The 143,433-nt window shown below is 44.8% G+C and overlaps 7 protein-coding genes across 7 annotated transcripts; 4 read left to right on the top strand and 3 right to left on the bottom strand.

The window, feature by feature from the left end:
- Positions 1–29,459: 29,459 nt before the first annotated feature.
- On the bottom strand, positions 29,460–32,136 carry LOC149286892 (ubiA prenyltransferase domain-containing protein 1-like). Its single transcript, XM_089493804.1, has 2 exons — positions 31,581–32,136; positions 29,460–29,947 (listed from the first exon to the last, which is right to left on the bottom strand). Exons 1-2 carry the CDS (start codon positions 32,134–32,136, stop codon positions 29,460–29,462), a joined length of 1,044 nt encoding a protein of 347 aa, XP_089349930.1.
- A 4,507-nt stretch (positions 32,137–36,643) lies between these two features.
- LOC149286890 (serine/threonine-protein kinase mTOR-like) lies at positions 36,644–87,348 on the top strand. Its single transcript, XM_089493692.1, has 57 exons — positions 36,644–36,763; positions 37,605–37,713; positions 38,383–38,615; positions 38,780–38,980; positions 39,262–39,396; positions 39,719–39,994; positions 40,194–40,302; positions 40,390–40,576; positions 40,695–40,823; positions 41,005–41,249; positions 41,554–41,766; positions 41,902–42,107; positions 42,187–42,309; positions 42,434–42,517; positions 42,602–42,694; positions 42,856–42,990; positions 43,297–43,426; positions 43,506–43,756; positions 44,840–44,926; positions 45,669–45,836; positions 46,222–46,334; positions 46,667–46,829; positions 47,777–47,869; positions 48,331–48,477; positions 48,558–48,700; positions 48,790–48,952; positions 49,834–49,979; positions 57,932–58,007; positions 61,439–61,578; positions 67,993–68,093; positions 68,608–68,723; positions 68,821–68,898; positions 68,984–69,091; positions 69,975–70,100; positions 70,407–70,538; positions 71,096–71,205; positions 71,810–71,927; positions 72,347–72,541; positions 72,713–72,813; positions 73,447–73,543; positions 73,680–73,778; positions 75,694–75,816; positions 75,905–76,087; positions 76,303–76,437; positions 77,650–77,824; positions 77,945–78,080; positions 78,266–78,413; positions 78,502–78,624; positions 79,720–79,802; positions 79,912–79,984; positions 82,174–82,248; positions 82,375–82,510; positions 83,989–84,054; positions 85,940–86,020; positions 86,378–86,458; positions 86,701–86,806; positions 87,273–87,348. The coding sequence occupies exons 1-57, from the start codon at positions 36,644–36,646 to the stop codon at positions 87,346–87,348; spliced, it is 7,599 nt and encodes a 2,532-aa protein (XP_089349818.1).
- On the bottom strand, positions 52,049–54,140 carry LOC149286891 (angiopoietin-related protein 7-like). Its single transcript, XM_089493806.1, has 5 exons — positions 53,768–54,140; positions 53,057–53,157; positions 52,773–52,967; positions 52,429–52,627; positions 52,049–52,218 (listed from the first exon to the last, which is right to left on the bottom strand). Exons 1-5 carry the CDS (start codon positions 54,138–54,140, stop codon positions 52,049–52,051), a joined length of 1,038 nt encoding a protein of 345 aa, XP_089349932.1.
- Positions 87,349–90,832: 3,484 nt separating the features above from the next.
- LOC149286889 (exosome complex component 10-like) lies at positions 90,833–100,221 on the top strand. Its single transcript, XM_089493691.1, has 25 exons — positions 90,833–90,958; positions 91,628–91,764; positions 92,042–92,165; positions 92,494–92,598; positions 92,744–92,909; positions 93,096–93,201; positions 93,787–93,862; positions 93,944–94,054; positions 94,152–94,295; positions 94,538–94,728; positions 94,811–94,967; positions 95,393–95,541; positions 95,652–95,702; positions 95,922–96,033; positions 96,435–96,482; positions 96,564–96,636; positions 97,204–97,310; positions 97,528–97,614; positions 97,702–97,776; positions 97,862–97,955; positions 98,090–98,163; positions 98,788–98,956; positions 99,131–99,192; positions 99,867–99,943; positions 100,191–100,221. The coding sequence occupies exons 1-25, from the start codon at positions 90,833–90,835 to the stop codon at positions 100,219–100,221; spliced, it is 2,652 nt and encodes an 883-aa protein (XP_089349817.1).
- Positions 100,222–101,356: 1,135 nt separating this feature from the next.
- On the top strand, positions 101,357–105,241 carry LOC149286888 (spermidine synthase). The gene is made up of 8 exons (XM_089493803.1): positions 101,357–101,490; positions 102,876–102,996; positions 103,202–103,294; positions 103,660–103,813; positions 104,266–104,349; positions 104,445–104,590; positions 104,823–104,945; positions 105,224–105,241. The coding sequence occupies exons 1-8, from the start codon at positions 101,357–101,359 to the stop codon at positions 105,239–105,241; spliced, it is 873 nt and encodes a 290-aa protein (XP_089349929.1).
- A 2,211-nt stretch (positions 105,242–107,452) lies between these two features.
- On the top strand, positions 107,453–128,820 carry LOC149286887 (mannan-binding lectin serine protease 2-like). The gene is made up of 12 exons (XM_089493690.1): positions 107,453–107,695; positions 109,170–109,336; positions 116,490–116,709; positions 117,410–117,587; positions 118,115–118,237; positions 119,064–119,257; positions 121,255–121,402; positions 123,388–123,506; positions 126,781–126,859; positions 127,229–127,363; positions 127,559–127,636; positions 128,045–128,820. The coding sequence occupies exons 1-12, from the start codon at positions 107,453–107,455 to the stop codon at positions 128,818–128,820; spliced, it is 2,460 nt and encodes an 819-aa protein (XP_089349816.1).
- A 1,814-nt stretch (positions 128,821–130,634) lies between these two features.
- Positions 130,635–132,493, bottom strand: LOC149286886 (TAR DNA-binding protein 43). Its single transcript, XM_089493779.1, has 5 exons — positions 132,253–132,493; positions 131,916–132,079; positions 131,664–131,804; positions 131,371–131,538; positions 130,635–131,186 (listed from the first exon to the last, which is right to left on the bottom strand). Exons 1-5 carry the CDS (start codon positions 132,491–132,493, stop codon positions 130,635–130,637), a joined length of 1,266 nt encoding a protein of 421 aa, XP_089349905.1.
- Positions 132,494–143,433: the final 10,940 nt, after the last annotated feature.

Here is a 143,433-nt window from a genome sequence, read left to right as displayed (position 1 = left end):
GTAATTCAATTCTTTCCTTTTTTTTGTCCGTTTCGGAGTCTTGTAACTTCCTTCGGAACATATTTTTAGGGTAAAACGGGAAACATTCAGGCGCACACGTTAACTCTGGAACGCTCATGAAAAATCTTTGGCTTTTTCGATGGACAGAGAGACAATAGGGCTCAAGCTATCAGAGATTTGGAAAGGGTGATTGTCAGGAGTACCCTGAAATCATACTAATATAGGGGCGCGCTGAGGCGGGGGACACCTGAGACGCCCAGCGGGGTCACAAAACGCTTGCCACGTGAGTCCCTGGTTGTAGGGCGGCAGACACAATGAAGAATGGGCTCCATGCAAGGTAAAAGGGAAGGTCAAGGAGAGAGAACTGGGTGAGCTGCATGGATAAAAGGAGATGAAGAGAAAGTTGTGTATTTGCATGTTGTCTATGCGTGTGTGTGTGTACAGTGTAAGGATGTGTGTTAGTGTACTGTGTTAACATGGGTGTGTGTGTGTGTTTCCCTGGTAGTAGGGCGGCAGACACAATGAAGAATGGGCTCCAAGCAAGGTAAGAGGGAAGGAAAAGGAGGGAGAACTGTGTGAGCTGCATGGATAAAAGGAGATGGAGAGACAGTCCATGTTGTCTATGTGTGTGTGTGTACGATGTAAGGATGTGTGTTAGTGTACGGTGTTAACATGGGTGTGTGTGTTAGTATTTTGTGCCAGTATGTGTGGCTGGTGTTAGGGTGAGTGTGTGTCAGCGGATGGTGTTAAAGCATCAGGAATGAGCCTAAGGCTAGTTGTGTGACCATACGAGGGCGAAGAGGGAGATAGTATGTGGGGTGTATTGTTTGGGGGGTGCCCAAAACACCACTAACCCTAAGCTGACCCCTGGGGTTTATTCAGACCTATATGTAAATGCTCGGAAAGCACATCCATTGATTTTAATGGCAGCTCTTCCAGTTGGGATCTAACGATAGAGGTTCATCACCTGCCTTGTCAGCGCTTTATGGGCGATATAGGTAACCCTATTTTTACGTATAGGTTCCCTCTGCCTATAAAAAAAATCATACATCCTTTTTTTTTACATAAATTTATCAAGAAAAACAATGTTTATTTGTACGCTAAAAGTTTCTTTTTAGAACCAAAGGTGTTAAATACTTTCCCAGACGACTAATGTCTATTCAGACACAATGTAACAGCGAAATGTAGAGAAATCCATCATTCACAATGACTAATGCCCCGTTCTGATTTAAACCCTTTCGGCGTACATTCTGTAATTGAAATATTCAAAATACATCTCCTTTGCATGAGAGGCTGTGGAAATTACCTCCCTTAACAATCTAACCCCTTCAGTACCAATAAAAGTAACCGGTGAAACATCTAAATTATGTAGATTTACAATGTCCTTAGCAAATGTCTGCATGCGCGGTGTCAGCCTGATTTAAGCGTTCGCACTTTTCCATGCTTGGGATATATGTCTCGTATATTGAACCTGACAAGCCCTGCAGGTGAATGGATGTTTTATAAAAGGCAGAGTCGTGATATAAATGCGTGTTAAGGGTTAAAGCCGTATGGCGTCCGGCCCGGCTGTATACCGCGGGGGAGTCGTTATTGTCCTCGTCCGGTACGTGCTCGGGGTCTTCGTGCGATAAACCCGTGAAGCTGTGCCTCTGGCCGTCCGTCAGGAGTAATAATCCATCTGGCTGTACGTGAATAATACCCATTTCACTAAAATAAGAGCATTGCACTATATGCACTATGGGGGCTATTAGAGCCCCCGTGGTCCGCTCCAGAGGCTCTGGGGCAATCTGTGTCCAGTTTCACCCACTCGCATTTAACGACGCTCTCCAATCCGTTACCTGGAAATTTACCCAACATATGTGTTTTTTGTATGTTATACGGTAACATCACCACTGTGTCACCTATCATAAATATGACATCATGTGATGTTACAATTCTGTTCACTCATGATGTCACTGCTACAGATCTCTCCAAATTAGCAAGGAAAGAACATTGGCAGGAGGGAGTCCCTCTTTGGGCCCCAAATCCCTGATGCCCCTCTTTCCTCCCTTGTGCCCCTCTTTCTTCTCCTCCTCTTTTCCCATTTCTCCTTCCACTGGTGCCCCCTTTTCATCCCCTGATGTCCATCTTTCCTTCCCTGTTCCCTCTTTCCTCCTCTGTGTCCACCTTTCCTCTTCAGATGCCCCTCTTTCCACCCCTGATGCCCCTCTTTTCTAGGAGCTCAGCTGGGTATGAGGGTATCACAGGGTTCTACAGCCCTAAAAGCCCCGACGTATTTCATTTACATATAAATAATCAGTTATTTATTGCAGCAAAAGATAATCCGCGTTCCTTAGAATCTGAAATTCAACTTTGAAGAAATCAATTATTATATAATTGTGAATTTGCCCAATTCTGAGCAATAGGTCCATAAAATTATCCTTCGTGAGACTTAATGCAACGGATTTCAGTTCTATTCTTTTCATGTCGTTGAAACAGAATGGTTGGCAAATGAATCAATTAAATATTAAAAGCTATAATTTTACGTCTTTTACGTACAGGTCTTTAAAGCGCGATGTGAAGGGTAAGACGAGGATCTGGCAAAGAAGAAATAATAAAAAATAAATAATGGGCTTCAAAGTGTGGGGAGAATTATTAGCATAGATTGGGCCACAAATTTCTAATTTCTGGTTCGTTACTGACCTTCAGCACCGGATTTGTTACAAGATCTAGAAACACTTCTTGTGGGTTTATCCGGTACATTGAATCTGTTTCATCCGGTTTTTATTATTGCCTTAACAATTATAAGTTAACGCCTGTTTCGCCTCACATTGCGTAGAATCGGTACAGACCGATACCGTGGAAATTGTGGAATTTAGTGTAATTTTTGGTGTCCTTGAGACCCTTCTTGTCCCTCTTTCCTCCCCCTTATACCTGTCTTTCCTCGCCTAATGCCCCTCTCTCCTCCACCAATGCCCCTCTTTCCTCCCCCTTATACCTGTCTTTCCTCGCCTAATGCCCCTCTCTCCTCCACCAATGCCCCTCTTTCCTCCCCTGATGCCCCTTTTTTCTAGGAGGTCAGAATGTTTGCTGGGTATGAGGGGATCGCAGGGTTCTACAGCCTTAAAAGCCCCGATAATGTGTATAGAAACATCAGGGAACGGCTTTATAAATGAAACGGGGTAAATAAACCCCATTATTCTTCTTCTAAATGCCCTGCTCAGTTACACAGATACCCCGCAATAGGGCACAAAGGCACATAAAGTACTCCATCCCCCAACCACTCCCCTAACTACTAACTACTACCCCCCAGAAGTTACCCCCTTTTGGTCAACAAAGCCCGTGCAGCAATTTTCTGCTTAAAAACAGCTTGTGCTGAACTGAATGGGTTAAATCTGTCAAATAATTGCAATTTCTTAGAACGAACAGTAGAACATTTCTTAAAAAGTTAAAACAACATCAGGACGGGTTTTCTAAGCTCTGTTGAATAACGTAAAATGTTCCAAAGTGACCGCTCGTCCACGGCGATATTTAACTAATGCCGGCGTTTCAATCCCCCTGTTTACGCTGCAGCCGGTCCCGAGTCAGCCCTAACTTTTCGAGGGTTAAATTGCCTGATGGTGGATGGTTTCTCATTTCACGGCAGACGTACGCCGGGGCGGCTTCTCGCTTGGAGAATCGTAATTAGAAGCCAGAGATCTCCTCGCTGGACAAATACTACGATTTATAATAATAGATTAATAATCACAGCGATGTTATCGGCCGGGACAGACATTTCACCGAGGGGATTCTTCCATTTGTAGCTCCTGAATCTAAGACGAGACCAACGACTGATTAAGGTTTGAGTCTTTACAGCAGGAGAAACGGGCGACTAGACGGGGGCCGAATGGGGGCCGATCTGCCGGCAGGCCCTAGATGTCTATGTTTTTAAAGCAAGAGAACTGAGTTTTGGTGATCCGGCCATCTCCATCTAGAGCAACCAACAATTCAAAATAAAGCTTGTGTCCCAGATGCCCCCTATATAGTGTTAGGGTTAGGGGGTTAGGGTTAGGGTATATAACTACCCAAATCTGGAAGCGAGTATGCTGGAAAAAAGAGAGCAAACAGTGCAGTTCCTGGTCAGAACGCCCGGTGACATCACCCTTCTGCTTACATGTCGTTGGAGAAGGAGCTCATGATATCATACTTATTCCCGACAAGTTGACTTTTTTTTTCACATTTTGCTTCAGTTTGGATCCGCTCTACACTCTGTAATCAAAGGTTTCATACCCTAAGTAACAACACCCCTGAGAAGGGATGGGGCAAAGGCATCTCCAGCCCAGGGTATTGGGGAATTTATCCCCTTAATGACAAAGCCTGTACATGTGCGGGCTCAAAATGCATTGTTTTCAATGGGTTTAGGGACCGCCCATTGTCCTTAAGGGGTTAAACAAACCCGTACAACCATACTGGCCAGTATCCCCGTCTGTGAATACCCCTTATTCCGGGGGGAAAAGGAGAAATACAGAAAATTTGGATAAGGCTGCTTTTATGCTGCTCACATTTGGGAGTTAAAACTTATCTTTAAAATTGGCTCACTTGAAAATTCTTGAATTTTTTGTTGTTAATTTACATTCTAATTTTTGGCAGTTTTACAGGAGCAAAACTCTCGCTTGATGAATTACCCCTTTTAGATATGTAAAAAAATTCTAGAATTACTAACCAATAAAATTACTGAAACCCCATATTGCCGAAGACCTCTTTTTTTTTTTTTTTTTTTTTTTTTTTTAATTCAAATAAGTTTAACTATATTTATTTACCGATTTTTGTTTTTAAAGAGACGGGCTGTTTTATGTCTCAGTAAGGTGGATTTTTGACCTCCGGTGCATATAGGTTTTTTTTAGAAAAAAAATTCCCCGGGGGAAGGGGTGCGAGTTGTTAACACATCACGCTTCTAGAAATTCTCAAATCGGAAAGAAACGGTTGGCGGAGAGCCAAAGGACGGCAGAGAGACAATCCGACAGCCAAAAACTGCTGAAAATGTCCTCCGTTCAAATGAAATCCATTAATCATCATAATTAGAGGTCTACGTCGGAAGCAGGACTCGAATATTATTGTAATGGATTCCATCAAATGAATGAGTGAAAAAAAAAAAATTACAGCCCGTACATTATCTTTTTTTTATTTTAGCCAAAAATGCACAAAAAAAAGTAAAATGTGGTGAAAGCCATCAGCGGAGCGGGCTCGAGATCTCCCGACGTATCTAGGACAGGTTGTTTTGTATTATTGTGTACAGCAGACGCACGCAGGAATGTTTATTTTAGATAATTTGATTGATTCAGGAGAAATCGTATTCAGGTTAAACAAAGTTACTAAATAGCATTATGTGCAGTACGATAATTAATTATATAAAAACATTATTATTATTATTATTATTTATCGTTTATTTATATAGCGCCAGCAATTTCCGCAGCGCGTCACAAAACTAGTACTGACGGTCGGAGACTAACTGGTAACGAGGGTCCGGTTCACAAGAGCTTCCAATCTATGAGAGTAAATGTTTTGTTAATAGATTATCGGCTATACAAGGGGGCATTTGGGGCACCCAGCTATGCCCTCTTCTTAGCCAGGAGCAGGCTAGCCACTTGGGACTGTCCAAGACACGGCTGTTTCAAGCTGGAACTGATCACGCGTGGAGGCATGAAGGCCACATAGGCCACATAACGAAAGGGGGCAACTCAACTTTATCTGCCCCCCCCCTGGGCCTTGGACCTTCCCCCCTGCTATTACCTGATTCTGAAACTAGTTATGGCTTATCATACATATTATGGAAGTTAGAACATGACATTGTGGCTGAGCTATTTTATATGACGGAAAATACATGGTGAGTGATAATAATTGAAGCTTGGCCAAGGGTACTGAAGGATATGTGAGATATTTGATGTTTTCGCGTGTGCGTGGCTGAGTCTGGTGTATGTGTCTGAGATGCCGTTGGTTGAGAATACCGTATGCGTGGGGCTGGGAGTGATCGAGTGGTCTTCAGGGTGTCAGTGTGAGTGAACGTCTTATTAAGAAGTTGTGAGGAATGATGACGGTGATGACAGAATGATGGTGGCAGCGGTGGGATTTTAATAATTACGGCAAGGCTGAATATAAAATAAAGGTATGAGGATAGGACCCCACAAACATGTTCTTCACAATAATGACACCATGAGGCTTGAGTTCAATTATTTCCAGGGCTGGTTTTTATTCCCAGACTGGTCCTGGGAGGATAATATGAATGGCGACCTTCCTTATATATATCTCAAGCTAAGGAAAAAAAAAGCTGGTACACATACCCAAAAATCACTTTTTCCTGAGAAAAAACCAAAATAAGAATCTGGGTACAATGTAACAGCCCCATCTCCTACAGTGACATGCGACAATCTTATTATATCATTAAATATACACAACTAATCGCACAATAAACAAACATAATCGCACTGTATTTACATTTTATACTCTGATATATGTTTACTCCACTAGGAATGGGGCTTTTTTATTTATTGCGTTAATGTCTAGTATGTACACATCAGGGATAAAATATCTCTGGCACCGCGTCGGGGTTATTAATGGTCCTGTAATGGAAGAAAAAGCGCGTTCCCTTCTTGATTTCTCCGGGAATGAGCTATAGTGAAGCTTCTGATTGAGGAATCATGGAGGAATTGTGGATTTTTGTTGCCAGGCTTCTTGTAATACTCCTCAGCCGCATTGTATGCTTCACACTTCAGAAGCAATAGGAGGGATGAAAGCATCACTGGTCAGACTCCCATGAACCCAAGGCATCACTGATAACGTGGCAGCAATCCGGTGAATTTCCACCAATGGAAATAATGTCTTTGGATTTCCCAACCTCACGTCCACATTTATTTCCTCCAATCATAACCATGATTTCATTTTAACTCCATTAATGTCCTCTTTCATTTCAGACCACCACACAGCACCATCGCCCCTGTCGCTTCCTTAGTGCTGGGGAGGGGGGAATCGCTCCCTCTTGCATTTTTGGTGATTTGGCAGTCTAGACTTTTGTGTTTGTTTCTATGGAATGGACTCACAAAAGTGAGCTTTTCATCAGCTGCCAACTTAATGTGAACGGCTATGAAAGGCATGAGAACGCACAGAAAGTCAGCGTGGACCAAGTTGGACGTTGAGCTGGTGGTAGAGCCAAAAAAGAACCCAAACTCAAGAAAAACAACTCAACCTCTTAGGAGGACTCGAAGACCAACTTCCATGAACAGTTGACTAGCAGACTTCAGGACCATCTCCATTATAACCAACTCACGAGTACCCAACTCACGAGTACCCGACTCACGAGTACCCAACTCACGAGTATCCAACTCAACAGTAGCTGAACAAGTTATTGTTTGGGTTGGGTTGGCTCCGTCTATTTGGGCTTTCTCTGTAACTCGACCGAAAACTTAATGTTCACGGAAAAGACCCGCCCAAGTCACTTAGTGCACCTAATCACCAGACTTCATCTCGGAAAAGTGGTTGAGCTGGGTAAAGGTTCTCGTTTAACACAATGGCAACCGAGTCTCCGTTACTTGTCACAGAACAAAACAAAGCCGAATTAAACAAAAAAAGAAACACCTTCCTACTGCTAAAATCCTAACTAGTCTTTGTGTATTTAAATGTATGTTAATACAGCGAGCGGATTAAACATGCGCGGGATCAGCATACGGCTCCTGAATCTAAGACGGGACCAACGACTGATTATGGTTTGAGCCTTCACAGGAGGAGAAACGGGCGGCAAGAGGGGCCGAATGGGGCCAGTCTTTAATGGGTTAATGTTATATGTGTATTACCGTGTTCCAAACCTATTCTGATACTGTTATTATTTATTTGCTTGTTTCACACTGCAGCAGGCATTGTTACTTTGTTTCCACGTCGGAGTAACGGAGTATATCCCCCCCCCCCCGTCTGTGGAATGGTCAGCCGCCGATTGTCCGAATCTAAAAGACCCGGCGCCTAAAGGAGAATCCAGCCCCGGCTACGACTGTAAATATTTAAACTACTAAATGCCTTCTTTTTTGCACAGACGAGCATCACCAAGGAGCTGTATGTATTATTTAAAGGCACCAAGATGTGGATTTCCGGTGCGTCTCTGTATTCTTAACCCTTTCAGGCTCCATTACGTTGCACGCTGGAGGCGATCATTCTCTCTGCTCACAATTTGAAATTGTTTGGGGGGAATTTGTCAGCCCAGAGAACATTTTCTTCCTGACAAGTCTCCCTGTTAAATGAATTCTTTTTTTTTTTTTGTCTAGTGCATTCAGAGCACATCGTGTACCTATTGTCACAGGCGATAAAGAGCTAAATTGGAGCCAGATCTTCTCGGGGACGGAGAAGATCACTTTTAAGGCTGTCACCGAAGGAATATGTTATTTCCTTAATTATTCATATACACAAAATATCTGATTATTAATGGATTCCGGGAGCCCTCCGTTGATCATCGTCATGGAATCGCACATAGGATAACCACACTCCACAAGTGAGTTACAATGCGAGACTCTCCCGAGTGGATATGCACTTATTAAGTTGCTATGGATACTTTGCGGAGCGGATGTCATACTTCTTTTTACAAATTTCAATAATTTGCCCAAAACGACCATATTTACCTTGGAATCGTGTCTTTCTGTACCCGGCAGCAAGCAGTACCTGTTGCCACCCTCTCCTTTCATGGTATCCATCAGCATTGTGTTCATGGTTTTGTTCCGAACAAAGACATTTCAAGGTCTCTTGTTAGCGAAATGCCATTACCTTCCCGCCGAGGCTCAAATTGCCAAAGATAGAGTTTATTGGAGCAATAATGTTTTTACTATCAGCGTTTATTTATAATAATATATTTTATTAATAATAGTCTGCCGATTGATTGCAAAGAGGCTATTACTGGGGCTTAAAAAAACAAAATGCAGCCGTCCCATAAAAACACAATATCGGAACAGATTAGACCCCCCCCCCATGAATAATAGATTGTAAGATCACAAGAACAGGGAACTTTCTCTCCTCTTTCTCTACTAATATTATGGTTAATTCTGTATATTGGCAGTATTAAATATTTTCACTTTCCCCAACACACACACACCTTCTAACACAAAATACTAACACACACTCATTCTAACACCATGTATTAACATACTCATACACTAACACACACGCTCTCACTCTAACACCATACACTCACAAAAACACTGCCTAACATCGTACAATAACACTCTATCACCATACTAATACACTCTCAAACATCATACACAAACACTCACACTGACTTACAACATACAATTACACATGCCATTTCTAACACACACAAACTTACTCCAACACCATACACTCAAACATACACTTTTCTAACACCATACGTTCCACAACACCATACACAAGCACACACTCTCTCACTCTAACACCAGACACTCACACATTCACTTCCTAACACCATACAATAACACCCATACATATACACTAACACACAAACTCACTCTAACACCATACACTAACAGACACTCACTCTAACACCATACACTAACACACACTCACTCTAACACCATACACTAACAGACACTCACTCTAACACCATACACTAACACACACTCACTCTAACACCATACACTAACAGACACTCACTCTAACACCATACACTAACACACACTCACTCTAACACCATACACTAACACACACTCACTCTAACACCATACACTAACAGACACTCACTCTAACACCATACACTAACACACACTCACTCTAACACCATACACTAACACACACTCACTCTAACACCATACACTAACAGACACTCACTCTAACACCATACACTAACACACACTCACTCTAACACCATACACTAACACACACTCACTCTAACACCATACACTAACAGACACTCACTCTAACACCATACACTAACACACACTCACTCTAACACCATACACTAACAGGCACTCACTCTAACACCACATACGCTTAGTAATTGCTTTAATACGCATGTTTTACTTGCCCCATAACAAAAAACTGATACACTTAGCTCGGTCAAACATCACCACCCCGCCGCTGTCCCGTATTCCGGCAAATGCCAGCTAATTAATGCAGCCAATCACCGCGAAATCAGCGGGATCCCCAAATGCGCACGCACAGGGGGGTCACGCTTCACGCCTTGGGAACCTCGTGCGGCCGAGCATCAATGGAGCTCGATGAAGGTGGGTAACCACAAGCATTACGAACATTATTATTATTTCACTTCCTTTTTCGATTCTTGTTTGAGAAATAAAAACTATTTATTGAGTTTACCATTTCCCGCATTTCTGACATTAATATAATTGTGTTGAACAAACTGAGCGGTTTGCCTTTTTTTTTGAAGCAATCTCCCGTGATTCTCTCAGTACTCGAGGACCCGTCACGCGCATCACTCCCTCAAGGTCGCTGTGACAATTAGAATGCAAATATTGGGACGGAAAATAGAAAAAGGCGAGGATTTGAAACAATGTCGCAAGGACAATTATGACGTCAGTAAAACAGCCGAACGTGTCAGGGGTGCTCGAATCTTTTCAAGGGGCGGCTTGGTGTCTAACGGAGAACTTTCAGAAACGAAGGGTTTTATTTTAGACAAGCTCATTAAGGACCGGATCGCGCATGTCCATATGTCTTGTGATCGCTTGTGTCGTGTCTATAGTGGTAGGATATTAATCAACAATAGAAGGAGCCGTTATAACTCAGAGAAGTGAACTTTATTTATTCCCAAATCCCTGTTTTTTTCCACTATATGAGCAGCGTTTTATAAAGCTCTGTTTATTTTTCCCAAAGGCTGCTTCTTTTGGTCTGTCAGAAAGCATTGTGCATGCGCATACTTTCAGTGGCATTAGGAGTTTAGTTGAGCCGGCTGATACACCATTAGCCCAGCGGGGGTAAAGGCTTCGACACGGGGGGTGAGTCTGGGTTTAGTGTAGGTGCAATATTTATTTTGTGACCCCCTCTAACACTGAACTACTAACGCACCAACTCACTCTAACACCGTACACTAACACTCACATACTCACCCTAACATACACACACACATACACCTTCACCAGATGCTGACTCACACACATGCTAACAATATTCACTCACACACAACTCTGACACCAAACACTCACACATACACGCTAACACCATACACTAACACTCACATACTCACCCTAACATAATTCCCTTAGACATACACACACGCTAACACCATACATTAACACACACGCTCTAACACCATGTGCTATCATACACACACTCTCCAACAAACATACACGCTCACTCTAACACCATACACTTATCCGTACACACACTCCCTCTACTTCTCTGCCCTCTCTGTCCCATCACGCACCCAGCAGACGAACCTCCCCATCCACTTCTCTTACTTTGCTTGAACCCCTGCCTGGATGCAGCAACAATTTAATATCACCGATATGGCTTCGTTTTGATACACACCTTTAAAGAGTTAAACAGTCTCTTTTTTTGAAACATTGAGTCAATAATTAACACTTTTTTTAATTGTCAAGGATTTTGTAAGACGGCTGTTTCCCCCCCTCACTCACCTCCTACAAGTCACAGGACACCTCTACCGCAGACCGGCCGCTGGCACAAAATTACCCCCCCCCCCCCAAAAAAAGAGGTCGTTCGGAGCTATCTGCGACTCTATAAATTTCAGAAACGTCCTCACGACTAATTACAAACAATGGAATAAATGCAAATCAGCATCTAAATCGCTGGAAAAGCCAGTTGGAATCAGCGTGCGAAGTCTGAATTATATCCAATCGCCACGCTCCGGGGGGCAGCGTCACCTGATCTCGTTTTTAACCCCTTAAGGACAACGGGCGATCTCTAAACCCATTGAAAACAATGCATTTTGAGCCCGTACATGTACGGGCTTTGTCATTAAGGGGTTAAAATGCGGAAATGTGATAAATGGAATCCACGGAGCATGCGACAAGAAGGAAGGGCACGGTACAGGTGTTTGCACGCGCCAAAGGTTTACGGATGATCCAAAGTGCTTGGCATCATCTATAATAATAATCCTTACCTGCACCCCCTCGAGAGTATTCCGGGGGGGGGGGGCGTTACTCTGCTCGCTGTGCGAAACGTACAGAAGATACAATGTAACGCTATGTACCTCCAGTAAACAGGTAAATCACTTTCACCTGCAAAATGAAATGCCAATAACCCTTTCAAGACCAAAGGGGGAGAGTGAAGAATTTGCCGGCAGATCAGACATCATTCGATCCATCTAGTCTGCCTCCCAGCAGAGGTGGTAGAGGGTAATACAGTGAGGGCATTAAACATGCATGGGATAGCCATACGGCTCCTGAATCTAAGACGAGACCAACGAGTGATTGAGGTTTGAGTCTTTACTGCAGGAGAAACGGGCAGACTAGACGGGGGCCGAATGGGGCCGATCTGCCGGCAGATTCCTATATAAAACATTGCCTGCTGCAGGGGTTCAACCTGAGAATATTGCGTTGAATAAAACTCTTTTATGGCCGCTGGAAAATTTACTTTATCAAATCCATATTTTTTAGTAAAACGTTGCGAATGTAGAATACGAGGAGCTAAATTAGAAAAGATTGCAGCAATTATGTGCTCCGTACGTGACGGCGCGAGTACTAAAGATCACCCGCGACAGACAATGTGCCCGGGAATTCAACTAAAATAACTGGAATAAAATAACTAAAATAGACAGAATTTTAAATGGCAAAAAAAAAACATGAAAATTGCAATAAGTTTACAGTTTGCAAAAAAAAATGACCTCCAAAAACAATCAAAGATAAGTTAAAGGTTCTGTGCCACTCACTCACTGGTTAATATAGTATTTTAATAACCACCTATTACATCAGAATTAAAAATGTCATAATTATTACTTTTTAATGCCTATAACCTTCCTAAAAATACTAATAATTACATAAAATGTTGTTGTTTTTATATTTTTTGTGGGAACACTTAATTCTGGGCTGTGATCATGTGACATGTAGCTGTTCCGTTGCCTACGCTTTTATGAAAGGCGGCTGATAGCACCAAAGTTTGGGTATAGAACGCCATAGTGGAGGAGGGTCCCTGAAGACTGGGGGGGGGGGTATGGGTTTAACCATTTGGGCTCCAACATTCTCTTGAAGACGTCAGATCTTGCCCTACCTTAATTTTAAAAGGATGGGAAGGAACAGGCTACGGGGAGAGAGGCCCCCGAAGAAGACAACTGAGGATCTGGTGTCCTTTTGTGGTCCTACAATGGCAGAGGAACCACGGCCAACGTTGGCCAAATGACCCTTCTCCATCGTCAAAATCACCGTTCCACTTCTTCTACAAACACATAAAACTTGGAATCTGTATTAATAATAATAATAAATAAGACAGAGGCTCCCACATGATACCCAATTAATAAATCAGAAATGTTTCACTCTGCATTCCGAACGTTCCACTTTCCACGCGGCGGGCGACCCGCTCCGTTATCAGGGAGCGTCTCTTTGAATGGAGCGCGACCTGCCACTTACAGCCTTCGTTTAAGTCATTCGGGGCGAGGCGCTCGCTGAAATTAGCTCTGAATAATATTTATGGTAGACGTCCGCCATGAATTTTAATCCGCTCCATTAGTTGACTCGTGAACGTTCCGAGGGACAGAGCGGCGAGGGGTTCGGAATATTAAACGAGGAAAGGTTACGGAGGACGTTTCCTCCGACGCTCTGTTATCCCAACTAATTGGATTCCTAATCACCTGGAGGTTATGATCTTTGCGCAGGTGTCTAGAATAAAAATCATTGTCCAATTAGGGAAACATTATCTTCCCCACCTCCGCGGCTTGGAATCCAGACCAGCCTCCCAGATATCCGAGTCAAGAACGTGCCGGCGTGCGGGCTGTTAAGGAAAAAGCGTAAACTTACATATTCTGGGTGATGAATTTATAGAATGTGGGAAAAAATGTAAAATACATAAATAACATTTTAGGACCTATTTTTTTCCACCTAATTTTTTCTTTTAAAGGGACGCTCCAGAATCCCAGGGACCCCTGAACGATGTATGCATAAAAAGTACTTAATTTCACACAAAAAAAAAATTCTTAAGGGAGAAGCTGCAGCTCCCCTCCCCTGCGCGGTCTGAAGTTTCACCCCACCGATTGGCTGCATGAAGCAGCCTATCTGTGGCAGGAAAACGCTCCCATTGAACGCAACGGGACCACTCTCTGCACACGTGCATGGGGGTCTATCCAGCCAAGCCTCGCTGGAGCTGACAGGGGGGGCAACGTCATATAGCTGGATGATGGGGAAGAGGGGCAAATGTGTAGGAGGACACTCTGCAGAATCCCACCATCCATGTGCAAGGGGGGGGCACCCTTTACATTTAAAGGGACCGCTCAGCTATCATATGCATTATGTGGATATGAGTGCGGCTTTAAGAGTAGGCATCACGTTCCCTTTAAACCCCCCATTAGTAAGTATAAGCATATTAACCCCGCGCGGCCAGCGGCCCCAGTCATATTACAGAATACATTTCCAGACGGCTGCGTTTTGAGGCTGTGTTTAAAGTCAGTCTCTCCGCAGCGCCCGTAACTATCTCCTGCAGAAGGAAAGCTAAGTGCTTGGACAACAGAAATAATTCCATCCGTCGCCCACAGGAAAGCGCCGAGTGGCAAAGACACTCGAAATCTATGAATTGCTCGGTGTTCCAGCAATGATTTCGTTCCGTCTCCTGATCCACCGCCGTCCCCGTCGTCTTCATTTCCGCGCCGTTCATATTTCCTTAAAGTAAATACGCCGGCCTCATTATTTTCTGGACTAAAAAGATTGGATTTTAAGGAATCCTGCGGTGGGAATCGAACGAGACGCGCAAATGAATTATTTTTATTACACGAATGTTATTTTTTTGGAATAAAATGATTTCTACTGAATTCCCCCACTCTACTGATATTATTTGGCGTTAATTAAAAAAAAAAAAACTTTGTTAATAAAAACTAGGTGTCCCATAACGGGAAGCTGATCATCCTATTGGACATTCAGCGTCCCTGTGGCGCCTCTGCTCAATGGGCCAATGAAATGGGAGATCACTCATCTCCCCACCAGCCCGCTAATGCTATGGAGGGTCGTCTCTCCTCCATAGTTTCTTTCTGCCCGGCGTTCTGCAGGCGGAGTGCCAGGATATGACCATATATGGGAATTGTCGCTTTTCTGGTACTCCGGGCCCACAACAGAATCCTCCAGGTTGTGGTAAGACACCCCACTCTCCATCTATTTCCCCCCTTAAATTGGTGGGACCACCGCCAACACCAGTGAGACCGCCCGTGACTTGTCATTATTTAAAGATACATCTAATTGAGTCACCTGCATTCAAGCAGGGATATCAACCATAACATACTGGGGGCAAAAGCACCAATATGATCACAGCGGGGGGTGGGGGTGGATAGGAAGGAGGCAGCTCCAGACCGTGTGACCCCTGAGAATCTGCCCCGTCACATTAATACACAATGCCATTCCATCCATAAAGTGAAACACGCTTTATCAGAAAGTTAGACAGGTGCATGCTGGGTAATTGTAATTTACACTGTAGAGTTCGGAATATCTGATCCGATATTGACCCCTAAACAGGGATAACGGCAGATATATCGTTTCCGATGTTCTTTCAGGGGACGCACGCACTAAAAAGGTGGTGATTTCCATAATAAATGCTTATCAGGGTTCTTTTAATGTCACTTTTACTAAAGGAGGATAAAATTGTCACGCTGCCTTCTTCTGACATTTCTGGTCTTTAATTTCTACTCACATCGCGCGACTTAAGCCAGTAACCCCCGACGAACGAGAGACGCCGGCCCACGAAAAATGGGTTTTTGAAATGTCTCGTGCCATCAGCTTCTCTCCGCTGCCCGATGAGACGTCCGCGCTGCGCAGACACCGTGGAAATAATAGACTTCCATACTGCTCAGCCGGAAAGGAGCCGCGCGGGTAACTCCGCCGAGTCTGCTCGTGATGATGTGAGTGATCCGAGAGGGGGTCTTAAGAGCATCGTACGGCATTCTAAGAACAAATAAGTACCAAACGATAAAGGGGCTTTAAACACGCATGGTATCTAAGACGCGGCCAACAACTGATTAAGTTTTCAGGCGACTAGATGGGGGCCGGATGGGGGCCGATCTGCCAGCAAGTGAGGATTTCAAAGCAGAACTGCTTCCCCTACTGATTTTTTATCCAGGCTCTTTAGAGACGAGGATTCATGTCCAGGCCGTACTCTCTCATATTGTTTCGTTGGATTGTACGGTATAATGAATTCAGGATACATTTACCAATTACGCAAGAAGGGTCCTTAAAGCTGTTTTTTTGCGGCCATCATCAATTACACGAAAACTATAAAGTTAGGCCCTACTCTTTTCTCCTAATGTCCACTCAACTAGGAAAATGCCTGCGTCTAATGGCTATTAATATGATAAGCATGTCTAATGTTACGGTACAGAACATTCTCAACACACAAGTGCGTTCTTTTATTTCTAGTGATTTCAAGATAATGTTGGGATGGATATATAGTAACCCCTGATGTTCTGTTTTCTTCCTTTTGTCTCTCGTTACACCGTCAGCGAGCCGTTCATTAACAGAAACGTACGAAGAACAAGAGGTCGTCAAGAAAGGGATTCTTTACAGTGAGGGCAGTAAAGGTACAGAATCCACCACCGACAGAGGGGGTTCTATCAGATACACCGGATGCCTTCAACAACATACAGGGATATAAATGACGGAATAAACATTAATATTTTAGAGCTTCTCGATCCAAGGAGAAATCTGATCGCCTTTTGGAGTCAAGAAGGATCTTTTCCCCCCCTAAGTGGCAACATTTGAAAACAAGCTTAATTGGGGTTCTTCTTTGCCTTTTTTGGGATCAAAAGCGGGAAGGATCAGTAGAAAGGGGAATGTGATGGACTTAGGTCTTTTTTTTAACATAAGTCACAATGTTGCTGTTGGTGAAAACCCAGTTTATTTGCTATTTTTACCTTATTTTGTCTGTCAGGCAAATTTTCAACCCCATCAGTCATCGTCATGCAAACTGTTGGAGGGTTTAGCCTCGGAACAGATCTCTTTCCGTCAGCTCGAAGTTTCAGCGACCTGATGTACGTTACATTATCCATACATCTCAAGTGTCCTAATTTTCACAGGACAGTCATGTTTTTTGGGCACTCTCCTGCTTTTGCAGGCAGCGGGGATCATAAGCCAGTCGGGGAGCTCCTCCGATCTCTCCAGCTTGGTCCAGGAAGCTGTAGTGCCGCAGGGTGGCTCCTTGGGTAAGGCAGGTAGCTGGCCATGTCTATGGCCCAGCCCATTCCTAGTACTGGCCCCGCCCTGTTCACTGATCCTGCCCCTCCCTGCCTCTAGCCACACCCCAACACAGGTGTCCCCAATTGGACATCGGAAATGTTTCAGGTACGCGTATCCCTATTGGCTCCTTAAGTTCTAACGGTTTTAGAACTTTCGAAATGTACAAAATTCTGTTAACGTCACTTTAAATTACTTTGTAAGCCGGGTTTATGTTTATTTCAGCATTCAGGGTGATCGCGGTGCCCGAATACACTATAAGTGATGGCGGGGGCTATGTTATTAAATGACTGCTGCAATTGGCGCGTTAGCTTTTTCCAATGAGACATTTTAATGTTAAACAGATAAAAGATTCTTCACATAGAACATTTTCATCGTATAGTTCCTGCCGCCGGGGATGTAGCTGTCCTCTCCGGGTCCTTTCACCGTGATTTATACCGGCGTTAATGAACTTGGAGGTCCAATGGACTTCCCGGCAAGACATCTTTCATCTTCGTTGCTAGGGCTCTTAGTGCATTTCAACATCAGTTATTGTCACACAACCCATAAGCCCCGGTTCTTAACAGGGCTCCGACTCCGTCACGGCAGATGAACCGGCCTCAAAGCAAGACATCAATCTTTATTCGAAAGCCGTAAAAAAAAATCCCAAGCTCCGTGTCGGCCGGTTAAGAGCAATCTGGGATCATTTGGGATAAAGACGCACCTTTCTCGACTTTGTTCTTCGAGCGAGGATGATTAAGCCAAACCTCTGGCAGACCCGGGGGATTGAGATACGATGCCCGAGGCAGCTCTGCTGCTCCTTCCTCTGGTTTTGTCGAGAGAGAGGTTGAGTTCATGCCAAGTTCTCTGAGTCTCCATTCCGCAGAAATGCACGATCGGCGCTTTGCAAAGTTATCCGTGGGGTTCAGAGATGGCGCTAGAAGCAGATGAAGCCGCTGGTTTTACGGGGAATGTGAGACCCAGATTAATGGTAACGTTGTATCATAGCGTGAGAGCAATGATGTAGAGTTGGGTCACTTCTTCAGAGATGCCACCAACAGACCAACTACCTCCCGCTCACCTTTCCCAGCCTCTCTCCTGCTGTCGGTCTATACTCTACACTCAGGTCCAGTAATAATGATGTATTTAATTAGCGTTTCCAATGAGATAAACTGATGTAGCCGGCCCATCCCAAAAAGTGGCACTTTTACTGCTTGTGTAACTCCAACTCCTTTTAGATTGTAAGCTCCTTTGAGCAGGGCTCTCCTGACCTTTATTGTATTTTTCATGGGTGAAGCTTTTTCTCTGCTTCTACCATAATGTATATTTAAAATTAATAATAGTCAGAAGTATGGCCAAAACACAAAATATTGACGTGGATAGAACAAAGGGAGAGGGTTTTTTTTTTAAGTTTTCAAGGTCCTTTTCAAAAAGGTTACTTGAAAACTAAAAACATCAACTTATCGTTTTTGAGACCAATACAATAATGGACATTTTTCACAGGCGACAGATCCACTTTAAGACGATTCTTTTCTTTTTCATTTTTTTTAAATATGTTTCAGGTTTCTCTTTATGTGTAATTATGAACTTGTTATCATTTTCTTATTTTTTTTGTTATGTTTTCTATAACATTGTTTCTAAAAGCAAGAAAGTTACATTTATTTTTTTCTATTATAAAGTACAATAAAGATTGCAAAAAAACAACAGAAAATACAATTTTAATTAATGCGCTGTCAGATATAAAATAACACATTATGTACCAATAATAATTATAAACAAAACTTTTAGAAAATCTGTTTTGTTACAATGGATCTGCTGACAGCTGATTCCAAAGAGTTTAACAGAATCTTTTGTATAAAAAAAAAAAAAAAAAAAAAAAGGTTATGTTTTCTATATAAATTTATTGTATTTAATGAGCACTTTTTGTTTTTTATATATATATATTTATTTATTTTTCTTTTGATGTATGCTGTTATATGTTTAAAGGTGGGGAGAGTTACAGATCTTAAAGGGGAAGTAAAAAAATACCTTTCTTGAGCATAACCCTGGCACTGTATACAGTAATAACCCCCCAGCGCTGGGGGTTATATTACTGTATACAGCGCTGGGGGGTTATATTACTGTATACAGTGCTGGGGGGTTATATTACTGTATACAGCACTGGGGATATATTACTGTATACAGCGCTGGGGGTGTTATATTACTGTATACAGTGCTGGGGGTTATATTACTGTATACAGTGCCAGGGTTATGCTCAAGAAAAGTATTTTTTACTTCCCCTTTAAGATCTGTAACTCTCGCCACCTTTAAATATATAACAGCATACATCAAAAGAAAATGCTGTCAGTCGTGATATTTTGGGAGACTTTCCCGTCTCAAACACCACACTGAGCTGATGCTTTTTGGCGATGCTAATAAAGTCCGTTCCTCCATAGACTTTCATTAGTCAGAGTGTCCGACTGGTTGATTAAGACTGAGGCATTCTATTGTTCCCCACAGGCAGTATGATAAGGAGTCGGGGTGTTTAGTAGATTGGGTCTCAGATAACAGAGCGAGAACTCATACAAATGTTTAATACAAAATGTTATATTGTGGGGTAAAAATAAAAACAGCAATTTTCTAAGCCTCTTTTTAATCTGATTCTACTAATAAAAATATTTGGTGGACCTTCTTCTTTAAGTTTTCTTGCTTTTTTTTAATTCCCTCTCCGCCTGTATTTCAGTGCGGTGAGCAAAGCGTAGCAGAAAGTGACAGAAGACGAGAAGAGGAAAGGGCTGAGAGCTCCAGCCGTCGGGACCTGGGGACTGGCGACCGGCACAGAATATCGTCAGATGGAGTGGAACACGGAACACAAACATGACAGCCGGTTTACCCAAAGTAACTCCCAATCTACCATTCTTTCCTAAAATGCATAAACATGCAACCGACTCCAGTTATGACCCAGATAAGCAATCTATTCTCTGTCGGCCATCAGGCACTCAACTCCTTGCGTTCTCTGACTTTATCCATTCTATATGTCGAATTCATTCATTTACTATTTTCTGACATAGGTTGTTCCTTATGTAATAACGTTATTTTATTATTATTATTTTTATTATTATTATTACGTTAATCACCACCATATTCAGGGACCAGGGGTGTAACTAGAAGCCACCCCAAACAACTTGTCTGTGCCTTCTTACCCCCCTTCCAACATACACTCTGACACATAAGTAAACACACAAATTACACACACGTACCTATTCATTCTGACACACACTACATCTCCCCCACTTACTCATACATTCACTCACACCTACACATTCATGCTCACGCACACAATTAAACATACATGCTCACATACATACATACACACAATCATACATACACACATCCTACCTCCCTCCCGCCCCGCTTACCTCTTACCGCTCCAGCAGCTTTCTCTCCAGCTGCCTCGGTTTCACCGCGGGGTCACGTGACCTGACCCCAGTACGCTCCTGTCTCCCCATGCGGGTTGAAAATAGTTTAGAAAGGGCCCTTTCCGACCTGGACCGCACCTCGGTACGAGGAGACAGGAACAAGGGGTCGCACCGGGCCCCCTAGAGGCCCCCGTAGTTACGCCAGTGTCGGGGACTCTGATTGTACACTTGATAATTAGCTCCTCTTGGGCTACTCGCCCCGGGATATGACATCATACATCAGCTCTTTAACAGGACAAGCAGCATGAAGGAGAAGTACTAGAGGAACCCTATCTTCAAAGGGGCAACTTGAGGTTGGGCAGGTGGGGTAACTATGGTGAGGCCAGCATCTTCTATACATCACCGATGGAAAGCTCCGTTCCAGGAAATGCTAATTTGTTCCGAGACGGAATGTTGAAAGTGGAATTATTGAAACATCTTAGACCTGCTGGGACATTAAATGTTTATGCAACATGCATTTTGATTTGTTTCGGGGCTGATGAATAATGTAAAGTTAGTTTTCGCTGACAGCTGTGCTTAAAGTTTGAAGCGAAAAATGGATGAAAACCTTCCATCATTTTTATTGCTATTTCTTCGTGTGACATTTGTTAAAATAAAGCAGATCGTTATGGGTTTTGTTTCTAAAGGGGAAAAAAAAACGTGATGCATACGTGCAAAAGTGGGGCCGCCCAAAAATTAGGACTGTCTGGTGAAAACTGGGACACTTGGGAGGTATGGGCTAAACAGCTTATATAATAAAACATTTTTTTTTGTCATGGAAGAAGCAATTTACTCAGATTCACAGATTCTTCCAATAAACACGCAGATGCTTTTATGGCAGACCTGCCTATCAGAACAAAGGGGCCGCGGGATCCCGGAGAGATGAAACCGATGGGCGGAAGGTTAACGAAGACACGACTGACGAGCGAGACAGACGGCACTTTTGATGTACAGACACCTCCCAGATGGAGCAAAATAACTAAGAAATGTTCCTCCCCGGCATCAGGATTCCCAACACGTGAAAAGATTCAGTAAAACAGCCTATTAGCTAAACCCGACGGAGGACTTAGGCGTTTATCCACTAACTAGTGAGTTTGTAGACAGGTTGTGGTTCATCCAAACTCTCCAACTTCACTACGCACTGGAAGTGCTGGCCCTGTACAATGTATAAGTAAAACCCATTGCTTTTCAGCCCTAGACTAGACTGGTGCATTCGGATTCGTATGAATTGCAATTTACCAAATTTTGGTAAATTTAGTGATTCTTAGGAAACCCGAAAACTAGGAGAGACCCCCCCCCTCCCCAAATTGGACGAAAATTCACTCACACTCTCAGAAGCGGATGGTAGGTAGGTAGGGAAACATTTGGAGAGCGTGAGAGAGAGTGAACAAGAGTGTGAGAGTGTGTCAGAGTCAGGGCCGGCCCTACAATGGGGCCAACTGGGGCAATTGCCCCAGGCAGCACTTCAGAAGGGGCGGCACTTTGCCGCCCCAAGCGTTTTTTTTTTGTTTTTTTTGAAGCGGAGGAGAGAGAGAGGGGCACCGAGTGGTTTTCGCTTACCCGCTCGGCGCCCCTCTCTCTCTCCTCTGCGGCGAGTTTACCTGTTCGGTCTCGGTGCCGGCTTGTAATGCAGAGCGCCGGAAGTGACGCGAATTTCCGGCGCTCAGCATTACAAGCCGGCACCGTGGCAGCACAGGGAGACTCGCCGCAGGACTGTTTAAGGGTAAGTACCGGGGGGGGGGGTAGATAATGCCGCCCCCCCCCCGGCGTCGGCGGGGGGCGGCATTTTAAACTTCGCCCCAGGCGGCGTTAAGTCTTCGGCCGGCCCTGGTCAGAGTGAGAATGTGTCAGAGTGAGAATGTGTCAGAGTGAGCGTGTGTCAGAGTGAGCGTGTGTCAGTGAGAGTGTGTCAGAGTGAGCGTGTGTCAGAGTGAGAGTGTGTCAGAGTGAGCGTGTGTCAGAGTGAGCGTGTGTCAGAGTGAGAGTGTGTCAGAGTGAGCGTGTGTCAGAGTGAGCGTGTCAGAGTGAGAGTGTGTCAGAGTGAGCGTGTGTCAGAGTGAGCGTGTGTCAGAGTGAGAGTGTGTCAGAGTGAGTGTGTCAGAGTGAGCGTGTGTCAGAGTGAGAGTGTGTCAGAGTGAGTGTGTCAGAGTGAGTGTGTCAGAGTGAGCGTGTGTCAGAGTGAGAGTGTGTCAGAGTGAATGACTGGGCAACACATTTGGTTCCCAAATTAAAAATGCCCCAGAATTTTCAGCCCGAACCGAACGGGCAGGGAATGTAATTCATTGCCCAAAAATGGATGGGCCAAAAACAATCCCAAAAAATTATTCCGAATAGTTTTTGGCCCATTTACACCCCATCTAACCCTGCCTCCCCGACCCAGCCCTGACCCAGCTCCACCCCATCCCAACTCCCATACTGGCGGCCTCGGAGCCAGCATACTGGGCAGCGTCGGCAGGCGTGTTAATTCAATGGATATTAATAAGTAACGAATTAAATGCTTTACCTTATCTGAACTCTCACGCAAATTTAAAGAATTAACCCTTCGATGACCTTTCGGCCAATGGTATTTATGCTGCGTCCGCCCGTCACGGATCCCCAGCGGGTCTGTAGCCGCTTGGCCTGAAGACGTTTATAGTGAGAATCCGTAAACGTTACAGAACTTCTTAAAAAGTATCGACCTTCGGTCTCCGTGGCCGGTTTTAGAAGTTCTAATTTACGCGCGTTGAGACGATGTATCGTTTCCCCCCGGACACTGACAGAGCCGGGCGCAGTTTCTCTGCTGTGATTCATATTTACTTCTCACTCAGTTGATTGGGGACTGAAGCGAGTAACAAGAAGACCAAGGAGAGGTTTATTTAAAACCCTCTTCCATCTATGACACGGTATATATTCTTTTAGGAGAACCTAGACAAATATATAAGGTTGCACGCCTCTGAGGTCATCCATGCCTCAACATCTAAAACTGGAGGTTTAGATGGAACGTAAGGAAGTTTCACTTTACTGAGATAAGTGGAACAGCCTCCCAGCAGAGGTGGTAGAGGGTAATACAGTGAGGGTATTAAACATGATTAAGGTTTGAGTCTTTACAGCAGGAGAAACGGGCGACTAGAAAGGGGCCGGAGGAACCCCAGGAGACCATGGACCTGAAAGTACTACAGCATTAACAGCCAATTAAAAAGGGAATGTGGTTGCCATGGCCACCGTCAGAAGCCCGTGTACCACCACCACCTGATTACTAAGGGAGAAGCTAAGACACATTGCCTTATTAACTCTACATTATAAAGGTCAAAGATGGCTGCCAGGGGTGTGGGGGACCCTGTCCAAAATGGCCCTTAATGAGTTCTGATCTCTCCTTTATCCCGACAAAGGCTGCCAGAACCAATGGGTCGCAGGAACCAAAACAAAAGAAGAGGAATGACCTAATGGGGAGGAATAACCACTCAGATCTTTAGAGCAGGAAGACAGAGAGCTTTTAAAACATACATGTTACTTATATTAATATGGGGGGGGGCGCTACCAGGGTTTATTATTGTATAAAACTCGAAAAATACACGATTTGGAGAAAGTGACAGATCTGGTTTTTGTGCTAAAAAGTTTTGAGGCGGAAAAAAAAAATCCAATTAGCCGGACGCTCTCAATAAAAATACGGAGAATTCGGTCAGCGTTGAGACCCACATATCCCACGGATCTGCAGAAACGTTACTTTTTAAGATTTATCAGATTGAATAATAAAATTAACGAGCATGGTTCCGTGCGGCGATTACGGCCGGCTCTATAGGAGGCGATCTCTGTACGGATTTGATAAAAGGTGCGATCATTTAAATGCAGATTTTATCGCTCTGGAAATTCTATGAAATTTCCGTTTCTACTTTTTTTTTTTTTTTTCTTGAAAATAATGTAAAGCGGCGTGTTGGAGATGGCTCGGAGAGATGCGTGATTAGCGCGGAGAATGAGAGGTCTCGAGCCGAGGCCACTTTGCTTTAACGCCGGAGAACGTTCCGCTAAGTGAGAGAATGAGTCGGTTGTATTGAAAATCGTTAATTATGTTACTTACGGGTCTCTTCGCCGTGGAGGTCGGTTCCATTAAACTCATCTGAAAGCGGCGAGAAGAATAAAAGAGAGGGATGTGAATGGAGGTTTCTGACGGTCAAGGCTTTATAATTTTGGTCTGAGCTGCTAAAATGTTCCACAAAGAAACTCTGTTTCCATTTATAAAGGCAGCAGCATGGTTGGGCAGTAGGGGGCACTGCATTCTGAGAATTCTGGGGGTCCCTGATGCAGCCCCTCACCCATAAGGGGGCATACATATAATTAAATCAAACAGGCTTACTTGATGTCGAAACTGCAGCCCTGCAGCTGCCATCCTCCTCCATGGTCTGGCGATTCTTGTCACTGATTGGCTGTTTGAAGCAGCCAGTCAGTGGCAGAAAAGTGCTTTCATTGAAATCAATAGGAATGCTTTTACTTGCGCAGGGGTCTGAACAGACCCCCATCTGCAGCATTCCCTGAGCCAGTGCTGGAGCCAAGTACAGGTGAGTATATAACGTGTTCGGCCAATCACATCTTGCGCAATATAGCTACGGGGTGTTGGAAGGGACCAATGCATATGGGGGGATTCTGGGGGGCAGCAGGAAAGTTTAAAGGGAACACACACCTGTCATATGCATTATAGTGCATATGATGGTTGGAGCGTCCCTTTAATGCAACAAAATGATCTTTAATCTCCCCACAACACACGGTTTAGTGAATAATCCCCCAAATCCGCATTACTCCAACATAGGATTCAAGTACTGCTGTTTGCTGTTGAGTTACATTCTCAGTTAGATTGAAAGTTAAAACTCTGGGGATAAAACACTCTCGTCTCGTCCGGATCCCAATTATTTCTTGGAATATGATTTTAGGTAGAACGTACACGTTGCATGCGCGGGGACGCCAAGAGGAGAAGACGACTTCATTAATAATTTCATGACAGCAGCACATGTACTAAACCTACTAATTATATTCTCCGGTATTCCCAAAAGAGGGAAAATCATAAAACGCACGAGAAAAAAATAAAAAAATACCCCCACTAGACCATTTAGATGAAAAATGCAAATTCTTATCCTGAAATTTTTATCCCAAATTGGCAATTTATGTTTTTAATTTTAATTTTTGTTTAACACCACCACCCAAAATCACATTTTTGATGGAATAATGGGAAAATGTATAATAGTTGTATTTCTTCAATGTAACATGAAAATACATTGTCTTTCTAGATACAGCGTAGCATAAAGTAGGCTAGTTTAACCCCTTCAGAACCAGGGCTATTTTACACTACAGGATCAGAGCAATTTATGCTATGACTTTAACTGTAAATGTCCACTTTTGTGTACCCATAAATTATATTTTACTATATCAGAACTATGAATAAAACTTTTAAAAAGCGGGGGGTGGGGATTAAATATAAAAAATGCATATAAATTGTACACAGCTAGTGCAAATTGGGGAAAAAATACAGAAAATATCTTAACTTTCTCTGATTTAGAAAACCACCCTATATGGCTAGGATTTTCAGTTATTTAAAGTTTTATTTTTTCCTGTTTAATCCGTACCTAATCCTAAACCTATCTAAAAAAAATTCCCCACTAGCCACCCACCACATTAAAACCAATCTAAAGAAAAAATTAACCCCTAAGGACCCAGTAAAAATGTCAAAAGGGGTCATTTTTAAAAAAACATTAACTTGAGACTTGGCACACAGGGAAACGGAGAGTTCTCTGTCTCTCTCCAATTTACGGTCCGAGTGAGAGGCAGAGAACAGAGACAAAGCATGGGTCATGGAGCGGTCCTCGACAATGGTGTCCCCGCAAACACAGCGACGTGGGAGTGATTTTACAGGTTCATCACCAGTCCTGTAGGGCCATTTTTTGGTGACCATACCTGGTACGTCATCAGTCGCAAAGGGGTCACATTATAGTAGCGAGGGTTACAGCAGGAACCTCCATGTACGTTATATTTATGTATTTAGCGTCAGCAGATTCCGCAGCGCAGTTACAATACGGGAAATTATTAGAATGGAGAATTGGAACAGCAATGAGAGCTTTTCTTTGTAGTTTAGGTCAATAAATGCGCAGTTTTTAAATGTATCTCTAAACGGTCGCTATTTATCCACACCTGGAATTTCTGTCATATTAAACCCCTTAAGCTTCTGCAAAAAAATGGCCGTGCCTCTTTCTTAATGCATTCTGTATAACGAATGTATCTCTCTGCGGATGCTGCAGTTACTGATGTTCAACAATATGGCTAATACCCAGAGGTGTTTTAGCTAATAAAAAAAATGGTATCATGAAACACTGATCATGCAAAACAGTAACGATAGGAGAAACTTTACTGTAGAGCTAATTAATCCTAATTGATTTCATGCAAAAACTTAAAATTATTCAGCCAACAGCAGCCACTGCAATTTTTTGAAATGACAGCACTGCCACCTGCTGGAATTACAGGAAACTGCAACTCTATGCCCTCTGATCTTATAACGATGTGCCCTTCCAAAGAGGCATTACAGGGGGGTGAAATATTGTTCCCTTTAAGCATAAACCCCAGTGCTATACACACTAATAAACCCCCCAGCACTGTATACAGTAATATAACCCCCCCAGCGCTGTATACAGTAATATAACCCCCCCCCAGCGCTGTATACAGTATTGTCAGTTGGTGACAAAAACCTGGTTTTATCTCATTTTGCCCCAATAAACTCCCTTTATCTGCAGACCTGGAGCCGCCGTTGCTGTCAGTCATGTGATATTTTGGGTGACTTTCCCGGCTCAAACACCACACTGATCTGATGCTTTATGGCAATGATAATGAAGTCCGTTCCTCCATAGACTGTCATTAGTCAGAGAGTCCAGCTGGGTGATTAAGACAGCCATTCCATGGTTTCCCACAGGCAGCATGACAAGAAGTTGGGGTGTTTGCCTAGCAGAGTGGGATCAGATAACAGAGCGAAAACTCATACAAACGGCTCATCGGCAGCTGCCTGAAAACATTACCCAAGAAAACAGTAGTGTTAAAAATGTATTTTTAATCTGATACTAGTGAAAAAAATGGTAGAAGACCCACTTTTACTAGAGTAAAATAAAAAAATAAAAACAGTTCAATGATAAGGTCACCTTCGGAAATGCATATTATAAAATATATTTATTATGTAAATCAATACTACAAAGCTTAATCCTTAAATAATAAAAGTTTTAAAGTACATTTTAATGTTAATAGCAACAAAAAAGGCGAAATGCGTTGGCGCACGATGTATACATTAAATAAATATAACAGGGCGGAAAAAACATCAGACTAATTATGTCAACGTATAAAAGGACGAATGCCCACATACAATCCTTGAATCAAAATGTCTTCAAAGGGCCCCCCCTCCCAATTTCTTGTTACGTGCATTGATTTTTTAATAAAACATTCTGGAAAGAACCTAAAACTTACTAAATACATTGTATTTTTTAAGCAGCCTGTTCCTACATCTTTCCTGCTTTCTCTTTCGTTTTTTTGGTTTATGGACCGACGGGTCTTCAGCGACTCTGTATCCAACGCAACACTTTAAGGTACAATGAGTATTTACTCAAGTTTTACGCGACTGTACTTGAATAAATACACAACTGCTACGTGTTACAGCCAGGGACCAGAGATAGCCGATGGCTTCCCTTTTGTTTACAATGTATGTAATCAGTTGACCATTCCCTTAACAGAGTCTAAATGATCTTTCGTGTATCGGAGGGAATAGGAAGGAGTGCTAATGATAACCTAGACTTAAATCACATCACACAACGGCTTAAGGCAAGTTAAAGCTTGAACCAACACGTACCGAGCAGACATTCTTACCCGGTATGGACCCCAGAGGGCAGCTGAGAAGATACAACCAAAAGGTCCTCCAAGGTCTTATGTCAGGCACGTGATCGTATTAACACTTGTGCTGGTTCTCTGTTGGTTGCTGCCCAAAGCAACAAGCAGCATGTAATAAACGGGGGGGGGGGGTCAATGGGGTGTCTGAATATGTATAACGCCCCATTAATTACTGCAAAATGTAACACGTGCGTCTACTATACACAATGCATGAAAAACTTTGAGGGCATTTGGGTACAGAGGAGATATTTGTACGCGTGCTGACAGGTATCTCTTTTTACTGAAAAGAACGTCTTGTCGCAGAACTTGTTGGCGTAGCTGCTGCTAGCATCTCACGCGCAGAGTAACCCATCGAAGCGTTCTACTTACATTTGAATTCACAGTGAAAACATTAAAAAAAAAACACTTTCTAATGGTGGTCTCTGGAAATCATTATGAGCCGCTCCATGCCTGCCTCGTGTCAGTAAGACTTGACAGTGGTCCAAATCAGGAAGCTGAGAATATATTTTTTCAAGCGACCGCAGGGCTCTCATTGTGGCTGGGGGACTCGAAACCAGCAGACGCTACGACACCAATCACCGCCCCTGCCAACGCGAGAAACGTCTCTCTGCCGCAATACGGTTTTATTCTACTACCAGGAGCTGCACTTTATTATCGTCTCTGAGTTGTAACCAGGTTATTGATCAGACCGCTGCAGGAGGTGGATAGAGGTATGGGGTAGCCTTTAAGACACTAAAAAGCGCAAGCTGTGGGTGGACGGGACAAAGGTGCGGCTTCTCTCGGAAATGTAGGGTCTGTTGTGTATAAAGTGACCGTTGAGCTTCGGTGCCAGAACTTCATTAAACAGTAAAACAAGAAGTGAATGTCATAACTTGGGAAGAGATCCGGCAGGTGACAGGACAATGCCAAAAACATAGAAGAGCCCGACCAGTAAGTTCAGCTTGGCAGTCCTCTGCGGCATTTTGCTGAAATTTTGGCTTCGGAACTGTCTCTCGAGATTGAAGGCCATGGGGATGGTGAGAAGTGGCAATGCCATGCTGATCGTGTACCGTGTCGCCAGAATAGAGAAGATTAGATACGGGAGGAAAACAAGCAGGTTGTAGAGCATGTAGGAAAGGGTTGGACCGATTAAGATGGCCAGGGTGACTATTCCGGCCTGGCGGTCAGACTCCACGTCCCTGGTGTTGTTGCTGTGCAGGATAGCCTCGGTGCTGAGAGCTAGTGGGATAGCATACAGCAAGGGGGTGACCGTGAGATACCCCACCTGCACAGAGTGGGCAAACATGACAGCCAAGGGCCCAAATGTGATGAGAATGACAAGGTCTCCCAACGCCACATACTTAAACCCGATACCTGTAAAAGAAACAAGGTCATTACTCTGGACCAGCCAATTCACCAGCTGTCAATCTCGGCACTACGCAATCACGCAATGCGGCAGCCGTCGAGTGCAACTCAACTACACTTCGACAGCAACGCATTGTGTGTGTGATTGCATGATTTCAAGTTCAATCAGTTCTGTTACAGGGACAGGTTGGAGTCCCGGGCAGCCTCATCAACAAATCATGCTCATCAAGCTACGTTATATATTTATCATGTTGAAAAATGTTTATTAAGTTATCTTTAGGAGACCCTGCTCGTGCGCTGCACCATAACACCCCATCCGCAGTCACATTTTTGCTGCGCTTGAAGTAGCAATTAGTGTAAGGAAAACACTCATCCAAATCAATGAGTGCTTTCTGAGCAAGCGCATGGGCGTCTAACCAGAGCTCTTGTATGCCTCGGCAGCTGCGGCAGACTGGCAGAGAGTATACCCCCGCAAGCTGTCGGGGAAAACGCGCAGGTGTAAGGAGCTCTACATACCCCCCCCCCCCATGCATTTTCAAATGCATTAATACTTTCGATACTTTTTAATAAACTGACCTGAGGCTTCTGTCCTCCGGCTTCTTTGATCGCAAGTAATATTTTTTTTCTATTGTGTAAGAGGGGGATGTGCAGCTACCAGCGGTAATTTAAACAGCTCTATAGCCTGAAGCTACGGAGATTGTAACGCAGATCGTACATTTTAATGAAACCATTTATTCAGAAACAGACGTGTTATACACCAGACCGTGTGTATATACTTAAGCCTTCCTGATAACGCAAACCGTCAGATCTAAGCGCACAGGTGGACCAAGCTAATTAAAGAGCCAGCAAACCCTTCAGGGTCTCTTGAGACACACGGATGATAATCAGTTTTTGGATGCTGCTAGCCAGACGCTCAGCGCTTAATACTGTATATCTCAGCAGTGTCTATGCAGTCAGCGAAGTTACAGTTAATCAGAATAAGGGCATCGAGTGCAAAAAAAGAGGAGAGTTTGTAGAGCTGCCAGACTGGAAACCCCTTGTGACGAGTGGAGCCATTTAACATTAAAAAAAAAAAAAAAGTGTGTATATACACATATATACACACACACACACACACACACACTGGTGTTTATGAAAAGTAATTCCTGGGCATTCAGGTAGATGTGGCATCCACCTTGCCATGCTCTAACATGAGCACCACCGGTCTCTTCCGGTAAGGTAGGCAGACAGTCCTGCCCTGGCCCCCGCCTACAGCCCCTCCCTAACAAAGGTTTCCCTGTTTGGACACCTGAAACGTTCAGGGTATGAAAAAGTATAGCTGGTGAAAACAAATCACCAGCAGATGGAACCTCCTTCCACTTTTCATTTTATAGCAGAAGGGTTCAAACTTCAGTCCAGTCCTGAACCGCCCAACACTTAACTCCAGAGCAAGATCTGTTCATCCAAGCATTGCCAACATTTCACTTTGCTTAATAGCTTTGGTATTTCATATATACTTACTTTTTTATTCCACTTAAGGCACTTTTTCCCCCCCATTTTATACTAAACCCCCTAAATTGTACAACTTCTACAATGCTCCTCGCCTCTACATATTTTCAAACACACCGATAGCTGATTTATCCATCTTCCACTTAAATCCTACCTCCAGTGTAGAGAAAGGAACTGGACAGACCGCCGAAATAGATAAGAGCCAAGTGCTCTAACTTCAGCCTTGACAGAAAATAGATGCAGGCCGCACACACACAGCCCAGGGTGTAGAGAAAAACCCCAAACCGCACCACATCCTGAGGTTCCAAGATCCGGTCTACTAGAGTCCTGTCATCGCTCTTCTTGTGGTCAATCCCTTTGGAGAAATCATAGTAAGTGTTCACCAGGTTTCCAGCTCCATGCACAGACAGCACGGCCACGGCACAAGCCAAGAGAAGCAGGAAGTCCAGCGCACCTTCCGATCGGTACGCAAGGGCACTGCCCAATGCCACGGGGGTAAGAGAGGCACTAAAGCTCCAAGGTCGGAGCGCAAGGACATAGGTGGCACATTTCTGTTTCCAACTTACTGCCACCGGAATTGACCTGTCAATGGATGGTTGCCCCGGGCCATTCGAGAATGAATGGGCTCCCCCAGGGAGTTGTGACCCTGACACCTCACTGCTGCTTTCAGTGCTGATACTTATTTTATTTGAATCATCATCTGGCTTCATGTTTGATTTTGTAATACCGGTCAAGGTGCCGCTGCGAAAATAGGTGTTTGGCATCTGCTGGAATGGTTATTTCAGCAACTGAAAAATACAAGACAATAAACATTAAGTAACAGAACGCACAATAATACTTTTTCAGTTTTTTTACTTATTTTTTTTGATTACTATGCTTTTTAGGTTATTGTCTATAATGTCTAATGCTTAACCAGAACATATTAAACAGGTAGCGCATTTTAAGAGGCTAACATGATTTGGGAGTCATTTTACATCATTGCTTCTGTGGACTAGAGGTCAGTTGAATGAGACATCCAGGTATAAAGGGAATTTTGTAAATTAGATCATAGCTTCTTCGGTTTACTATTGAGAAGTGTCCATTTCAGCTGATAAAGACCGGACACGAGATATCTCCTCTGTGTTTGCCATTTTGACGTCATCCGTTCTTAATTTGTGACAGGGATTATTTTAGCAGACTCGGCGAAGGGGGCTGTTTTTTTTTTTTTATTATATACAGAGAATGATAGAATAAGCAGCAACGCATTGTATTGTTTCACAAAAAGGGCAGCTGCAGCAGACCCTGAGAATTAGGCACAAGACTGAGTAAATGGGTTTATTAATGGCATTTTCCTTATTATTTGCTTGCACAGGGGGTTGGTAAATGTAAGCAGCCAGGTTTCCATAGCATTAGGAATGTTACTGCTGTAACCCCATGGCTTTAGCTTCTACAAGCACCCCTTTGTCTCTTGCACTCTGCTGCACACGTGGCAGGATCGCTTCCCTCACACAGGAGAGCATCATGGAAGGTACCCAGCAGTCCCCCTACTCTTCACAACTACCCTCAGCCACCTATGAGGTAGACAATCCCTGTGCCTCTGCTGCTGTGCGCCCCCAACTCCCATCACACTCATCCAATAGCACTGCCCTGCCCAGGGTAACAGGAACTATAGTCGAACAGTTAAAAGACCCCATGTGCCCCCTCTTGGGGGAGGTTAAAGCACCCAGGATCCTCTTTGAATAAAGCTTTTTCTGACATATGTCGCTGTGCGCACCTACAGCAGTAATATATACATTTATTGTAACTACCCCGTTACCTGATACACCCGTCTATATTTTAACTCAAATGCCCCCCTCCTCTCATGATATTACCCCCATACAACATGCCAGATCACTTACCTCTTATATAGCCTTATCTTCCAACACAGCACCTGGGCGCCGCCATCTTAACTGTGGCACTACTAGGACTTCCGCCCGGAAACACTGTATTCCTACGCCGTGTGATCCGCCTTGAAAAAAAGAATCCATAAGCGCACTTTTTTAACAGTATAATCATTTACCAGTAATTAAAAGTGAAATAGTCCGTATTCAGACTCAGTCTAGAGATACATCGGCTAAACTACTACAACCTGGGCAGAAAGGCTCAATCTCTTTGCTTTTTTATTATATATATATATATATATATATATATATATATATATATATATATAATATGTATCCCCTTTTGTATTATTTTTGTTGTGCTGACATTGATTTAAATGGCGACATTAAAGCTGCTGTTCCATATAAACTATAATTCTTCAATAAAGTAAAGTTGTAGGGAACAATTTATTGTCATGTGACACAAAAGCAGGTGCTGATAGGTTGTTGAAACGTAAATGTAAAAGCCTCCTGCTCTTGTTTTGAATGAGTAAACATTTAATTGGCTCTACGTAATATTTTGTTAACCTGTCATAGGTCAGCTTCATCCGCCCAATCCGCCGCACACTGCGTGAGAATTAAAGCATAAAGTGCTCACCTCCCACAATGCCTTTTACCCAAATTTACTAAGGAAAGGCTTTACTAAAAAGGTGATACCTTTGCCATTTTTATAAAGAGAAATTCTGTTGCCAGTTATGGAGTAATCGGCGGAAATATCCCGCCGGTTACCATAGCGAATTCTCCACATTCAGAAACAATCTTTGGAAATCTGCGTGGGAAATGCTCTAAATCCAGAGCCGATATGGATACACTACAACAAAGAAAACCCCAGTGAGCCTCTAATTCACTTGTCCCCAGGTCCAGGACGGTGTTTCATAAAAAACCCCTCAAGAGCATTTACCCCTCTCACCGCGCCTAGTAACATGGATCCGAGGTCCATTAGGAGCATGTGCTTCCCTCCAATTTTCACGTGCAGAACAGAGCAAAAGCCTCTCAAGCAGACCTAAGTATTACCACATATAGTAAAACGCAAAAGAAAGATTTATTTAAAAAATTGTCTTATCATCATGGCAACCAAAGCAATGGTCCAATCAGCAGGGACATACAATTTGCTGTACTGCTGACTGCTTCCCAAACTTTGCCCCCCTATCCTTCCATATTCCCACAGCTTGGAACTCTTGTTCCGGAACCCTTGCTGAGGGACCACTGTTTCTCACTCATGAGCACGCTACGTCAGCGGAAGTGACGCGCTGTGGGCGAGAAGCAGTGGGCCTAGCCGTTCGGCATGATGGCTGTAAGGTGACCGGGACTAGCGGTGACGGTAAGGCAGCTGGTCCATTGCAATTACCGATTCCTCTTATCTAGCAACCGGTTCACTGGCGTTACAGCGTCTCCTGGAAACAGTGCCCGGCCTGTCCGTCACTGACAAATTCCCGGGCTGTGGTGGCGCTGGCTGAGAGGGTCCGCCCTGCTGGATGTGCACCCCGAAAATAAACCGCATGCCACACACACCCCAGGCCCCTCTCGCTGCTTATGACCTGGTGCTTGTGCACCCCTAAAATTCAACACCATGACACACGTGCCTAGACCCCTCACTTCCTGCCCCAGTGTCTGGCAGCCCCCAAAATGAAACAGCATCGCACATCCCTGCCCCCTCCCTGCTTCATTCCCCAGTGCAGCCCTAACAATAAACATTATGACACCACCAGGCTCCTTCATTACGTCATGCCCTGGTACACCCCAAAGAATAAACAGCATGGCTGACACCCCAGCCCCCCCCCCCCCTCACTTCTCCATGCCCTGGAACCTGTGCACCCCCAAGGGCTGAACTCTACTAGCTCTTCCGTAAAGGCTTAGCAGCCCTGTATAATGTATAATTAAATTAATGAGGTAATTTGGCATAAAATCGTCATATAATGCAAATCATTTTACTGTAATTTTACTCTGCTAACCACCCAAAAAAATGTTTCAAGAATGGAGACGTTATGTCTCATTGGAAAAGTAAAAAAAAAAATATATATTTTATTTATTTTTTTACGTGACTGCTTCTAGCCCATCACATACATTGTTTCTAAATGTATTTCTTTGACACGATCGCAAGTTATATTTTCCTGTCTCCTTCTTTTTTCCTGCCTTTATTGAGCCTGGAAGAGGAAGCAGCATTTCTTTGCCCTCGTTACCCGAGGATCGTTACCTGCATGTTGCGTGTAATCTGTACGTTGCGTGTAATCTGTACGTTGCGTGTACCCTGGACACTGCAGAATGTGAAAATTTTAGTAGCCGTAAAGCGGTATTCTTCAAAGAAGCAGGAAAATTATAGGGTCGTTATTTCGATGGAAATGTGATCTATAAGAGGCTTGCATTGATATACCAGAGGCCAAGGGCTCCTTCAATATAAGCGCAGACACCGGTATTTTCTGTAGAACCCTGTGAATGCATTTATTACGCGGAATCAGGAATTCAACAAATTTTTTAAACCCGAGCTGCACAGCCTTAATCACTGAGCAGCACAAGTAGTTTCATTCATTGAGGTTCCTGTGCTGGAGCTGGGATATCCACAGATTGTGGTCCTCAGTGTCTGGCGTTGTGCTCCCCTTGTTTAAACCCTGCTTTGTCGCAATTTTGGCTCATCATTATGAAGTTTGGAATTTATGTGTTGAAGAAAATTTTAGTAGCTGGGGTGTGTATATATATATGTATATATATATATATATAACAATATGGATAAATCATTTACGAAGTCACCAAACCATAGACGCTCATTAGTCACGGGAACCCTCTGGGTGATTAAGACCAGGGTATACGTCTGTTTGCCGTGCCGCAGTACGATAGCGACTTTGTACGTTTGCCTGGTAGATTGGGTTTAAATACCAGAAATGAAACACATGCGTATGTGCTCTATTATATGGAAATATACGTATTGATATAGAAAACAACAATGTTACAATTTAAGCAATTTCTTTACAAAACTTTGCCGGACTCGGCTCTGAATGTGCCCTTTGGAGTCACCTGTAGCCCATGGTCTTCCAGTTATGTCCACTTTGGTCTTGAAAAGTTATTAAGGACTAGGATTCCTGGATAGATGGCCTTCTGCTTCTGATTGTCGCTAACTTCTGTAAGATTCTAATTCAGTTTATAGAATGGTCCTTAATCTGAAATCCGCTTTTAGAAGTTACACCCGCAGTTTGATTAAGAGATTGTGTTTAAGTACAGATACTATATTTTAAGACATTGACACATTTGCACTTTTTTTTGACCCTTCAGGGACCCGTGCGGTCACCTCTTCAAACTGCGTCTGTCACCCATGATCCCAGCCAGCATGTCTGGCATAATGACAATGCTCCAGCAGTTTGCCAACGGCCTGCGCAGTCGAAATGAAGAAACGCGCACCAAGGCGGCCAAAGACCTGCAACATTATGTCACCACAGAGCTACGGGAGGTGAGCGGCGCGAAGGGTCCAGCGGGGGAAATCGTCTGGTATTGACATAAGATGGAATCGTTACAGTAATGAGAAAAACACTCCAACTCTGTCTCAGTCTATGAAATATTCAGAAGTTGGGTGGGAAGTCATTTTACTCCAAGCCTGCATTCCAGTGAAATCAGACAGTTTACACTCGCACATCCTTCCTCACGCTCAATAAATTAACTCCTTGCAAGTCTGTACTTTCCTGTGCCCAGTACTCAATGGGCTTCATTCTCAAAGGCCAGAGAGGACATTAGAGCAGGCACGCTGGGCCAGACCACAAGACTCGACTCATCGCGCCATGTAAGGGGCGTCTGTATGGGCTAGTGAGAGAACCAAAACACTAAAGAGAATGGGGAGTTTGGACGTGGGCTTGGCAGCGGTTCTTTCATCCTTGAGAAGTTGAGCTGAGGTTTTAGGTGTGCGCAGGCAGTGGATAGACTGGACAAAATTCCTTGGAGAAAACTCCACCATTTACACATTGCGAGATTTCCTTGGGCTACCTTTTCTTTCTTTGAGGGAAGTTAGATATATGATATTAGCCAGACTCTGCATTGTCTGGCTAATAAGATAAAATGAGTCACCTTTTCAAGTTACTGTTCGACTTGAAATCTATTAGCCTGTATATAAATGATAATACTATATGTATACACACACACGCACATATATATATATATTTTATATTTTAATATATTTTTTATACACATTTTTTATATAAAGCTTGAAGGAGATACATCTCAAGGAATGCAATGTAGGTGAGTGTAACCATGTATGAAAATCTCTTTAACCAGAAATGACGCTCTTTATTTATTTGTAGGTGAGTCAAGAGGAAGCCACTCAGTTCTACGATGAACTCAATCACTTTATTTTTGAGTTTGTTTCCAGCTCGGATGTGAGCGAGCGGAAAGGGGGGATTCTTGCTATAGGTACGTGATACTCCGCCATTGAAATATTTACATTTACTTACAAGGGGATTCTCTGCTGCTGCATGTCACGGGTGATACAATGTACTTCAATGTATAACTTTTTTACTACATAGTATACTTCTCTTTTGTGACTCTTCTATGCATATATTAGAGTTCCTTCACATAAATTCATATATATAATTTTTCTATTATGATACATTTGCTGCAAGACCACCTTTGGCAAATTAAAAACTTGCAACATAACATAAGAGTGTCTTTATGAGTGAGACATTGATACAAATGAAGATTGAGGAGGGAAAGCGTCTTCACTGGGTACACTACTGTGGATGCCTATGATACTTCAGGCCGATGGACACTCCGCTCGATCCATTGTTCAGCTATATGTAGTATACATACCTACCTACATACGTACTATAATATAAGCTATGAATGGAGCTCTTGCCTCACTACTAATTTCCCGTGGTATGTTGTGTTTTGTGTCTCTGCCATTAATCATCCTCATCTAGACAGGGATGCAAAAAGTAACCGTGATGTTGAATATTGTAACAAATACAACAGGCAATATATGTAATGAATGAAGAGTCCAGGGAATTTAAACTGCCACTGTGCATTAACCAGTATTATCCCATATCTGTGTGTCTCCTAACGCATGCCTTTTGCCTGCCACAGTGAGCCTGATAGGGGTCGAGGGAGGAAATGCCACCCGAATTAGCAGGTTTGCCAACTACTTGCGCAACCTGCTCCCTTCCAGCGACACAGCTGTGATGGAGATGGCCTCCAAGGCTATGGGCCGCCTTGCTATGGCCGGAGACACCTTTACAGCAGAATACGTGGAATTTGAGGTTAAAAGAGCTCTGGAGTGGTTGGGACCCGAAAGGAACGAAGGACGTCGTCATGCTGCGGTGAGAACCATTCAACGGTTCTTGACAAGTACTTCTGAAGAAACTTATGGAGTCCTCTAATGTATATCTGTATAGTAAAGAGAGGTCTTCTGAGCCCAGGTAATGGTGCGCTCTGCTCATTGAGAACCGTAAACTGACGCCTTTTTGTCTTTCTTACTGTCCAGGTTTTGGTGCTGCGAGAGTTGGCCGTTAGCGCCCCTACATTCTTCTTCCAGCAGGTCCAGCCGTTCTTCGATAACATTTTCTATGCTGTGTGGGACCCAAAACAAGCAATTCGCGAGGGGGCTGTGGCAGCCCTGAGAGCCTGTTTGATTTTGACTACACAGCGTGAACCTAAAGAGCTGCAGAAACCCTTGTGGTATAGGGTAAGAATACCCCGTCTCTCTGTGTATATATATATATATATATATATATGCCGTAGTCCTTTACACACATAGAGAGAATATTCTCGGGAATTCCACAATAATGTAGCGGTAATATATTTGGAATTTACTTTATTTCGATAAATTAGCTGGGGGATGGAGGACTTATGGGTAACATTACACAGAACTATGCAACAGAAAGAATTGCAACAATTATGGCTAAGTGCTAAAATATTGGCAGTGGGAATACGCCGCGGGTTTATCTTTTTTTCATGTGAATACAGCAAACATTTGAGGAAGCTGAGAGGGGCTTTGATGAGACTTTGGCAAAGGAAAAGGGTATGAATCGAGATGATCGGATCCACGGAGCTCTCCTAATCATCAATGAGCTTGTGAGGATAAGCAGCATGGAAGGAGAGGTAAGCCCCAGAGTTTTTAGTTGTCGGCTTCAACTCCCAGAACCTTCAGTCATCCTTAAGCTGATGTTTTGGCAGATGACGTGCATGAAAAGCAGGTATTATCCAGCATGGAAGTACTTGCGGCCATCACAAAACAAGATGATTAACCTTTTTTGTAGCAAGATTTTTATAATTGTCAGAAGAGATGATAGTTGTGATTATGGTAAATATATTCTATTCATTCATTTTTAGCATAGTGACAATAGCCTTGGAACCACTGGCATTTACTCTTTCAGCATGTTCTTTTTAGCTTTGTTGATGGTCTGTGTTCTGTTGCTTTTAGCGTCTGAGAGAGGAGATGGAAGAGATCACGCAGCAGCAGCTGGTGCACGATAAGCACTGCAAAGACCTCATGACATACGGGCTGAAACCGCGCCACATCACCCCCTTTGCCAGCTTCCAGTCTGTACAGCCACAGCCTTCCAATGCCTTGCTAAGTCTCCTAGGGTACACCGGACAGCAAGGAATTCTGGGCTACGGAGCAGCCCCCATGCCAGACAAATCTACCTTGGTGGAGAGTCGGACCTGCCGAGATCTTATAGAGGAGAAATTTGACCAGGTATTTCATTCAGGCCCCTTCTCTGGAATTTGTATGAGTTCCTCATGTCATGAACAAGGTTAATATCAATGTAACATTTAGCCTCATCCTATCACCCCTCAAGTTACGTACATTTGAGCAGCTTGCCTTTAATCTGCCTCCTTTCATTCTTTTACATTCTAATTTTGAGCAATGTATCTTGCTTCCTCTGCCTTCACAGATCTGCCGTTGGGTTTTAAAATGCAGAACCAGCAAAAATCCCTTAATCCAGATGACCACCCTGCATGTCCTCCCACGCCTGGCAGCATTCAGACCGTCTTCTTTCACTGGTAAGGGTTCTCTAAGATTAGGTAAATGGAAACTTTCTTTGTTATACTCCGATCATGTTTGATTCTGCTTTCATTTGCCTTCCTTAGCGGATCAGTATCTCCCAGACACAATGAACCACTTGTTGAGTTCTGTGCGGAAGGAGAAAGAGCGTACCGTGGCATTCCAAGCTCTGGGGCTCATCTCTGTGGCTGTCAGGTCTGAGATTCGCCCCTATTTGCCGAAAATCCTTGAACACGTGAAAGCCGCTCTTCCTCCCAAAGACTTTGCTCACAAGTGAGTGCGGGCTTTCTAAAGCTGATTAAGGGACTTAGAAAAACTAAGCAGTTCTATGGGACTAGGGAAGGGAGCGATTATCATTTCAATGCAATCTTTTCTGCTTATTGCTATACAGGAGACAGAAGTCTATACAAGTCGATGCCACTGTGTTTACCTGCATCAGCATGTTGGCACGATCTATGGGTGCATCCATACAGCAAGATGTCAAAGAGCTGCTGGAACCCATGCTGTCCGTAGGCCTGAGGTGAGCAATCACACCAATGTGTTTGGGCTTTATTACTATTATTAAATGATCCGCTATATAATGAAGCCCTACTATCAGACTTTAATGTTTTGAAGCAGTGATAGATACACATTAATGTACAGTGTCACAGCGGTGACTGGGGGCAAGGCTTTATCTTTAAACGACCGTTGTCTCTCCTCAGCCCTGCATTGACAGCTGTACTGTATGACTTGAGCCGTCATATCCCCCAGCTGAAGAAAGATATCCAGGATGGGTTGCTGAAAATGCTGTCTCTCGTTCTTATGCACAAACCTCTGAGGCACCCCGGGATGCCTAAGGGTCTCGCACAACAACTGTCCTCGCCAAGCCTCACCAATATTCCCGAATCCAGCGATGTTGGCAGCATTACACTTGCTCTCCGCACTTTAGGCACCTTTGAGTTTGAAGGTAAATCACACAAAGCAGTTCTTTGGTAGGCTGCTCTGGCTAGGAAATATGGCAACTGTTTGAAGATCATGGAAGAAGAACATTGCCAAAGTTTTTTGGCTAATACACATGGTCAGCCTGCTGAATTTCTGGCCACGAGCTGTAGTCAACTGTTGGCTGGCAGGGGTTTTGATTGAATAACACATATATCCATATTTAACACCCAGCTCTTGGCTCTTCAGGACTTAGGTAGCCTTTCAACCTGTTATTGTTATAGATCACAAGGCCTGCTATGACCCTGACATTTTTTTAATCTTGCCTTCAGGTCACTCGTTGACTCAGTTTGTGCGTCACTGTGCTGACCACTTTCTGAACAGCGAGCACAAGGAGATTCGGATGGAAGCTGCTCGCACCTGCTCACGGTTACTGACTCCCTCCATTCAGCTTCTTAGTGGTCACGGGCACGTAAGCCAGACCGCCGTTCAGGTTGTGGCGGATGTTCTTGGTAAACTTCTGGTGGTCGGGATAACAGACCCAGGTAAAGTGCTACTCACGTGATATACAATAGTATGGCCATCCTGAAAATCATGTTCCACATTCTGCTGGTGGAACATGAATATGATGTATATGTGACGTATGCTTTGTGTATGATCATACATAAATTATCCCACAGACCCTGATATCCGATATAGCGTATTAGCATCATTAGACGAACGCTTTGATACCCATCTGGCGCAGGCAGAGAACTTGCAAGCTCTCTTTGTGGCCTTGAACGATGAGGTTTTTGAGATAAGGGAGCTGGCCATATGCACCATCGGACGTCTCAGTAGCATGAACCCTGCCTTTGTCATGCCTTTCCTACGCAAGATGCTTATCCAGGTCAGTGCTTTTTATAGGAATCTCTATCCTTTATCTGTTGAAGGTTTTATATGTTTTTAACAGTTTTCTCTTCCTGTAGATTTTGACCGAGCTGGAGCACAGCGGTGTTGGGAGGAACAAGGAGCAGAGCGCCCGAATGTTAGGACACCTCGTCTCCAACGCTCCACGGCTCATCCGCCCCTATATGGAACCGATTCTTAAGGTACCGTTTTGCATTTCTCATCTGTTGATCACTGACACTCTGTGTAAGTTATATTTATATATATCATAGGTAGATATCAATCAAAACAAGTTTTGTAACCCCGTTTTTATTTTTGAATCATCAGGCACTTATCCTAAAGTTGCGAGACCCAGATCCAAATCCTGGAGTAATAACAAATGTCCTTGCAACCATTGGAGAGCTGGCACAGGTAAGAAGAGGTTTAACACTGGAAATATTTATTTTCGAGTTACTTTTTGTTAAGTTCTGTAAATGATTTTTTCTGCCCCTGCAGGTCAGTGGACTGGAGATGAGGAAGTGGATGGATGAACTGTTTCCTATAATTATGGACATGCTGCAGGACTCATCCCTACTCGCCAAGAGACAGGTCGGAGCCTTATAACTGTCCTACCAAAAACAGAATGGTGTTTGTAGGCATGAGTGTGTCCGTATCCCCCCCACACACCTTAATTCTACCTGTGTCTGTGATACAGCTATGCAGCATATTGATGCTCAACACATTGGGTTACGTGGGAATGTTTTTCACAGGTCGCCCTATGGACCCTGGGCCAACTGGTCGCGAGCACGGGGTATGTGGTGGAACCATACAGAAAGTATCCGTCTCTGCTGGAGGTGCTGCTCAACTTCCTGAAGACTGAACAAAACCAGGGTATTCGGAGGGAGGTGAGCTGTTGGCCTTGTGAAGCATATAAACAGGATTTCATTAAAGCAACGTGATGTCCTAATGTTTAACTATTTGTGACAAGGATCGTGTCTGCTCTGCAAAAAGGAAATTTTATTTGCCCAAAAATCCATAGGGTCTGCATGTATAAAATAACACATTCCCAGACTCCCATAGGCTGTAAGCTGTACATAACTAAAGGAACAAGTAGACCCAGACCTTCAATTAATGTCCAAAACCTGACTTTATGTACAGCTGTTTCATCGAACAATCTTAAGATCATGACTGTGTGTGTGGTCTTCCCTTAGGCTATCCGTGTGCTTGGGCTTCTGGGAGCGCTTGATCCATATAAACACAAAGTTAACATAGGGATGATTGACCAGTCGCGAGATGCCTCTGCCCTTAGCATGTCTGAGTCCAAGGGCAGCCAGGATTCTGGTAAGAAACTCATCGGTGACATGAAAGAAGCTACTGCTAGTGTCTTATCTACTTCATCCATTATTATTTTCCCCTGTAGCTGACTACAGCACCAGCGAAATGCTAGTAAACATGGGGAACCTGCCCTTGGATGAGTTTTACCCAGCCGTGTCAGTGGTCACACTCATGAGAATCCTTAGGGACCAGTCCTTGTCCAACCATCACACCATGGTGGTCCAAGCCATCACCTTCATCTTCAAGTCTCTAGGGCTCAAATGTGTGCAGTTTCTTCCGCAAGTGATGCCAACTTTTCTCAGTGTTATCCGTCTTTGTGACAACAACATCCGAGAGGTACGTGCTCCGGCCCAAAAGAACCATTTCAGTTGGATAAGAACTAACCTAATATTTGAATGACTCAACATTACCATTCCAACTCCCAAGCCTTTCCAGCGTCATTCTGTCCTACAGCCAACGAGGGCCAACGAAAAGGGCTTGTTTGTCTAATCCACCACACACAAAGCATTCACTATATCTCGGAATTTAGTCATGTTTTATGGGTATGAGACTCGACAAAGGTGTTAAAGCATCTCTTGTGTTAATATGTTATTGTTTGTTTTTTTCTCTGCAGTCACACCAGCCCTCTCCTCAAGTAAGTAATGCAGAGTCATCAGTCCAGTAGTTTTTGCGAACCTAAGAGCAAGGGCTTCATCCACTAAGCGCCACCCTATGGCAACTAATTAGCACTTTCTGCATAGTGCTCTTACCCATTAACATTTCATTACGAATAAAAACACTTTTGAGCCAAAAACGTCCAACCACTGGAAGGAACATTGCATTGTCTCCCATTGTAGCATAATGCAACATAATGGAAATACTCTTTAATGTTATGGATGTGGCATCGTGACACCAGGGCAGTAAAAACATATATAGGTATCGTGTGCTTCGGGGACACTTGTGCATCATTGCGGTTCTTTTTGGCACCCGCTCTGACTCTCATGTCCAGACTCCAATTTTTTTTGTATCAGCTGCAATTAAAAGATAAGAAACTTAGTGGAAAAAAATCAGAAGAAACTTGTTATAGTTGTCTTACAACCCACTAATTGCTTCTTGGTTTGTGTTTTCTCTTTTCATGTTTTACCTTTGGGCCAGAAGAGGACAGGACTGATGTCCCCCCAGGTAGGTGACCTTCCAAAAGTCTTCCACATGATTTATATTCTTAGACGACTGAAAAGACAAAGTCATCTTAATGAAGTCCATATTAGTATTATTAGTTTTTTTTTATTCTTACAGTGTTGAATTCTTTACTATACCAGTACTACTTAAAATAAGCGTTACAAAGTTTCTTTAGCAACAGTTAACTTAGATCGTATGTTTTGTGTTGGGATAAATACCCGATGGACATTGCCTAATGTATCCCCATCTTGTCACCCACAGTTCATGTTCCAGCAGCTGGGCATGCTCGTCTCTTTCGTACGGAGCCACATCCGCCCCTACATGGAAGAAATCTTTGCTCTTATCAAAGTACGTCCAGGCTTTTCACTACACTTCCCAAGATGCTGCAATTCTTAGTCTTGTTTAGCAGAAAAGAGGTTTTGTTCAGCGATATATCACAATTTTATATCATTTGGTTCGCTTAATATTTTAACTGCTGGCTGCTTGGTTTTACAGGCAACACTTTCATATCCTGCAAATTTTTGTTGAGATTGGTTTTCAAAGGGATGATTTCCGAGGTTATATTTTAAGGAAGATGCTGCGAAATCAAACCTACGGCCGAAGTCACTTAACAGATAGCGATAGCAATTGTTCCTGACACGTTCATACTGATTTAAGCCTGTGAAGGAGGTTATTCTGTGAGGGCTATAGGTGGGCTCAAGTGAGCCAATCCACAGTGTCTCAGAAAAAAAATGTGTATAAAAGAATCACTTTCCGGAAGCATTTCACGTATTGGAAGGAGCTGTCCGTTGAGTATTATTTGCTAACAAACCCTAACCCTTGAACAGTGTGTGAGACGTAATCAATACAATCGATTTCAGATAATTGCACATCATCCTTTGGGAAAGTCTTTAGGTTCGAAGCTCTGGGAAGCATCGATCCTTTGTACGTACAACCTCATTGTACAGCTCTGCGGAATCTGTAGGCGCTATATTAAGAAAGTTAACAATGCGGACCCTCTGCCGTACTATCATCTGGTAAAAGTGGGCTGAATGTTTGCATGCGCCCAATTAGATTTGGTAACATTTGTATCTGCTTTTTTGGTAAACAGGATTATTGGACCATGAACAACCCCATTCAAAGCACCATCATTCTCCTCATCGAGCAGATTGTGTTGGCCCTCGGCGGAGAGTTCAAGCTGTATCTACCCCAGCTGATCCCCCATATGCTACGGGTGTTTATGCACGACAGCAGCTCGGGACGCTCTGTGACTATTAAGGTAAGAAGACCAGACACACAAAAGCGTTCTCTGTTTTAATATCTTGCTTTACTGGTCATCATATCGCTACATGCATCTAAGAAGCTTCTCACGGTCTTCGTCACCCATCGGGGGAAGCTTGGAGTCCAAGGTACCCTAAATGATGAAGTATATTTGTGCCCTTAATAAATTGGCAAATCACTAATCCACTCAATGTAATATGTGATTGAAATAACTTGCACAAAATCTAGGTGGGGGTGACATCCTAATTATACAGCCGGGGTGGGTGGCTTGAGCCCTTTTCAGGAAGGAATCATAGATATGAGTTACTGGAGTTACTGTGGTTTTTGAAATGTCTTCCCATTACTTGGATTATTAAATTATATATTTTGCTTTTTCTTTTTAGCTGTTGAATGCCATCCAAATGTTTGGAGCGAATTTGGATGATTACCTGCATCTTTTGTTACCACCGATTGTGAAGCTTTTTGATGCACCCGATTCTCCGATTCTGGCCCGAAAGTAAGGACATGCCGGCGAGAGGGGGAGGTGGGATGTCTGTTACCTGTACAACATCGTCATCTTCTGAAAAACAACCCTGTCCCTCATACCCAAGGGATGGCAGTCTGTTTTAAAGAGACGCTGATCAGATAGACCTTCGATGAACGTTGCGGTGAAAGTCTCTTAGACTGCGGAACAGACAAATCTTTTTTAATTCTACTTTTCTTTTCCGAGCCAGTGACCGTTGCTACGTCTCTAACCAGTCAGCGGGATGCAGGCCAATACCTCACATAGTGTGTTTGTTTCGTATAGATGTTTTGTGCTTAACTTTATCTGTTTTTGGGTTTTTTTAGAGCGGCGTTAGAGACGGTGGACCGTCTTACCGAATCGCTCGATTTCACAGATTATGCCTCCCGTATTATCCACCCTATAGTGCGCGCCCTGGACGTCAGCCCGGAGCTGAGACAGACAGCCATGGACACGCTCTCCTCCCTAGTCTTCCAGCTGGGGAAGAAGGTAACATCCCTTTATCTCTGATCTGTACATAAAAAGATTCAAGGTCACCTTCGACCTGTTATGTGACTCCCTCATTCAAGAATTATGCCCAGCAATACAGAGACGCGCGAGTGCAAGTTATATCGTAGCTTTGCTTCGTTCTACAAAGTCAGGCATTGTTTCAGTTTCTTTTCTAGGACCTTTGTAAAGTCTTATATACTATAGATCGCCTTGTTGTTTTATAAAGGTCATGTGACACATTTTTTTTTAATCCGATCCCAAACCAAATATCAAGGGTACCCTACATTTAATAACTTTAGTTTTTACACGTAGTTGTGCCGGGGATTTTGCTACTTAGCTGATCAAAGTACATGTCTGCGGATTTCTAAAAAGCAAATGTGTCATTGTGGGATATGAAAACACTTTGAAATGCAGAGATCTGTAGCGATTTTATTAGCACGGTGCATTGATCGGTTTATCTGCCCTGTAATGTAACGCGTGTATGTTGGCGTTAGAAGCGATGTCTGGAATTAGACATCTCCCCCGTATTTTAAGATGACCATCTCTTCTGACACCTCACTGTCCATCCAAATGGAGGAGACAGCTGTTCTCCTGTCCAAGAAGACGTATTTCCCAAAATAGATACAGTTAGTAAATATAGCTTTAATTTAATTTATTACACACCTTTTAGTACAGCTGACAGCTTGTAAAAGTGTTTTGGTTTTTTTTTTGAAAGCGTCAACACTTTATTATTAACCACTTGTTGCCAGGTTTTCATGCCGATGGTGGGAAACCCGGTCAGAATCAATCTGCTTGTCTCACTGTCTTCAGCCAGTGGGCTTAGGGGGGTTTGAGTTTGGAACCTGAAACATTCGCAAACTGGCGTATAACGTGATATTCTGTATGATTTTCTTTTGAAACCACCTTAACCTCAGTATATCCATATGTTCGCTTGCTTTTATGTACAGTACCAGATATTCATTCCAATGGTGAATAAAGTGTTGCTGAAGCACCGAATAATGCACCAGCGCTACGAGGTTCTGACCTGCAGGATCCTAAAGGTAGGGAAAGCTTGTGACGTATCCAGGAATCCCAATAATTACAATGCTTATTGCTTAAAAAACGTAAAGTAAGCAATATATATTAACCCCTTCATGGCAAAGCCCCTACATTTACGGTCTCACAATGCATTGTTTTTATTGGGTTTAGGGACAACCCACCATATGTGTATACCGTAGGAGCGGACCTCTCAGCTTTCTGTCAGGATCTGCATGTTTTTTTCCTCCTATCTAGTGATATCTTATTACTTTGAAAAGTTTTTGTAAAGGCTGGGTGGGGGAGATAGGAGAGGAAATTCATTAGTCATGCAGGTTTTACCATTGAAGGGGTCATAGGGGTCAAATGCAGAACTACAGGTACTTTGTATAAAATAATTGGTGCTCGAAGCTGTGGAGGCAACATGATGATGCCGAATACTTGTTTCGGTGCAATTTTGGAAATGTGTTCTATCCAAACGCTTTAGGGATACACGCTTGCCGACGAGGAGGAAGATCCGTTGATTTATCAGCATCGGGCGCAAAGAGGGAACCTGGGTGAGACGTTTGCCGCCGGGCCCTTAGACACCGGACCCATGAAGAAGCTCCACGTCAGCACCACCAACCTGCAGAAGGTACGAGGAGAAGTTTCACATTTTTGCTCGCCGGGGAAAACCTGTTTTATTCATTTCTAATGCGACTCTCTATCTCACAGGCTTGGGGAGCCGCACGTCGCGTCTCCAAGGATGACTGGTTAGAGTGGCTGAGGCGCCTGAGCGTGGAGCTCCTTAAAGATTCCTCTTCACCCGCCCTTCGTTCATGTTGGTCTTTGGCGCAGGCCTATAATCCTCTGGCCAGGTGACTTATTAACGCTGGACGTATACCGGCTTTGCCGGAAAGTGCTGCCGATTTGTCTGTTAATATTCTCGATGTTCTGGTTCCCGCAGAGATTTATTTAACGCGGCCTTCCTCTCCTGTTGGTCGGAGCTCAATGAAGATCAGCAGGACGAGCTGATTCGAAGCATTGAACTGGCTCTTACCGCGCAAGACATTGCCGAGGTCACGCAGACGCTGCTGAATCTAGCGGAGTTCATGGAGCACAGTGACAAGGTGCGCTTCGTGTGTCGCAGCCTATAACTTAGCCTCTCGACCCCATAACCTTTATGAAACTGTTGGAGCGGCATAAACACCGACTAATATTCTTACAGAAGTTACTGTGTCGTAGGAACAGGAATTCGCTGCCAGCTGTTATAAAGAAAGCAGATTCAGTCATTTAACTTTTCACAATCCTTACGTAACACAGAATCCATGGGGTCTATTCACTAAAGAGAGACTTTGCAGGAGGGTTATGGTGTAAACGCACTATTCATCATATATTATCTATATATCGTACAGGGCCAGCTAAGCTCTTCCTGCAGAAGAAGCTCATTGAGGCTGGCCCTTTATAATGCATAGTCAAGTTAAGGAGGGGAAACACAACCTCTATGAATCCAACAAGATTAAATGTATCTGCTGAGTGGTTATTAGTTGTAGTTTTTTAAACATAGTAGCTGAAGTGTGTTCGTTAGTCAACAGAATAATATACCAGGAGCGGCCATTCTGTGGCTGAAAGGACCTCTGTGGGTTTGTAAGATGATTTTATTTAACGCTCTTTAAAATAAAGTGGATCCATCAAAAACTTAATTAACGTGACTTTATTGCTATATAACACATCTTTATTGTTAAGCTGCCCAGCAGAATAAAGATATTCTTTTGTAATAGATTCTGGGGATATCCTTATGCAATTCATGTTAAAGGCAAGCAAATAATCCGTCTTTTCTCCTGATTCCTGCACCAGTTAAAACTAAGTTGTGTGTTATTAAAAAATCTTAAACCCTGCTAATAGATAAAGCTGCACATAGACACTTTTCAGCTGTGTTGATGAATGTGTTTTTTTCATTATCGCTTTTATTTCCTGGTTGACGGATTTCCCTTTTCTGTCTCTTTTTTAGGGCCCTTTGCCACTGAGGGATGACAATGGCGTGGTACTTCTGGGAGAGAGAGCATCCAAATGTCGAGCCTACGCCAAAGCCCTCCACTATAAAGAACTGGAGTTTCAGAAAGGAGCAAACCCTGCCATTCTGGAGTCCCTCATCAGGTACATATAGACAGGGCCGGCCGAAGACTTAACGCCGCCTGGGGCGAAGTTTAAAACGCCGCCCCCCCCCGCCGACGCCGGGGGGGGGGGCGGCATTTTAAACTTCGCCGACGCCATAATCTACGATCCCCCCCCGGTACTTACCTTTAAACAGTCCTGCGGCGAGTCTCCCTGCTCTGCCACGGTGCCGGCTTGTAATGCTGAGCGCCGGAAATTGACGTCACTTCCGGCGCTCTGCATTACAAGCCGGCACCGGGACCGAACAGGGAGACTCGCCGCAGAGGAGAGAGAGAGGGGCGCCGAGAGGGTAAGCGAAAACCACTCGGTGCCCCTCTCTCTCTCCTCCGCTTCAAAAAAAAAAAGCGCTTTGGCCGGCAAAGTGCCGCCCCTTCTAAAGTGCCGCCTGGGGCAATTGCCCCAGTCTGCCCCATTATAGGGCCGGCCCTGCATATAGAAGCATGCGGTTATATACGTAACTTAGAGGAAGCGCCTGCATTACGTGCCTCGGCCCATGTGTGGTCTGTGACTTTTGACCCCTGACTTCTGTCACCTTCAGATTTGCCCTGCTAAGACGTTCACCATAAATTCCACACCTTCCCACTTTAGGCACCAGAGGGTTCTCAGCTGTCAGGGGCCACAATTCATGTCCCTGGAATCCTCACCTATTAACCTCTGCCCTTCTGGGGCCGCAGGAGAGTCAGGTCCCCTTGTGCTACAGTATCACCATGGCCTTGTATACCTCCATGGGACATCTGACTCTCATTATTACCTCCCTTCTCACCCTGCCCTCCACATCTCCTTTTATCCTATTCTCTCCTTTCCTGCCCCTCTTCTTTTATTCTTTTCCTCTCGCCCCATCATTATATGGGGTAATGCAATTTAATACAGTATCCATCACATTTCCAAATATGCCTGTTGATAATTCTTACACCAATATACATTGCATTATGTTATATTAAGTAATAATAGAAGGGTGGTATTAAGTATTTCTTGCATCTCCTGTATGTGAGAGCTGTTGTCTTAGTGCTACCTCATAGTTTAACTTGATACCTCCCCTATTATATATGCGATAATAGCTTTAAAGAAGACATGTAAGCTATATCTCACGCTGAAGGCTCATGGGAAATGAAGGAATATTTGCAAAAAATACTCCAGCTTTGACTTTAAATCGCGTAAGAATTATAAACTATAAGCAGAACTAACTGAAAAATAATAGCACAAGGTATAAACATAACACGTGTAGTTACACAAATGAATGCACGGGTATATTCTCGTATGTTTGCAGAATTCTAAATCGTTTTGCTATAACTGGGACAATTCGATCGCTGGTGATTATGGAATTCTGCTCCTAAGTTGTTAACGTTTGTAGACTTTGAGTAATTTTTACCCCCACGATTACAGATTTACACAAACAAAATTATTATATTAAAAAAAAAAGGTTTATTTTTAATTTCCAGTTTTCTGAAGCAAATAAAAAATAGAATTTACAGTACCCTAAAGCAATCACATCCAGGGGAATATTTTCTGTACAAACTCTTTAAATGGCACGGCAGGCCCGTGGAATACTTTAGTTACCCTGCGGTCAGTGTTTCTGAACATAGGTTGCTCTAAGTAACTGTCCCGGGAAACAATTTCCCTTCTTTTATATAAATACCTTTGTACGTTTTGGGGGGTCTGCAGCCCCGCTAACCGTGTTAGTTCAGTAATTAGTTCACTCTGCCGTTCGTGTCTCAGGACCTCGGCGTAGAGCAGTTAAGCTTTTGTGACTGTCATAAAGAGACACTGGATCTAATGTCCAAAACCTTAATGCAGCGCACGTGTAATATTATATAGTTATTGCAAGAGGGGAGGAGCGCGTCGAGCCACCGGGCATCGAGTCCCTAATGAGTCCATCGCTGGACCAGCGTCCATTACTGATATCGCGGCTTCTCGGCATCAGGCTAGCTCATAAACATACACTGCGCAGGTGGGCTCTACGAGGAAGGAAGACGCGCCGGGGATGGGGGAAGGCGGCGCTGCTTGCGTTGAGGTCATTTGCTGCTTGACACATTAGACTCCGATGACGTCCCTCAGGGCTGGAAGTCCTGAGAACGGATCTTCATTTCCACCCTCTTCAAAGAGTAAGTAGACCCATGCCACCCGTACCAGCTAATGCCGTCCGAATGCTTGTTGTGGTCTCCGTTGCGGTAGAAGACGCCGTTGAGGTTGGAGTCGGTGCAGCAGTTGTACCAGTATCCCCCTGCAATGGAAGAAATTTGGTTATTCTTTGGCTGACCGTGCCTCGTTCTCTGCCTTTGTATCCGCGTTCACTAAATACTTAGTTAGAAGTGTAGTGAACGTTGCACCGGCGATGTCATGCGATATTTGCCTGCGTTCACCTCCTAATTAACTCTTTGGTCGCACCCCACATGCTGAACATGCTTATGTTACCAGACCCCCTCGCTCTCACCTTTGCGGAGCCCAGCGCAGTCGTCCAGACATTTGTCGTTGTCCTTGTCTTTGGTGCTGAACGCCGTGTTGTTGTGGTAGCGCAGGGAGTCGCGGCCGGCGTTGCCGCTGTAGTTGCCCAGGTAAAGTCGGAAGCTATTCTGTGCGTTACTGATGGAGAAGTCAGAGTATTCTGCATAGCGGACACGTCCTTCCCAATCCTGCCGATAATGCCGTGAAATGCATGTTAACGACACAATCTAAACACGTCATTTTCAAGATGTGCTCCGCTTTTTTTGTAAACCCCCCAAAACAATGATTTGATTTGTTCCTTAGCCCAAAATTGTAGCGTAAGCGCACGCTTACCTCCAACTCTATCCTCAGGATAGTTGGCCTCCTAGTTAGACGATATATGTGATCGTTTCCCAACCAGAAGTCTCCTCGAATGTTGCCGAACCCTTCGCGATATTGCTTCCAGTCCCTGTTAAAAGAGGTCAGCCCGACCTTCCGCCTCTGGATCAGCGTCCAGCCGCCTCCCTGCGTCTCCATGTCACAGTAGACCTAAGAGCGGACAAAGAGAGTCCGAGTGAGCAAACGTTACGTGTATCACGGAAGGCCAACAAGAAGCCATCTGTTCCTTTATATCTCACCTCAATCTCTGGACTTCCCAAGAAATCATCTGCAGGTAACTTATAGACGCCGGATATCCTGTAGTTCTTCTGGTAGAGCGACGAGCAATCGTATACGGCGTCTGTGAAAGACATAGAGATTGATGTTTAACATCTGCTACAATGTTTCTGTCCTAGCTACGTCACAGCATTTACCCGGTGGCTTTCTGTAGGAGGACCTTACCAGTCCTTTAACGTTTTTATATCCATTAAAATCTATAGCAGAACATCAATGCCCCATCTCACACCTCCTATTTACTAATAGGCGCCCGTGAACCGTCGCGCATGGCTACATCATCACGAGCCGCGATTAAACCGTCGTGTTTAGGGTCCCGCACACCTGACAATCCAGAACCCCTGATTTTTTTTCCGCGTTTGCGTTTTGTGCGGCTGACCTGACGTCGGAGCTTAAACGATTGCCCCGAGGTAATAGCGTGATCCGAGCTTTCATTACAGCTGCTGACACTAATCCCATCAGTGGGAGGAACTCCTTTACATGCGCGGCGCAGTACGGCGGACACGACCCGTGGAAGTGTCTCAACTTTTCAGACAAGTCTCGGCTGGAAGGAGATGTGCGCAGCGGGGCATCGCTCTGAGAAAATCCACTTTAACTACATGTTACATGGCGTGTGGATTTCTTGTTACCCAGGGTAATAAAACATTTTATAACGACGGCCGATGCGTTCCTCTTACCTGCGGAGGTTTGCGTCAAGGTTTGTGCAGCCTGGAGTTGCATGATATCCAGTTGGTTGTTCATCTCGGAATATTTCCCCTCTGCGTCGGTCACACGCATCTCCATCTGCTTGTAGCTGCTCTCCAGCTTCATGACCTGCATGACCACGTTCACCCAGTCGCCCTCCTGCTTCTTGGCGAGCTCGGCGAGGAGACTGGTGAGGTTGGCGATCTGCACCTTCAGGTCTTTGACTTCTTGGCAGCAGCCGGGCGCCTTCAACAGTCCGTTGGCGCCCAAGGCTTTCCTCTTTGGAGCCTTCTGCGACACGGCCGGGGAGGCGTGTAAAAAGAGGATAAAAAGGCTGGAAAAATAAACAAAATAGCTGAAATTCATCTTGCTGGCCTTACGTGGGGCGCAGAAAACGCGCAGAGCGAGAAGAGGGCGCAGGTGGCGGGGTGCGGAGCCTTCGGTGGTAATTCAGAGTCGCAGCTTGTAGTCGAAGGCTCTCTGTGTATCAGAAGGTGACTTTTTTTTTAGGTCTTCTCTGTTTGCCCCTACTCTGCGGTCTGTCGAATCCGACTTTTGCAGCATCTTAAATACCCCATATCTTGGAGCATCCCTTATTGCCCTCCCACCCGTCGCTCCTCCTCCCCACCAGGTGCCAGCCTGCTTGCTGGAAGCATCAACTCAAACTGGGGGTTGGGTCTTCACTCCCAGTAGTCTAATCATCCACTAATGTATAGTCGGCGTTAACCCTTTGTTTAGGGCATGCAGGAATGTTAACCAGCTGTATAGAAGTTCTGGAATGCACTTAGAAAAAAAAAAAACCCTGCTCTCGTTCAGGTGACATAATCTATGACCAGCCGGTCGGGATTTCTGCAAAAGCTCTCATTCGCTCTACATCTGGAAGTCTTTTGACATTTGTCTTTGCTTACCGGACAAAAAAGTTTTTTTTAAGTCGTGATTGGAGGCTGTTTTCTTTAGCAATGGGGTGGAAAAAAAATTCAAATTGTGGGTAGTTTTGTGTATCCAGTGCTTCCCCCCCCCCGGCCAGGCACGATCCTCTGACGAAGCTGACCTAGTGTCGGGGAAATCAAGGGAAAGAGAGTCTAGCCGTAACGCCATCCACATCTCACCTAGGGCCGAGGATAGATAAAGTCTGGAGGACTGGATCGCTGGCCTCCAAATGAGACTTTCTATCTTCTTCTGCTTTGGACTGGCCATCTGGCACGCCGGGCAAATGCCAGGCTGGCCGCTGGTCGATACTCTGCATCACTACAAATACTAAGTTACTAAGTAGCGACCTGGGGTGATCTTCCTTTACTCTTTAGTTTACTTTAATTCAAAGTTATTGTTTTTTTCTGTTTTAGTTTTTTTCAGAAGCTATGCTAAGGAATAAAAAAAAAATATACAGAGAATAGGCTAATTCTAAGCCATCTGGCTCAGTCGTCGTCTTTAGCGATACTGGCAAGGGTACCATAACAAGCCGACCTGGACACTCCACCCAACGGGAACACGAGTCCCCAGACACCGTCCCGATCCCCGACGCCAACAGAAAAACAGTCCCCTCATCTCGTAAGAATGTGAGCGCAGACACTCATGTACCCACAGGAGGAGTGGGGAGGAGGCGAGTGGGTTCAGGATCAAGTGAAATTTAGAAGCTCCGGATTTGAGCTGGAACAAATGGTAGCAGCTAGCGCTTTGATTACATTATTACTACTTTTTTTTTTATTTTTATTTTTTTGGAGGATTTGCGGTAATTTGTAACACCTGTCCCAAATCGGCCGGTTGTTAGATGGGGAAAGGTGATATTTAACCGTTTTACCCCCGGAGCCAGTGGCTTTTTGGGGGCTTACTAAGATACACAAAAAAAATGTGCAACCTGGTGCTATAAAAATAAAGTATTTCTGGAAATTGCATAAATGAAGTCAATGCGCCCATTATGTAACGACCTTTTGTGCCCTCCGATGCTCACGCACCGCGTGGTGGCCGTACGTCTGAAGGTTTTATTTGTTTTTAGTGGGATGTTCCATACTGCGGTTCCAAAACAACGTTCGCGTTCTAGAAGTTCATTATTGTCTAAAGTTTATTTTTTTCCTTTCCATTGCGCAGTATTTTTTTTTTTATTTCTTTTTTATAGAATGGTTAATGTTACCGTTGGGAAATATATATACTTTTTTTACGTTTCCAGGAAAAAAAAAAAACACATTAAATGGAGGGCATGTGCAGCTCCGTATTTCACGCGCCTCCATGCTGAATTTGCGGTGGAAAAAAAAACCCAACTATTTAAAAAAAAATGAAATAGTAATACATCAAAGCGAAGCGTTACGCGGCTTTTAAAGAGACACTTAAATAAGAATGCGATGGTAAAAGTCAAATAGTAAAAAAAATACCGCCGAGAACATGTGCCAGCCCCCCATAACGCCGGATCCACGTCTTTATCCAAACCAGTGCCTGGAAAGGAATCAAGCACGTGTCCGGCACCGGCGCTGCAACGTTAACCCTTAGAGATGCTTAAGAATGAAAGGTGCCTTTTTTCATTAAATCCTTTATGATTGAGAAGTCGGAAATCTGAAATTCCCGATCGGAGTGTTGCTGACACCAAATAGGAGAATTTAGCTAGACTGGGCTACTTCCAAGGGCCCGGCCTCAGGCTTAAAGGGCCTTACGATAGTGAATTAAGCGTTAGATGCATGGTAACAAAGTTACTTTGGGCTTTTTATTCCAGTGTGGGAAAGCTGGGTTGGCATTTTGGGTCAAATATGTAAATTTGCTTCTAAAATGGAACTGATCGGACAGAAGTTATTGGACATTTAAGTATTTAAGCCTTTTTTTAACATTGTGCCCCCTGCTGGTCTGAGGATGTAACTGATGTTGGATCAGCCCGAGATCTATCAGTAGTCCGGAACCCGAGAGCCCTGCGGTGATACAAGCAATGACAATGTGCCGATACGGTTACATTGTATCCATTATATTTGGGGAGACCCGCATACTCCCCGTTTTAGCGGCAGCCGTTCGTATCTTGCGCTATCTAATACTCGTGAGAAATGCGTGAACTTCCCAGTAAAGCGCTCACTGAAGCTCGTCATGTGAGTTTATGTAACGTTTGCATGTGGAGGAGATTAGGAGCTGGAATGGTGCGATGGGGACTAGTTTGATGCTTTCATGTTTGCTTTGAGGTTTGCCGGGGGGAGGTCTCCTAACCCCCCCCCATTCAGCTGCTATCACACAGACCTCCTATTGTACTCCGACCAGCGCTCCATTAATATTGGCGAGCAGGGCCGCGTGTGTTAACGCTGGCGGGATAGGACCCGCTGCAGAGCGTCTGGCCTGCAGATGTGCGACGAGCTGTCAGCCCGGCTCTCGGGATAAGGAAACGTTCTATTTGACTTTGGCGTAAATAAACAGAAGCCGAGACTCCGCAGCCTCTGTCACTCAAGTGTCAAACCGGAGTGACGGCACGCAAAGAGACCGCTCATCACGGCTGGACCGCAGCAGACGCGGTCCAGAATCAGAGTCGGCAGAAGCGACGCGCCGTTGTTCCTTCCTCGTTTAGGACCAGAACTGCTCCAGTTTGGCCTCGGTCAATATGGCCCGTACGGTCTTGAGCGACACATGGATTGCATTACGTGACAGCCAGCAGTCTTAAGTGCTTTACATAGAAGTAACGCTCTTAGGGTAAGGATCCAGATGTGGGGACGCTGTCCAAATAATTAGAATCCCAGCTTAGAGCCTTCTTTCCAAAGCTGTTGCTCTCACCATCATTTCGATATATATATCACAGACACATACGCACACACTCACACTCACACACACAGCTGCAGAGAAAACCGGGTCTTTAGACAAAACCTTTTATTAGACCAACATAGAAAGAAATGTAAAGTCACGTCATCTTTTAGGACCTCAGTGGTCTCTTCTTTGGATCCTGTCGATAAGCAGTTAAATTATATTGTGTATTGCCTAACATATATGTTCATTGTACTGCCTATAGCAGAGTGTATCAGCGCTTTGTTTATATGAAACACAATAATACTGAATTTTTTTCTTTCTTTTTTTTTTCTTGATTTTTTTCTTTTTTTTTTTTTTTGCCCCTCCGGGGTAGGTATGCACTTTTATAAAAATTCTTCACTAATAAGAAAAAAAATTCCCCTCATCGTAACTCTCGTGCTTTTTTGCCTCCTCAGCATTAACAATAAGCTGCAGCAGCCCGAAGCGGCGTCTGGCGTCCTGGAATTCGCCATGAAGCATTACGGGGAACTGGTATGTGCGTTTTGCTGCTAAGATTCAGAGGGATTTAGTAACTATAGCCGTGCTGATTGATTACGTCATAGGACGTGTTAAAGAGACGTTAATCCAGCATCTGAACGCTAATATTAGTTTATTATAAGGTGTGAGTTACGCCGCGCGTGCACAACCCCCGCTGGTTTAATTTAAAGCAGATCCGTGACTTTTCCCCCAAAAAAACTCTACATTTCAAAATTATGTACACTAAATAAATCCGTGCAGTGACATTTAATGATTAAAATAAACAATATATATTTGAGTCCCACTTTGTGGGTGTACATGGGAGCAGACACCTTCCTGTTCTCAGGATCTGCATGATTATTCCTCCCCGTTACAGGAACTCCCCTATTCTCATGTTTAATGTATATTAGAGTATGTTTTGTATATAATCCGGTGTAACTCCTCCCCCTGTTGCCTCTACTGAAAGCAGGCAGCATACCGCAGTATGCTTCTCGCACATGCTCAGTAGAACTCCCGTTGTAATCAGTGGGAGCTGAGTTCCCATTGGAATCAATGGGAGCAGGAGCCACCAATCACATTTATGTTATCTGAACACTGATGTTTTGCTAGCATGCATGCGATTGGCTGCCAGAAGAGGACTTAAATGGGACAGACGGCTCTAACTCTAATAATTAAATGATGCTTAAAAAATATTCTCCAATATGTATTAATAAATAAAAAGTACCATTTCCAGGACTGAAAGTTACTCTCATCCCTGCTGTTTGGTTGCTGGTCGTTGCTGATTGGTTCGGGCGACCATTGTATAGGTTAGCGGGAGGGAAAGGGAGGAGACGTCCGGGGTAATGCGGGCCCTGGCGCTGCTTTCACTTGTTTAATGTTTATTTAAATTGCCCACGTTTCTGATGGACAGTCAGAGATATTAGAATTAAACGTTAACGGTGGCGGCGGCCGTTTCCCCTCTAAAGGTAACGTTTTGCGGGCTTTAAAGTCCCTTTAAATAGCAGGTCTAATGCGTGCCTCTTACCGGAAGTCTCAGCGGACGAGAGATAAGTGGGAACTCACAAAGGCCGCTTTGTTCTCCGGCAGAAAGGTAACAGCAGTAATTACTTCCTGCGGCCTCATCATTACATCATCGAATGCCCCGGCTCCCGGAGAACAACATTATTGTGCAGCAGGCCTCCCGGAGGGCCGGCTTTTGCCCCGCTCTCCCTCGGCTGGAGGTCTGGATGATTCTGTTGATTTGGGATATCCCCGGAGGCGCCAGAACCTGCAAATATGTAACAGCACAAAAAACTTAAAAGCATAAAACATTCAGATTCCGGGGGTCCTACTAGAATAATAATGACCAATATACTCAAAACAAAGCAAGAATTCAGCTCATACCCAGCGAATACCATCCAGAAAACCACCTATCCTGATCTCATATGCCCTGCTGGAAGGCACTTTGCTGGTTTTATCTCATTTTTGTCCCAATAAACTCCCTTCATCTGCAGAGCTGGAGCCGCCGTCGCTGTCAGTCATGTGATATTTTGGGTGATTTTCCCGGCTCAAACACCACACTGAGCTGATGCTTTATGGCAATGCTAAAGAAGTCCGTTCCTCCACAGACTTTCATTAGTCAGAGAGTCCGACTAGGTTATTAAGACTGAGCTATTCTGTTTCCCCCCCCCACAGGCAGTATGATAAAGAGTCAGAGTTTGTCTAGTAGATTGGGCTCAGATAGCGAGAACTCCTCTGGCTTTGAATTTTTCTATCATGCTTCTTCTGAGGTGTAGATAGTGAGGTTTGAACTTGTTACTTTGTATCATGTGCAATAAAACAGAAGCCTTGTGGGTTTTTCTCCTAAACCACAGTATTTCAGGCAGGATTTCGAGCATTACCCCAAAGCCGTGTGTTTAATACCTTTATGCCTGTAAACCTTTGGAAAAGAATGACTATTTCACTGCGAACATTCATGTTTCTGTACGTTGTTCAAAACCACAGATTTAACTTAAATCATGTTAAACTTTCCTCTGGCGAGGATTCCAAGGAAGCGCCTGCGGTGCGTATGCTTTCCAAAGCAAACGTTTTATGATAAAGTCTGGCGGTAGGCACCTATATCATCCGCCCTGGACCCCACGCGGCGTGTGCTATCATGCAAACAGTATTCTTAAACTGAATATACAAAAATTATAATAAAAACATGTGCCCCCCCATGCCTCCTGATACACGTTTTTATTATGGGTCCCAGTGCAAGCATTTAAGGAGAAGGGGGATTAAAAAAAAGCTGACTAATTCGCCTATTTCACATTTTCTGATTATTAAATCAATTATCAACATATATAAATTATTATTGATTTGTTCAGAAACTCTGTGTTTTATGTATTGTTAAAACTGAAACTGTTCTGGTCCATTATTTCTTCTATATTATATAGAAGAATGTAGACTATATATATATATATATACAAACTACCATAAAAAAAGTTTGGGGTCACTGAGCTGTTTTCATGGAAAACAAGGACATTTCTGGCAAAAGGGTTTTCTAACCATCAATTAGCCTTTTAAACTTGGATCAGCGAACACAACGTGCCATTGGAACACAGGAGTGATGGGAGTGATAAAGGGGCATTGGAACACAGGAGTGATGGGAGTGATAAAGGGGCATTGGAACACAGGAGTGATGGGAGTGATAAAGGGCCATTGGAACACAGGAGTGATGGGAGTGATAAAGGGGCATTGGAACACAGGAGTGATGGGAGTGATAAAGGGCCATTGGAACACAGGAGTGATGGGAGTGATAAAGGGCCATTGGAACACAGGAGTGATGGGAGTGATAAAGGGGCATTGGAACACAGGAGTGATGGGAGTGATAAAGGGCCATTGGAACACAGGAGTGATGGGAGTGATAAAGGGCCATTGGAACCCAGGAGTGATGGGAGTGATAAAGGCAATTGGAACCCAGGGGTGATGGGAGTGATAAAGGGCCATTAAGAGATTCCATTAAAAATCCAGCTATAATAGTCATTTACAAAATTTTTCTGGCAAAAACAAGGAAAGTGACCCCAAACTTTTTTTGAACAGCAGAGTAGGCAGCATATTTTCAGTATATAGATATTCTCAAAGTATTACTCTTTAAAGGGTTAATCCACATTATAAAAATAACCTCCTTTTTAATCTTGATTTTTATTAATTTTTCAAAACAAAAATCCAAGATTTTATCCATCATAATTACGTTAAACCAAATAACAACACAAAGAGAGAGAAAAACAAGAAAGAAATATATGTATACAGCTACATATACGCGCACACACACATATTCACACAAAAATAACCTCAACACAGTAAAGGTGATCCAATCACCGGCGGCTATCGAGGAAATTGGTTGTTTAGGATTGTTTTTGCGAGTTATTTGATTTTTATATACTGTATACATGCATCGTTCCTTAAAGACTCCCTCTGCGTTGCAGGAGATACAAGCCACTTGGTACGAGAAGCTGCATGAATGGGAGGACGCATTGGTCGCGTACGAGAAGAAGCTGGAAGTGAACAAGGACGACGCGGAGCTGATTCTGGGGCGCATGCGCTGCCTGGAAGCACTCGGTGAATGGTGAGCTCATCATTCATCTTTCACACACAGTTTGTTGAGCCGACATCCACGCGCAGTTGTCGTGACAGGTGTCGAGCCGTGAAGAGTGTTGTATAGAGGGGGCGGCCGCCGGAGAGATCATTCTGATTGTAGATTAATGGGTGACGTGCTGCACAAAGATTTTAGTGCCATTAATAGACTTACTGTATACATTAAAAGCCCCAGCGCTGTATACAGTAATATAACCCCCAGCGCTGTATACAGCAATATAACCCCCAGCACTGTATACAGTAATATAACCCCCCAGCGCTGTATACAGTAATATAACCCCCAGCGCTGTATACAGTAATATAACCCCAGCGCTGTATACAGTAATATAACCCCCAGCGCTGTATACAGTAATATAACCCCCCAGCACTGTATACAATAATATACCCCCCAGCACTGTATACAGTAATATAACCCCCAGCGCTGTATACAGTAATATAACCCCCCAGCACTGTATACAGTAATATACCCCCCAGCACTGTATACAGTAATATAACCCCCACGCTGTATACAGTAATATAACCCCCAGCGCTGTATACAGTAATATAACCCCCCAGCACTGTATACAGTAATATACCCCCCAGCACTGTATACAGTAATATAACCCCCCAGCACTGTATACAGTAATATAACCCCCAGCACTGTGTACAGTAATATAACCCCCAGCACTGTATACAGTAATATAACCCCCAGCGCTGTATACAGTAATATAACCCCCAGCGCTGTATACAGTAATATACCCCAGCGCTGTATACAGTAATATAACCCCCCAGCGCTGTATACAGTAATATAACTTCCAGCGATGTATACAGTAATATAACCCCCAGCGCTGTATACAGTAATATAACCCCCCAGCACTGTATACAGTACTATAACCCCCCCAGCGCTGTATACAGTAATATAACCCCCCAGCGCTGTATACAGTAATATAACCCCCCCAGCGCTGTATACAGTAATATAACTCCCAGCTCTGTATACAGTAATATAACCCCCAGCGCTGTATACAGTAATATAACCCCCCAGCGCTGTATACAGTAATATACCCCAGCGCTGTATACAGTAATATAACCCCCCAGCGCTGTATGCAGTAATATAACTTCCAGCGCTGTATACAGTAATATAACCCCCCAGCGCTGTATACAGTAATATAACCCCCAGTGCTGTATACAGTAATATAACCCCCCAGCGCTGTATACAGTAATATAACCCCCCAGCGCTGTATACAGTAATATAACCCCAGCGCTGTATACAGTAATATAACCCCCCAGCACTGTATACAGTAATATAACCCCCCAGCACTGTATACAGTAATATAACCCCCAACGCTGTATACAGTGATATAACCCCCAGCGCTGTATACAGTGATATAAACTCCCTTTGTCTGCAGACCTGGAGCCGCCGTTGCTGTCAGTCATGTGATATTTTGGGTGACTTTCCCGGCTCAAACACCACACTGAGCTGATGCTTTATGGCAATGCTAATGAAGTCCGTTCCTCCATAGACTTTCATTAGTCAGAGAGTCTGACTGGGTGATTAAGACTGAGCTATTCTTTGGTTTGCAACACACAGTATGATAAGGGGTCGGGGTGGTTGTCTAGTAGATTGGGGCTCAGATAACATAGCGAGAACTATATGCCGCTGCCTGAAAACATTATATTATGCAAATATCTGATACTAGAAGTTAATACCCCATACAATATTTAACGATAAGGCAGTGGTGTAAATACAACCGGTTATTACCATTGCCGGGGTATGTGAGATATCACAAGGTTCCGCGAGAAGAAATACAAGGTTGGAACCGAGTCAAACCGCCAGGCATCCAGAACGGAGCAAAGGATTTTAAAGGCTGTTAACGGAAGAAATTCCTGAAAACATCAGGAATTCTGTATCTCTGATCAGACTCCCTGCTGTGGCAAACGGGGGTTATCTATTCACTAAAATCACAACAGCTACCAATACGGGGCCGGCTAATGAAGACAGACAAGGAGAAGTGCTTTGAGATGCAATGAGGAAACGACAAATTATCCGAGCCAAAGGTCGAGACCGACTTATCTCGAGAACGCCGGCGGTTCCCGCTAAATAATCACAGGTGCTGCTGTGCCCTTTGAGGTTTAGACCTGCGGAATTCTCTCCGTGTGATTCGTTCCACCCATGGAACATTAATGGTTACTGACGCCTCCTGCGTGTAACACGTGTGTCCCCTGGGCCAATGCTGCTTAAAGCTCTGCTGGTAGCCAACAGGACTCCACATGGGACATCTCCCGTGTTTGGAGTCTAGGATTTATACGACGAAAGTCATACCCCGGTAACTATGTAACCGGCTTCTATAGAATGCTTTTGGTTAACGGTAAACGCCGCAGAGTCATTGTGATTTATAGCTTATAGGAGCACACGATGGTAGCTCAGTGGCCACCGGATATAAGTTCGGACCCCTCCAAGAGGGCAGTTGGGGGAAAGAAGAGAATTTTGTACATAGATAGATCATGGAGTGTTTTGGACTTTGACATTTAGAGGTTCGTTGAAATTGGGGTCTCGTTTCTAAGGCGCGCCTGAGCCTTTCAAATTCCTTAGTGGGGACGTAAGAAATCATTTCGTTCCAATGTGCCAGTGATTTGCTTTCCACGCGTTTGCCTTTTTACTTCAAAAGTAGGCAATTTTACAGCCGAGCGAGTGACGTAAGATTGAAGATTTTATTGAAAGCCGAGTCGAAGCACAAAATTAGTTCAATTACCCAAGTGTTCCGCACCGAAGGAGCAATAAACCTTTCGGTGTGTAAATAGAACACATCAATTGTATCACAGACCGTGTGTCTAAAACCAACTTAAACTCCAGAACAAGACGTTTCTTATTGACAAAGAAAAGCCTTTGGCCAAAATGCCCCATTTCTTTACATTTTCTGAATTGGCATGTCCCGTTCTATCCATCAAACATGCGCATGAGGCACGAACACCGGCTAATTGGCACGTACGGCAGTCAGAGAACACAGAATTCTTGCGTTATTGTAAAGAACGTTGGCCGGATTGAACAGAACGCGCTGTAACCGAGGCTGTTCCCTGGCCCGTTATGGTCAGGGCTTGTTCTGTTCCTTTCCCCCGGTTCCCGTGTATCCGTTTTATTTATTGTTCCTATAGTTATGAGGCTTTCTTGGAAACCTGGTGTCCTGCCCGTCGGAGCGCGTCTTAAAAACATTTGACTTTATATTGTATTGTATTTATATTGTAGCTGGCGCGAGGGTCTTCTCTGTCCGTGGCCTTCCCTGGCGTGACCCAGGAGCTGGTCCATGGGCCGGCTGCTAAAAGATATGTTAATCTGTGGTTCAGCAGCCAGTCGAGAAGACGCCAGCTTCTCACCCCTCTTCTAAAAGGTCTCCTTATTGTCCTTCGCCGACCTCTCCTTTGGGTCCTCGAGCGGTGCGAGAACGTCTGTGTGTGGCCTTCACGGTTCATTGACAGAGCTGTGAACACAAACACGTTACGAGCGTGGTATGCGGGTGCGTTCTAGCCCGTCCTTCGCCCCGGCTCAGAGAATGCTGTGCTAATTCTGACCACGTGTCACCTAGGCAGGCGCACGGATACAAGAAGCAGTTCCTCGCTGAGCTCTGATTCAATACGGCCTTTCATTTATATATCTTTTTGCTGATTATTATCATTTATTAACGAGTTATTGATAGGGAACAAATGGTGGCACCTCCTTCAAGCAACCTAAGGTTTTGCACCCTTCATGACCATAGTTATCACAGCAACATCCATGTTGACCGCCATGAAGCTCCTGAGCTTACGCAGTATGGCTCGTCTCTTCGCCCCTCTAAATTGGGAGAAATGTACAGCCCTGTGGTTGACCCGGCATAAACTTAAACCGTCAACCAAATTCAAGCAGCTATTAAACAATTCAGCACAGAGCTTCCGGCAGGACCACGAGAGGAGAGCGAGACCTACCATCGGACTTCGCCTTTTACCCTTCTTTCTACCGTTCTTGATGTTGAGACGCCACCTCCCTCACCACCTTGTCCACCTCCCTCACCACCTTGTCCACCTCCCTCACCACCTTGTCCACCTCCCTCACCACCTTGTCCACCTCCCTCACCACCTTGTCCACCTCCCTCGCCGCCTTGTCCACCTCCCTCGCCGCCTTGTCCACCTCCCTCGCCGCCTTGTCCACCTCCCTCGCCGCCTTGTCCACCTCCCTCGCCGCCTTGTCCACCTCCCTAGCAGGTCCCTTAACCCTCTAGTTTTCTTAACTAAATGAAAAGAAATTTAAGGAGAAAAGAAAATTCTCCGTATCCTGAAATTTTTCACCATTCTCACGTCTCTGATCTTAAATTTCAGTAGAAACGTCCCCCCCCCCCATTTATTCACAAATAGTTCATTCAAAACTCATATTTAAATCAAAGAAAAGCCTGCTTTATTATCTTCCCGCGCGTTATGAACTGACTTCATCGGTTTAGCAAATTTTGAGCAAAACCAAAATTCTGTTTTTCTTTTATTCCCTTGAAGCCAATTACAGGATGGATTCGGGAGGCGCTTCTTACCGCAAGTAGTTTCATAATCATAGGACTGTGACATAAGTCTACCTCGTAAACATAATATATTATCGCTTGTAGCTCCGATGGGGCTCGAGGTCTAGACTGAAGACATAAATATCTAGCCCGCCGGTCTTCATGTCCGAGAAAAAAAAATGCTGACATTTATATTGCAGAGTGGGGCATTTAGAAGAAGAATAATGGGGTTTATTTACCCCGTTTAGTTGATAAAGCTGTTCCCTGCTGTTTCTATACACATTATGGGGGCTTTTAGGGCAGTAGAACCCTGCGATACCCTCATACCCAGCAAACATTCTGACCTCCTAGAAAAGAGGGGCATCAGGGGAGGAAAGAGGGGCATTGGTGGAGGAAAGAGGGGCATTGGTGGAGGAAAGAGGGGCATCGGGGGAGGAAAGAGGGGCATCTGGGCATAATAGAGGGGGGCACAAAGGAGGTAAGAGGGGGTATCGGGATAAAAGAGAGGTATCCGGGAAGGACTGTCCCTCCTAAACAGGGACTCTATGCAGGTAAGTTTCAGAGAGTTCTTCAATTACTATTTAACGTCACAAATGTATTTGGTTTAATAGAAATCATACATTTCTTGTTTATTTTTCCTATTTTTGTCCTTATACATAGAAGAAGATTGCAGCCTCACACTTCGGTGGCCGTTACGGCTGACGTCTTTTTGCAGGCATATTTCATTCTTTGTAACCATTAAGTCATTCATAAAAACGTGCAGCGCAAATACACAAAATGAAAAGAGGACAAACCCTGCCTTTTAGCCGTTTAGCAAATCCTCCCCTCCAGCCCAAACAAGTTTGAGACCCTTTTTTTTTTTTTTTTCGATCGTCAACTTCGTAATTCTGACGAGAGAGGAAGCGTAAGTGTTATGGGATACAGGAAAATATTTGTCGCGTAGCATAAGCCGGAATGTTGACTTCGGATCTAAGGCAACACTTATTGTTAATGGCATCGCCATGGTGATCTACCGTGCAGACTCCGAAGGCAGTCAATTAAAACCGGAGAGCACATTTTTCTGGCAATTATAAAAACAGCCAAGAAAAATATTTAGAAATTGGAGGAAAAGAAAAAAAAAAAAAAAAAGAATGTGCGGGTTTTGGGGTTTTTTTCTTTTCTTTTCAATAGAAGGAGCGAAAAAGATCAGAATAAGGTTCTCTTTCTTTGCGAGCCAAAGTTACAAAACAAATTTCACGGCACGGTGATGTTTTAAAAAGCTGCCTTTGTTTTGGATCGGGATGGAAATAAAGGAATTTAGCCGCGTCTTGGAGGACGAGAGGGAACGTCTCTGCTGCCGAAAATCCCAAACAGGTGTTGCTGTGTGGACTGTGCGATTTGGGGAGGCTTGGTGTGCCTCTGCGCGGAGGATAGCGTGTGTTTGTACGGCGAGATCATACATGGCGTGTTTGGTTAACCGTTACATGACCTCCAGGTCGTCTGCCTCGTGCCCTTTAATTGCCCCGTCTTTGATTGCCCGGGCGATTGTCGGTGCGCTCTGGTTAGTTGGGACCTGTGGAAATGCAGCTTCACAATGTTCCAGTATTATGGGGGGGAAAACCATTTCTGGATTCGAAAACTGGTACTCCTATCACCATAGCAACGGCTAGAATGGTCCAACCAGCAGAAACATTTAATTGGTCTTTGATGAGATTTTAAACGGATTCTTTTTGTATGTGTGCTCGGTGCTGTGCATTTCTGTGGCCGAATGGACTCTGTGCTGTGTGTTTTTGTGGGTGTACTCGGTGCTGTGTGTTGCTGCTGGCCGGTATATTCAGTGCCCTGTGCTTGTGACGAATCAAGGAGAACAAAAAAAAAAATCTCACCCCTTGCCTTGTGTGTCTGGTGTTTAGGGGGCAGCTTCATCAACAGTGCTGCGAAAACTGGACCAATGTGAACGAAGAGGCCCAAGCCAAAATGGCGCGCATGGCAGCGGCAGCCGCATGGGGCTTAGGTAAGGCTTCACACGAAGGGTTAATCAGTGGAGACCCCTAATAAAACACTTGGTTTTATCTTCTGAAGTCAACAAGAATTATTTAATCTGTGTGCCATTTGCTACTGTCGCCTTAACAGAACCCAACAATTTCTTACCCTGCTGCCCACCCAACAATTTCTTACCCTGCTGCCCACCCAACAATTTCTTACCCTGCTGCCCACCCAACAATTTCTTACCCTGCTGCCCAGCCAACAATTTCTTACTCTTCTGTTTCAGTTCAGTTCCCTCTCTCGGTACGGAACGTGATTAACACGTAGGATCTCCCTGCAGTTACTTTGTATCAAATCAGCCAAGTCAGCCAACTGCCCCAGGCTCCTGGCCTGAATCCTCTCTAAATTGGCCTGAAAGAACCTCAAAACTTTGCAAGATAAATCAGAGTGGTTTATGTGTCCGTGGCGAGGATGCAGGGAATGGGCCGGGGGAATCTCGGGACGTGGGATTTATCGTTTCGGTGGTTTCTTCTATCTTTTAGAGCAGTGGGACAGTATGGAAGAGTACACCTGCCTCATCCCGCGGGACACACACGATGGAGCGTTTTACCGAGCTGTACTCGCGCTCCATCAGGACCTCTTCTCACTGGCCCAACAGGTTAGTTTTTTTTCCTGTATACCTATAAACGTTAATGCGGGTTTTGACCCAGTGTCACCCGACTTACATCTCCCGTTTATTTTTTCTCCTTTTGCAGTGCATTGATAAAGCCAGAGACATGCTGGACGCCGAACTCACCGCAATGGCTGGAGAAAGCTACAGCCGTGCCTATGGGGTAGGTGTCCACCGCTCCACGTCCGATCTGTCACTGCACCAAATGTCGTCGGGTCAACCCGATTCATTCTGTTTGCGTTCTGTAGGCTATGGTCACCTGTCAGATGCTGTCTGAGCTGGAGGAAGTGATCCAGTACAAATTGGTTCCAGAACGTCGCGAGATTATCCGCCAGACCTGGTGGGACAGACTCCAGGTAAGTAAGAGGACAGAGGAGGCGCCACTTAATAAGACGCAAGGATGGAAAGACTTGGTCAGGTTCTTCAGCAACGCACTTGTGCCATGTGAGGTTTGGGTACAGGGTGTAAAGAGAAGAGAGCTCCAAGCTTCTATTCATATCCCTGTTTACAAGCCGTTTCCCTTGTAGAACATTCTCCCAGCCACATTCTAGTGTCTGGATAAATGTTTATTAGGTGCGGGGGAACAGGGGGTAGAGACCCCAGGTATTTCTCACCTTCAGCAGCCAAAGACATCCGTCCCGGGCTCGTTCTTCTGGCTCAGAAGCTGCCCGCTGGCATACGGTCGCACCCAGGACACATGCAGGCAGACGCAGGCACGTGGTGACACACGCTCCGTGCAGACAATTTGTCCCGGCCAAAGGCTGAGATCCGGGCCAGCCGGCTTTGGATATTAACATCTGGGAAATGCAGAAGCCTCGGAGAGAGAGGAAAAACAGTTCCCGTTGTTTGTCTGCGCCTCGGGCCATGCTATGTCCACGGCTGTGTGCGTCTGGACAGGGTATTATTAGAATTTCCCTACGAGGTGCCAACATATTCCTCGGAACCGCTCAGTACACATAACGTGCCACACATGCCTTTGTAATATGTAAATATATATATATATATATATATATATATATACAGACTTAACACTTCTCTGACAGGGGTCAGAAGAGTTCGTCCAGAGACACTTTGAATTATTTTGCTGACCGCTGGTTTAATAGTCACGCCAATCAAAAAAAACACATTCATTATGAACTTCAGCTCCGGGGTAAATACCTGGGTAAGGGGCAGAACCGTGTCAGCGTCTTACCCCTTTGCGGCCAGCTTTGTGTTATAAGCGAGGGCTTTCTCCTGTAGGGCTGCCAACGCATTGTTGAGGACTGGCAGAAGATCCTGATGGTGCAGTCCCTCGTGATCGGCCCCCACGAAGACATGAGGACGTGGCTGAAGTACGCCAGTCTGTGCAGCAAGAGCGGCCGTTTGGTGAGTGTTAGCGTCCCTAGTTGTTTGTTTTTGGATGCCTCCTCCTCCACTCATTCCAAAATTTGCTTTATGGCAGTCCTTTATTAGTCCTTTGGCCACAGAAATCCATTTATATAGACATATTGATCAATTAAGATGATAAGTTTTTGTTGATTAAATAAAAAAAGAAAGCTTCCACTAATATGTCGAAGAATAGCTGACACTGTTCATTAATAGCTGCCTCTAATCCGAGGGAATAAGACATTGTGTCAGAGTTCCGGCGGTGAGTTCCCAGGTTTGCCGACATCCATTGATTTTGTTTTGCAGGCTTTATCTCACAAGACGTTGGTGATGCTTCTCGGCGTGGACCCTGCACTGGAAAGCGACCAGCCGTTACCTACAGCACATCCTCAGGTCACCTATGCCTACATGAAGTACATGTGGAAGAGCACGCGAAAGGTACTAACCGTGTACCCAGGGCTTTTTATTATTGTATACTCTGGCATGTGGAGCTCCGGCTGGGATCACACGGGTCGAGAACAGATCCATTTCCCGAAAGGCCGGCTTCATTTAGCTGTCTGGGAACATAGCCATCCCAATTCCAGCGGAGGGGCCCGCGGTGAGTTCAATGAGAAAACCAGACACAAGTGCGGCCCTTGGAGGGTCTAAACAGGGGCGCTCTCATCTAGGCGCTAAAGGTTTGTTTTTGAACTTTTTTATTATAATTCCACTTTTGTAAGTGGGGCAGAAGTAATAACATAATGTGCCTGAAAAACACACGGAGAAGGCAGTGGAGGATCTGCTGTTGTCAAAATGCTCTAAAATGTGTTCATTTTACATAGTTACCGTTACAGTTCTCCTATAGTTCATAGTCTGCCTGTGTAAGCTGTTGTAGAGTATACTGGGTCCTCACACCCTCCAGTTTTTAGTGTATCCCCCCTTTCCTTTTTTCCTTCTTTGTCCATTTGAATTTCTCTTCTTCTCGATTCCTCCAACATGCCCCTCGTGCGACGCAGATTGAGGCTTTTCAACACATGCAGAAGTTCGTGAACAACGTACAGATGCAGGCGCAGCACGTCGGGGACGACCCGCAGCGCAAACAAGAACTGCAAAAGCTCATGGCCAGGTGAGCCTCCTGATGGCATTATCGGAACGAGCGCGTACGCTGGGGGTTGGGGAAAGGGGCAAATGCATAGGTGTGGACTCTGCAGAATCCCCCCCAAAGCTTGTCTGGACTCTACAGAATCCCCCCAGTGCATGTCTGGACTCTGCAGAATCCCCCCAAAGCTTGTCTGGACTCTGCAGAATCCCCCCAAAGCTTGTCTGGACTCTGCAGAATCCCCCCAAAGCTTGTCTGGACTCTACAGAATCCCCCCAGTGCATGTCTGGACTCTGCAGAATCCCCCCAAAGCTTGTCTGGACTCTGCAGAATACCCCCCCAGTGCATGTCCAGACTCTGCAGAATACCCCCCCCCCCCCCAGTGCATGTCTGCAGAATCCCCCAATGCATTTGTATGGAGGACACCACGAAAATGTTATCGGCCCACGCAGCCATCAAATGCATGAAAGATATTTAGATCAAGAGAAGACAAGTATTTTGATGGATCCGTTCCATCTGCCCGGGAATTATTTTCCATTGCTCTGTAGGGTATTTGCGTACGGCACAGCAGTGATGTAACATTTTACTTAGAAAGAAAAACATAGATTTCGTAATTTTATTCTTTCTTTAGGTGTTTCTTGAAACTTGGTGAATGGCAGTTGAGCCTGCAGGGCATTAATGAATGTACTATCCCCAACGTGTTGGAGTATTACAACGCAGCCACGGAACACGATCACAACTGGTACAAAGTAAGACTCCAATCAGGAGCCGCACCGACTGCAGGCTTTTTCCGGAGTCCCAAATAGGTTAGGGGGGGAACTAACGGATCCTCGAGTCATATACATGGATGGACTCGTGTTTATCAGAATAAAGTAGGATTATAACCCCCGAGACTGAATTCAGCATTTTGGGACCTGTACTTTTCATATTAGAACGCAGATTAAACCCAAATTAATTAACAATTATATTATAATAATATTTTGGAACCTCTGAAGTTGTGGGTAATATTATATTTCACGCAGGTAATAACGGAGATCTTCATCCCAGGCATCTTGTGTATATTTCACATTAAAAGAAATAGTTTGTTTTACGCGTCATGATAATTTAGTTTACGTCCAGAGGGGAATAGCGAAAAATGCACACGGCAACCCGGTTCTGTATCCCGCAGGCCTGGCACGCTTTAGCGGTGATGAACTTCGAGGCCGTGCTGCATTTCAAGCACCAGAACCAGATCCGAGAGGAGAAAACAGTGAGGCATCCCAGCACGGCCAGCGCCAACACCGAGGGCAGCGAGAGTGACAGCGAAGGAGACAGCACCGAGAACAGCCCCGTGCCTTCCCCTGTACAGAAGAAACCACCGGAGGTCTGTAAAGCGCATCTATGGCAATCAGAACCATAAGCCCTCGATATGCGTCCGGTGCTCCATTTTCACATTAATTGCACAGAAAAGAAGACATTTTGCCATAAATTGAAGCCCCGTTTACTTATTCCATGGTGATATAATCTGAATATAATTCCTGTTACCCGTTCGCAGGACACATCTCACAACCTTCTGCAATACACCGTGCCGGCCGTGCAAGGATTCTTCCGCTCCATCTCTCTGTCCCGAGGAAACAACCTGCAGGACACGCTACGGTGAGAAACACGCACGGCTTCGTGCCTGGCAGGCGCTTCCGGAGCTGATCTTTTTTTTTTTTTTTGGCTACGTCAGACCCTTTTCTGCCGGCACAATTTCCTCCCGGGCTGTTTTCCCTGGGAGATCAGAGAGCGGCAGATAAGGACACAAAAATTTCCTGGATAAAGCAGAGGATATGAGCCGCGTCGGGGGCCAAGAGCTGAATCCTAGGAACTACCGTGGGTGGAGGGGCCTCTGAAATTGTAGATCAAAAATGAAAGATACCCCCAGGTGACCCGACCGCTGCCACTTACTGCTCCCCCCCTCGAAAGGTGGTGAACGATGAAGGCGGAAGGGTGACGGTTAATGAGTAAAAAAGTCCCTGAAAGTAGTGAATGAACCGAGCCTGTAGTAAACACTGGCAGGAGAGCAGATATACCCTCACCCCCTCATGGAATTTTGCCCCTGATAGTAGTTCCCTGTGTAGTCGCTTAACTGGTGGGCTGAGCAATTGGGGCAAGTGTGTGGATACCAAAGAAAGGCCATTTGCATCGACTTACATGACTGCGATCGTTGTTTTGAATTTGCCAGACATTTGTTGAGCGAGGTTGTTAACGAACGGTCCGCGCCGCGGTAACTTTGTTTCTCTGCAGAGTCCTCACTCTGTGGTTTGATTATGGTCACTGGCCGGACGTCAACGAAGCCCTCGTGGAAGGAATCAAGACTATTCAGATAGACACCTGGCTACAGGTAAGGGAAGGATGGGACGCTTCATTACAGTACACTCGGCAGTGGACATTTAAACTCTAATATTCGTGTGTTTGCTGAAGTTAACGAGGTTTGAAGTGCGAGATGTGACTGGGAAATGTATTTTTTTCTATGGCAGGTGATCCCTCAGCTCATCGCCAGGATAGACACTCCGAGAGCTCTCGTGGGACGACTTATCCACCAGCTGCTGACGGACATCGGCCGCTATCACCCTCAGGTAACCCATAGGACAAACTCAGCACACGTTCCTAGTCAACTATGGTCGCCTGTTTTCTGGCCCAGCTAAAATCTGATATCATGGTCAGGCTGGCCTTCGGTCGGCTTCGGTGAATATATTGCAGTCCAACTTATATGGCTGCTGTGCGGGTAATAAAAGCCTAAAGGGATCCCGCAGAACCTCTTTGTATACGCGGCCGACAAACTCACCAATGACACATGGCTGCATGTAATGGAAGAGCGATTGCTAGCTCTTCTTCCTAGGATGTGCCGTGGTGACTTTAGAGGAGAAATCCCCGGGGCAGAGAGGAGTCCTTGCGGTTCCGTGCCCCGCGTAGATACACGGTAGAAGCGTAATAGTTACGGCAGATCTGATCTGTGCCCCTGTCAAGCGTCCGTCAAGCGTCTGTCAGTCAGCTCGGCACTCAAAGCCATGACTTTATTATTCCAGAGAGCAGAGTGGAAAAGGCCTCGGGGAGATGGAAAAATACCTTTCCGCTGTCAGGCGGGTAAATGTAATAACGCGGCTAACACGTACAGACATTTTATAATGAGGAGGGAGGAGAAGAGCCAGCTCGGCACACCGCCGTTTAACGTTTGGGCACGCAGAGGGGACCTGCATTTAACTGTTTGCTTGCCACGGCGGCGGCCCGCGTTTGAACGCGTTAGTACATCGCTTACTGCTTTCCCCTCCGCTGCATTAAAATGTGCCAGGATTCTGGACGCTGCGGGCCGGTCCGACCGTGTCTCGGTAAGGGGGGGTGATCGCCCAGAGTCTTACGCACCCGGTGGGGTGGTCTGTGTGCATTTAAACTATTTAGTTCATGTGTCATTATTAATCATATAGTTTAAGTCCCTGGACCTGCGCTGACACGTTCCGTGATATTATTATTCCGTCTAGCGCAGGGCTGGAGGATTAAACAGAGAATAAACACGGCAGTTTGTATTATGGTTTAAAGAGAACGTAGCAACGTAGAACTTTTCAGCACATCGGCCCCATTCGGCCCCCCGTTTCTCCTGCTGTAAAGACTCAAACCTCAATCAGTCGTCACACGTTAGTGCGGTCAGGGCCGGTTTAGGTGAGCGTTACCCGAGGAGCAGCAGCGCGGCTGGAATTCACGGGACTGGCACAAATCAAATAAATGGAATTTACTCTGAAATCATGTATTTCCCTGCAAAGGAAGCGGCAGTTTTTTTCTTCAACCAATCACAGTAACGCCTGAGACGCCACGACAGAAATAAAGGTTTCCTGAACATTGGATTTCTGTTCAATAAAAGATCATTGTCTGCAACGTATTATTAATCTATCCGTGCCGTGCGCTATTAATGCATAGATTTAATATATTTTAAAAATATGTCTTCTAACACAAAAAAGCAGAAGGTCTGAGGACTGACAGATGGTGGCAAATATTGTTTGTTGCGCCCACTCATCCCGTAACGCTGTGTATTTTTCCATCCCTCGGGCTACGGATTAAGTATAATCATCCGTACACAACCAGGACTCAGATCCCGCTAATAATACACAGCTTTTAAAGTGGATTGTGGTTATGGATAATTCTCGCCAATCAATGTATTATTAGATTGTCAGCTCTTGCGAGCCGGGCTCTCTTTACCTAACGCATGGGTTCGCCTAACTCCGTCAGTTCAATTGATGGCGCCGTTTAAATAAAAGATAGTAATTGTTACATTTCCTGGAATGCTGTAAAATACATCTCTTTAATCCTTTTTTGTAGTAATAATACCCCCAGAACATATAATAATGACCTCCGTTGAACCCGATAGCTTTGACCTTTATTATTCCCATATATCAGGGGCGCCTGCTTGACCTTTAACCTCTCGGAGAGAAAAAAAAAATATTTTTATGGCACCTTTCAAGACTTTCCGCTGATCTTTTGCTCTCTTGGTGTCTCCCAAAGGCTTTGATTTACCCGCTCACCGTGGCCTCCAAGTCAACAACCACGGCTCGTCACAACGCGGCAAACAAGATTTTAAAGAACATGTGCGAGCACAGCAACACGTTGGTGCAGCAGGCTGTGATGGTGAGTGCCCCCCGATACCCAGCTGCACGGAGTCCGCGGGGGGTCTGGCCGAGGGCCGACGATCACATTTATCACTTCGTGTCTCCAGGTGAGCGAAGAGCTGATCCGCGTGGCCATTCTGTGGCATGAAATGTGGCATGAAGGCCTGGAGGAGGCGTCGCGGCTGTACTTTGGGGAGAGGAACGTCAAGGGGATGTTTTCTGTTCTGGATCCTCTTCACGCCATGATGGAGAGGGGGCCGCAGACTCTGAAGGAAACCTCGTTTAATCAGGTATATCACGTAAAACTCGTCTTAGAGTCAGGAGCCCTATGTCAATCCCATGCATGTTTAATCCCCTCACCCTCTACCACTTCTGCTGGGAGGCTGTTCCATTGTTCCTCTCAGTATAGTAAAACATCCTTCCATGTAATGTATCTTGCTTGTAATTGTGTCTTATGCCCCACTTTTCTGTAATGATGTAAACGTTACTTTGGTGTCCTTCGCAGGCCTATGGCCGAGACCTGATGGAGGCTCAGGATTGGTGTAGAAAATATATGAAGTCCGGGAACGTGAAGGATTTGACTCAGGCCTGGGATCTTTATTACCATGTCTTCCGCCGCATCTCCAAACAGCTGCCTCAGGTGAGAGGGTTACAGAGGGAGACTTTCTGCCCCTCGACCGTCCGCGTGGTTAACGTGTTTCTAGACCGTCCGCGTGGTTAACGTGTTTCTAGACCGTCCGCGTGGTTAACGTGTTTCTAGACCGTCCGCTTGGTTAACGTGTTTCTAGACCGTCCACTTGGTTAACGTGTTTCTAGACCGTCCGCGTGGTTAACGTGTTTCTAGACCGTCCGCGTGGTTAACGTGTTTCTAGACCGTCCGCTTGGTTAACGTGTTTCTAGACCGTCCGCGTGGTTAACGTGTTTCTAGACCGTCCGCGTGGTTAACGTGTTTCTAGACCGTCCGCGTGGTTAACGTGTTTCTAGACCGTCCGCGTGGTTAACGTGTTTCTAGACCGTCCGCGTGGTTAACGTGTTTCTAGACCGTCCGCTTGGTTAACGTGTTTCAAGACCGTCCGCTTGGTTAACGTGTTTCTAGACCGTCCGCTTGGTTAACGTGTTTCTAGACCGTCCGCTTGGTTAACGTGTTTCTAGACCGTCCCCTTGGTTAACGTGTTTCTAGACCGTCCGCGTGGTTAACGTGTTTCTAGACCGTCCGCGTGGTTAACGTGTTTCTAGACCGTCCGCTTGGTTAACGTGTTTCTAGACCGTCCACTTGGTTAACGTGTTTCTAGACCGTCCGCGTGGTTAACGTGTTTCTAGACCGTCCGCGTGGTTAACGTGTTTCTAGACCGTCCGCTTGGTTAACGTGTTTCTAGACCGTCCGCGTGGTTAACGTGTTTCTAGACCGTCCGCTTGGTTAACGTGTTTCTAGACCGTCCGCTTGGTTAACGTGTTTCTAGACCGTCCGCTTGGTTAACGTGTTTCTAGACCGTCCGCGTGGTTAACGTGTTTCTAGACCGTCCGCGTGGTTAACGTGTTTCTAGACCGTCCGCGTGGTTAACGTGTTTCTAGACCGTCCGCTTGGTTAACGTGTTTCTAGACCGTCCGCGTGGTTAACGTGTTTCTAGACCGTCCGCTTGGTTAACGTGTTTCTAGACCGTCCGCTTGGTTAACGTGTTTCTAGACCGTCCGCGTGGTTAACGTGTTTCTAGACCGTCCGCTTGGTTAACGTGTTTCTAGACCGTCCGCTTGGTTAACGTGTTTCTAGACCGTCCGCTTGGTTAACGTGTTTCTAGACTGTCCGCGTGGTTAACGTGTTTCTTAATCTGCCGATCGTATTGTTTTTCTTTAGCTCACCTCTTTGGAGCTGCAGTACGTGTCGCCCAAGTTGCTCATGTGCCGAGACCTGGAGTTGGCGGTTCCAGGAACGTATGATCCCAACCAACCGATAATACGCATCCAGTCCATTGCCCCGTCCCTGCAGGTCATCACTTCCAAACAGAGACCACGCAAGCTGACTTTAATGGGTACGGCTCCTTGTTTTAATGCGGCGCGTGTGCAAGACACAAGATAAACTGCCAACGGTTTGTAGGAAGTGGCTTTCCTCTCCCCGACAGCCGACCTTTATCTACTTCTTACCTCGACAGGGAGTAACGGCCACGAGTTTATGTTCCTGTTGAAGGGGCACGAGGACCTGCGTCAGGATGAGAGGGTGATGCAGCTTTTCGGATTGGTGAACACGCTCTTAGCCAACGACCCAGCTTCCCTGCGGAAAAACCTTAGGTGAAGGCAAACGTTACATTCATGCTTACGCATCGCACTCAGCAGAACTTTATGCTTCGGCTACAACTGTTACAAGTTTAGGAATGATGTAAGATACAATATGTTCATATAGCGGGATATTCAATGGCTTTTCCAGCAAAAGTGACATTTGTGTCCCTCTTTTGCTTTCTTTTTCCCCATCCCAGTATCCAAAGATACGCCGTCATCCCTCTGTCCACCAACTCGGGGTTAATCGGATGGGTGCCCCACTGCGACACACTGCACGCCTTGATCCGAGACTATCGGGAGAAGAAGAAAATCCTGCTGAACATCGAGCATCGGATAATGCTGAGGGTAAGGCAGAGGTCAGCGCGGGAGGTCAGGCAGCGTCTCGCTTTAGCTGCGGTGACAGAATGGTGACCGTCCGCTCTCTCCGTTGCAGATGGCTCCGGATTACGACCACCTCACCCTGTTGCAGAAGGTTGAAGTGTTTGAACATGCGGTAAACAACACCGCCGGTGACGACTTGGCCAAACTGCTGTGGCTAAAAAGCCCAAGCTCAGAGGTGAGAGCGGTTAATACGTTGAACCGCCGTCTGTTTGTAAGGAACCAAGAAGAAATATACTGTATGTAAGGTCATCTTTAATTTTAGTATATATCCCAGGACTTACCTTTTGTAGGGCCTGTTGTATAAAATGCAGTTTAACAGGCACAAATTTTATGACTCTATTAGGCATGTGGGGTACGCTGGGGTAGCAATTGCTCTTATTTTACCCCAAAAAGATATATTCATGGCTTCTACCCGTGAATATGCAGTAACTGGAGCAGATATGATACATGCACTACCATTCAAAAGTTTGGGGTCACTTAGAAATTTCCTTGTTTTTGAAAGAAAAGCAAAATGTGTCCTTTAAAGTAACATGAAATGGATCAGAAATCCAGCGCAGACGGGGTTAATGTTGTAAAGGACTTTTGTAGCTGGAAACGGCTGATTTTTTTATGGAATCTCTTCATAGGCGTACAGAGACCCTTTATCACTCCCATCACTCCTGGGTTCCAATGGCCCTTTATCACTCCCATCACTCCTGTCTTCCAATGGCCCTTTATCACTCCCATCACTCCTGTGTTCCAATGGCCCTTTATCACTCCCATCACTCCTGTGTTCAAATGGCCCTTTATCACTCCCATCACTCCTGGGTTCCAATGGCCCTTTATCACTCCCATCACTCCTGTGTTGCAATGGCCCTTTATCACTCCCATCACTCCTGTGTTCAAATGGCCCTTTATCACTCCCATCACTCCTGTGTTCCAATGGCCCTTTATCACTCCCATCACTCCTGTGTTCCAATGGCCCTTTATCACTCCCATCACTCCTGTGTTCCAATGGCCCTTTATCACTCCCATCACTCCTGTGTTCAAATGGCCCTTTATCACTCCCATCACTCCTGTGTTCCAATGGCCCTTTATCACTCCCATCACTCCTGTGTTCCAATGGCCCTTTATCACTCCCATCACTCCTGTGTTCCAATGGCACGTTGTGTTCGCTGATCCAAGTTTAAGTTTAAAAGGCTAATTGATGGTTAGAAAACCTTTTTTTGCAATTATGTTACAGACAGAAATGTCCTTGACCCCAAAGAAAACCAGTGCTTTTGTTTTCTAGGTTTGGTTCGATAGAAGAACAAACTATACCCGTTCCTTGGCAGTGATGTCGATGGTGGGTTATATCCTGGGTCTGGGTGACAGGTAAGGAAGGATATTTTGGAGAACCAAGTGTTCTTGGTAAGAAATGAATCGGGGAAAGGTTTAGCTGGTACACCAGTTGTGATATTTCTAACCGCTCTTTCTCTTTTAGACACCCGTCTAACCTGATGCTCGACAGACTGAGCGGAAAAATCCTGCATATAGACTTTGGGGATTGTTTCGAGGTAATCATAGAATGGGAAGCGTCTCAGTTTTCTGTTTGTAGACTGAATTATTTGTTACTTGTTTATTTTCTGCAGAAATGCCATGTATGGCAACCAAATTGTAACATGCCAGAGCAACCAGTACCTTTAATCCTAGTTAAAGCGGGGACTTGAGGTCTGGCTGCTCTAACATGTTCAGCATCACAACACGTTTGTAAATAAATGAATCATACAGGCGCTATTGCTGCAGCGCATGCGCAAGGTCCGTGTGTCCCGGGTGCTGATGGATGCGCGGAATCGCCCCGTTACTATGACACTGGTATTATGTCGCCACCAGGTGGCAGGATTGCACGATGACGAAATGCCGTTATATGATGAATACGTACTTTTAGACGTTAGAAAAACCGAAAAGGATGAATATACAGAAACTGAAAAAAATAACAGCAGAACGAGATCAGCAATTCCTGTGTAAAATCATTGTAATCGTGCATAAGAAAAATAGAAATTTTAAATTCTATATATTCTGCATTAATTATGCTCTGTATTTGGGTCCCTGTGAGAATTCGTTACCCGTTTGGGGTAACCCCCATCAGCACAAAGACACCTCCGAAACCTGCTTGCGTGGCGACACGCGTGACAACTTATTTTCTGAAATGTTTCCATGCTTTGTGACACACGTGTGACACAAATGGCCACGGAGTTTCCGCCGGGCCGTTATGTCATTAAGTCAAAGCGATCGGACGCCCTGGAAATACGAGACCTCGGCCATCCGACTCCTGATTGCATTTTCCTGCATGAAACTTTTATGGGGTTTAATGCGATTAGAGCGTTAGAGTTCTGCGCACGTCACTCGCATGAATCACTCGTCAAAGCTTTCAGAACATTTAAAGTAAAGCAGATGATACTCGTCAGCGCTAACAAAGCAAACAGACAAGCGCCCGTTGTTTATTCCACCCCATCGTGTACTGCTCCATAAACGGCAATTTCCAACACATTTAATCATCCGTAACGCTGATCTGTGTCTAGTGCAGATCTGCTGTGCCATAGGTTAGTTATCTTCGCCACTGAGACGTACAACTTGTATTAAGGAAATCCGAACGAGTTTTTTTTATATATATATATATATATAGCACCGTCATATCTGTAGCGCTGCACTCGAGCATCACAGGCATCCTTAAAACCCCATACTTGTCTTTTTTTTTGTTATAACAGGCCTGCCATACAGTTTCTTTAATGATACATGTCCACTTTCCCATCATGCACCTGGGTGCTTCTTCCGTATCTAAACATAATATAAATGAGAGGTTTTGGTTATATGAATTGGCCAAAGCATAATTAAGCTCACCCGCCACGTCAAGGCGCACTCTCAATAGGGTGAGAACCTACGCTCACCTCCTACATAGTGGGCACACAAAGCAGTTTATACGGCTACCAAAACCAGATAAATTGCACCTCCCCCAACACATTAATTTGGTTTTGGTAGCCGTATAAACTGCTTTGTGTGCCCACTATGTAGGAGGTGAGCGTAGGTTCTCACCCTATTGAGAGTGCGCCTTGACGTGGCGGGTGAGCTTAATTATGCTTTGGCCAATTCATATAACCAAGACCTCTCATTTATATTATGTTTATATATTTGTTGCCAACTTTATTAGGGTGAGAAGCGCAGACAGTATTTTGTTTTTTGTATACATTGTACAGCCAACACACTGTATTTGCAGCGGCTCACACTGTTTGGTAGGCCTCGTATTATACATTTGTATTATTTGAGCCTGAGACTAGCTTAGCGCACCGACATTTTTTCTTTTCCCTGCTTCTTCCGTATCGGCTGCTTTTTTGTGCATATTATATATATATGTGTGTGTGTATATATATATATGTGTGTGTGTATATATATATATATATGTGTGTGTATATATATATATATATGTGTGTGTGTGTATATATATATATGTGTGTGTGTGTATATATATATATGTGTGTGTGTGTATATATATATATGTGTGTGTGTGTGTATATATATATATATATATATATATATATATAGTTCAGGGCTCAGAGGGGAGGGGGGATAGGAGTGTACCCCAGATGCCCCCCAGCTTGATGAGCCACTAGAGAAAAATCAGATCCACGTCGGAGGCCGGTCCGTGTCTTCCGCTCCTTGAGCCCGATGATCCGGTTCTTTATAAGGTTTAATATTCACATCGTTGCAGGTGGCTATGACCAGAGAGAAGTTCCCGGAGAAGATTCCGTTCCGCCTCACGCGGATGCTGACCAACGCCATGGAGGTGAGCGCGTGTGTGTGTGTAAGTGTGTGTACATGTGTGTGTGTAAGCGTGTGTACACGTGTGTGCGTGCTCCCCTGTCCGTCCCGCGTGTAAGAGTCCTCACGTCACAGTCTCTGTCACGTACAGGTGACTGGCCTCGACGGAAATTACCGGATCACGTGCCATACCGTGATGGAGGTGTTACGGGAACACAAGGACAGCGTCATGGCCGTGCTGGAGGCCTTTGTGTACGATCCGCTGCTCAACTGGAGGCTGATGGACAGTGAGTAGAAGCTAGAACCCCTCCTGACAGAACAGGGTTCTAGATCGCACACTCAACACCAGAACACCGGTGAACAAACCCATACATTACACCCCTCGGCAACGGCCCGCCAACAAGAGAATAGATAAATTATAACAGTATAGGGGTGCAGGCGTGGTGGACCAATGAGCAGGAACACTGTATTGGTTGCTGTGGTGATTGCTCCACATTTAGCACTTTGCACCAAAATGGCTCTTTATAAAAGATCCCCATTTGTTTTAATTCACCTGAATTTACTAAGACTGTAGATTAAAAGGGTCTGTTTTGGTAAAATAATATATGTTTGGCCGACATGAAAGCCCAGTGATTTTTTTCAGAACTTTTTGATTCTGAGCTCTCGGCTTCTTGGCTTGGACTCCGGGCACGTGGCTTCTCACGCCGTTCTCTGTTGTGAGGCTCGGGTTTAATAGGAGTTCCTACCACCTCAAGCTAAAGGATTTGTATAGCTATATATATAATTATAGATAATAGCAATATAATCGTATAGGTTATATATCGGAAGAGTTACTGGGGGGGGGGGAGCCGGCACTCTGGTGGCTCGCTGCAGTAAGAGGGAGAGACAGAGCGAAAGGGACATTGTATCCGAAACTTTGCATTGTACACTAAATAATATTCACCCCTGAAACCTGAGAGATGCTTCAAACGTAACTTTTCTTTCCTCATCTTCTCGTAGCCGCCTCGTCCTTTCTAACCACAGAGCCCGGTGTTCTTGCTCTCAGATCTTTAGTTGTTGTAGTTTAGTCTCTTAAAGAACCGAATTCGGAATCCAATTGGAACTTGTGAATTATATGAAATGTATTTATATATAGCGCCAGCAGATTCCATAGCGCTGTACAACAGGAGACAGCGAAAATAACTGACCATTTTAAAATGACATCGTTAACACATACTGGTAGAGGAGGAGACGAGGGCTTGGCTCTTGCGGGCCGCCTGTTTATCCGTTATGGCCTCTTTTATGATCGTTTTTGGGGATCTTGAGCTCTTGAGACGATTAACTATTTTAACAGCTCGACAAGATCTCCTTTTATTTATTGTGAGAACGTTCGAAAGATGAAGAAATAAAAGTTTGAATCATCCTATGGGCTCTTCGTATAAGCCTTAATCAGGTTTTATTTCTAAGCCCTACCCGCCAACGTTCTGAGACATTATGAGCCCTACCCAAAAAAAAAAAGTCCCTCTCTTTAAAGGCCGGTGCATTGGCTTCCAACGAGACGTGAAACGTAAATGAAAGGTTAAATCACTACAGTATACGTCACAACTTCACCGACGCAGCAAATGTATTGTTAATTATTTCAGGACGCACTTTAACAGGTGAGCCATCTCGGTCCGTCCCCCATGACTTCATACTGAATGTCTTGTGACATCACAAAGCGTCTGTGCTTTTGTATAAGTCCAAAAGTAGCATCTCCTCATCATCTCCACTAATAATCTTTTTACAGCCAATATAAAAGCCAACAAACGTTCTCGCACGCGGACAGACTCCTACTCAGCCGGACAGTCTGTGGGTGAGTTCAGCTCGGAACGTTCCATCGTCCTTAAGCGTTCTAAACTTCATTAACCCCTTAATCGTGTAAAAACAATAATAATAATAATAATAAATTCTAACCCTGGTATGCGAATCAGTTTGTCGTTGCGTTGATGAGCGTGTGCGCCGGCGTTGCTGTGGTTGTAGCTTGGCATGACTTTATGAAAGGCTCGGTCCGGGAGCTGCGGATGCGGCGGGGCGGAAAAAAATGAAGACGGCAGCTTGAAATCTAACACCCAGTTACATCATAACCAAAGGAAATCTTTTTTTTTTCTTTTCCTTTAAACCGGCCCTTAATTTAGATTAATCGCCTGAAACCAAAGGCTCCTTCCAGATGATGATGATGTCCTTTGGAGCTTTTTATTTATTTTATGTTAGCATAATTGTTTTAATGATTTGATTGAAGAGTTAGAGACTATTTAACACAAGAGAGCCGACTTCCGTGGCGGTCAGAGATAAAACCGGCATACGGAATGACTCCTTTGCCCTCGCCGCATGTACCTTCCCCTTCTGTCTCCTTCTACCGAAGAGGAGCCGAAACGAATCAGGAAGGGGGGGTATTGGCGGCAAGTAGTGAAGATGGCTGCTCTCGCTAGTATAGAGCGCTTGGACGGCCTGTCCGTATATATTCACTTGATATGTAAACCCGTGAAGTAGATGTAAGCCGCGGGTCCTCATCAAGACGCCGTAAATCAGGTTGACGGGCGCGTCGTCTCTCTGTTGGCCCGAGAGAATTCCGAATGTAACGTCGGAAGATTCAGAATGTAACAAATCTCTCAATAAGCCAGATGGTAACGATTACATCGCAGGCACCGTTTGGAGCTGGGTGTTTACATTGCTTAACGTCCCAAGGTGCGCGTCTCCTAGAGTCAGCCGAAAACCCGGCTAAACAAACACAGACGTTATGTCACCGGAGCCCATAAACATTACGTAGCGAGCGCATACCTGCAGGGTACCGGCACAGCGTCTCGCCCCGCGTCTGAGGTTAGAATGCCGCTTACTGGGGAAGAAAGAGACAAAACTGGGTTCTCACCCATATAAATACAACATTTATCTGTTGGCAAAAAGTGTGTAATAAAAAAAAAAAAAAAAAAGCACATGCATTTTGTCTAGAAACAAAGAATTTCCCGGCATTCTAGATTTCCCGTCTAGTCGCCCGTTTCTCCTGCTGTAAAGACTCAAACCTTAATCAGTCGTTGGTCTCGTCTTAGACTCAGGAGCCGTATGTCTATCCCATGCATGTTTAATCCCCTCGCTGTATTACCCTCTACCACTTCTGCTGGGAGGCTGTTCCACTTATCTACCACCCTCTCAGTAAAGTAAAACGTCCTTCCATTTCATCTGACCCCCTAGCATTCGATAACAACCTCTTGCTCTAACATTCCTCTTCCTTTGGAATAAACGTCCACTCTGGGTTAGTATCTTTTTTTCCCCTCTCTTTTCCTTTGGAATTTATATTAATCTCCTTATAATTAGGGCCGCTGATACAAACCCGAATACCGCAAATTGCCTTCCTAGCGGGAAGGTTTTTGCAGTGGATCTGGTGGGGTTTTTTTCGTACCTTTTCTAAATATGGTTCAGAATTTTTTTTTACGTCTTTTCCTCATTTAATTTGTTGGTGCGTGAATAGAATCCTTAAAGTTAAAACCATCTGTTTCGGATCACGTAATGACCCCATCGCAGAAATCTGTCTAATACAGAATGGAATTTCCATAGTTCTGCACCAAATCGAATACCGTTACGGAAAGGACTTTAAATATTATCGCAGGATTTATTTACAATGAAAATGTCTTTTTTTATACCATTTTGCCCTTTTATTATTGATATTGTTACTTAGTTGTGGGTTGTTTTTTTTGTTATTTTAGAAATGCTGGAGACGGTGGAACTGGGCGAAACGGCCCATAAAAAGCCTGGAAGTACCGTTCCCGAATCCATCCATACCTTCAGTAAGTCCATTTACGCTTTTTACGTGAAGCCAAATGGCACACGATCAGCATACCCAGGGAAGGCTGCCCGGGGCGCCTCCTCTTTTAAGGGAGTGGCAAACCATGCACGAGGGTGGGGCTAGCTACATGTGGGGCACCGTTTGCTGTTGGAGGGGTGGGGCTAGCCCTAGATAGCATTAAATGGGCGGGGAGCGGGTTTGGCCAAACTCTGCTTCCCTCCCCCCATAGAAGTACAGTAGAAGAGTGACCCGGAGACCCGATGAAGCATCTCTTCACCCGGAGACTCCGGAGAGTTCCCAGTTGGGAGGATTTCACTGCATTTTTTCATTTTCTTTCCATGTTCTCCTTGCCTTGCAGTAGGTGACGGTCTGGTGCAGCCTGAAGCTTTGAATAAGAAAGCTATCCAGATTATTAACAGGGTCCGAGATAAGCTAACAGGTACGATCATGTTACTTTCTATAAAGTACTAAATTGTGTTCGGCAGCGTAGCCGAGGATGCCGATCTTATTAGTTGCTGTGTGATGATTTGGCGAGGGCAGGATTGTTATGAACCGTTGGCATTGCATGTTTAACCTTAAAAAATAATAATACAACAGTACCAATAAATAACGTTATAATAATATATTAATAATAATAAAGCTAGGTTTATTCAGCCTTCTTTTGATACATTTTTTCTTTAGGTCGAGACTTTTCTCACGAAGACACTCTAGATGTGGCCACTCAGGTGGAACTACTGATTAAACAAGCCACGTCCCATGAAAACCTGTGCCAGTGTTACATCGGGTGGTAAGTCCCCTTCCAAATCTGAGACGGGTCGGTGGTGTGCAGATCTTTTGATCTGGATTAACCCCTTATACACCGGCTGCTCTGCGGAACAATCAGTGGCTGCAAAGACGTAGCAATGCTTAACAATTGCCTGTTTTAATAATGAACAGAGAGATCGAAATATGGGGTACGTGAAAGAGCCGTCGCCTTCTTAATGGTGTTTTTTTTGTCCCACGTAGGTGTCCTTTCTGGTAGGAAGAAATGTGTATGAACCTCAGCACCGTTCCTACAAGGCAGCGGATTTGTCTTCAAATACAGTTAAAGCAAATTCTGCCCCAAAATATGTGTTTGACTGCAGTGTTTATCCCTGGACGGGAGGGAGAGTTGCACCGCAGCCCTGCGTTAACCTGTGATACCTTGGGTTTGTGTATATATCTATACGTACGTTATTGTCCTCTGTAACTTTAATCATGCTCCGAATGCGTAGGATGACGGGTGGACGGATCGCCCGCGAGACACGGATCCTCGCGTCTTTTGACAGCTGCAAAATTAAGAGAGGGTGACACCGGTTCCCCGCCTTCCTATCAAGAAAAAAGAAAGAATCGATTATGTTTGGGTCACTTCGCTGTAATGGACTATAATGGCCGGTAACAAAATGTACACGTGATACAGACTGGGTTTGTATAAACAGTCTTTTTTTTTTTTTTACCCGTAAATGATTAAAACGATTACAAAAAAAAAAAAAAAAAATCCGAGATGTCCCTGAATTGAAGAACAGAGTTGAGCGGACGTGACGATGATCTAGTAAACAGAAGGAACCTCTGTTTGAGTCTAAAATGTTTTATAGAGCACAACCAATGATTCGTTTTCAAGATGATCATTACTGTGCAGCCTGGTATGCAAATTACGTGTTGCATATGGGTCTCCATGGCGATAGAGCGAAGAAATTAGAAAAAAATCCCCCCTTTATCTATACAATTCTGCCAGCAGCATTCTCTCTATCCTACACAGTAAAAAAACTCTCTATATAGGTAGTATGTAATGTCACGTGACCGGTGGAAGTGGCAGATATGTATGAACTGGCTGTATTCATCAAAAAAATGCAGATATTACATGAAACACCACAATTAGATGCTGCCCGGTGGAACCCTTCATCTGGGATCATTTCCGCAGACTAACACAGTCTAACCGTCAGAGACACCTTACGTTACACCGTAAAGCAAATTAAGCCTGTAGAAAGATTTAATAAGCGGGTTGTGATTTTATAATTCCTTATTCCCACAGATCAGCAAATTACCGGCGGGCAACATTCAAAAAACTGGGTTTTATTTTGTCCGTTTTTGTACTTTCCATAAAACTGACAATTACAAGTCGTTCACGGGTTCAAAGACTATTCATGATATTACGCTGGGGTCCTTGAGGTCCTAGATATCTGGAAATACAGGGTAACATTTAAAACCCCACTAGCCTTAAACATTGAGCATCAGCATGCACAGCACGGCCGGCTTTAGTACCGGGGTCTATCGCTTACGAGGGAAGTCAGAAGTGTCAGAACCTGTATAGAGCAGATCGTACCCTAATCCAGATTATAAAATAAAAATGTTGATAATTATTCTGGAGATAATCCCTCTTAACGTAGCAATGAATTTCTCGTGGTGAGCAGCATGGCAAATCTTAAAAAATAACAGCGAATAAACCATTTATTGTAACAAAAGGATTAAAGGAATGGGTGTGTGCATTGAGTTCACATTGAAAGGGTTAAAATCTATGAAGAATTGCTATGTAAATATATATAGAAAATGCGATTACTTGGCGTATTCCTCCAGATGCGGACCTTACAAAGGATTTGCCGCATCATAATATATTGAAAGTATTTTTTTTTTCCCTATCCCCCCCCTCCTCTTTATTATTATTTTGACTTTTCGTATTCGATTTGTGTCCAAAAATTTGATAAAATGTGTAATAAATTAAATTCTCTTATCCAATTAACCGCATGTTTGTCGATCACTTTCAGGTAATTGATAATCCTGGCTTTGTGTTGGTTTCTTTCTTTAAGACGCGTTGGGTTCCTCGTACGATGTTTATAACATATGGTCGGTGCCACGACCCTATTGGAAGAGGAGGGGGACAAAAACCTTAAGGAATCAGCTATTTGTTTTTCTAGAATCCTGCCTTAGAAATGACGTACCCTAAAAACATAATAAATTACAGAGTTTGGGTTAAAATGATGCAAATGCTGTAATTCTTCAACAGGGAATATCAGCCCTTTACAAGTTTTTCATTGGAGGTGCCGGGGGGGGGGGGCAGAAGACGTAACTTTAAATAAGTGAAGTCCAATTTATTTTTCGGGATTTCAAATGTGCAGCAACCGGTCCTTGTAGAATAAAAACTATAAACAAAGGGATGGAGTAGCGGTCTCGTTCCTTGCCTCCACGTGAAATGGGAATTTGGTATCAGGCGTAAAGTATTCTGGAATGTTTATTCTTCGTATTGTTTTAGCAGAAGCATAGCAGAAAATACCGTATTTGCTCGATTATAAGACGACCCCCCAAAATCTGAATATTAATTTAGGAAAAAAAGAAAAAGCCTGAATATAAGACGACCCTATAGGAAAAAAGTTTTACCAGAAAATGTTAATTCATGTAAACTATTACATTTTTTAATAAAAGCTATGATTGAGAAAAATATTTTTTTGTTTTTATTTCCTTGTATTTTCCAACCTGCCCCCCAGTTACGCACATCTGCCCCCAGGCTTTCCACTCCAATATGGCACTGTGGCCCATGATATGCCTTTTAACCCCTATGTGCCACTCTGCCTCCAGAAATGCCTTATACCCCTATATGCCACTGTGGCATTTAGGGGGTTAAAAGGCATATTACGGGGCAGAGTGGCATATAGGGAGGTATAAGGCATTTCAGGAGGCAGAGTGGCGTTCAGGGGGTTAAAAGGCATTTCATAGAGCACTCTGCCTCCAGAAATGCCCTATACCCCCATTTAACAACACACGCACACTCTCTCTCCCTCTCCCTCTCTCCCTCACCGGGGCTTCCAATTTCCTGCTGTATACCGGGGCAGCAGTCTTCCTTCTGTCTCCCGCTGCAGCCGGAAGGAGGTGTGGCTAGCAGCGGGGGTTGTCTGCGTCCATCGCGCGGACCTTCCCCGGCTGTCAGAGATCAGAGTTCCCCGCACCGGTGTATACGATGAACCTGATATCTATGGAAAAAAAAATAATTCATGCAGCTTTTCGGATTCAGAGCATTACTTTTAGATGCTGGTATTCGGGTTAATGTAACAAAAATACTCATGCTAAATACGGATTTAAGTTTATTCTATAAAAATCACACAAACGGCTCCTCATACATTACTATATGTGTCAAGAGCTCCTGTATTGCTGCCAACAGGCTGGTATTTGGCGAGACAGCCTTGCCAACCACGCCCGTGCGCTGTCAAATTACCGGTTAATTGGGATGACAAACCGGTACTGTGAGCACCGAAAAGGAGAGTAGATGGGGGGGGGGGGTTATGGTTGGAATGCACCGTCCCCATAAAATAAGCGAAGAGCACCATGACATCACTCTGCAGCATGTGTGACATCACGGCGTAGGACATTAGGTAATTATAAGGTAAGTGATATGCTGGGCTTATTCGCTGAGAGAAGAGAACCAGGTCTGCGGGTGCAAGCAGATCTCCCCCTGATTCACAGACACTGCATTCCCTGCTGCCCCACATGTCAGGGCCAATGTTATGAAGCCCAACCGGAAGGGGCATGCGGTTCCTGTACAATCATTCCCATAATGCTCAGCGCCATGTCTATAAGCTTCCTATCCCTTCCCTGAAGCTGCTCTGGATCATCACTCTGATCACTCCCAGGCAGGCTTGAGTTGGCTGGCAGCGGCTGGGTGTCTCCTGCACGCTCCCTACGGTGTCGGCGTCTGCGTTTCAGGAACCGGCGCTGCGGCCACGAGCGCGGACCACCTTCCTGTCTGATGTAATTAAGCTGCGCGTGCGGGCGCGCGCGTGTTGACGCAGGCAGTACCCCGGGCAAGATGGCGGCGCCCGGTACAGGCGTGCGGAGTGTGGTGGGATCGGAGAGCCCTGAGACGTGTGAGGAGACCCCACGGGCCCCAACCGAGCCCGTCCCCGGCTTCCCCGATACTGACACGTTCGTGAAGGTAACTGTCCTGTTACCTGCCCCCCCCCCGGGGGGTGCGTACCTCCCAAGTGCCCCTTGGGCCCTAAATCCTTGTTGCCCCTCTCTCCTCACATGATGCCCCTCTTCTCTTCTGTTTGCTGGGTATGAGGGGATCGCAGGGCTCTACAGTCCTAAAAGCCCCGATAATGTGTATAGAAACAGCAGAAAATGGCTGTATAAATTAAATTGCCTGTTTTTGGAAGTGTTAGGGGGTTCGGTGCAATTCTCTGCCCGGTGTCGGCAAGCAGACCTCTGCTCTGTCTGGTGCCGGTCCGTTTGGGCCTCTCGCATGTAAATAACACAAGAAAAACCAGAATAAAGGATCGTATACGTTACAGTACGTGCTGATAGTGATCACTGCGTGCCTTTTGTTTCATATACTGACTCATTAACGATATATAATAAAACGTGTATAACAGCTGGAACCTCGACGGACCGCGCGTGATACTCCTGTATAAGTGTGCGAGGGGTCCCGGGACTCGCCCTCGCCCCGATATGGTATATTGATCGCCCGGTAAAATGACGCATAAAACAGGCAACGTTTTGGTCCTCGTGGATCTTTAATAAGCCATGATATAAGTCCGTGAGGGATATATCTAGAATTGTTCTCTATCGTGTTCTCACAGCAGTCTTTCTTCTGTATTGATAGTATGCCCTCGGGACCGTCGTGGCAGCAACCAAGTCGTCTACCGGCCTGCCGCAATCTGGTGATGAATATGACTTTTACCGCAGTTTTCCGGGATTTCGTGCCTTCTGTGAAACGCAGGGAGACCGTCTGCTGCAATGGTGAGTTCCGGTGCCCACGAATTACACAGCGCTGTACAATTTAAATGGGGTGGTTACCACGAACATAACAAATATACATTACCGCATGCAGACACTGCAGGGGTCGGGGACTTCTGGTACTTTCATACCTTCCTGGCAGGAGTGGTGGGCTTATGAGGGCCGTGCACATGAGCTTACAATCTAAAGGCGTAATATGGGTAATTGAAACAAAAGGAGGAGTATCTTTCTCGTGGCAGTAATTAGGGGACGCGTTAAATCCACCCCTTACTCCCCGTAGCATGGGTCGGATAATGCAGTACCACGGCTGCCGCAGTCAAATCCGGGATCGCAGCACAGTCACCGAGCTGGAAGATAAGTTTGATCTGCTGGTTGATGCCAACGATGCGGCTCTTGAAAAAGTGGTGAGTATTTACATGTAAAATGCGGAATTGTTAACGTCGCCTAAAGTGAGAATAGTCCTGGTTTAACCACTTGTGAGTGAATGTCGCTAGCTTAAATATTGATAATTTTCTCTCTTTTAAGCAGATCTGTCACTTTTCCCAAATCCTACATCTTGTCAAATCTAACTTTTTATGACAGCCTGTAAAGTAGATGAGCAAAGAGGAATGTTTAAAGTATTACTTGTTAATTATGTGTGTATTAGCACCTAATTCAGCTTTAGAGAAGTTAAAACTGCCCCCCTGAAAGACCAACTTTTTGTTCCCAGAAATGAGCTTTGTATTGTTTCAGGGGATACTGCTTGACGAGGTTTCTGGGGTCAACCGAACCCAGCAGCCCATCCTCCCTGCCGGTCTCCAAGCTCCGAAAACCATTATATCCAGTTGGAATCGGAAGGTAAGTGAACATTGAAGGGTCTTGGTAGAACTCCGCAGGGGAAGGTTTCAGAATTGGTCTTGTCGGGTGCAGCCCTAGCGGATCCTATTTAACTTAAAACACTTGGTTCATTGATTACATTTTTTCCCCCTTATTTTCGCCGTAGGGCAATGAGTTAAATAAAAAGGGAAAAGCTGAAACCTTCCGCCTGCTGCATGCCAAGAACATTCTGCGACCGCAGCTGAAGTTCAAGGAAAAGATTGATAACTCCAACACACCTTTCGTTCCAAAACTGTTTGTGAAGCCCAATGCCCAGCGGCCCCTGCCCGACGGTGAGTTGTCGGCGGTTCAATCGGAACGCTGTATGGTGCTGCTAGAGTTTGAGATTTTTTTGCCATAATGCCGTAGACGTTATTCTGCTCTTACTAGTTACATCATACAGGACGGCGGCGAAGTCTTTAAAGATTTCTGCATCAGACTTCAGTTAAAAATCTTTACATAACAATTTAATTTGTCAGCTCTGAAAAACCGACGGGAAAGGCAGCGTCCTGAAGACCTGGATGTGCCGGCAGCGCTGGCTGATTTTATCCACCAGCAGAGGATGCAGCAGAGCGAGGAGGACATGTAAGCGTCTTAATCTTAACATCGTGTCTACAAACATTAAGCCCTGTCCTATGGACAGAATTGTTGTTTGGAAGCTTTTAGATCATTCACGTAGTACATGTCAAAGGTACTTTACAGTTTAAGTTATGTCGTTCTGCGCAACTCTCACTGTGAATACCATAATCCGGCGAAAACTGTGTGTGACGGACAACTGCAACGTCCGCGGTGCCAGCCGCGTTCAGAGAATGAACCACGAGTGATCCACAGGGTGTCAGATGTGACTCTGAGTAAGACAGCAGGAATACCTGTCATTTGGTAGAAGCAATAACAGCTCTACTTGGGAATATTAAACACGTCTTTTATATAAAAATAAGGAAAGCGATTTGACTGTAGAGTCGCCTGTTAAAGAATGCGTTGTGTTTAAATAGAATGAATTCTTTTTCGAGTACAGGTGGAAATTTCTGTAACCCGTAACGCTTTACAAGGTTCTGTTATCACGGGTTGTTTTTCTTTCGATCCATGTAAATACATTCTTTCTGTGTTTCTTTATTTGTCTCCATGTTTGGAAGCGACTTTTAAAGTGCTCTATCCGTATTTTATTCCCAGGTTCTGTCACCCCTATAAGTATGAATTAGATCACTTTGAACCCATGGAGTCATCGCTGGAGAAACCAGAGATGAAGGTACGTCTGCGAGATGCCGGAGATGCTTATTGAGGGCTTTTGCCGTCTGCGCTGTTCTGACTGCTGTTTATTTCCCTGCAGCCTTTCCTGCCGATGCAAGATGTCGCCTGTCACTTTGTGACAACACTGGATGAACTGGTGAAATTAAATGAAGAGTTACTAAAGTGTGCTGAGTTTGCTGTGGATCTGGAGGTCTGTTCTACTTGTACTTGTTAAAAGCCGAGAAACTCACATTCATGCCTTTTTTTTCAAATAACACTTTAATTATGACTTTCGGTTTTGCCTGCAGCATCATTCCTACCGAAGCTTCCTGGGTCTTACGTGCCTTATGCAGGTTTCAACCCGGACCGATGACTATATTATCGATGTCCTCGAATTGCGCAGTGACATGTACGTCCTGAATGAGAGCTTCACAGATCCAGCCATCGTCAAGGTCAGTAATCATTACTATTTTTACACAAGTATCCAACACGCAAGAACAGGTAGGTTGGGGCTATATGTAAACATAGAAACCATAAAACCTTTAAACTAGACCCAGTATGCTGTAAACAATGAAAGCCGCCTATACGTTTCTCGTCTGTTATCTAAGTCCTTAAATCGCAAATGATCTAAATAGTAAATCTGGACTATGGGAACAGAAAAGGCTGTTTTGTTATAATCTGGATTCGCCTTCAGGTTCTCCACGGAGCCGACTCAGACATCGAGTGGCTTCAGAAGGATTTTGGCCTATACATTGTCAACATGTTTGACACCCATCAAGCCGCCCGCGCCCTAAACCTCGGAAGGAACTCCCTGGATCACCTCCTCAGGCTCTACTGCGATGTAGAGTCAGACAAGAAGTTTCAGCTTGCAGATTGGAGGATTCGGTACTTACCCAGAATGTGTTCTTTTCTTCACCTTTTTCCAAGTTAATTTCATTTTTTTTAATGAGCTGCATTCAATTTACAGCCCGTTACCCGAGGAAATGATTCAGTACGCCCGAGCTGATACCCACTACCTGCTCTACATCTATGATAAAATGCGGACGGATCTTCTGAACGCGGCCAACGGGCAACAGAGTCTCCTGCACCTCATCTGGCAGAGGAGTAAAGACATCTGTCTTAAGGTAAAGCTTTCTAATAATGTGTTAAAATAACATGCATTTGTAGCTCAGAGGGGGGGGAGTTTGTTAAAGGGTTCGGTAAAGAAATGCTGTAAAGCAAGAGATTGTGATTGGGTGCTTCTAGGTGAAATTGCGAGGCAATAATATACAAAAGTAAGATAATTGTAGGGCTAAAATCATTAGGAATTTAAAGGAGCTGAATCTGCCATCTTTTTATTTTGTATGTATCTGTATTTTATTTATATAGCGCCATTAATTTACTCAGTAGCCCGCTGTGTGCCTTTGCTTGCTGATAAATAACCGATGGGACCTTTCCTCTAAGTTTGAGTTGTTTCTAAAGCCATCGTTTGAGATGAATACGGCATAGTTCTGTAGATACAATATCCAGACAAAATAAGTAGGCTGAGTTTTTATTTTTTCTCATGCAGAAATTCATCAAACCGATATTCACCGAGGATTCTTACCTGGAACTCTATCAGAAGCAAAAGAAGCATCTGAACGCGCAGCAGCTGGCCGCCTTCCGGCTTCTGTACGCCTGGAGGGATAAGGTGGCTCGGCTGCAGGATGAGAGTTTGGGGTGAGTGGCGGCCTCTGGTTCTGGTCCATCGCCTTGTATTTAATCCAGATTTATCTACGTCTGTGATATGCTCAGGTTGTAAGTCTTTCCTCTGTGCTGTAATGTTTCAGGTACGTGCTGCCCAACCACATGTTGTTGAAGATCGCCGAAGAGTTACCCAAGTAAGTGTCCTTTTAAGCCAGAAGTGATGGTGCCTGCAAGGTGTTTACCCTTCAGCCATAGCTACGCGTGATCTGTAGCAGACCCAGAATTAAAATATTAAGTCTTTTAGGTGGTTTAACAATGGAAACAAAAGTTCAAGTCCTCGCGAAACTTGTCTTATCGGTTTTCTCGAGCAAACTACTCTTTACGCATCTTTGTTTTTTTCCACGTTCTTTCAGGGAGCCGCAAGGTATCATCGCCTGCTGTAATCCAGTCCCTCCGCTGGTGCGACAACAAATCAATGAATTATCGCTCCTCATACAGCAAGCGCGAGAGACTCCCCTTCAGAAGGTGAGTTTGTTTCTATTTTATTTCAAATGAAGTGATCTTGTGAATTGAACAGGTTTTCATTTAAGTTTAAAAGACCAATTGTTTGTGATGTCCTCAGCCACTGCCCAGTAATCATCTAATCAGTCATTAGTTCAAAGACCTTAAACCTCACTTGGTCATTAATCTCATTCTTAGATTCAGGAGCCGTATGTCTATCCCATGCGTGTTTAAATCCCCTCACTGTATTCCCCTCTACCACTTCTGCTGGGAGGCTGTTCCACTCACCTACCACCCTCTCAGTAAAGTAAAGCTTCCTTACATTACCTCTGTGAAAGGGGATGTACATCTCTTGCATAAGACGTTTAGAATATCAGATCACAGAATCTAAAATTCACATCTTTTCTGTTTTTGGTTCCTAACAGTCAGAAGTCAGCAGTGTGAGGAAGAAAGGACCGATGCCCAACCCCGAGGTATGGCCGACGCGCCTGAGTGAGTGTTTTCAATTCATGGTTATCCCTGACTAATGATAACTCTCGTCCTCTGCCACTCAGAATTTAGAGAATGAACTCTTTGGGCTTCATGATACATCGTCCTACCCAGCGGGAGATTTCGCTACAGGGACAGGTAACGGAAGACGTTTTACTGGAAATCTCTGGGAAATTTGTCCAAAATCAAGGGTGGGTCAAGTCCTTGTCCACAAAAAACTTTCATCGGGTTCTTTGACAGACAAGGTTATGGTTCATCCAACACATCTTAACAACAAATAATTCCATACTATTAGCAACATGCGTGTAATTCGGCTCTCCGTTACTTGACCGGAATATACCGTACGTCAGCTGCTGTTACTTTGTGTCCACATTTGCCTTAATTAAAAGTAGTTATGTTTGGGTTCTTTAGGCTTTGATCTCATTCTGTATCCAAAGTAAGTTTGTTCCCATTCCATTGGGTTTATGTATCTCAGTTGGAACACGGTGTATTTCCTATATTCTGGAATGCCCTTTGAGAATTTGGTTGCTCAACTTGGGGGCTGCACAGATATCCCACATTTTTACCCAACTTTGTCCTCAAACTAAATGAGAGGGAACCATGTTTTGTATATATAGCGTCAACAGTTTATTCAGTTTATTTCAAGACGAATCGATAGGTTAAGAGGCATGGTGAATAGCAGATAAACTTTTTCCCCTTTCACAGACCTGCAGACAGCACCTGGGACCTTGTTTTCAGATGAAGATCCACCTACCCCTGTTCATCCTAATCGGACAGTAATAGTCGCCCGAGCCAGCATCTCGATATTCAGCGTAAGTTTATTACAGTCACTTATTGTAAGTGGGGCGGCCATTTAAAAATGACTGCTGTATGTCATCTCTTATCCTTCCGAATCTACCGTTAGAAGAGATCCCATGTGTATGTCGGTGCTCACACATTTTTATTATAATTCAAGATTCACATTGTTATATTTGGAAAGAAAGCAGCAGTAATTCTGTTCAATGTTGTGTCGTGATCTTCCGTGCATAGGATCCTGATGATGGTGAAGAGAATTTGTCAGTTACTCAACAGAAGGCAAGGAGTATCCTGGAGTCCTTTAAGAACCCCTTCCGAATGGTAAGATGCTGGGAAAACCCGGAATGTCGGGCATCACCCAGGGGCATTTATTTGCAGCAAGCCTTTAATGACCGCGTCTCTCCTCAGTTCCTGCCGTCAGAGGATCGGGGGGCCCACGTCTCTCAAGCAGCCAAGTTGGATCCCAATACAAAAATGTTCGAGGTGAGTAAATCTTTGGGGGTTTGGTTGCCAGCTCTCCCTGTCCGGTACAGGTTAACAGCTAAGGCGTTTTTGTGTCCGTTTTTAGATCAGTAACCAATGGAAGTTGGTAAGTCTGGCACAACAAGAAAAAGAGGCAAAAGCCAAAGAAGAAGCCAGGCAGAAGAAACGCGAAGAAAGAGGTAAACCATCGTTGGGTGGGATGTGGGTACGGTTGGTGGAGTATGGGTCTGGGGACTGGTTCAGACATTCCTGTCGCAGGGTGAATATTTCGGGGACCGTGCGCCATTTAATCAATGCACTTTGTGTCTCGTAGCTGCCCGCGAGCAAGCCAAACAGGATTTCAAAGCCAGGACTGAAAATCTAAAATCAGTGCGCGAACAAGCAAAGGTCAGTGCCGAATTTTGTGATTTTTAACCTAAAACTGGATGCTGTCCTTATTCTGACGTGAAACATTGACTAGAAGGGCAAGCTTTTCCTGCCACCAACATTTAAGCCTTAGTGTCCTACTGATCCTTGGGAACATAAGGTGCATCTGCCCCTATAAACAGAAGCTTCTGTGGGTTAACATGTCATTTGTTAGTAATAACTGGAGTTCCTATCCGTTGTGCTGCAGGCATATTCTCAGGCTCATTATTTACCTAATAAAAGCACATGAGAACAGCACCGGTATCCCAACTTCTACCTGCTACTATTCCTCACCCGCTGATGATGTGGCAAGGGGCGAGAAGCCACTTTCTTTCTTTAAACCTCAATTATTGCCCCCTGGTTTGGGGTCACAACTGATGGCAAGTAAAAAAAAAAAAAAAAAGTCTGGAAGGAAATGAATCCCTCCTGCCTCTAGTTTTACCCCAAAGTATAATTCCGTGGCTGATCTTTCTAATTCTTGTAAGTAAAGATAAAGTGAGAAATGGGGAAACGTGTGTTTTGCCAACATCTGCCTGTCAATCAGCTCCATCGGTGGAGGCTGCTGATATCTGTATCTAGATTTGGATTTAGATCTTTAAATTTCAGGAGGAGGAGGCAGAGAAGAAGAGAGAACGCGTGGCGAGCGAACAGGGAGAGGAGACGGTGAAACCGGACAAGAAACGCATGAAACGTACAGAGGAGGCTAAGGAACCAACGGCTCCGGCCCCATTCACTCCGTTCGACTACAGCAAGTCAGACTTCAAGGCGTTTGCAGGTGTGTGACGCCGCGAGGGGTTAATACGGAAGCCCCGGTGCCAGAAGTGGGGACCTGTGAGCCTCGTGTTTCTCCCACCCGTTCTGTATAGCCCATTCAGATATGGCAGCCCAAGCAGCTGATCGTTTAGCTTATTTGTTCTGTGACTGATACTCTCCCCTTCTCTATATACAGGCAGCAGTAAGGTGAAGGGTGAGTCTGATTTTGACCCCAATAGGCAGCCGCAGCAGGGGAAGGTAAGAAAGTGCCGCAGATCATCTTCCAGTTTCTTAATGAAAATGATTTTTCCCCGGTCGCATTTAGATCCTGGTTTTTATTAGGAAGTTATCTGAATTGAAATGTGAATTCAAAAAAACAATACCTGCCATGGAAAAAGGAAAATCCAGTTTTGCCACTTTCAATATGCAGTCATCAGGGGTAAAATGGCTCAGATTCTCAGGCTTGCACTACCGTTCAAACGTTTGGGGTCACTTAGCTGTTTTCATGCACATTTCTGGTTGTAACATCGCAAAAGGGTTTCTAACCCCCAATTAGCCTTTTAAACTCTGCAAACACAATGTGCCATTGGGACACAGGAGTGATGGGAGTGATAAAGGGCCATTGGGACACAGCCGTTTCCAGCTACAATAGTCATTTACATTAACCCCGTCTGCGCTGGATTTCTGATCCATTTCATGTTATTTCAATGAAAAAGAGGTGGTTTTCTTTCACAAACAATGAAGTTTCTAAGTGACCCCAAGCATGTGAACTGTAGTGAATAAAGCAGGCTTAGCTATAAACATGTCCCAGCAATATGACGCGTTCAAAACACACACTCACGCGTTCAAAACACACGTCCAAGTGTGACTTGTAGAAGGATAAGAACAACTTCTGTGCATAATCCAATGCTTGGTGTGTCTTCTCCGTACAGAAAAGGGGCTCTAACCGGAAGACTCAACAGACGAAAGGCAACAGAAGCATGTCCTTCATGCCCGGGAAATCAGATCGGTGAGTGACGGATAAGAACATTCGTAGAGCTGATGCTCTCTCAGCTCATTTTATATTATCCAGTAGTTACATTTCACTGCAAAACCGCTGGACTTTATCATAAACTTCTCCGCGACCCTCATCCAGGCTGCGGTTTCGGTTGAGTCCCGGTACCCGTTGTTTGTCAGTTTACCTGCCGTTAATATATAAAGATCGTTCAATGCGTTTCTCTTTCCTGTTTGCTAATCGCCCGTCTTTCTCTGTTTAGGGGATTCAGACACAGCTGGCCGAAGAGATAAATAAGCTTTTTGCACCTGGAAAGAAGAGAAAGTGGGAATTGTGCAGCCCTGTGTCTTTTTATCATTAAACTTTTAATGTACAAACACCCCAGGCTCCTTTTCTGACTTTTTGGGCAGATTTTATACCATATTTTTGCCTTTATTGCTGTAGTTGAGATACTTTCATCTACTTATCATTGCTGCTCGGATACGTTTCCTTTTTCCTGCCCCCATAAGAGTTTCAGCTGCGCCTGCGCGGTAACGTTATCAGCTTGGAGCTTTGCTGGGCAAACACTCATTTCCCTTTTACAGCATTCAGAGCACCTGTCCGCGGGTTGCCAGCTTAGACTGCAAAAAGGCCGTTAATGTGGAGGAGAATTAGGTGTCTTCACCCTCAAGGATATAATTAAGTCACAGAAATAAAGGAGCTCTAAGGTTGCTTGAGCATAGTGGGAGTTACCCAGCATCAACCTGCAGTCCAGCTCTGAAAGCTTTAATATATTTAATAAGTTTAATAATGTATTTAATATGAAATATATTACATTTAATAAATATTTTATAAAATGTTATATATTAAACATATATATATATTATATATAATAAATATAATATGTTAAATATGTATAAATACACTTAATAAATGTAATATTTAATATTAAATATGATTATAAGACGAATATAACCTCGTTTTATAAATGAGCAAATACCTGTATATATTTATATAAAATCTATTATATATATAATAGCTGTGCACAATGCCGGTGGCTGAGTGAAACAGCTGTATTTACCCTGTTTCTCTCTAGTAAAACGTCCCCTGATATAACGCCAGGGGCTTGGACACTTTATTCCAGTTACGATATAAAGCGCCGCCTCTACCCCGCTGACATGCCACATATTGCGATATTGTTGCGGTTATCAACTCTCGTGTCGCAAACATGACAGTCGCACCGCCCGAAGTAAAGATGGCGGCCTCCTGGCTGCTCATGTATAATGCAGAAAATCCTATTCTCCGGGACACCACGTGGCGGATCTGCCTACCCTGCTGCCTATTGCGGCCCCGCCCCTCCTGCGCAGCAATTGGCTGTCCCGTGGCGTCTTCTTGCACGCTGGGCGCAGAAGGTTCGTGTGAGCCGTGTGAGCGGTGCCAGGGTCCGACATGGAGCAGCCGGTCCGGGATGGATGGTTCCGGGAGACGTGCAGCCTGTGGCCGGGCCAGGCCATGTCCCTGGAGGTGGACGAGGTTCTCTACCACAAGCGCTCGGCCTTCCAGGAGATCCTGGTCCTGAAGAGGTCAGTTTTACCCCAGGACGGGCAGGATACAGCCCGGGGGAGACACCCTGTATCATTCCGGCACCGGTGACCACCACTCCCATGACTCCCAGTCAGACGGTTGGTTATGTAATTACAACAGGGTGAGGACGTATAACGTTATCCTTATCAGCGCTGTGCGCCTTGAAATACTGGCTGAGCATCATGGGAGTGGGACTTCACAGTAGCTGCAAAGGCAGCAGGTCAGCATGGGTGTTTTCTACTGCGGTCTTCCCATAGCTGTGTGACAGCTGGCTGAGAGTCATGGGAGTCTTAGCCAATATAGCTGGAGTATTTGGTGTATATATCTAGTCACCTTCGTAAGCTGTATGCCTCCATAGTACAAGAACTGCTGGCTGATGGTCATGGGAGTGATAGTCTGGAGTGCCAGAGAATTCCTGTTTATTGACAGCTGTCAGTTTGTCCGTCGTCGGAGTGAAGGCAGAATTCTGCTGTGTTTTGTCCCATCTGTGAAATGCCCTGTGGTATTCCGAGCTGGCGGGTGCATTCAGCACGCGTTAGCCCTTTAGCTGACACTCGCGTGTCGTCATCCCCACCTGCCACAACACGTCAACATGCGATCGGTTACACGCAACTGGGAGCGAACATGAGGACCTGCAGTCCGTCCCGCATGTAATCATTTATAATTATAACTTTATCTTCCATGAGAAGTCCCTATATACCCATCACACCTGTGTATAAATAGTCCCTATATACCCATCACACCTGTGTATAAATAGTCCCTATATACCCATCACACCTGTGTATAAATAGTCCCTATATACCATCACACCTGTGTATAAATAACTAGTCCTTATATACCATCACACCTGTGTATAAATAACTAGTCCTTATATACCATCACACCTGTGTATAAATAACTAGTCCTTATAGACCATCACACCATAGCCCCTATATACCAATCGTATTTTCACAGAGGGCCGACCATTGCGTTGCTTTTGTTGTTGGCCTGGCTGGCTCACAGTGATGAGCGTCTTATTTCTACAAAATATTTTATGTAAAATACTAATTTATATTTTTCTATTTTTTGTTTTTATTATGCCTCCAGTTAAAGCTACAGGATCAGTCTGAACAACAACAAAAAAAGAAAATGAATAATTAAAATTAAAAAACCCTCACATTTTAACCCAAATATTTTTATACTGAATAATAAACCCAATTCATCCATATGCAGCGCTCGGATTGTACCGAAAAGTTATATTTTTTTTTAATCATGTTCGTTTTTTTGCATTTTGGATTCCCTCGCCAGGCAGAAAAACAATATTTACATTTTTTTGTTTATCTTTTATTTATATAGCGACAACAATTTACGCAGCGCTTATCTTTTGATTATTTGCCCCCGGCAGCAAAACCTACGGGAACGTCCTGATTCTGGATGGGTTGATCCAATGCACGGAGAGAGATGAGTTCGCCTACCAAGAAATGATTGCCAACCTTCCCATCTGCAGCCACCCAAACCCACGCAAGGTACTCGCTACTCATCTTTAACGCGAGCGCCATCATGTTGGCATCATGAATTGACTAGCCAGGTAGCCCAGCGCCCCTCCCCCACCCATATGAGGTCACCTCCAGGTGTAAATACAATGTTTGATCTGTTACATGTCGCTGGTCCCCAGCGCGGCAGAATCTGTTCCAACGGGGGCCGTGATTTTCCAATTTCTTTGCTCTCCAGGTGCTGATCATTGGTGGCGGCGATGGCGGCGTCCTGAGAGAGGTGGTGAAGCATCCGTCCGTGGAGTCCGTGGTCCAGTGCGAGATTGACGAGGTGCGTCCCGTTTGGGCCGGGAGGTGTCTGTAAGACTTAACGGGTTTAATGATCCTAGAGTAGAAGAAAGAAGCGTGGAGGAGCACGGAGGCGCTGACACGTCCGGGGGCACGAAGCCACGTGCACTTAGAGTCCAGAATTCGGGAACGTTTGGGAAAAGCTTTAATGTAACGGAAAGGGCTAAAGTTCTAAACGTGGAGTCCTCAGCAGGGACATTCCGTGGTTTCCATGGCGATTACTCCACATTTACAACGTCCCCCAAATTGACTCTTCGTGTCTTTCAAAGTATCATTTGGGTGAAAATGTACGCCCTCGGCGTCAAATGACGCGGAAAGACCAACGCCGCTGTGTTTTTGCGCCTCTAGGAAGTGATTAACGTCTCCAAAAAGTACCTCCCGGGGATGGCCGTTGGATACTCCAGCCAGAAGCTCACCCTGCACGTCGGAGACGGCTTCCAGTTCATGAAGCAAAACCAAGATGCGTTTGATGTCATTATCACCGACTCGTCTGACCCTGTAGGTAAGAAGAGCCTCCGCTTCGGTGTCCAGGACCGCGCCGGCCGAGTCAGCAGCTCCGGGCCGCGGGGGAAATTACCGGGACTGCAAGACGCTTAATGAAGCCGTTTAACAGGGAAGCTGATCGGCTTCCGCTTGTTTTCTAATGGCCGTCATTAACAAGAGCTTTCTCCACTTTAATTAAGCTGCGCATGATACAGAATCCAATATTTGGGAACTTACTGACGTTGCATATACTGTGAATTTTCGCATGGACTGTCGCGTATGCGGCTTCCCAAACCCTTCTCACTTTAGAAATCCTTTTTTGAGGGTCCGGGACCCCCCCACATTTAGTTATTTTGTATCCCGTCTGTCATACTGGGATCTGCTCTCTGTTTTGATGGTCGAGGTCTCTTCCTGGAGCCTGTATTAAACTTTACACCGGTTCATTGATCTCGCCCGCCGTCTCATCCCCAGGTCCTGCTGAGAGTCTCTTCAAAGAGTCCTATTACCAGCTGATGAAGACGGCGCTCAGGGAAGGGGGGATCCTCTGCTGTCAAGGTGAGGGGGGTCTCTCATGTGCCGGAGTTTCTGCGATGGAATTAACCCGGCTCTTGGGGCATCAACCAAACGACTCCTCACTTCTTCTCTTACAGGCGAGTGTCAGTGGCTCCACCTGGACCTCATTAAGGAGATGCACCAGTTCTGCAAGTCTCTGTTCCCCGTGGTGGAGTACGGATACTGCACCATCCCTACTTACCCCAGCGGGCAGATCGGATTCATGCTGTGCAGCAAAAACCCGGTAAGCTCCTTTCCGTCCGTCCCGTCTCCATACCAAATCTCTCACAATAGGTTTGGATCCGGTTACCAGCCGCGGGGCTCGGACCTTGGGCTCTCGGGTAAAACCAGGGAGATCTTCCCACCAATTTAACTTCCTTACCCCGCTTGTCTCCCTACGCAGTCAATGCCGCTAATGAATGATACCAAAGAAGACAATTCTTCGCCTTTTTACCTTTGTTTTTTGCCTTTTCCAGGGCACCAGCTTCCGGGAACCCGTACAGAAGCTGTCCCAAGAACAGGTGGACGAGATGAACCTCAGATACTACAATTCAGACGTTCACCGGGCGGCATTTGTCCTTCCGGAATTTACACGGAAAGTACGTACTGATTGATCTGAGTGTCGGGCGCTGCGGCCCCAGATTTACCGTACACCCCCCCCCCCCCCCTTCCCTGCCGCACCAACTCGTTACTTTCCTCTACGTTTGTGTAATTTTATGATGAACATACACCCCGCGTGCGAGTGATCATTCTGCTCTGGGGCTGTCTGTGGCCCCCGCCGCCTGTCTGTGGCCCCGCGGCCTGCTCTGCTGTCACCGTTTCATCTACTCCATGTGATGATGATGATAACGTCGCCCTTTGCTCTTCTCTCTCCCAGGCGCTCAGCGATGTGTGAGACTCCAGCAGAGCTGTCCTTCTCACCGTCTCTACAGAATCTCAGCGCTTTCTTTAATTTTAAACCAGAAAACACACGGCAGTCTGTCTCGCCCGGGGGGCCGAACGCGGCTCTCCTTGGCTACCTGCTCCATTCCAGTGCTGGGAACTGTGACGCAACTTCTTTCCCCCACTCGGGCTTCAAATCTATGGGTGCCATGCGTTCCGATGAATACTGAGCGCATGCCACTTGGTCTGTAAATGAAAATAATTCTTTATTAGCCCCTCTTTAAGAGCAGCGCAGACCCCCGACCCGTTGTAAGTCGGTTTAAGCTGCCTTGATGTTTACCAAGCCCGCTCTTTGTAACAATAAGAATATCCTCCATCGATTTAAGACGGTTCTTGTCCGGTATGGAAGACAGACCCGCCTGCTGCTAAACCTACCCTCAGTATCGCTTAGGATTTAACTCCATCTCGTTACTTTGTAATCAGCGAAGGAGTTGTGGATAAAGGAACCTTCCCCTCGCAACGGTACGGCCATGGCTGCTTTCTGATAGGAGTGGAAGCGGACAGGCGGACAGACGGACGGGGTGGGGGGGGGGGGGGTTGGAGATATTATTCCCTTTGATAGTGAATGTTCATTAACACAAAATGGATAAATTAAACATGAATGCAAACCTGACGTCTTCTGCCTGATTCTTTCCTGATTCTGCTCGTAATAAAATTACACATTAATGACCTTTTTTAAAAGCTGTTACTTTAACCGAAGTGCGTCGGGAAATCGCCAGCTGCAAGCAGAGGTAATATTCTTATTAGTGAATAGTCAGTTGATTTTGGTTTATTCTGCTAAAGTTTTGCTGAGATATTAACTTTTCTACGAACAAGTGTCCTATAACATAACCAGAGGCGTTAAGTTCTGTTAATAATTTAAACTCCTCTCCAAAGCGCCAACAGATAAGGTAGCGCTGTACAACAGGCAGGAAGGCGCTTGTAGAGCGTATGATGTAAAGAAGTGAGGACGGAAGCATAAGGGAACATTTATTCTAATTATAACGCGGTCCATGGACGAAGATATTAAAGAGTAACTGCAGAGTTGGTGTAAAGAATGGGATACAGGAAAGGGTTAAAATAGCTTTTTCAACCCATACATCTTTTCCCTATAGAAAATTGAGATTTTTCCCAGCGATGGATAAATTATTTTCTTAAGGGTCGTCAGTTATTGGCACAATTTCCAAATTTTTTGGAAGACTGAGGAAAATGCCTTCTGAGTTTAAACAAAGAATGCTGCAGAGTGATTTATTTCGCTTTTTTATTGTATGTTTTATAAATGAATGATGCTGAAAGCTGTGAATGCGATCGTTTCCCTTTAAATAAGGATTTGCTGCCCTCCTCATTTTGGGTTTCTGGACGTATAGAAACCTCAGCGACGCTGCCTTTGTCTGCTGTGCTCTTTCTAGGAAGCGGTTCGTCTTAAACTGGAATTTATTACCGAAAGGTACTCGTTACTTTGTCATCCGCGGTATCCGTAATTAATGGCAAAGCTTTGCCGTTCGGGAGAAGGGAGTCTTTCCTTTTGTTCGGGGAATAATCTCTTAACCTCCCATGATCTGTGCGGCTGATATACCCCCCCCCCCCCCGAATGGTTATAATTTACTGAAAATAAAGGAAATTAAACTTAACTTCTAAGTCACGTAAAGTCATCCAATAAAGATCTCCTGCATTCCCGCATACGTGCCGAGGGCCGCGTCTCTTAAAGGGTTAATCGTGTCAATATTTTATAAACTTGTCTTTATTTGCCTTGCAGAGCGTTTCTATGTGAAATAATCTGCGGAGCCACCGGAGCCCAGAACGTTAGTGACGCGTCACACGGCGGCCCTGTATGCAAATGAAGCTCCGCCTATACATTATATCATGTCAAAATGTCAAAGAATCCCAAGTTTACTGAACCCTGCAAAAAAATAGATAAGAATTCAATTTTTTTTATTAAAATCTAAATATGGCGAAATATTTCTGCTGTATTATTTTTTTCAGCAGAAATTATTCTAAAAATCTTTCGGAGGATAAAGCAGCGAGTAATCGGTTCCCAAAAAATTGCGCCCCTCAACCCGAAGGGTTAAGTTAATTTTTCACCATTTAATTTTAGTAATTGCTGTAACTTTAACCCCTTCAGTTGGACAGGAATCGGCTGCCTGGTCCTGAAAGGGTTATCTCAGGAATGGAATCCTCTGTACCGATGGATCCCGACGCAGACGCATCGCTTAATTGTCTCTCGCTGGGTGGGAGACGTCAGCTTTTGGGTCGGGGGAGAGGATATAAGGGACGGACGCTCCAGGCAGAGCTCACTCGCGCATCCTCCGCTCCTCGTGAGAAGATGCAGCTGCTCGGCTCGGCGGGGTCCCTGCTCCTGCTGCTGGCTTGGACCGTCGGAGCCGCGTCCCAGCCGGAGGACGAGAGGATGAGGATGAGCCGCAACCAGGTGAGGACCGGCGGGGACAACTGGGGGGGGATGAGGGAGGATGGGGACACCGGGGACACCGATTCAGAGTCGTGGATGGTGGCCGCTGGCAGGTGCAGAATTACTAAACGAATCTTATAATTTGTCATTAGCGGAAAGGGCAGCGGAGATGAAGGGTTTATTCCAACCGGAGGAGAGATGCCAGAACCAGAGATGATAATGGAATGGAAGGAAGTTTTACTTTACTGAGAGGGTGGTAGATGAGCGGAACAGCCTCCCAGCAGAAATGGTAGAGGATAATACAGTGAGGGTATTAAACATGCATGGGGTTGGCATACGGCTCCTGAATCTAAGACGAGACCAACGACTGAATGGATCTGTTTGCTGACAGGTTCCGGGATTCTGTGCACTTTAAAAACGGCAAATAAACTTCCATCCAAAGGGAGTTTTGGAGAAAATAAAAAAAAAACATTGCGAGATAATTTCTCCGAATCGATGTGAATTATTTTTTTGGGGGGGGGGGTAGTTTATGAGATTGGGAGACATGAGATGGTCGGAGGGACGTGCACTAAAAGATTTCCTTTAAGCTCGTTAATGTTAAAAAAGCACAATTTCCCCCAAAATTAACTGATTTATAGAGAAACGTAGTGTGGCCAGAATTGCAGGTCTTGTTAGAATTGCATGGATTGGTAAAATCTTTCCTGGCGAATAATAATAAAAGTGGGGTTAAGATTAGATTTTGAGGTCCAGAAGAACTCGAGATGTAGCCGAGGCTGAGGAAGCCATAATATATGTAAAGGGTTAATAGCGCCGTTAATATATGAAAACTTGGAAAGGATCAGCGGTGATTAACCATTTCATGTTTCACAATTTCATTCATTAAGCATTAAAACTCGTTTAACCCCGCGATTTCCTCCGGAAGAAATAAAGCAGCGAGGGGTGGAGACGCAGTAAAGGTGGAAACCACTAACGGGTTAATGAGAACCTTCACCCGTCTCACACCGCGAAAAACCGTCTCGGCTGATTACACGGAAACACGGAGCGAGGCGGAACGAAAGGAACCTGAAATGTAATCCGGGTCGTTGATCCGTCGGGGGTGGGAAGCGCGTCGGGCGATAGAGAGATTAGAGCGAGACGGGTAGACGAGCATCGGTCACATTAGACGGTTTGCAGTCTAGTAGAATCGGGTAGAATGTTGTGAATCATCAGTAGAAGCTACTAGCCAAAGAAATGTGTAGCCCTGGGGGTCCCAACAAGGTATGTGGCCCCCTACCCCACCACCTCACCAAGATCATTGGCCATAGCAATCGGTTGACTCGATCCGTTCATTGGAACGTTACCCCAAAAGCTCCCAAACAGCTGGCGTTCCATAGCTTGGTCACCTATAGTGACCCCCGAGATCAGGATGGGGGTCATGGCTGGATGGCGGTGGCCCGAAGCCTTCTCCTGAAGGAATAACCATTGTCCGTGTTTTCCCATCTTCTCTTCTGTCCAGGATCTGGGCGCCATGCAGAAAGATCTCCTCCTCAAGTTACTTTCTGGACTGATGGATCATCCGCCGGAGGCCGACGCAGAAGCTTCCGATCCGGTGGAACCCAACGCGGTCCCGCATTCTCCTTCCATGAAGTTCCCGCATCTCCCGCCGCGCGAGCGCAAAGCTCCGTGCAAGAATTTTTTCTGGAAAACCTTCACCGTTTGCTAGTAACGACCAAACCCCCTCTTCTTCTCTCCCCCCCCCCCATTTCCCTCACGGTCCCTTCACCCGCTTTTTAAAAACAAGAAAAATTAAGGTTTCACAGAATTGGAGATCCCGGGAAATCGTCCTTGATGCCCGCTGACCGAAATACTTGTTAAAAATGGCATTTAATATTAAAGTATGTGAGTCATCCTGCGCAGCCCGCGTCTTTATGAGCGTCTGATTATTTTTGGAAATTTTATTGTATCAGATTGGAGAAGGTGGAGATTTAACCCTCCGAGTCCCCTGAAATAGGGGTATATATTGTGTTGTTCATCCTGTCTGGTACATAATGTGTTAAACTGCATAAAAATACTCAAATTGGAAGAAGAGACGTGAAACCCTCGGCGTATTTACAGAAATATCCACAAAACAAATAAGACAAGAAACGCAAGGTACCGGCGTATAAAGAAATGACAAATAAAAGATCCACAAAAGTATAAAAGACAACAAAGACAATATTTTATCATTTCTACCAATTTTAACAAAAACACACACCGTACCTTCTGTTTTTCATATTATATATATTATATATGAAAGAACAGACTTCATAAAGCATCAGCAAAGCAAGTATACAGCGCTGGGGGTAATTACTGTATACAGCGCTGGGGGTAATTACTGTATACAGTGCTGGGGGGTATATTACTGTATACAGCGCTGGGGGTTATATTACTGTATACAGCGCTGGGGGTTATATTACTGTATACAGCGCTGGGGGTAATTACTGTATACAGTGCTGGGGGGTATATTACTGTATACAGCGCTGGGGGTTATATTACTGTATACAGCGCTGGGGGGTTATATTACTGTATACAGCGCTGGGGGTTATATTACTGTATACAGCGCTGGGGGTTATATTACTGTATACAGCGCTGGGGTTATATTACTGTATACAGCGCTGGGGGTTATATTACTGTATACAGTGCCGGGGGTAATTACTGTATACAGCGCTGGGGGTTATATTACTGTATACAGTGCGGGGGGTAATTACTGTATACAGCGCTGGGGGTTATTACTGTATACATCACTGGGGGTAATTACTGTATACAGTGCTGGGGGTTATATTACTGTATACAGTGCTGGGGGTTATATTACTGTATACAGCGCTGGGGGTTATATTACTGTATACAGTGCGGGGGTAATTACTGTATACAGCGCTGGGGGTAATTACTGTATACAGAGCTGGGGGTAATTACTGTATAGGTGTTAGAAGGAGTCTGACGCGTTTCGTGTTCTCTTCACCGATGGCAGATTTTGGATGATTTTATCTTCATTCAGGGGTATTAATGATCCTTTGTCTTCCTTGGTGATTCCGGTGCGGAGGGCAGATCCGTCTTCTATGAATTATTAGCGTATATTAATCGTTGGCTGTAAACCTTATTGTGCAACAGGAGACAGAAGGGCCGGCCCGCCGGACGATACCGATCACTTATGGAAGAAATAAGTAATAATTCACTAAAATACTTTTTAAAAATGAATGGAAGCAGCCGAGTGGGGAGATTTATGGGGGGCGGGGCTTGGGAAGTAGGGTGTCACACAAACTGGCAGCGCTACTGGGCATGTGCACAACTCCGCACATGCTCAGTGTGCATTCTCCGGGGTCCTGACTCCCGCTGTCCCATCGAGCTCTCCCTGTGTGCCAAAAAGTGGGGCAGAGGAAGAGCTCGGAGGGACATGGGGATAGAGTTCCAAATGTCGGGACAGTTGGGAGGCATGTGTTTGTTAGAACCCGAAAATCACACGCAGCAAACTCATAAAGCTGAGTTCAGTTCCAGAGAAAACCAAAATCTGACACTTTCTTCAGCGCTGCGGAGACGGAGATATCGCAACTCAGATGTAAACATGAAAAGCCTGCGCAGCTGCTGCTCCGATTTCACCGAGTCTTTACAAGTAATACCCGAGATAAGATGTGGTATCTGCCATCAGGAAACATAACCCCAGACTGCGTCACATCAGTATCCTCTTCACTGAGTCTGTACGTATCAGGAGACATCACCTTTAACTCCATTATATCACAGAGCGTCTCCTTCAATATTCCTTCAAACCCGAGACCCCGCGTGTCTCCTCTTCCAGTAGAGGGGGCTCTCTGGGCACTAACAAACCCGCATGGATACAGCACCATAATTGCCCCAGGCTCAGCACTGTTGGAACCTCTGGGACCTGAATCTTCCCACGGTTTAGGGGACTGTTGGAGTCCATTTTGCAAGCGGACAGATGCACTTTACTGCATGCAAATCGATACATGAATGACTTCGTTATCGGAGACTGAAAATGTGTTTCCTGTCTCGTTTAACTCCTCCCCCAGTTGTCGCCAATGAAACAGGAAGTGTACGCAGAAACCATACTTCCTGCACATGCTTAGACTGAAAGAACTGAGCATTCCATACAAACGCATTGAACATGAACAAAGGTTACGTTGGGTCCTTATAGACTTTTCAGACCCCCAATTGTTCGTCATCTCCACCCTAGACATTTAACTCAATTGCCAAAATCTGAGAGTTTAGTGGATACTATGGAGGCCTCATGGGTCACATGAAGACCAAGTTCTTTTGAGGACACCATGGCTTCCCTGACAAGGCTGGAACTCTATGTTAGATCTTAAACGTCCATCACAAAGCCTTTTGTTGGCTGCCCCTGGATGGAGCCATCGCTGCCCCTCCGGTGAGAAGTAAATGAATCGGGGGCAGGAAATTCTGTTAATGTTATTATGTATTTGTAGAGAAACCAATGTTTATTGACGCCCCGTGGAGTCCAGGGAGAAGCTCTCATCACCTATCTGGTCCTTAAAGGGTAACGGAAGTCCGGTTAAGCCGTCCCAGGGGTAATAAGCAGTTCTGACAGCCCCGGGATGTCGGCGATGTCTGACTCCGGCCGGCGGGTCCGCGGCACAAAGCAGAACCAACACGCAGCGACTCTGCCGCCCGTCACCAGACCTACGCTTAATGGGCTTTGATAGATCCATGAAGGAAGATGTTACACGAAGCCTTCGCCGTACGTCAGAGCCGATAATTACCTGTCACAGACTGAGGAGAAAATGTCACCGGCCACTGAATCCGTCCGCAGCGCCCACTGGCCTCTTATAACATATGTTATGAAACCTAAGCGGCAGATCGGCCCCATCCGGCCCCCGTCTAGTCTGCCCGTTTCTCCAGCTGTAAAGACTCAAACCTTAATCAGTCGTTTTAGATTCAGGAGCCGTATGTCTGTCCCATGCATGTTTAATACCCTCGCTGTATTACCCTCTACCACTTCTGCTGGGAGGCTGTTCCATTTATCTACCACCATCTCAGTAAAGCAAAACAATCTGCTTTCAGACCAATTAAATTCTGGTCGAATTCTTATTTTTTTTCCATTTCGCATGGCGTATTTTGCGTAATCATTTTGTGGGGTAAATCCCTCGTCCGAAGGTTTAAAGCATAAATCTGAGTGACGCAGAAGGTCCTCTAAGTTGGACGGATGGATGTGTTAAATCTAATTACCCTCAGCCGGCGGGGTAACCTCTGATGTCACACCTGATATCATCAGCCTGCAGACCCAGCACGTTGTCACCCGCGGCCCACGGCCGGCGTCTGGAGCTCTGCTCTGATAACACAGCATGAAAAAAATCCCACTGTTAAAAATATTACAAAAATATATATGAAAAAAAAATAATAATATAATAACAGTGATGAGTGGGAATGGGTGAAGAGAGTGCTCACTCAGTTTAGTGGGAGTGGGTGAAGAGTCTGCCAGGAGACTGCTCTGTTTCATCCGACAAGTCATTCTCTTTCACAGTTTGTACAAGATGCTCCCATACTTTCCAAGTGCCCCTGTTCAGTTTGACCAGTCCCTTTTTGGACCCAAATCCTGTTACAAAGATTTGGGTCTAATTCCTATGGCACCGGGGTATCCAAAGTTACAGAACTATAGGAAGGATTTACACCCTGACTGCATCCTTCGTGTGCTCCTTTTAGTGCTTTCTATGCGGTCCCTGTATGTGGAAGACAGGACTGGATACATTGTATTACAGCTTACGGGGAGGAATAATATTCCTTAAGAGATAAGAAAGTCCCCTAAAAGCCTCATCATTGACTCATCAGCCTAATAATGAATATGATTTCTGTTACAGCCTTAAACCCGCCATCTTTAATCAATTTAACCCTTTCCAGTGCGAAGCATAAGAAGGGCCCTGGAACAGTTTATCGCCCTAATAGTTTAATATCTTCCTAGAACCTGGACCTTTGTACATGAAATAACGATAATATCAGGCAGCGGTGGGTAACGATGTATCAGACACTTCCTACTGCTAACAATTCCACTGATTATTATTATTATTATCTTTTATTTATATACCGCCAACAATCTACCCAGCGCTTAACACAATACGCTTTTAACCCTTTTCGTGCGGCGCTCTGCTTAGCCCCCCTCGTTTTTTTCGCGGGGTTACTGCAAAGTGTTGAGTTTGGGTAATTTGGGATGCGTCTGACCCCTGGCCCTCTGTCTCTTTTCACGGTACGCCTGTCCTCTCGCTGCAGACAGGCTGTCTGATTTGTCTCGCAGTGCGTCGGACGCGGGGTCCCCAGAGCGCGCCGCGTTTGATTTTCGCCTGTTTGATTGTCTTTGTGTCTCTCCAGACATCGTCTTCTTCCTTCGCACGCGGCGGATGGATAACACGATGGAATCTATGGAGACATCCTTGTGATCCGGATCCCCCGTTTCAGTATTATCGCAAATATCTAGCAAAGTTTTGGGGTAAAATGATTATTATTTGTGATTCTTATGTATTGATTTATAAAGTCACAGCGTTGTACAATTGAATTGGAATTAAGTTGGAAATTAGAGTTGGCCTCTGTATCAATGACATTGGTGGCGGGAGAGCCGCGCCGCGCACTGACGGTGTCCAGAGAGGTGTGTTTTTGTTTAAGGGGTGTGGTTAGAGGTGGTAAGAGGTGTGACTGGGGTGGGGTTTAACCAAAACTATTTATGTGACTTTGTGACCCACAGATAGGTCTTTTAGGGCTGTAGAACCCTGCGATACCCTCATACCCAACAAACATTCTAAGCACCTAGAAGAGAAGGGCATCAGGGGAGGAAACAGGGGCATCAGGGAAGGAGAGATAGGGGCATTGGGGGAAGGAAGAAGGATACCAGTGATGTCCCTACCCATGTAGTCAGTCTATCCAATGAGTTTTTTTATTTCACAGGCAACCATTTAATTTCTTTCATTCATTCACTCGCACAAAACCTGTAAAGGCGGATTTTGCCGCCCAGAACCAGTAATTGCATTTAGGTTTTAAAACTCTGACTTCTCCAAACCAGACTCCGGTCAACGAGATTGTTGGTGATAAAAAACGAGTCACGCCACACAATTCACGGCTTGAGACTCTTCCAAACGAATGGCCCCTTGACAGGCATCTCGATTATCCGTCTGTTGGGTAACATTATCGCTGCTGTATTTTGGGCTAAACAGTGACTTTTAAGCCTGACAATATATCCTGACACTTTACTGCCACCTACTGGCCATTCGGTGCAGCTACCAGCCGGCAGATCAGCGATCAGCAGATGCAAAAGGCGAGAAAGATTACATTCATTATTAAACTTCTTTTTGTCTATGAATTAAAATCTGACCTATTAAGTGCAAATTCGTAGCAGCCATAATCCTCAGGTAACGGGGATTTATAAGGATCGGCCACCATCTAAACTGCCAACAGCGCTGCGGAATATGATGGCGCTATATAAATGAATTAGTAATAATAAGGGGTATGTCCGTGCGTCACACGCTATAAAGTGGTTTCCCAATATGATATGGAAGATACTAATATCTCTTAACAGATATCAAATGCTCCAAAACAGAAGAGTAATGATCTCTCTGCGCCGAGCCCCCGCCTTTCAGATTTGATTAATCAGTCCCAATTCCCATTTATTCCGGTGAGACAGCCGCCGCGGGAAGATTAATACGCTGCCAGCTTCCTTTCGCCTCACCTGTTGTGGTCAGAGAAGTCCTTGGAAGGATGTCGTATGTATTAATGCTCTCTTGGAGCTCTAAGGATCTGATAATACGGAGCCGGCCGGCCTTATCTCGAGAGCGCCTCTCAAACACTCACTCCCATCACCCTCATTCATACATCTGTGCTCAGCATGGCCAAAGGCACCAGAATGTAAGATCTGAAGCAACTCGGTGTCTTTGCCGCAGTATTAAACCCCTACCTGGGAGCTGTCAGGTTTTGCCCTACCCAACCCCCCCCGAGTTTATGGGTAATAAATTAATTCTACTTACAGATTCATTTTCCGGGCTGTAAGCAAATAAACCTCAGCCAATCGGTTATTTTATTTGTCTTAGATTCAGGAGCCGTATGTCTATCCCATGCATGTTTAATCTCCTCACTGTATTACCCTCTGCCACTTCTGCTGGGAGGCTGTTCCACTCATCCACCACCCTCTCAGTAAGGTTTTCCACGTTATCCGCTGTGTTTTGTATAAATAGCACGTTTTCTAGGCCACCGAGCTGCCTGCGCTTTTGGGATTATTACAGAAATCCACAGATAAACATTGTACTTCAAACAAAGCCAGATTCCCGTAGGTCAGTGGCCGCAGTGGAGAGCCTCACCGATCAAAGGTGTGTTACGAGCAAACAGCTTACGGGACAAAACATTTTCTGAGAACACGACAGAGTCATGAGGTATGGAGGATTTTCCTTAATTTTTCAGATCTAAAGAATGAATTTTTTTTCAAAACTTTTTTTGAGAATGAAATGTTATTTTGAGGACAGCGTATGTTAAGATATCCATAGAGAAGATCTAAATATAATTTTTAAAAAATGCAAAAAACTGTAAAAAAAAGGACAGTTTCGGACCGTGGTCATTTTAATGATTTTCCACTTTTGACACTTTTATACTTTTTTATTATTTATTCACCTTTTTCATATTTAGTTGGAATATCATCGAATTAATTTTTGCAGGTTCTAGAACTTTGACGGCCTGAAATAATTATTCTTTATCTGAGAAAATGACAAAAATCTAAATTTAAACGGCTCTAAAAGTGAATAACGAAATGTTTTAATGTCCTTCTCCGTGATTCCGATGTTTTGTCTGTTTTTGGCAGGTTGTGTTTTTTATTTCTGATCGTCATGGTGACCGGCGCCGACGGCGTAGAACTAACAGGGCTTTCTGGGAGAATCACTTCTCCGAGTTTCCCGAAACCCTATCCCAACGATCAGACGCAGACCTGGACGATCACTGCTCCGGTGGGACATCGCATTAAGGTCTACTTCACGCACTTCCACCTGGAGCTCTCCTACCTGTGCGAATATGACTACGTCAAGGTGAGCGGCCAGCGGCAGCGAGTTATATACAGAAAGACCATTTTTTGGGTTAATTTGTAAAGAAATTAATTTGTAAAAACATATGATTCCTAATGTCGCAAAAAGGCTGAAAAAATTCAGTGTAAAAAAATAGGAAGTGGCGCAAGCAGCGTGGCGCCGGTCCGCGGGAAGCAGGGGCTTCCACCCGCTTCTGCCATTGCTTTACCGCGTCATCACGCTAACTCCAGCAGATGCGATTTTCAACATTTCTCCCATCTCTATTAACAAACGATTAAGCAGACAATTCCGCGTTAAAACAGGCTAAAGGCCGAGCCACGTTCACTTACACCGGATTTTGATTTAAAGGGTTAATACCTCACGGGAAGAGTTCACTTTGGCCATGATGCTGGCTGCTTGCGTAATCCAGATTTACTTTAATTGCTAATCATTCTACGTTTGCGGAATAAACACCGGTGACTGTTACCCGGATCCACAAAAAAAAAGGAATTTTGAAAAATGCTGTGAATTTATTAAATTTTTGTGGTTTTTTTGTTTATTACACAACAAGTTCTCTCCTGAGTTCATATTTTCCTGTAAATCTCAGACAATGATCAAATAAAAAAAAAAAAAAGAATGATTATTAAAGCAAATGTAAAATGCCGGTTGTGTCCCGGGTGATGTAAATAAAGTGATTCTTGTGCTTATTTTGCTTGTTTTATAGCTTGTTTCCAAAAGGACGGAGGTGGCTCACTTCTGTGGCAAGGAGAGCACGGACACGGAAAAAGCTCCAGAAGACGCCGTTTTTTACTCTTTGGATAATAAAATGACCATCACGTTCAGGAGCGATTACTCTAACGAGAAGGAGTTTATTGGCTTTGAAGCTTTCTATGCGGCTGAAGGTGACAGTGAACCCCTAAATCGGCAAAATGTTATAAATAATAATATTTATGTATAATATGAATTTATATTATTATTTTTATTATTTATAAATAATATAATTGCTATAATACGGCACCTCATATCTTTCATAACCCAGAATATTAAGGATCCCACAAGTGAATTAACTACTAGCCAGGAGCTTCTGGTGTATAGGAGCATAAAATGTTAATATGCGTCCCAGAAAATTCCCCCACAGAGAGGGGTTGTTGTTGGGATGGTGTGTTTTGGAGAGCTAGAACAGTATTTTTGAACTATAATGCAATTTTCACTACAATTTATAACGCCTAGATGTATGCTTGAATATTAATCAAATAAAGTTGGCAAGGAGAGTTTTTTAAGCTTTCACTGGCAGTTATATTATTAGCGAGCAGGAAGTTGCCAAAAAACAACAGGAAGTGAGGAGTGCAAAGGGAAATTACTTCCCCCAGTCTCAGGGATTGACATAAATTGAAAACCATCATTTTCTTTCCTCTTTTCTTATTTTTAGACATTAACGAGTGCGAGGTGGACCCAGAGACCTGCGATCACTTCTGTCACAATTATATCGGAGGATTTTACTGTAGCTGCCGAGCTGGATTTAACCTGCACAGCGACAAGAAAATTTGCATAGGTGGGTGAATTTAATTTTTTTTAAAAATCAACAAACTTCTTTATTCTCTAGTCTGTTCACATGTTTTACAGGGAGATTTTGGGGAGTATTCAAAAAAAAAAAAGTTAAATTTAGTGAAAGTTTCGAATTGCAAAACGTTATCGAACTTGTTCTGATGATTCTAAATCTAAAAAAACTCGCTTAGGAAAATAATTAATTCAGGAAAAATCCTTAAATCTCCCACAATTGTGAATTGTTGTTTTTTTAAATAGCCCAATAAGGGAAGAGGGAAGTACCGAGTGACAGAGGAGAACCCTCTAATAATTAGCGAGACCCCCATTACAACAGCATAGAAAATAAAGAATGGATCCCACCGCTGAACCAGTCCAAAAAAAGGAGGGATAATAATAACAATAAAAAATTTAAGAATCAAGAGCCTTTTAGTGTTATTTTTGCCTCAATGCTTGAATGTACATGTACTTTAATTTTGGTTCTCTTTTCAATGATGGTGGCTACTGGCCCCGCTAACTCACTAAGTAACCACTAAGGTCCCAGCCTTCATACACAAACAAGTGCTCCTTCTTCTTATCTACTCACCTCACATGTAACACTTGTGCTCACTGTTTTTTACACTCTCTGTATTATATGGACCTTTAACTACAACGCCTATTATTATTAGAGGATCACGGGAATTGTAGTCTGAGATTTCCTGGAGGGTTGTGCATTGGAATGATGTAACAAGGGGAAAATATTGTGATGGGTCAAGGGATCCTCTTATAAGATGGAAGACGAAGTCAAAGCTGTCTTTGGGTATAGCGGACGTGTTAATTTTATATCTCTGTCTTAGCGTCATGCGGCGGGCAGATCTACAAAGAAGGAATAGGTGAGATCACCAGCCCCGATTACCCCGGCGCTTACCCCAAACTCTCCAACTGCAAGTACACCATCCAAGCGGAAGAAGGCTTCTCAATCCATTTGAAATTTTTGGACTTCAATGTGGAGTCGCACCCTGATGTTTTGTGCCCTTACGACAGGCTGCAGGTGAGTGCTCGAGGACTAATGTATTTTAATAGTGGCCACCAAATGGTTCTACTAACGGATTTGTCAAGAGATAAAGATATTCTGGATGTAGCCACCTGTATTCAAGCAGGGATTCCAGCTGTGATATAGCAACATTAGCAATGTTCAGATATCATTGAATCAGAGTACAATAAGAAGTCGGCTCCAGCCTGTGTGACCCTGAGAATCTGCCCATTCACATCAGGATTGGGGTAAAGACCGTGAGATATGGGGCAAACCCTGTTTGGAGGCATGTGCATTTCTCACACTAATTAATAATTCTGTTTCCGTTACTCCCATCCATTGTTATCCATGGAGTAAGGAATGTGTGGTCCTATGCACATGGTCAGCCGCGTCTCCAAGAAGGTGGTTAATGCACCTCAACACCACAAAGGGTTACATTAAAATCTGTAGCTTAGAACAGGGGTCTCCAAACTATGGCCCTCCCCAGATGTTGCAGGACTACAGCTCCCATAATGCTCCTTCAGCTAAGAGGCCGACAGAGGAGTATGGGAGATGTGGTCCTGCAACAGCAGGAGAGCCGCAGTCTGGAGACCCCTGGCTTAGAACATTATTTGACCCAAAGACTCGCTAGCGATTTAGCACAATGTGCAGATCAAAATCTCGAGTCCCCTAAGATTCGCCAAAGGAGTCGCTGGATAATTGGAGAACTCTCGAAAAACAGCCTAGATTAAGGCCGTCGATGATCAAGTTGGACAGTCCTGGACTGAAGCACATTCTTTGAAGAATTACCCCCTATAGACCCCAATCCCAGGGCTTCTTCTGAAGAGGACCAAACGCTTAGAGAAATTTCAAAACAAAATGAAAAAGACGAGGAAAGAGCTTTTGGTGGCTTATCGCGACCCGCGTGTTATTAAATGAAAAACACATCGGTGTTGAGGCTGCTTTGCCCGCTCTGCGGACTCTCGTGAAACGGTTTCAATTTCAGGAGCACAAAGAAAATCCATTTGTTAAATACCCCGCTTCTGCTCTCTGCCGCTCGGCCCCCGGGGACTCTGGTAATTTTCCACTCTGTGCACTGGTTAATTTTCATTTTGGTTTTGGCAAAATCACTGTTTATTGTCACATGTGTTTAGAAGGCAGAGCGTGACCTGCTCCCCCACCTCGGCGCATGCATTTTATTTAAAGGGACAGGGAGCTGTTTGCTAGCAGCAGGGATCCTTGGGGGGGGGTGGAAGCCAAGTGTGGACCCCTGACAGTGTAGAGCGCAACACCTGTTAGATTCAGGGGCCCATATGCCTATGTATATATATTTACATTCCCTTGCTGTATTAACCCTTTACCACTTCTTATATTTAGGATAGCCTTACATTTACCCCCCAAAGGATTCAATTCCTTCATTGTTTTAACCTTCACTGCCGGGAGGCTGTTCCAAAAAAACTCTCTGGTCTTCTGTGTTTTAACTATGGCCTCTTATCTTGATATGTATTTCCTTATTTATTATTTTATATAGCATGTAACATGTATCAGATCACACAGATCATATCCTTTGGACCCTTTCGTCATATACCCAGCTTGACTTGCGTCCGGCCCAAAGCCTTGCGCATATCATGAATCGCTGGCCAGCTCCCCCATGTTTAAACCGATCCCCAGACTCACGCCAACCAAAACCTTCCAATATATCTACCCCCCCTCTGGATGTTTGGGGTCTCCGCGATGCCCGTCATAATGCTGATTCACTGCTTCATTCATAAGCCCTATTTTTTTTGTTGATCCCCCACTAACCTGACCCGATGAAGAGCTTTCTAGGTTGAAACGTTGTTGCTATTCACAGGTTAATAAAAATAAAATTTCTGATGTCATCATTTGAGTGCTCGTGGATTATTTCTGATTTATGTTTTTATGGTTAATCCCCTCCCCCCCATTTTAGCGCCTCACCTTTTTGTGTACATTTTTTGTAACCGCTGTGCGCACCGCCCCCCCCCAACCCTCTTCCATGTATTCTTTCTTTGTTTCAGATAAGAGCCGGTGTGAAGGATCTCCCCGCGCTGTGCGGAGACAGCTTACCTGCAGAAATTGACACCCGGAGCAACAGAGTGGAAATCGTCTTCACGTCTGATAGCTCCGGAGGCCACACTGGGTGGAAGATTCAGTACACCGCAAAAGGTTAGAGTAACCCCTGCTTCCCACGTGTCTCCAGACCTCTCGGACTTCTTCTCACTTTACCCCAAAAGTTAAAAAAAACCAAAACAGGTAGACATGGTGGCAAATACATGGAACTGCATTCCAGCTTAGGTGGTGGGAGGCAGAATTTAAAAAAAGAGGCTCAACAGCTATAAGATTTTGTTGAGCAGAAAACCGGATTAAAAAAAATAAATGTGACCCTTTGTACAGAGGAATGGCCGTCTAGACACAGCAATTGACTCTTAAGAGATGAAATTCTGTATCTTTATTGCGGGAGAGCTCTATAAAATAAATGGAAGCGTTTTGCTGCTGTGCGTCAGACTCGAATTACCCTCTTGGTCTCATCCAAGCAATGACAGTTTTCCATGAATAAAAATAATAGCCCGGAATATGTGGTTTGCACGGAGGAAGTGGGCAGGAATTAAAGAAAATAAAGTGCAAGTGGGTTTTAATTGGGAAAGTGGAAAAATAAATAGCAGGAAAAAGATAAAATACCAAAGATCTACACTTTTCACCCGCCTAGAATCTGCTGTATGATCTCCTCGTACTAGTTCCAAAAAAGCTAAATTAGGGATTTGCTTCGGTGCCAATGATACATAATGTGATATTATAAATGAATTACAAAAATATATAAAAAATAAATATACCCAGAGAAACACAAAATATGCTTCACAATGATGTCTGCCATTCGGGATCCGTTAGATCGCTTCAGAAGCTCGTCCACGCAGACAGTAATGCAGTCTTAGGCCACATCTATGGCTCTATTCAGCGACCTGTCTTTAGACTAGATTTTTTGCTGAAAACTGAGATTTCACCCTAAAAATCCCACTGCAAATCAACTCCCATGACGCAAATCCCAAAACTGCTCAAATACACATTTAGCAAGAGCATCTCATAACTACAGCGCAGCATGCAGAGTTTCCACACCTAACGTGCACCTAAAAAGATCAAAGCTAAAGAGTTTACTCTGTTCATTGCCACAGCAGCAGCTCATTGCAGCCAACGGTTCACAAACTGGTATGAGTAATTTTACGTTTGCTCATGCTTGTTTACTTGTTCTGCTTTTGCAGCTGATACTAAGTATCCATCCATATAATTAGGTTTTAAAAAATGACTCCGTTACACGTATGTGTAAGCGGGAGGACTATTGTTCTCTCTCCGCTGTTTTAATAATTTATTTATCGTATGTGAGAGCAGTTACTCTCCCCGTACTACATATTTATTTATGGTTTCGTACTATTTGCCATTTCCTTTTATTTTCTATTAGTGGTATACTTCAGAAAAGTCGTCCTGAAGATTTCCACATTTAGAACCAACTGCTCAATTACGTTATTTTCTCAGTGCATTGATGAGTAATAATATTATTACGTACGATTGGTTCCCCCAAAATACTTTTGCACCCTATTTTTTGTTTTCATAAGAAACTATTCCTATAGAAGACACCGCGAAGTCTATGAAACAGTTAAATCAGAGGCATGTAATTAGGTGTTTGAGACCTCTTTTAATGTTACTGCCCCTGTGTTGAATTTGCGCACTTTAGTACAATGTCCAAATCCCAGGTGTTTGGTGACAGAGGATCAGTAAATAAAGAGTGTTTATTTTACTGAACTACTAGAAAAACTGGGATTTCCCAGCAAGAGCTTTGCGCATGACGTGGCAAGGTCAGAGGCAGCATATGATGTCATAATACGGAAAAGACGGTGGTCGGGGAGCGTTGGGACAGTCAATGGTTGTAAAGGAGAGGCAACAAGGGGCAGAAGCATGAAAAAAAAACACAGCGACAGAATGAAAAAACCTCTGCGAGATGTGGGGATTTGGGGCAGAAAGAGGGACTGTCCATCCTGAGGAGGGAAACTTTGTTAGTTTATTCATTTTTATAGAGCTGTTGGTGGCAAACAATAGCAATCCCGTTGGTTACTTTGTAGCTGAGTATAGATGCTATAAACTATTTTGTTTCTCATTCATAGCCCTTCCATGCCCTAATCCGGTGCTGCCACCCAGAGGCATCTTCAGGCCCCAGCAGAAGACATACGTGGTGAAAGACAAGCTTTCAGTCTCCTGCGAGGAGGGCTATGTGCTGCTAGAGGTGAGTCGTTACCTCCTTTCACACTTAAAATACTCATTCCGTACAATGGTGAGAATTCATTACGAACCCCACGGGGTTAATAAACCCAGGAGTTTGCGGGCGCGTTTAACTTAGCGGCTCCCTGATATCGCTATGCATTACCCAGGGCCGGCTCAGCGGGACTGCAGTGTTTGGGAGTCAGGATGTAGGGACTGATCACCTTAACAGTTTGCAAGTCAGTGCAAAAAGCACTCGATACAATTCCACATACATTAGACTATAAATAAAGTGATAAAACAGGATAAAAAAGGTCAGTCTTATTAACCGATTAAGGACTAGAGAGGGAAACTGAACAAGCGGTAATATATACCTTATTGGCTCGAATATAGGCCGCACTTTTTTCCCTCCACTTTAAGTCTTTAAAGTGGGGGTGCGGCCTATATTCGGGGTCTAGCGCCCGACGCCCGGGACATGCAGCGGGGTTAGGATACAGATCCCCCGCAGCGGTGCAGGGGACCTGTATCCTACTCTCCGACGGGGGGGGTGCCGGCCCAGGAGGTTGTCTAAGCACATCGTGCGTTTTACCTCTGCCCCTCCGACTTACCGGAGCAGACTCCCGGGTGTCTTGCGGGGCCGGCGGGGGACATCTACGCAATACGCGTATACAACTTCCGGTGCCAGCACATCCGCTGAGTGCCGGCACCGGAAGTTGTATATGCGTATTGCGTAGATGTCCCCCGCCGGCCCCGCAAGTCACCCGGGAGTCTGCTCTGGTAAGTCGGAGGGGGGGCAGAGTGGCAGCATATCTCGGGGGGGGGAGGGAGGAGGAGGACAGTGGCAGCATATCTGGGGGGGGGTGTTACAGGGTCACCGTACCCAAGGCTGGGTACCCCTGTTTGAGGGCTGAGGAATCACCAATCAGTCCCTCATACGGATAGCACTCAGCTATCCACGGATCATCCAGACCACCATTCGTAGTAAACCAAGAAGAACTCTCTTTATTACAAACACACAGAACTTATATACAATCTCAATGCAATGTGCACCGAACCCAACCCCCACTCCCATCAGCCACATCCCATCACAAATCCCATCAGTATACAGGGGATGTATCAGGTGAGGGGATTACAGAATACAATGGGTTCCCCCACCTGTGTTATCCCCCCTGTAGTGCGGGTGCCGTCTGGGCAGACAGGGCTGTGCTGGCTGATTAAGAGCCCCAGCCAGATTATAGGATCGTCTCTTTGAAGGCTGGGGCTGAATCCACATCAGTCTCTGGGCCGGTTACACAATAAACACAATATAATATATTACCGGGTCACGGGATACGGAACCGGACACAAAAGTGCTCCGTGACCCGGCTAAACTTCATATGACACACGAGCCAGCTAGCCTGGCCCTGTCACAGGGGGGGACAGTGGCAGCATATGTCGGGGGGGGGAGTGGCAGCATATCTCGGGGGGGGGACAGAGTGGCAGCATATTTTTTTGGTGCTTTTTTAAAGAAAAAAATTTTGGTGTGCGGCCTATATCCGAGCCAATACGGTATATATATATATATACACACACACACACAATCAGACCACCCACCACCCATTTTTAAACATACCCCGCCCACTTTGTTCCTATGCTCCACCCCTTTTTTCATTACAGGAAGGGCAGTGGGGCTTATGCCTTTGGTAGGATGACCGCATTGGCTGTTTTTTTCCAGGACACGACAATATTTCCCCGGTTGCTAATCAACACCTGTCCACTCCTGCCCCCTGCAGTATGGAGGACTTTATATGTGTCGGTCATCTATATATGAAATATATCCTATGTACTGGGGGGGAGGGCAGATACGGTCACCCTGGACTGGTGTCCAGTAAGTGCAGCTCCACAGAACCCCTCATCTTCAATAACCCACAACAGCACAAAAATAAACTTTAAATCCCGTTGTACTTAGTTACTAGGTTAATATTTGGAAATATCGCCGTTCATCTCCCTTGTGTTGACACGTTATACTGCGATAGCGCCATTAAGCAGACGTGACCCACATGAGGCCGCTACACAGCCTGATTTAATTCCAGTCCACCCAATAAAAGAGGCCAGGAGACAGATTTCATTTGGAAAGAGTGCTTTGTCTGCCTGCCGCGGATCAAATGGATGCTCGCTTTTACCGTTTATCTGCCTTCTGCTTCCTTGTGTGCAATTAGATGGCGAGAAAGGGGTTGGCGCGATACCCCGATGATCCGTATACCGCTTAATATAGCACAGCAGAGACTGCATTAACTATAAAAATAAGACCATTAGGTTCCTGCAGGTGCCATTCTGACCAAAATAATTAAATCCCGTAACCTGATATAAAGTGAGTGTTAAGCCTCAAGTATTTGAAACGTCGTATCCCAGGAGCGGCCGTGTAATAGCCGAGTGCTATGGCTTCCTTGAAACGTCGTATCCCAGGAACGGCCGTGTAATAGCCGAGTGCTACGGCTTCCTTGCTATGTTAAGACGTCCAATAACTTTCACTGAGCGATCTGCGAAACCCTCAGAATGACATCATAGCGAGAAACGTTCATTCTAGAAAGACTTCCGGAGCGGTTTCAGAAGTTTTAGGATGCATTGAACACATGGCACGGTTTTAATTAGAAATAAAGGAATACGACCGCCTTTGTTCATAAATTTATCTTAAGAAATATCACTGTTCTGATTCAGGCTCCGCTGCGAAAAGCAGCACTTTTAGGAAAGGCCTACATTCTGAATTAAACGCGTGCATTCAGATTTGTACGAACCTCTGAAAATAGAGGGACCTCTGATGAAACAAATGAAAACTAAATGAGAAAGTTCTGAATATTCGTTCATTAGACCATTTTGGCCAACTTTCCCTTGCTCTGTGATGGGAGATAAAGAAGAGAGAAAAGGAAAGGAGAAAAAGAGAAGCGAGATGGTTGTCTAAAAAGAATGAGACAAAAACAAAACTTCACGGAATCCCTTTTGCTCTCCAGCACAAATATATTCTGCATTCCCGAATATTTAGTCCTTATAACGTACAGTCATTAAATGAGCACACTATGGGAGCCCTTACAATGTATAATGTTAGCTCTTTGGGCAGGGCCTTCCTTAACTTTTGCTGCCGTAATTACCATTTAATAGTCATGTGATGCACTATTACATCCAGTTTACCCATTGTACAGTGCTGCGGAATACGATGGCGCTATATAACTCAGCGATAGTAACAATAATTATAATTAACATGAGAAAATTAAAGAATCCACCGCATCCTCTCCTGTGGTAATAACCAGCTTTTCCTTCCGCAGAATGAGAAAACGGTGCCGTCTTTCACGGCGGTTTGTAAAACGAACGGAATGTGGGACAAGCCCCTGCCGACGTGCATCAGTAAGTTCCTTCCTCAGCCTCACAAAGAGGTGATAGATCCAAAATGGTACAAATAATAATAAAAAAGTAATCCTCGGCCAAATCCATCATTTAGCTTTTGCGTTGCGTTAATTCTACAATTTCCAGAAGCCAGTTTGCGGCTAAGGTCCCTCACAACTAAACACGGAAAAACGTTTTTATGTCAATCCAAATTTCAATTTTATTTTTTTCCTATTAATTTAGTACAAATATCATTTGATCAAAACAATTTCCAAATAAGTATTTTTTTTTTTTTTTTGGCTAACGATTGTATAAGTTTCCATGTTTGACTTCTTTTGGTTACTTTTGAAAGGACTTTTTACTAGCTCCCGTACCTTGTCTACTAAACAGTTGTTGACTGCGGAATGCCTGAAGATATCTACAACGGGACTTTTAAGTTCTTGACGCAGAGAGACGTGACTACCTACAACGCACTTATCCAGTATGAGTGCTCGGAGCCCTTCTATTACATGAAAGATCCTAGAGGTAAGACCTAATAAAACAAACAACTTTTAAGATGTGGAAAGTAGGCGTTATTGTCGAATACAGATAATTCTTTCACTTCAGCACAACTCGGGTCTTTACTTCTTACTCGTGAAGAAAGGTACCTCAGAACTTATATCATATTTTGTTAATTATAATACAGAATAAGTCTCATGGAAATATTTTCTGATGATTCAGGTCGGTACCGGTGCAGCGCTCAAGGATTGTGGGAAGAAACTAACACCCAGAGCAGAGTTTTGCCAACTTGTGTCCCCGGTAAGTCTGTAGTTCCTTCGCTTTCTAGTTTAGCAAACTATCTACAGATACGGTACTTTTATTAAAATGGACCATGTGGCTCCAGACGTCTAAATTGCACAGGTCAGAACATTAAATCAACCCATTTAACAGGGTTTACAGATTATTTCCGATATATTCGAAACCCACTTTCCGTAACCCCTCCGCACATCATCCAAACGTCCTGTTCTCCGTAGACCTTCTGTCCTCCATAGATCTTCATTGGTCAGAGCGTCCGGCTGGTCGATTAAGACGAAGCCTTTCTATTGTTCTCAACAGGCAGTGTCTAGTAGCTTGGGGATCAGATAACAGAGAGAGAACTCTTGGAAATTTGGAAAAGGTATTTTTAGAGATACCAGTAATACAGTTTCTATCTTTTCTTTGCCGTAGATTGTGGAAAAAGAACCAATATTGCCGTTCAGCGTATCATAGGCGGCACGAACGCAAAGCTGGGAAATTTTCCATGGCAAGTCTTCATAAACAGCCCGGTGAGAGGGGCCGGCGCGCTGTTACACGACAATTGGGTTATCACAGCAGCTCACGTGGTGGACCAAGCCGCCGATGACATATCAAGCATTGGCATGAAAATGGGCATCACCAACACCAACGACAAAAACTTCAACGGGCTACCTGAGGCTGTTTTCATCCATGAAGGTTACAAGAAAGGACAGTATGACAATGACATTGCCCTCATCAAACTGCAGAACAAAGCTCCCATCAATGACAATATTATGGGGATCTGCCTCCCAACGAAGGAGGAAAGGTTCCATATATCGCACTCAACTGCCAACAACCACGCAGGGCTGGTTGCCGGCTGGGGCACCACAGAGAGAGGAGTGACAGCGAGGTATCTGAAATTCGTCCAAGTTGACATTGTTGATCACGGAGAATGTAAAGAGACCTACAGAAGGAAATCGGATGACGCCAACCAGTACGTCGTTACTGAAAACATGATATGTGCCGGGTTCGAAGAGGGCGGCAAGGATTCCTGCCAGGGAGACAGCGGTGGAGCGCTGGCTTTCTTAGATAAGACAACCAACAAGTGGTTCATCGGAGGAATAGTGTCATGGGGGGTGGAGTGCGGCACAAAGGGTCTGTATGGAGTTTATACAAAAGTGAGTAACTACATCAACTGGATAGAAAACACCATCCAGAAACATGGCTAATTGTAGTTGGCTAATTTGAATTACATGTGAACCATTAGAATTAAATACATAAGTATAATCACCTTTGCCTTACATATTTTCATTTTTAACAAAATAAAAATAACAGGCCATCTTCTCAAATAAACACAGGTAATTTAAAGTTTCACAATTATGGGGTGGGGGGGGGGGGAATTAAACAGCCATAGGTTTCCATGGAAAGAATCCAAAAAACCAATGGCACTACTGAACATACCCCACAAGGTCTCAAAAGCTTCTGGAACGCAACCATGACGGGGCTTGTCATGCACACCAGTCCAAGCAGTTACCTACTTACCCATATGTCCACGCAGGCAGCGGGGGGCTAATGTTTTAGTGCGCAGGCACAGCTGATGTACACTTGCAGCATGGGGCCACATGCCTGTGATTCATCAGCCTCTTGGCGGCTTAGACAGCTGTCTGCAATACATTCAACGCTTGACCCTTACAGGCGGTTTTAAGATCTGAGTTATACCCATGTGGCGGAAATCTGGGCTCAGTTATTAGAGGTCCTGCTACATATCCGGCTGGTAAAAGGAACCAAAGAACATGTTACCATTAATCCAGAGGATACTTTATAAATAGGCCATTGTTACCAAAAACATACGCAAGACACATATTAAATTGTTTTATTTAAGAATATCCTACATTGACAAGTTCTTGTAAAAAGCATCCAAACACAGAACACATGACTGCAGCAAACAGCATTCCTGTTATTACTTACAGACCAAAACACCCCCCGCACTCTTGGAAAGAGGAGAGTTTCAAATCATTCTGAAGCGTGCTCATCACCCACCCCCACCAGCATCAAATTCTGGTCACATTGACTCACAATTCAATAACAGAAAAAAAAATGCACACATCATACAGCATTCACAGCAGTAGACATTTCAGAGGAAAAGAATACTACAAACTGGCTTCAAACTATAAAGGTTGCTTCAGGCAGAAATGGCCTCAGTCTTCCAAATGAAAGTCCGTTTGAATGCAAGAAACATTCGTACGTTACTTGCTCCCACTGCTCTCCAACACTCTCACCATTGCCACTGGATTGAGTAGACACATCTCGCCAAATTTAAAAGAAAAATAAATCCAAAATGCACCACCAGGTCTCTCTGCACCCTCTCTTTTTCTCGTTCATTCGCAAAGCCTCTCATTCCCTGGGTTACCACCAATCCCACAGTTCAAACAGCCTTCTGGTTCCACCTCACAGCCGTGCGTTCAAAGCGTCGGTACGACTTCCATGAAACAAAGTAGTGGATTAAAAAGGGATCACCCACCGTCTTAAGACTCGCCACGCGTGCAGCTTGGAGACTTCTTGATGGCAAAAGCTTGGAGGACAATAGTGATCCAGGGCAGGACATTTACAGCATTGTATGCAAGTGCAGGCTCCAGAGAGACAAGGTGAGGAGGAGAGATCAGCCGAGGCAATGGACAGAATGAAGGGAAGAGGAGAGCGTCCTAAACAAAAATCTGGGATGCCAGTTACATCGATAAAGAGATGCAAAACAAATAAAGTCTAAGTTAAACATCGGGTCGACTGATGGACAATGGCTTTCTTCAGCATGCAGGTTTCAGCCAACGGGAAGGTATTAAAACAACAGAGTACCAGCGTTTCAAACCATTAGAAAATGTACAAAAAAAACCTCCTCCTTAGCGGAAGAAACGCAGCCGAACACTGCATGCCGAATGAAAATTGATAAACAAAAAGTTCTATAAATGCGTTTTACAATATACTTACCATGAAATCAGAAAAAGGTTTACCCATCACTCAGACAATATATTTCATCCACCCATCCCTTCTACATGCCCCAGCCAGACGATTTGGATTCCATACTGGAACTGAACCCCCCATTGAACCCGCTGCCAGACCCACCAGCGTTAGGAGATCCCCAACCAATGCCGCCTCCCCCACCAGAGTTTGATCCGTAAGAGTTATTTCCTGAGCTAAAGCTTTGCGGCTGGTCTCTTTGTTGGTTGCCTTGGCCCTGGTTCCCACCTGGAGGACCGGGCTGGTTCTGTTGACTGGCCAACATACCCATCATTCCCCAGCTACTCTGCAAAGCAGCCTGCGCAGCTGCCATCATTGCTGGGTTAATGTTAAAAGCACCAAAATTCATGCCACTACCGCCTCCTGCTCCCATGTTTCCACCTTGGTTGTTGCCAAGTGCACCACCACCACTTCCACCACCACCCCTGCTGCTGGGATATGCTTGACTCCCAAAGCCGGGGCCTGGAAACCTCCCTCCTCTATCTAACTGTCGGTTGTTGTTGTTGTGCTTAGGTTCTGCAGTAGATACGTGTACGCTGACTCCTTTAATTATCAGGTCTTCTCCACAAAGGGACTGAGCAACCTAGAAGGTAAAAGAAATCCTATTGAATAATCTCAGCATCTAAAGGCGGGTTTCTAACAGCATAGTAGGTATGACAACACACAAAACCCATTACGGTATTAAACCAACAAAGACGGGCAACACTAAGCTGACAGAGGAGTGGGCACGGTAGTATTTATATATAAATTTGCTATTATGAGCTCACCTGGTCATCTGCAAATGTAACAAATGCAAAGGCTCTGAATGGCTTGGGTATGAAGACATCGACCACCTCCCCATACTGGGTGAAGAACTGGCGCAGCTCATCAGCTGACATGTCTTCTGTGCAGCGTCCAACAAAGACCTTCCGGCTGCGCATGGGTTCATCAGGGCTCTGCTATCGGGTGTGAAAGAAAAGATACCTTAGCTATAAACGCCGACATGGCACGACTTTAAAACAGATTAGGATCTGCTTCATGGCAGAGAGCATTACTAACATGTGAACAGCTTTAATAATACCTTTGAATTTGGGAGCTTGCAGTCACACCATCGACCGTCAATCATGTGACGCTGAGACATGACTTTAATTTGAGTCTCATAGTCGGTAAACCTGACAAATCCAAATCCCTTTGAATGTCCTGTCTTAGCATCTTTCTTCACCTGTAACAGAGAGAAAGTGTAATGAGCACCAACACATTAACCAAAAAAAAAAAAAAAAGAACGCCACACCAGATAGGAAAGCAGAGCTACAATCGATGTTGTGTGCTGTACCTGAACCATGATGACCTCCCCGAAAGTGCTGAAGTAATCTTTCAGATCCTGCTCTGTAGTTTTCCACGGCAGCCCCAGCACAATTAGATCTGAGGTTTTTGTAACGGCCCGCTTTATTTTAACGGCAGAAGAAGCATCGGTTTCATCCATTTTCCGCTTATTATCTGCAAAGAGAAAAAAAAATACAAAAGAAGTTCAGAGGAGCTCCTCACAACGTGTGCATCCGATGAGATAACCATCGCTCAAACCTCTCCGCTCCTCAGTAGAATAGCTGGTCTCGTTTTAGAGGTCCGGCAAATCTCTAGACACTTTTAGCACTAGATTACCGAGCCCTCACCTTTAGGATAATTGACAAAATAGACTAGGTTTCCCCATCCATTTTCTGGGGCGTGGAGGATCCCTTCCACAAGCCGGACGCCTCGCATGCACTGATTCACAGGGTTTCTGTATCGTAAACCGCAGGCTCCCGGAAACTGGGCGGTAACCGTGGAAAGGAGGACGGTTCCGTCATCTTCAGAGGGTATCTCCATCGGCTCCTCATTCTCATCCTCCGCCACTCTGATGTATTCCATCTCCATTGCTGCGCACTGAAACGGAGAGCTGCATTAACATAGCGGCAAAGAGACTCGACTCAGAAGCGAGCGTGATGGATGTGCTTTTCGCAGGGAAAAGTGGGGGCGATGAAACCCATTAACAGAGAATAACCCCTGCAGACGGCCTCTCAATACAACGTCACTAAAACCCATTCCAGAACAGCGTTAACTTTCCATAAAAGTAATGGACCTGGAAGCGATCCACACAATACATTATCTAGGATTTCTACCTCACCAACCAGCACCAGCACTCGTTAAAGGAATCAGTACACGGGTAACATAAGAGCACCCCCAAATCGCAACCCTACCCACGCACCATCTTCATACACAGCGCCTAAACGATCCCCACAAACACTTGGCCCTAAAACGGGACTTTGTATTTTCATGACAATCCTGCTTAGGGGAACAAACCGTTGCAAGCGGCCACGGTTAAAGCATTTGTGCGCATTAAGAAGATAACCGATATGCTATACAATGCATTATCGGGGCCACGCTATACAGTTAAGACATTGTTCAATAAACTCAGTTATAAACATTGAGAAAAGACCCAATTAACCGGAGTTCAGTCATGGAGGACATAAAATGGGTTTATTCACCATCCATTCTAATCTATGGCAGACTGAAGGCAAACACATCGTCAAGCCTGGGCTCCGCCTGAGATACTGCAGACAATTATAATAATATAAATAATAAATCGCAGTACGATATAAACAGCTGCAGACTGCGTGACCCCGAGAATCTGGCAACTCACCCCGAGACTGGGGTAAAACCTCGAGTTGCCACATATAACCCCATCACAGGGTATTTGTATAGATGGCTGGCTTCCCTGTGGATGCCCATCTCCCGGCTGGATCTCACCGATCACTGCCCGGCCTACATATGTTACACAAACGCCCCTGTCCATGCGCAGAGGACACGGAACAGGCCGCAGAGCCCAGGCCCTCCCACAACAGGCCTCCCGAACACTCGCGCCCCCTCCCCCAAATACACGCCGCCCGCGCCCCTTACGGACACTTACAACAACCACGGAGAAGCTCAATGCTTCCCTAGCGCACAGTAACCGAGATTCTTCCACGAACTCGCCTCGCTGCAGCACGCGTTACTTCCCAGACTCCGAACCGTCACAAAATGGCGACCAGCGAATGCTCTGAAAAGCACATCAATGAGTGGGCGGGGCCACTGCACATCCAGGGAGGGGAGTGCTGCCTCAAACCGGAAATGCTCTAGAATTCTTTAAGCTAAGCGATTTGTCTACTCATAAGACGTGTTGTTGGTTTTCATTTGATATCTCGGAATAAAACAGACGGCTGGGCACACTAAAAATCCCGGATCATATTTAACTTGAACCGGTAATTTCCCCTCTAACAGTGAAGATGGTACTGCCCGTTTTGGGCTACTTGCAGGCATGCGCAAAAATGACAACGCGTGCGCCGATCTCATTAGTACTAACGGAAGCCGGCAGGGGACGCTCAGTCTAAGTTTCACCTCATAGACTGCATGCAAAAAAACTAAAGCAAATTCAGCACAAAGAAGATATATATAAAAAAAACACACTCCAAAAACAGCCAGAGTGCCTTACTGCGCATTAAACCACCAGACAGCTCGCATACAAAAAACTGCCCTTCCCAGCCATGCTTGGGCAACACATGCAATTTTACCTTTTACAGTACAGACAGAATAGCCATAAGGTTTCATGCCAAAGTGGCAAGCGGGCCACACGCGTCAGCCGCCCCTGAAGCTGTTTGAAAGTCAAACAGAAGATGCCCCGGCAGCTGGCACTTACCCATTCCACACTCAGCATGAACCGTAGGGGGCAGATCCCTCCCAACACCTGCACGAGCCCCCCACGGTAATGACTCTCTCTCCTACTTTACATTGGAATGATAACCAGGTGTGCCGCCAGCACAATACATCGTACTGCGACTCCTACATACAAGGTGACCTTTTTCTGAGAAACAAAATATAAGACAACATTCTAGATGCAGCCAAAAAATATTTTCCGCTCATTAAGACGGGCTGTCATATATTGAAGAATCAGCTTTCTGATGCAGATAGATTTCCACATCGTTATATAAAATGGTTTAAACGTCATCATAACTTAGAAACTGCCGGCAGATCGGCCCCATATGGCCCTTATTTCTTACTGTAGACTGAAATCTTAATCAGTCGTTGGCCTCGTCTTAGATTCAGGAGCCGTATGTCTATCCCATGCATGTTTAAATCCCCTCACTGTATTACCCTCTACCCCTTATGCTGGGAGGCTGCTCCACTTATATACCACCTAGTAAAACCTTCCATTCCATCTAAACCTCTGGCCCTCTCACCCCATCAACAGACACACACAGCCTCTAAAGTGCCTTGTCGATCTGCCTGACTTTCACCATGAAACTGGAAACCCATCAGCCTATAGCTCTGAAGCCAGAGGTCAAAGTTTAAAGAGCAAGAAAAAAAAAAAAAAGGCATATTCATTACAAACAAAAATCACAAAAAGGTATAATAAAGTTTTGTTGCGTGCACGGTGTTGAGATACGTAAGCCTTAATCATCACACATCGATAACCTGTACATAATATAACATGTAGACATACGTGTAGACCCCCCACATGTTATGTTTAGATCCAGGTTACTAGGCGGCTGCTCTAACACACAACCTGCCCCAAAGCGTACAAAAGACAACAAATGGGAAATAAGAAGGAAGGGGATCTGTCCGCCCAACTCCGCAGGGGGCCGATCGGGTTTATTGGGCACGAAGCTCGGCACCCCGGTTACCAGGAGCGCCTTACAGCCTTTTCCCTTTGATATGCAAAGTCTACCAAAACCCAGCAGTGACCCCTGCTGAGTGGGGCATGCTGGGAAATATCACACGTAAACACCGAGATCCTGCCATCCAATGGCAATTCGGGAATCAGCTGGTGTTTTGGTTATTTAATGAGAAATATTAAATCCCTTCGCGGTATCGCCTAACGTAACGATTACCCCCAGACGGCGTTACACGGAACGGGACAGGCTTGTGTCTTAACGACGCCTCTCCTTCCACCGGAATAAATTGACCGAGCCGGGGACGGCACTTAATACTCCCTGGATTTCAATGAAACAGACTTTATGATTACAAGTCACCGAACAGGGACCCGAATGGCCTCTTCACTCCTTACTACCAGCTGGTAAGTGATGAACGGGCACTACCTGTAAAACTGGCGTGTATCTAAAGAACAACTGCTGTGCGTTTAACTGTATGGGAATTTAAACAGGGGTTGGATAGGCACATGGAACAGCCTCCCAGCAGAAGTGGTAGAGGGTAATACAGTGAGGGTATTAAACATGCACAGGATAGACATACGGCTCCTGAGTCTAAGACGAGACCAACGACTGATTAAGGTTTGAGTCTTTACAGCGGGAGAAACGGGCGACTAGACGGGGCCACTACATTAGCCGTTACAATGTAATATTCCCAGCAGAGGGTAACCCGTTATTTATCTCGTCTCTATGGAAGGGGTAGTTATAGTGGAATAAAGCCGACACTTTTTTTTGTCTTTTGCAAATTACTAGGGTTACATTTCTATACCCCAGCTATAATATTAACCGTTTGAGAGCCAGCGGCGGGTGTCTCAAAGAGAAGGATGTGTGTCTAATCACCATGGCAACAGGATGCTCAGTTAATACCATTTTCCCTGTTTTTGCACCAGAACCGCTTTATATTCTGCGATGCTCTTTAGTATAAAGAGTTGTGAACACGCGGTCATGTAACACGGACACGCGCAGGCACCTTGGAGGTTATGAAGTTATTGAGTAAACATTTTGATTGGTTACAGGGCTCTGTGGTTCCTGTGCGTCCTGCATGTGGGACCCTCCAGCTCGTTTCCTTATCACCCCACCAGCAGACTCAACGCCATCAGAGAAACACCAGGTAAAAATAAATAAATATATATAAAAAAAGACACATACCGGTACATATACCACATCCACAGAGAACGCGCATGCACAAAACAGTGACCGCTACTGTTGCCAGCCTACGTGAGAGGGCAACAGGGCACCTGGGGGGTATAGTAGGGCTGTAAAGGGGCTGAGGACAGGGAGTTAAAGCTGGGACAAAGGGGTTGGTGGCGGGGCAGATTCAGGGTCTGGAAAAGCTGGACACCGAGCTTTGGCCAGGGAGCTGCACACCTGGTGTGTGTGTGTGTGGGGGGGCAATTAAAAGGTAAACCAGGAGGGCAAGGCCAGGGTGGCAGGAATTCCTGGGTATAAATGGTTGCAAGGACAGCGTCACGTGGTCACCAACAGGCCTCTGCGCGCTCCATGCAGCCCCTCCATGCGAATAAAACATAACCTGCTTCAAGGCCCCGGCCCAATAAATCACGCTTCATCAGATGGACCCATGAGGCCCAATAAATACCCACGCCTGCATCTGCTGAATACGCCGGGGTTACACAGACCACCTAACCCAGGCCCCTTTGGGGCAGAAAGGCCTGTTTAAAACCAGAACCCTACCGGGCCGGGCGGCAACAGCGCAGCTGCTTACCTCGGAGATTTCCAATTTCTCAATGGTCGCCACGGTGCACAGCAACTGGAAACCGGGACCACGGGGACTATGGAGCAAATCAGGATGTACCGGCCGCTGCTATTGGCTCACCCCACACGCAGCCAACGATTTCAGCGATTGGCTATAACCCCTGTCTGTCTAGTTAGAGAATTAAAGAGACAGGCGCACTGGCAGAGCGGGCTTTAAAGATGCCGTTCCACTTAGACAGTAGATGAATTGAGCTCTCTTGTAAATATTAGCAGATCTGTCATTTTATTCCTCCCTCTAAAGCTTTATTCATATTAAACAAAACAAACAAACTTTCTGAAGAAGCATTTCTGTTTCTATGGAAACAACCTACCAGAGCCTACTTTTGTCACATGACAATTGAGTGTTCCTAGAAAATTATGAATGAGAAATGATTTCCAGGAAGGGTGTTGGAGTCTAATGTGGCGTTTAAGTCTTATCATTATTTTTTTTTATATCGCATGCATATGACCAATTTAATTTAAAAAATGTTTAAAAATGTAAAAAAAACCCACTAATGGAGTAGAAAAACACTGCAGAGAATAAGGATCCCATGTAGCTTCCCCATCCGCCACTCGTGCCAGCGGTCACCAGGCCGCAGTGTCTCAGCCGGCCGGGAAGGGGCATCCCCAGGTCCGGACTGGGAATGGCCAAGTGGTACTGGCACTTTAACGCCAGCGGCTGCCCATGACATGCGTGGCCCCGCTGACGTTGATGGGCGCTTCTGCCAATGTTGAGGCCCAGCAATTGTCCTGACGCATCTCGTGGTCTGGCAAAGCGGTTTTTGCGGCTCCTCTAACGCCCAGGTGTTTCTCTGCAGATAACGTGGATTGTTTCGTCGATTATATGGAGCTCTGGCTTCCAAAGAGACAGATGGATGGACTGCTTCTTTGGCTGTCAAAAGTAATGCGTTTTCCAGGTAAAGACGATTATGTACATGCAATGTGTTCATTACGTGTAAAGATTGATTGTTTTGGGTGTAGAAGTGGGGAATTTAGCTCTTTATGTCATAAGATTATTAATATTACAAATGGCGTGATAGAAAGCAGCCGGTGTAAAAGCGTCGGCGGCGGCCCGTGGATTAAAGGTCTGCTCTCCTTTTTCTCAGTCAGCCTCAGCTCTCTAGACCGTTCAAACCGACTGCTCTCCCGGTGCCGCTATCTCTTGAACACCGATTCCGATGGAAATATTATTTTCCGCGTACATTATTCAGGCTGCAAAGTGCAACTGGAGGTGAGATCACTAAACGCATTCCGTAACAACGTGTGATTCATGCTCATTCAACAACAGAAGGGAAAGGGAAGAGACCAAATAAGATGATCTGTTATGGGGGTTTTGCCCCCTAATATATTGTTTTCAAGCAGCTGCATATCAGCCGTTTGTATGAGTTCTCGCTCTGTTATCTGAGCCTCGAACTACTAGACAAACCTGTCGACTTCCTATCATACTGCCTGTGGAAACAATAGAACTGCTCAGTCTTAATTACCCAGTCGGACTCTCTGACTAATGGAAATCTATGGAGGAACAGACTTCATTAGCATTGCCATAAAGCATCAGCTCAGTGTGGTGTTTGAGCCAGGAAAGTCACCCAAAATATCACATGACTGACAGCAACGGCGGCTCCAGATCTGCAGATAAATGTAGTTTATTGGAACAAAATGAGATAAAACAAGGTTTTTGTCACCGACTGACAATACTGTATACAGCGCTGGGTGTTATATTACTGTATACAGGGCTGGGGGGGTTATTACTGTATACAGTGCTGGGGGGTTATATTACTGTATACAGCGCTGGGGGTTATATTACTGTATACAGCGCTGGGGGTTATATTACTGTATACAGCGCTGGGGGTTATATTACTGTATACAGCGCTGGGGGGTTATATTACTGTATACAGCGCTGGGTGTTATATTACTGTATACAGCGCTGGGGGGGTTATTACTGTATACAGCGCTGGGGGTTATATTACTGTATACAGCGCTGGGGGTTATATTACTGTATACAGCGCTGGGGGTTATATTACTGTATACAGCCCTAGGGGTTATATTACTGTATACAGCGCTGGGGGGGTTATTGCTGTATACAGCCCTAGGGGTTATATTACTGTATACAGCCCTAGGAGGGGGTTATTACTGTAGACAGTGCTGGGGGTTATTATTGTATTCATTTTAGTTATGAGGTTAATATCTGATATTCCATATTCACAGAAAGGGTTCCACGTGTTGGATATACACATAGTGAAGAAGACATCGGGAGGAAGTGGACGGAGCGATCGCCACACAATGCAATGCCCAGCGATGTCGGCATCCCTCGGCAGGGAGGCCGTGCGTTGTGAGCCGCACTATGTGCAGGTACGGTTCACGTGGCTACTCCACGCCAGGTTTCAGCAGCCCTACATACCTGCACCCCATGGCCATCACCTGCAGTATCTCTCACCTGGTTACACATACATGATGGCACCATGGGGTTTATTTACTAAATGGAGAACTTGCAGCCGAGCGGAACTTTTTATCTAATCGACTTCTCTCTGCATTATAAAGCACCAACCCCAAGAAAGGCTGTGTGAACCCTGTATTATGCATAGTGTAATGTTTTGGCTTTTTTTACTGTTATGTCACCATTAGTTATTTATTATGCAGGGCTCGCTCAACCTTTTTTGCCGGAGAATCACACCCTGGTCGGCCCTTTATAATGCATAATGAAGCTGCCGAATTGCAAATGTTTCAACTCTTCTGTAGACTTCTTGTCTGTTCGTTCCCCCCCCTTTTTAAAGACTCAAACCTTAATCAGTTGTCGGTCTCGTCTTAGATTCAGGAGCCGTATGTCTATCCCATGCATGTTTAATACCCTCACTGTATTACCCTCTACCACTTCTGCTGGGAGGCTGTTCCCTGTATCTACCACCCTCTAAGTAAAGTGTATCTACCACCCTCTATGACCCGTTTTAACGAACATCCTTGACTCTCTGTGCCCGAGGAGCAAACAATCAAACTTTCATAATAACTCTTTGTTACTTGCAGGTGTCACGTCCAATGCCTTTGGGAAACTCCAAGAATCAGGTAAATACGGCAGAATATGTTTTTAGCTATCCAAAAGCGGGCAGAGAATTGTGGGAGTTGTAGTTCGGCAGTGTCTGGCTGCTCCTGGTCTACAGTGTGAAAAATAGCCATGAGCGTTTCTCAGTCTCAAAAAAAGGGTTTTTAATATAAAAAAAAATTAAGGTGTGGTGGGGTGCCTGTGGTCAGGGCTGCCCAGAGACTCCGGGTCAAACCTAGGGAGTTCCTAGTTCTGTGAATATGCAGTATTATTCTGCCTTGTCCCAGACACTGGAAAATGAAACCGGGGGCCGCTTGGCGGGATAGAGTTGCAAAATCAGGACTGTCCCTCATAAAGCAGGCCAGTTGGGATGCATGGACCTGACCCGCAACCTTATGTGTTAAACCAAAGCATTGTTTTCATGGTGTGGACTTGTTACATAGGGGCCCCATTTTTTTTAATGATGGAGAAATTTGGATGGGCTTTTTTGGGGACTGATGGGACTGGAGACCTATGGAAAGGAGTGAGAATGATCATTCTGGATCCTACTTCATTCAGGATCCCTGGTTCCTGACGTTCCGTGGCGAGTTTGTGGTTTCGTTGGAAGATGCCAGCCTGTTTGGTATTGAGGTGGAAATGAGTAATTTCAGCGTGACCATCAGAGGGCCACGTGGACAGCTATTAAATACCAGGGAGGTAAATAGAAACCTTTTGTTCCTTTTAATGGTTGCAAGCATGCCGATGAACGATGAAATCTCCAATTATTTATTTATTTAATAAAATATTGGCATTTTTGTATATTTTCTTTGCAATTCCAGTTTCTGGACAGACAGACGGAGTTTCTCCCTCTCTGGTTGGCCCACGGATTTTATGCCTATTCCCTGGAAGCCTCCTGCCCACTTGGTAAGTTTGGAGAGCAGAAAGAACCCTAAAAAATCATCAAACAATGTATCCAGAATGTAAGTCATAAAACACAAAATAACAATCTAATGAAAACAGTAAAAAGAATCGTCTTCACTAATGAGGTGCTTGGTGTATTTAAATTTAATATTTTCAAGACTGATTAATAATAATATATATCACAGAGATCCATAGTGAAAATTAATAAAAAATTAATTCACCAATATTCTAAAATATACAGGAAAAAAGTAAAAAAAAATCTTCTTAAGAGGATAGTAAAGCTGATGGCTTAAAGATAACCAACATAAGTGGGTAAAATAAATCTTCAGGCTCTGCCGCGATAACCTTAGTCGCTGATTCCGAGAGCGCCTGTGAGGTCCCAAATCTCTAGGTGTTTTAGTGAATGGGTAACAAAATAGCAACATTTAAAAGAATAGGTTCATCTATTTTAACTGTATGGAACACTTGGGTTCTCATGGATGAGCTGGATAAGCCCCCCCACAGAATGTTTTGGTGACTTAACTATCCCTTAAGATTATATATCTTAGGCAGGGTCAGCAATACCCCGCAAAAGATCCAGCGTGCGGATACGGTGTCTTCTCGCGTGATTATTTAAGAGGGTAGAGAGAGGTTTGTGGCAACAATAAATGAACGTATGTTTTATAACCTCCTGGAGTTTAAGCGAATGATTGTTTCTACCAGTGACCCGGCACCCAGGAGAAGACGTCGTACTAAGCATCCCAAAGCAGCGGATGGGTCTGGTGAAGAGAGGTTCCTACAGCACAGAAATGTTGACTCTGAGGAACATCGTGGTGGGTCAGTCCATCAGCGCCACCGTGACGGAGAACAAACACTTCATCGTGATCAATATCCCGGCCAAAGAGGTGCTGCGGACGCAGGTTAGTTAATTGACCCATCAGAAATGTCCCTCGGCGCTCGCGTTCTCATGCCGAGGTCTTTCTGTGAGATAAAGTGACATTTTTAGTGCTTCTAGTTTATCGCTCCTTTGTAAATAAGATCTTTAAATCGACAGGCGTGCCGCCCGGCTGCAGCAAACGTTCGCGGCGTCCAGGCTTTTTACAGCGTTGACCTGAGGTTGGAGTTTGTAGAAATGGCCTATCCCATGAACTGGACGATGGAAAACTATTATGAATGCACAGGTGAGACACAGAGCCATTCAGATGTATTGTTTGGTAACAATGTTTAATAGGATAAAGGCACCGTATTGCATATACTCATATTAGATTAATTAACTATATGCCTGTCCCATGTGTGTTTCAATATCCCTACTGTATTAGCCTCTACCACACTTGATGGGAGGCTGATTCCATTTAACTACCCCCCTTTCAGTAAAGTAAAAAGAAAATGATCTTTGTTTTTTATTATTATTTCGTCACCATTATTTCTTTAGAGGCTTCACAGCAAGAATTAACTTTTTTGTCTGTGGCCGAGAATAAACCAGGAATGGCTGAGAATATGTCTGGCCGCGGGATGCCCAACAAGCAAGATACTGGATCGGCTACCGAAGGCTCGTCGCATATTAACACGTCAGAATCTACTTTAGGAGTATATGACCAACCCAAGATCGTGTCACCCAAGCAACAGACATCTGCAGAATTAGACATTGGGGCATCTGGAGAAGACTTGGATGTCATAAGCGGGTCAGGGGACCTCGAAACGCCAGCACCATCTGCAGATAGTGCTACACCAAATAGTTATTCCAATTTATGTGCTTCCAACAGGCTCTTGCCTATGTTGATTACTAGACAGCTAAAAATACCTAATTGCTATAAGACCGCTCTTCCTGGGGAAAAAGAAACCATCATTTCGAAACCAAAGCTGAATCCTCCTACGTCAGGTAGATCCAAAGAGATGACTAACCACATCATTAACGCTACCTCTGAAGTCACTTACGATCACTACCCTAAAGGTAACCAAACTACTACCTACTCTTCTATCACCAATGCCACGGAAATCATGATTTCAATTTCTCCTGCTATAAATCCCAACGCGACAAACAAGAGCATCGGACAGGCGCATCTACATTCTCCACATTCCGACCCAGAGGTGCTTTCTAAGCCTTCACCTTGGATGATGGAAGAAGATGCCTCCTTGGAGGTGTTTCCTGTTGATGGACAATCTAAACTTATGGCAGAAGATGAATTTATATTGTTTGTGACTAGAAATGTCTCAACAATTGAGAAAAAGCATGAAAGGACCATGGAGTTCCCAAAGACTGGCGTTGGCTCGACCCAAGACGAGACATGGACAGCAGGTCGACCAGATGTCCTAACAATACCGGGAAATGACATAAAGAGCCCTGAACATCTACAGAACCTCCATGAACGTGATCATTTCAGATCATACTCTGTACCATCTGAGTTTACCTCCCACAAGGAGTCTTCTGCAGCTACTGGGGCTTGGTCAACCAAGTCACCCTTATCTAA

This window comes from Sceloporus occidentalis, unplaced genomic scaffold, assembly GCF_023333645.1.
Source record: "Sceloporus occidentalis isolate IW3139 unplaced genomic scaffold, rSceOcc1.0.p SCAF_66, whole genome shotgun sequence".
Classification (NCBI taxonomy): domain Eukaryota; kingdom Metazoa; phylum Chordata; class Lepidosauria; order Squamata; family Phrynosomatidae; genus Sceloporus; species Sceloporus occidentalis.
The sequence above is the reverse complement of the archived record's forward strand: the minus strand, read 5'-3'. Positions and strand labels throughout refer to the sequence as shown.

Bases quoted from the DNA above. Each gene is read 5' to 3' on its own strand.
- LOC149286891 (XM_089493806.1), bottom strand. From the start codon at position 54,140: ATGAATTTCAGCTATTTTGTTTATTTTTCCAGCCTTTTTATCCTCTTT. The intron at 52,628-52,772 runs GTAAGCGTGCGC...CATTATCGGCAG, and splicing joins TCCTGAGGATAGAGTTGGAG to GATTGGGAAGGACGTGTCCG. The intron at 52,219-52,428 runs GTGAGAGCGAGG...CTTCCATTGCAG, and splicing joins CTGCGCTGGGCTCCGCAAAG to GGGGATACTGGTACAACTGC.
- LOC149286890 (XM_089493692.1), top strand. From the start codon at position 36,644: ATGTCTGGCATAATGACAATGCTCCAGCAGTTTGCCAACGGCCTGCGC. The intron at 48,701-48,789 runs GTGACTTATTAA...TGGTTCCCGCAG, and splicing joins GCCTATAATCCTCTGGCCAG to AGATTTATTTAACGCGGCCT. The intron at 70,539-71,095 runs GTACTAACCGTG...CGTGCGACGCAG, and splicing joins TGTGGAAGAGCACGCGAAAG to ATTGAGGCTTTTCAACACAT.
- LOC149286888 (XM_089493803.1), top strand. From the start codon at position 101,357: ATGGAGCAGCCGGTCCGGGATGGATGGTTCCGGGAGACGTGCAGCCTG. The intron at 101,491-102,875 runs GTCAGTTTTACC...TGCCCCCGGCAG, and splicing joins GAGATCCTGGTCCTGAAGAG to CAAAACCTACGGGAACGTCC. The intron at 104,591-104,822 runs GTAAGCTCCTTT...TGCCTTTTCCAG, and splicing joins TGCTGTGCAGCAAAAACCCG to GGCACCAGCTTCCGGGAACC.
- LOC149286892 (XM_089493804.1), bottom strand. From the start codon at position 32,136: ATGAAGCCAGATGATGATTCAAATAAAATAAGTATCAGCACTGAAAGC. The intron at 29,948-31,580 runs GTAGGATTTAAG...TTTCTTTTACAG, and splicing joins TTCCTTTCTCTACACTGGAG to GTATCGGGTTTAAGTATGTG.
- LOC149286887 (XM_089493690.1), top strand. From the start codon at position 107,453: ATGGATCCCGACGCAGACGCATCGCTTAATTGTCTCTCGCTGGGTGGG. The intron at 117,588-118,114 runs GTGACAGTGAAC...TCTTATTTTTAG, and splicing joins AGCTTTCTATGCGGCTGAAG to ACATTAACGAGTGCGAGGTG. The intron at 121,403-123,387 runs GTTAGAGTAACC...TCTCATTCATAG, and splicing joins GATTCAGTACACCGCAAAAG to CCCTTCCATGCCCTAATCCG.
- LOC149286889 (XM_089493691.1), top strand. From the start codon at position 90,833: ATGGCGGCGCCCGGTACAGGCGTGCGGAGTGTGGTGGGATCGGAGAGC. The intron at 94,968-95,392 runs GTAAAGCTTTCT...TTTCTCATGCAG, and splicing joins GTAAAGACATCTGTCTTAAG to AAATTCATCAAACCGATATT. The intron at 98,957-99,130 runs GTGTGTGACGCC...CTCTATATACAG, and splicing joins AGACTTCAAGGCGTTTGCAG to GCAGCAGTAAGGTGAAGGGT.
- LOC149286886 (XM_089493779.1), bottom strand. From the start codon at position 132,493: ATGGAGATGGAATACATCAGAGTGGCGGAGGATGAGAATGAGGAGCCG. The intron at 132,080-132,252 runs GTGAGGGCTCGG...TTCTCTTTGCAG, and splicing joins TTTTGTCAATTATCCTAAAG to ATAATAAGCGGAAAATGGAT. The intron at 131,805-131,915 runs GTACAGCACACA...TCTCTGTTACAG, and splicing joins GGGAGGTCATCATGGTTCAG to GTGAAGAAAGATGCTAAGAC.